Consider the following 144,179-nt stretch of genomic DNA (forward strand, 5'->3'; position numbering starts at 1 on the left):
GGTGGGAGGGAGGGAGAGAGACACACGGGGCATGAGGGGGGGTGCAGGGGAGGGAGAGAGACACACAGGTCATGGTAGGAGGGTGTGCGGGAGGGGAGAGACACATGGGGCATGAGCGGGGGTGGGGGCGAGGGAGAGAGACACATGGGGCATGAGCAGGGGTTTGGCGGGAGGCGGAGAGACACACGGGGCATGAGCGGGGGGTGGACGGGAGGGGGAGAAACACATGGGGCATGAGCGGGGGTGGGGGAGAGGGAGAGAGACACACGGGGCATGAGCGGGGGTGAGAGGGAGGGAGAGAGACACACGAGGCATGAGCGGGGGTGGGGGGCAGGGAGAGAGACACATGGGGCATGAGCAGGGGGTGGGGGGGAGGGAGAGAGACACACAGGGCATGGCATGAGCGGGGGGTGGGGGTAGGGGGAGAGACACATGGGGCATGAGCGGGGGGTGGGGAGGAAGGAGAGAGACACACGGCGTTTGTGTGCAGGTGGCAGATCCCGCTCCTCGGCCCTCCGCTGGCCATTGTGTGCCAATGGCGTGAGCAGGGGGCTGGAGGAACAGGGAGACATGGAGCATGAGTAGGGGTGGGGGGACAAGAAGGACACACGGGGCATGAGCGGGGTGGGAGGAACAGGAGACAGACACTAAAGACTTACTGTGCAGGCGGCAGTTCCCGCTCCTGCTGACAAAGCCTCTCATGCGAGGAACAAAGATGGCGGCGTCTCTGAAGCCAGACGCACTCCACGCTTTCACCGCATCCAATGAGAGAGCACGTCAGATGTCCGTGGACATCACGCAAGCTGCTTGCCCAATTACCGTCCTGTCCGCGGAGCGAACAGGGAATTGTGTCCGCGAAGCGAACACAGATATCACTAATTTTTTTCACTTACATTTTTGTCATTTTTTTTAAAACTACTGGACGGATTTACACCAAATAAAGCAAAGCACGCTTTCGGGACCAGGCCGCCGCTCCTGCCGCAAATTTGGTGTAAATCTGTCCAGCGGTTTGGGCTGTAGGCGTGAGCAAAGTTTTTTCCCATTATGTCTATGGGAAAAAACAAAAGTTTTGGGACCCCCCTATACCTTTTCCCCCTCTGGACGAATCCTCACCAAAAAATTCAGAGTGGGCCATATACATTTTTTGCAATGTTTGGTGAGGATTCGTCCAGGGGGAGCGAAGTTATAAGCCACCCAAAAAGTGCTCTTCAATGGAAACACCAACTTAACCATAACTACATGGCCACTACCGTGGCCATGTGATATATATATATATAAATATATATATGCATAAGAATCTGGATTTTCCACATTGTATTTGGACAAACTGAACCCCACTAATAGAAGGGCTGGAAAAAGTGTGGTGCAGCAGAGTAAGCCTGCCTGGAGATGGAAGAAGAATCTAAGAGGCCTGCCTGGCCCAGTGTCAAGGGATGAGGCAGCCAAGAAGCTATTTTATTATTATAATAAAAAGATACAATGGACGAGAAGGCGAGAGCCGAGCTCCTGTTAAGGTGCGGGGAAAGGACAGTGAGTGCTAAGTTTTATCCATTTAATATTATTAAATACAACAAGAAACCTCAAAACATGGTCTCCAGTCACATGGTCAGATGAAAATAGACTTTGGGCAGGATACACTGAGACCAGAAGATAAAGTCATTCTCACACTCCCTTTTATTCCCAGGAGCACTGATACTCTGCAAGTCCAAGTTCCAAGACTAGTCTCATGGCAGACAGCTTGAGTGATGATGGATGATGGACTAATTGGGTGGGGAGGCATGACCAGGCTGAAACCACCAGCACCTGGGGTACCAGCTTGCATGCTGCTAACAAGTGGAATATTCCTGAATTCTACAATCGTGCCAACCAATTATAAAGGGCCACGTACCAAAGATTCTTATCGTTTAGAGGTCCAATGAGACGTTGTGTATTTTATGATGCTCACAATGACTTGCACTATGGATGGGCGGAGTTGCCCACCTGAAAGTAGAGACCCTATCACAAAACCAACCCTCATAGAAGATATATCTTGATGTCCCACGTTGCACAATCATAGACACACATACGTTTTCTCAGTTTGCCATGTACTGTGACATCAATGAGGACACGTTTTTAGTATATAAACATATTTTGTATGTTGTTCACTGAGATCTTGCTGTCAGACATCCAACGATTGTCCGTTGTACTCCCTGTTTTAGATATGTGTTATTAAAACAGACCAAGTCTTTTGCCAACTTACTAAATTAATTTTATTATTGATGTTTAAGTAATTTCTCCATCCCCATCCACCCTGTATGGTGTTACCTCGTCTTAAAGAGCCAAAGGGTTAAACCTTTATCTTGGCAATCTTCTCTTTGAACAGGCCATGTAGGTGCTCACACATCCCATTCGCTTGTGGATGATAGGCACAGAAAAATGCGTGCTGTGTCCCCAGTAGGGTTGTGATATGCTCAAAAGTCTCATTCACAAAATGAGGTCCATTGTCAGACCGCAGGACCTCTAACACCCCCAGGCCTACGGGAGTTGGGGTGTGAACAGGGACCAGCTTCGATCCATCGGGAAAACAGGCACATGATCACTATCATGCAGAGGTAGCACTGGCACACATGAATCATATCAACATAATCCATAAGGAGATGTGGTCAGTCGGGTGTGGTACTGCACCTCTCCCTACATGTAATGTATGTCCTGCACCAAATTGTTTACAATTCACACAGTTTTCCATAAATGTGGCTACATGCTCTGCCATATTAGGACAGAACCATTTTCACCATGTGTCCAGCAAGTATCCCCTTACCCATGTGAGTAGGGTAATGCAATTGCTTGAGCGCAATCTGCAATAAATCTATTGGGAGTACTAGATTTCCTGTGCTTTCTCGTAGCCACAAGGTGTCGGTAGGTGAAATTTAACACCCCCTTCTCATACACAATTGTTTCTCCTCTGCCCGAGCCCTCTACTGAAATTCCATTATTTGCGTGGCAGGTAGTGTGTTGTAGCCTTCTATTAAAATGACATTGTGTGCACACATATGTGCATTCAATGGGGTATCAAAGTCTGTTATTTTTGAAAGATAAATGCATTGCGCTTTGCTTCCGCATATGCTGCTTCATTGTCCCAGGAGACTGCATCCTCCCCCCTCATGTGGTCTTGGCATTTCACGACCACTATGACTGCTGGGAGTTGAAGTGCCTCTATGAGATTTCCCAAAAGGGGCGCGTTCTGCACTGGTGTGCCATCAGCATGTGGGAAGCCCCTCGTCAGCCATCTTAACAATCCCGAGTGTACTGTAGATGTCACACATGCCAAGTCAGAATATACTGTAATCTCCTGGTCCTTGCACACTTCTAATGCTATTATGAGTGCTGCCAATTCTTCTGCTGCCTGCGCTGAAAAATAGGAAGGCAATTTTGCACTTACTATCATCTCTGCTGTGCCGTCTGCTTTTAGTGTCACCACTGCAGTTTCCGTATATCTTTCCCCCGTTGTCTGGTCTATTGTCGATGACCTGTCAATATCAGTGGTTGAAGTGTACGAAAAGAAGTAGTGGAACTATGTTCCCTGCTGAATGGCCCCCGATCCCCACAAACCACATTGCCACAAATCCTCCCACGTGAAATAAAACCCCCCCAAACCAATATGCCTGCTGTTTAAGGGAGTGTTAAATGCAAGTTTCAACTGCTTCCTACACTTTTATTTTAAAACAATACCATTCCGGAATGGATTATTTTAAAAATAAAAGTATAGGCATTGAAATATGTAATACAATAAGGTAGAGGAGCAACGCTCCCAACCGCTGCCACCCACTTCGAGCACTTGTCAATACAAAGCACTTCTCCCCAAATGAAGCACTTCTCTTTAAATGAAGAAATTTGGAGTGGAATTGTAAATTAATGAAAAATGCTTCATTTTTGCAGGAAAATCACTGTCACTGTAGGGCATTTCCATCGCGCTAACCTGCAGTCCCTCTTCAACAACTTTCTCCCTGCTACTGGGTGTAATCGAACTTCTGTGTTCTTTTGCCTGCCTATTTATTTCACCATGCAGTGCCTTCAAGATGGCCGCTTTGGTGCTTGCTTTGCCTGAGGCAGTGTGAGTGAGCTGCCTTCCTTTGTCTTGCTCTGCTATTGGCTGATGGTTGTATTTTTCTGGCCAACTGGGGACCAGCAGGCTTTAGCTGGCCCCCTCACCAAGGCCCACTACCTTTGACTTGCTGCCATATCTCTCATCACAACGGAGCGCGAGGTCTTGCATCATTCACCTTACTATCTGCACTTTTGGAGTTTTGTTTGTGCTGGTCTGCAGTAGCAGCCTCTTACTTAAGGTAGGTGCATTTGTCCTTGCCCACTGCACCTTCAGGGGACAAATAAGGCAATTTGGAGTGGAATTTTAAATTAACGAAAAACACTTCATTTGTGCGCAAAAAATCAAGGTCAATGTAGCACATTTACATCGCGCTAACCTGCATCCATCTTCAACAACTTGCTGCCTGTTAGTGGGTGTACTCTAGCTTCTGTGTTATTTTGCTTCACCAAGCGGTACCTCAAGATGGCCGCTTTGGTGCTTGCTTTGCCAGAGGCAGCGTGAGCTGCCTTCTTTTGTCCTGCTCTGCACTGGCTGATGATTACCTTTTTATGGCCAACTGGGGACCGGCAGGCTTCAGCCAGCCCCCTCACCAAAGGCCCACTCCTAAGGCCCCTGTCCGCTTACAGATCGCTATATGGGGACCTGTCTGCACCCTGGCACCAGACCTTTCAACAACGATGCCACCATACTCTCCTAAGAACTTCAAACATCTTTGACATTCACACAGCCTTCATCAGGGTTGTTCCCTCCTTTTTGGACTCACTTCTATCACCTTTGGAAATTCACCCCTTCTCTACTTGTTTCTCCCATGCTCACAAACTGAACTGCATTTTGTCTTTGCTTGCATCTAAACCATCTGTGAAGAATAATCTTACTTCTGAACCCAATTGTAAGGTCAAGTCTTTGTTGTTCCTGCTTTCGGTTTAAAAGTCCAATTTTGCTGTATTTGCTTTTGGTTTAAAAATCAGATCTTGCTGTATTTTGCTTTTGGCTTAAAAGTCACATTTTGCTGTTTGTTGTTATTGGCTTGGAGTTAGATGTTGCTGTTTTTTTGCTTTTGGTTTAAAAGTCAGATCTTGCTGTTTTTTGCTTTTGGTTTAAAAGTCACATTTTGCTTTTTGCTTTTGGTTTAAAAGTCAAATCTTGCTGTTTTTACTAACTTGCTCTGCACTTTGCTTGTAACTGTTGCTTATCTGTAACATGCCATACCAGTGACTACACTGCTCTCTTAGTTTCACTCCTACCTGCCTTTTCCCCTGTTTCTCTCTCCTTTCCTAGCTACCACTCCCATGGCGCTTTCTGTTTCTCCTAGCTTTTCAAACTGCTTCTCCATCAACTATCCATCCCTTCTCACTAAGTCTTGTAGGAAGAAGTTCAAAAATGATATCCTGGCCTCTATCCCAGGTCTTCCCATCACTGATACTTACTCCAGTGCTTCCTCAAGAACAGACTTTCACCGACATCCCCTTTGTCGTCTTTCTGGCAGATCTATGGACTCTTCATATGATCTCTGTGCTCTGTCCTGTCTCCTCCTCTCCCATTAATGGTGGCACCCGATGGGAAGTTTCATGGCTTCCTTCGACTCCTCTAAAGTCATCATTAATGTCTACCTTAATGGCACCGTCATGGTCCAAGGCCCTCAGGCAAATCTCCTTCTCTTTGACAGGGGCTTCCCTCGTCACATCAATTTCCTTTCATCTCCTGCTGTCCCTTCCACCCCCCCTTGGCTACCTTGCCCTCTCTTTCCTCCTCCTATACCCACCTCGGGCACCTTCTCCTCCACAGGGCGTACCTCTGATTTGTACCCCTTCCCAGAAGGTCTTTGAGGCAGTCAACCTTCTACATTTTGACACTCTCAACTCTCGCTCTGCTGTCAAACATCCTCTGACATCTGCCACCTCCTCGAAGAACTTGACCTCGATATCCTCTGTTTTACCGAGACATGGTTCATGGCCAGCTCTGTCACAAGCTTTGACACTCTCCTCCCTTATGGATACAAGATCCTCTCTGCACCTAGATCCTCTCGGTCTGGAGGGGGCATAGCCCTGATCTTTCCTGGGTGGATTCCTGCCGTTATCATTCCCACTCAGACTTACTCCTCTTTTGAATGCCTTGTTTGGTGGCTCTCACTCTCTACTAGCCATTCTTTTACTATTACTACTATCTACCGGCCCCCTAGTCAAATCACCTAATTTCTCTCTCAGTGGGCAGACGTCCCCTCCTTCCTCCTGGCCTCAACCACTAAAATCCTCCTCCTTGGTGACCTTAACATCCATCTAGACGTTTCTTGTTCTTCCTCTGTACTCTTCTCTGACCTCTGTGACTCCCTCTCCTTTTCTATCCTCCCCTCTGTCCTGACTCACTCTGCAGGGCACACACTTGGTGTCTTCATCTCCTCTGACCTCCCCCTCTCCATCCCTCTGACCACTCATCTCTCTTGGAGCAATCACTCCCTCCTCTCCTCTCATCTCTCCCTCTCTACCCCCCACCTGGAGAAAAACCCCTAACCCGGCCAACAGAACGTTATTCACGGCAGCATCCTCCACCTATAAAACCTCTATCCTCAGAGACAAAAAAGAGACCTACGACAACAGAATTGACAATGCCAAATCAAGAACAAAGGAGCACTTCACCATCCTAAGGGAACTAGAGTCCCCTCACCACCTTCAGAAACCTGCGTGAAAAATCCAGACTGGTAAAAGAGAATCCAAAAAGCATTGGTAGTCAAAATTGCCATGCTGCAATCTTAAATTGAACTGAAAAAGTCCAGTTTAGGCATAAGAGCAAACCCTCTACCACCTAATACTAAAACTCCCACCTTCCCTCCCTTCTCTTTCACCCCCTTCCCAATAAAAAAGAAGTGGAAAGGATCATAAATGGCCTCAAACCATCCAGATGCCAAGCTGCCATCATTCAGGAAGGCGCCAAAAATCTGGCCCCTTTCATTACAGCCCTAAACAACACCTCCTTCAAAACAAGCTCAGTCCTTAGTAGTCTCAAGGAGGCTTGGTTCATTCCTCTCCTAAAAAAAACAAATCTAGACCCCAACATCCCCACCAATTTCAGGGTCATGACCACTGTCCCCTATATCCTGAAGATCTTAGACAGAGTGGCTTATCTGCAAATCCAGAAGCACTTGGAAGAGAACAACCTCCTGGGCTTGAGACATTCTGGTATTAGGCCAAGGCATGGAACAGAGACAGCCCTTCTGGACCTAAAAATCCAGATGGACGAGGCAAAGGACAAGGGAAATCTAGCCATTCTCCTGCTGGTTGACCTCTCAGCAGCCTTCGTCCTCGTAGACCACCAGATACTCACGGAACATCTGACGGCCTCAGATGCACTCTCTAGCCAGGCAACCGCCTGGGTCCAATCATTCCTAGCGGACCGAAACACACAGGTCTTCTCACCTGGGGCCTCAGCCCACCCCATCCCCATCCTCTGCGGCGCCCCACAAGGTTTGTGCTTCTCACTGACCTTATACAATATCTTCACAAAGCTATTGTTCGACCGCCTGGACAACCTGGGTGTCACATACACTAATTATGCTAACGATACCCAGGTTTTCATCTCCCTATCAGGATGCTATGTAGAGGACTCTGCATGGATTAACAACCTCTACCTGGAGATCCAAGCCTGGATGGCAGAACATGGCCTATGCCTCAACAACAAGAAAAATGAGCTCCTTCTCATCGGCTCCCAACCTCGCTAAACAAACTAGACCCCGTTACGCCTCTTTCAACATAGATGGTAACCTAATCACAGTGGGCAAAGAAATCAAAACCCTAGGGGTTTACTTGGACTCCACTCTCTCGTTCACAGTAAAACCGAAAAACACTTGACATTCGCTAATTATGGTAAGCTAAGCAACCATAACTCATGCCACCTACGTGCATTGATAAGACTAACACCCGGGACATCACATGTCTGGCTCCCCCTTTTTTCCTTTACTGACATATCTATGCCAATTTTGTTTTTTTTCAGTAATAGTAAGGAACTAAAAATTGAAAACCTACTATATTTGTAGACTTATCCTTCAAGTATGTTCATACAGTAATTCGCTGTAATTCGCTTAGGGTCCAGTCACATCATATGAAACATATACATAGGGGAAGATACAAGCTTGAAAGACAGCAATCATTTCTGTGCATGAAGATAATCAGTAGGGTTTTCAGAACTTTCTGATAGTTCTGTTGTTTTTTTTATTACTGTACTTTCCCTCTAAATGCTCATATTTGTATACATTGTGCATAACGTCCTTTTAAAAAAGTTTTTTTACTGAATATACATGTATATATATATATGGCAGTGAACAAAAACAAAGGGGCTACACATGTGATATCATCAGTGATGTCATCAATGACATTTGTGATGCCACCTTTCATGTCCTGGGTGTTAGTTTTAGCAGTGCACAGCGGTGTGGGCAGGTATGGTTGCTTAGCCTACCATGACTGGCGAATTTCAGGGGTTTTTCGGTTTTACTTTGAATCATAGTGGCATGTTTGTAAAGTTTTTGTAGTGAATTGCAAAGGTTTTTAGGAGTGCAACTTAATCATAACGTCCCCTTAAAAAAGTTTTTTTTTGAGTGAATATGTATATACAGTATTTTCCCAGTAACCACGGCTATAACAACTATGAACTACAGATAGTCGTGGTTATTTGTAGGTGTTACATACTTCTGGTTATTGTGAGAAAGAAAATAAACACTTTTCTGCCCTCCCGGGCACCTGCCAAGTACCCTCCCTCATCTGTGCCTGCTCTCCCCACTCCCTTTAAGGCTTCCTCACCTCCCCAGCCCTCTCCCATTCTCTCGAGCACTTGTTTGTGTGTGATGCACTTTCATTCCTGCTCGCCTTTTCTTCTGTAGCCGCGGTTATCCTTCCATGAAATCGCAGCTACAGGAAATCATTTGTGCTCCTAACCTGGTCCCTACCCCACCTCCGAAATCTCAAATTCCACATAATGTCCTCTTCCCCCTTCCCCTTCAATCTCTAGGCTGATGCCATTTCACTGTTTTGTTTTTCCATCTCCAAATGCCATTTTTCTGCTATTTATTTTCCGGTATTTGTGGATATAGACACGGCTAACTCTCGCATTGGAAAAACAAGATTGGCAGATTTTTTAATTTTTTATTATTATGGTATTTATGGAGCACGGAACTAGGTTCGAGAAGCAAAGGACCACTTTACAGAAGTATAGAACAGAACAGATACACTGAGGGGGTAGGATATAGAGGGGCACAGATGATGGATAAAGCTGTACATGGTGGCTCGTAGAGCGGGGCGGACAGTGCTATTCAGTCTGGTGGTGCAGGGGCTGCATGATGGCCTAAGCTTTGAGGAGGAGAGACTCCATGATGTGGTGGGTCTTGAGTTATTTTCTGAATTGTAGGAGTGTGGGAGCAAGTCTGATGCTGACAGGGGAGAGGTTTCATAGTCTTGGAGTGTAGGCAGAGAAGGCTTGTTTTTCTGGTCCTTTCCTATTTGCAGCAGCAGATTTCAAGTCTGCATCTGTCCTGGCTTTTGGTGTTGCGCCATCTGCCGAAGATGCTGAGTTTCTCTGCGAGATAGCTGGGTGACTTGAGAGCGACTGCCTTATAGATGATGCAGCATGACTTAATGGTTATTTGTGCATGCAGTGGGAGTCAGTGAAGGTTGTTGAGGGTCGGGTGATGTGATCGTATCTGCATACACCCTTGATGATGAGTGCCGCCCTGTATAGCACACTTCTCAGAGACACAAGGGAGGATAACAGGAGGTCTTCGTAAAAGGGCATTGCAACCCTACAGCCGTCTTGGACCAGTACAAGTTGTCCAGATTGAGGAAGGGCTTGACTTTCCCGAGGAGGGAGAGCATACCAAGCTGTCCAAGTTTACGTAGCTATGTGTGTCTTGAAGGAGAGTTGTTTGTCAGTGTGGGACCGGAGGGACTTGGTCCAGGAAGTGAGCTTGGGTGTGAAGCCCTCTTGCTTCATGGTTGATAGCCAGGTCTGTATGTCTGGGTGTTCAGTGTTGTTGGTGAGGAGTAGGAAACTGGTCTTGGGGGGTTTGAGCTTCAAGTATGCACTGTACATCCAAGACTGGATCAGCAACAGGCAGGTTTTGAGCCCGAGGAGGTCTTTAATGGAGTCGATTTTGAGGTATAACTGTGTGTTGTCTGTGTATTGGTGGATATGGATGTTGTGTGTGGCTAAGAGGGCTCCCAGCAGCTTCATGCATAGACAGAAGGTCACTGAGGAGAGGAGGAAGGCTGTGGGACTCCACAGGTTACAGGTAGCATTGGCAATCTAAAGGAGACCATCTTAACAAATTGCTGGCGGCTGGCGAGGTAGGACTTGAACCAGTGTAGGACAAGGTTGCTGATCCCATGTGCCAATGTAGGGTGACCGTGAGTGCCAGGTGGTCTACTGTGCCGGAAGCGGTGAGAGCTCGAGTAGAACCAGGAAGCAAATGTGGCAATCACCAAGGATGTTGAAGGTGTCGACAACTCCCTGTATTGTTGCTCTGTCTGTGCTGAATCTTAGTCTGAACCTAGATTGATAGGTTTGGAGAAGATTGTTGGTGTTGATGTGTTGCTGCAGTTGCGCATTTATCGCTTTCTCAATGGTCTTACCTAGGAAGGTAAGACCACACCCTCCTTTTTTCCGATCTGCGAGAGTTTTTCATCCTCCCACGAAATGCTGAAAAAACAATTTCCTCTATAGCCTACACATTGACCTGCCTGAAAGGTAATAAGAGCTCCATCTCTTCTATTGTTTCAATGAGTCCACAATCCTCCTTATCTGCCCCATCCACTTCCTGCCCCCCCTTTGTACCCAATATCTTGTGCAGTGCCTCCACTATCCCCACCTTTGCTCCAACCAGCTTTTGCAAATACACCCATCCTGCAGTGTCATCACACACCCACCTTGCTCGAACGTTCACCCAACTTCACATTCCCTGTCTGCACTCCCAGGTAAGTTACAGGGCTTGGAGCTAATCCTTACGTAAGTTGATTGCACACGCAGCGTACCATTAACTAGCACACTATCCCAACACCTTCCACATCTGTGCTTAACCTTGCTTTATCATGACCTCCTTACTGCCACTGCCATCCTTGCAGACCCCAACACAACCCACAGGCTCCACTCTACTTCACTACCCTAGTAGGTCCGAACTCCCACCCTACGGCCACCCACCCCACTCTGTTCACGTCTGGCCTTTCCCATAAGTCTGACACCTAGGTTTCCCTTCCCAGACAAGTATGAGACCACATGCTTGATCCAATGCCTCCCTCCCCACATGACCTTAAACCCACAACTGGTCATTACTCCTCCTCTGCCCAAATTGTCCCAAACCATGAAAATGCACCAGGAACAAATGACCAGTCTGCACCACAACAAGCTGATCCTACTCAAGTAGTCAGGCCTTGGCTCCATAGCAAAAATATGACTCTGTCCACCCTAATCTCAGCCAGTGGGCCACCACTCCAGCCAGTATCCTACTCAAGGCCTCTACTAAGCGACCTCTGTGCATGCATGGCACCCCCAGATCTCTTAAGACATGAAGCTACTCTTAAAAGCCCAGCCGCAGAACACTCATTCAAGTCCCCTCTACTCAGGAGTACTTAACTCCTCCCATCCTGGGGAAAGAAAGAACTGCTTGCCTCTTCACCTGTACCCAACAGCCCCTTCAAACTAGTCTACATGACCACACACCCCTGTCACCTATACTCTGCGCTCACGCAACAAACATCCATGACCTCCTTGAATATTATGACCTTGATTGCTTGGCAGTCTCAGAAACCTGGCTGCACAGCACAGAACGCCTTCCCTCTCGCCCCCCGCCCCAACTACTCCATCCTCAGAGCGGAAAGAGTAGATAGAGCAGGTGGCAGCATTGCCCTCATCAGCAAACCACCAGTAGCCTTTAGGGAGGTTTGTCTAACCCCCCTTTCAAGCTACTAAAAGTTCTTGACCAAAAGAATTGATCAACCCTCAAACTACCATCAATATACTAATTCCCTACCGCCAACCCGACCAAAATCTCTGCCCGGAAATCGACATGCCCCTCCTCCTATAATACCTCATCAAATCAGCTACTAAATTCTTTATCTTAGGTGGCATCAACCTAGGGTTCAACGATACCTCCAATTCCAAAGTCAATGAACTTGCAAAGGCTTTATCCAATCTCACCCAAATGATCCACTCACCTACCCACTCTAAAGGACGCATCCTGGATTGGGTCCTTACGCTAAACACCACGGTCTCCATCTGCTCCATCGATCCAGTGCCCTGGTCCACATCTTGAAACTCTGTGCAGACACACTGGCACAAGCCCTGCCCGACTTTGTCAATACATCACATGCAATACTGTTCCTACTTGCCTCAAAACAGCATGGGTCTCCACACTCCTCAAAATATCCTCCCTCGACCCCACCCTCCCCTCCCCACCAACTACTGACCAATCCCCACCATCCCCTGCCTCCTCTAAAACCTTGGCATACTCCCAAATCCATAAACACAACCACTTATGTGGTGCCAGACAATCGGACTTCAGATCCAAACACAGCACGGAAACAGCCAGCCCTCCTGGACCTATAAATTCAACTTGAATACCTGTCCGACTCAGGCAACCTGGCCATTCTGCTCTTACTTGACTGGTCAGCCACATTTGACCTCGTTGACCATGATATTGTCTGCCAGCACCTCTTTGGATCAGGTCATTCCTTAGCGCAATTCCAAGATGTTCATATGAGACCATTCTTCAGACTCCATTTTCATCCCTTATGGCATCCCACAAGGAACTTGCATCTGACCAGCCCTCTACAATACCTACACAAAACCTCTCTTTGATCACCTTGATGCTCTGGGAATCCGCTAAACCAATTTTGCAGAGGATATGCAAGTCATCCTTCCAATCTCAGGCAATTATGCCCAGGATGTTAAGATGATCAACCAGACTTATAGTGTCACACAAAACTTAATGACAGCCCACAACCTCTGTCTCAACAATTAGAAGACTAGCTTTTAATTGTGGCTCCCCTCGCACACTGTGCACCATTGACCCTTACTACTCCTCCTTTTCCATTGATGCGACGACCATCCAGGTCTCCAAGTATGTGAAAACCCCTGGGGTTTATGTCGACACAGAACTCAACATGACCCACCAAATCAATGCACTTGCCTCGTCTACATCATACATAGCCATGTTCATCTCATTAAGCAGGAAATTCACCTAACCTACCAATTGCCTCACCCTCTCATGAGCCATTATCGGGAGTAAGTGTGACTATTGTAACATCCTTTACTCCATCACCACTTCCAAGAACCTGACAAAACTTCAGCTCCTACAAAACAAGGTACGAGGAGCAGCCCTTGGCATAAAACGATCTGACCATATCACAACAGCAAGAAGAGAAGCTCACTGGCTCCCAGTAAAAACATATGTAGACTTCTAAACACTGGTACTTGCCCATCAATGCCTCCACTTCAATGCCCAGTCTTTCCTCATCCCCCGATCTCTGGGGCCAAACCTCAGACTTGACACCTCCGCTCATCCACCAGCTGCACCCATCACACCCCAGATTCCAGCCCAAAAGAACAGGGTGCGCCAGCTTTTTGTGACCGCTCCCACACTTTGGAACACTCTCCCTGATCACATCAGAAACAAACAATCTCTTCTAACCTGCAAAAAAGTCCTATAGACCAGGCTTTTCAACAAATATGGTTAAGACTGTAATTCCCCTTTGTATCTCTTTGTTTACAATCTGATCACTGCAACAACCATGTACAAGCACTGTGATACCTCCAGGTATGGGCACTATATAACTAACTAAATAAATAAAATAAATAAGTAAAGTTGGGTGATGGGGCGATAGTGACCTAGGTTGTCAAGATCCAGAGTGGGTCTCTTTAGAAGGAGGTTTTGTCCTTTTTTTAGGGTCGATGGAAAGGTGCCTTGAGTTAGGGAGCTATTGATGATCTTCAGGTAGGGAAGAAGCGATTCTGTGGGGAGGGCCTTCAGGATACATGCTGGGAGGATTTTGTCTGTATATGATGTGGCTTGGAGGGCGACCATCATTTCTACTAGGTCCTCTATAGAGAGTGTCTTGAATGCTGTCCAGATGGGGAGATTTTGTGAGGAGGAACATGAGTTGGGTCTGTGGATGCAGAGATGGTGTCTATGTGCTGGCGAATCTTGCTGATTTTGTCAATGAAGGTGTTGATGGCAGTGGAATTTTCAATGGAGTGTGGTGTGGCAGAGTCAGGTAGCGGGTTGAAGCAATGTTTGACCGTTTTGAAGAGGGCTCTGCTTTTGTTGTCATCTTCTGCTATGGTGTTCTGATATTAGCCAGCCTTGGCAGTGTTAATTAGTTGTCAGTGTGTTGCTCGGAATTCCTTGAGGAGTTTCAGGTTGGATGCGGTCCTTGATCAGTCACTAGATTGTCTTTTGCTTCCTGATGACTCTTTTGCTGAGGTTGAGTTCTTGTGAGTACCAGAGTACTAACAGTTTCGGTTTGCAGGTGCATTGTTTCAGAGGCACGTGTCTGAGGGTGGGGATGAGGTCTTCCAGTAGATAGTCATAGTTCGGTTGGGGCTGTTCGGTATATGTGAGGTGGCGGTTGGTGAGGTCTTCTGTGAAGGAAGGTTTGTCTGATGGGTTTCTGCTGGCAGTGTTTTGCTGGTGTGCAGGATGTTGACAGGCACGGCCAGGTGGACAGACAAGTCAAGCAGAGAGGAGAGCTGTAGTGTAGGCTGTAGTGTAGGCAAGGCAGTGCAGATTAGGTTGTGGGTGATACTTTTCTCTTGCATTGGGTCTTTCATGTGAGGTGTGAGGATGAGGGTGTTGAGAAAAGAGAAGAAGGTGGCAGCTGTTTCTGCATTATAAAAGCAAAAATCTACTGGACGGAATAACCCCAAACCATAAAAGGATAGCAAGTCGATGCTTCGTGTGGCTTCCCAAAATTGACTCTTTTTATGGGAAAATGGAGACTAGGCCAAAAGTGCTGTTTAATTTTTTTCATAAAAACGTGTTTTATTTTTTAATGGATCTTTCCCAAAATGTCCAGTCTGGGGAGTCGGGGGGGTGCATGTACGAAATGGTCTGGAAACGTTGAGTCAAATGTATTGTCCTAGTCAAAAGTTATTAGCAATTAATTGTTTCTATTTTCTATGGTACTCAGTATAGTGCAGTGACAGCCGCCTATAATATAGCACATTCAGTTGAATGTTCAGATTATTTGATATCTCCAAGGAATTTGCCTCCAAAGTATCACGTTGTATGTAAGAGACACTCAAGTTCTTGTGGCAGGGATGTGTGCTGGTGGAGGCATAACCTAATTTAGAATTAGCTACATTTCCATTATTGAGTGCTGCAAATACATTGGTGGTAAAATGTTGCTTTTTGGATTATTGTTGTTGGAGGTGAGTAAACAAAAAAACAACTCCAAATGCCGATTTTTGCAGCATAGACGGAATAGCAAATTCTGTCAACGGTATCAGCAGTTTTGCCCTACCCAAACACAGGAATGATAGAAGGGCAAAACTGGAAAAATACATCTTTCAACTGAAAAAAAAAATATGCCAGAGGTCTGACTAATGTATGCCTCAGGCCCAGCTGACTTGTATAGTGCTAGATTTGTTTTTGAATGCCAGATTCCCCAAACACGGAACAGCCTCAAATAATGTATGGTTTGTTTCACCATTCACCAAAACAGTGAAAGACACATATATGTCTGTTGCATTTTCCTTTGGCCTTCTCTACTCTCCATCCAGACCTCGAGTATTGTCACAGTGTGTGATGATCATGTTTCAAAGTAGGTATGCAGTATAATAATATAATAATAATAAATAATAATAATAATACTTATTATTTTTATTATTATTATTATTATTATTATTATTATTATTATTATTATTATTATTATTAATCTTTTGATTATTTCAACATGCATAACATTCTTTTCGTATTGGTTTTATGTCGTACATAAGTACTATAATAACATTGCTGCAATGTATTTGTATTTTGTAAAAGAGATAGTGTTCCATAACACCAAGGAATATAATTGTAAGAGAGTAATCCTTTGTAACTACACACAACTCACAGGATTGCCTTTATCCCAACCCATACGGTTGGCAAAATATTGACTCCATTCTTATGCATGCAGACAATGACAACATGCCCTAATAGGAGAGAACGTTTCGCCAAATGTGAACATATCAATATAGGCCTAAACAGTGGACACACTTGTCTAAGAACTGCTGTTACAACAAGTACATAAGTGGATGTAAGTATCAGACGAGTAGAAGGAGAGCCTTTATTACTAAGGCAGAGCTGATAACAGTTGGCGCTGTGACTCTGGAGCAGGAGAGCATCTCCCCCACTCAGAGAAATCACAGAGATAACGCTAAGAAATTGAGCCCAATGCAATTACCAACTATTAATAATGAGGCCAGAATTGAGACGGCAAATGAATTAAATCATGAACGCCTTGTTGTGGACAACTTGGATGAAAGTCCAAATGAAGCCATACCTGGTGAAAAAATTAAAATCACCATTATGTGTAAGCCCACCCCTAAGACACGAACTGATGAGGCAGCGGAAACCCTCAGCCCGTCAGAAACATCAACCAGTTGGAACTGGCTAGCTGGAGTTTTGGGAGGACACAAAAGCTAATGCCAGAAGAAAGCGAACTAAACATCATATCCTGGTACACCAGAGGATTCACTCATTTATATAAGGACTCCTTAAACTGGACAGATGGCAGCACTATCATATGCCTACAAGAAACTTGGATGTCTTGTTGCCCGATATCAGAGGACTTTGAACTGGCTATGAATCCTGCCATAGTGAGAAAAAAGGGACATCCTTCCGCAGGACTGTTGACATTAATTAGGAAAAACTCTGGGTGGAAAATTGTGAAATCAATCAACCATTCAGCTTTCATTCAGCATACAGTGATCGAATCCAAATGCAGCACAACCAACAAAATCAAGCAACTAAATATAATCAATGTCTATTGGCACCACGCCAATGTGAAATAATCGATGACATCAATAGTACTTATGAAGAAGTAAATATTATTCTTTGTGGTGATTTTAACCTCGACTGTAGAAAAGTGGAGACCTGCAGTATGGGTGCGAAAAATATCCGGCAAAGAATGGTCGCTAGATGGTGTGCTGCGATGGACGAAACAAACTTAATATTGGCAAACAGCAATACCAAGGGTGACATCCCGGCACAAATAACTTGGAGCAATAAGATACAGTCTTCAATCATTGACTGCATTTATGTATCAGGAAATCTGAACAACCAAATTGTCTCCTTGAAAATATGGATATCACCCTGGAGCGACCACAGCCAACTTAAGTTATCACTTTTGTGAAGGAACCAAGATGGAAAAATGGGCGCATAGTGTTGTTGTAGAATGTAACCAAATTCAGTTGAAGATCAAACCAAAGGAGGTATAACCATTGGTTGACACATATATAAAACATGCAAGAGGACCTATGGAAAATAAAGTGGAGTATTCTTACCTGCTGACACAGTTCAAGAAAGGGTGCCTTCAAAGTATTGCACCAATCTGATAAAGAACTTGTAAAGAGAAGACAACAACTGCGCAGAGAGCTAAGACAACATGCCAGCCTAGCGAATGAGCTAAAACATCTAGCAAAGAAAGCGAGCAGACAAAAGTATAAAAACTGGCTGATTTCTCACAAGGCGATTCTTTATCAACAGGATGCAGAAAAGATGATGGTCAGTCTGGACAATAAAAAATCACAGGAATTTTGGAAACTCATAAACCATAATAGTTGTCAACAACAAGCCTTACAATCATCTATGGTTTTGGAGCACCAGTGGGTTCAACACTTTGAAAAGGTGTATGAAAAGACTGTTCTAGTACCAGAACCAAAGTTGGCAGTCCTAGCAAAATGGGACCTTCAATTCGATCTTGATGATATCGTCCAAAGCATTCAGCATTGCAGCTCATCTCGGGCACCTGGTTCTGATGGATTGAAAAATCGGACTATGCACAAACATAACTCACACAAAGACAATGCCAGTGAGTTGGAAGAGTGCGATTGTAGTCCCAATATTTAAAAAGGGAAATCGAGCAGATCCCAAGGACTACAGACCCATAGCCCTCTCAGATGTTTTGGGCAAGATCTACGCAACTCAGCTGCAAAAACAACTACTGAACTGGGTTACGTCAAGTGGCCATTCAGACAGTCGACAGACGGGTTTTGTGAAGGGTGTGGGATGCAGACTAAATCTGCTGACCCTTAACCTCTTAAAAATGGAAGCCATTAAAAACAACACCAGGTTGGCTTTCATTGACCTGTCACAGGCATTAAACAGCATCAATAGGGAACTCCTCTGGACTAAAATGATTGCTTGGAAGTGCCCTGAAAGTCTTATTCAGGCAATAAAAGAACTCCAAACAGACACTGTAATAAGAGTAAGACTGGATCAGACAGGTACATTATCAGAACCTATAAAAACTCATTGAGGCATCAAACAAGGATGCCCCTTGGCAGCAATCATTTTCAACCTGTTTATTTCTGATATTGGTGACAACTACGTGGGAAATAAGATCTACCCTCCAAAAATCAATGGCAATGAAATCAATTAGATCCTATATGTGGACAACCTGGTCCTACTTGACTTAACACCGATTGGGTGCAGCGTAAATTAAATATTCTACAACATTACATCTTCCTTAATGGTCTAAGTGTGAACACAAACAAATCTGAAATACTGATCCTCCAAAATCTTCAAAAGAATGGAAGATCGAAACTAACTAGAAATTTCACTTGGAAAATGGGCAAGGTGCCAATTGAGCTGGTAACACAAACTATGTACTTGGGCATGTGCGTTAGTGCCAGTATTAATGATGCACCATGGATCCAGAAAACTAGAGCTAAATGCAAGCAACTGACTGCGCAAGCTTGTTTACTAAATACAAAGTTCAGAAAACTTTCCCTAATACCAGTTATAAACTTTTACAAGCTAAAGGTTGTACCTGCATTGATACATGGGGTGGAAGAAGTCTGGGATGTTATCCACGATTTTGGTCTTCGCTGGAACACTCGTTCTGGTCAAAGGTTCTCTGGCTTCCCAAAGGTGTCCCGACAGCTTGTATAAGACATGAGCCTGGCCTAGTGTCAAGCAAGAATTTCTTGGAACACCCTGAACGAATATTGTAAAATGTCTGGAAGCCAGGTAGCACCTCAATATGCCATAATGAAGTGTCCTGAAAATGAAAAAAGCGAGAGACTGTATTCATGTGGGCTAAACGCTGCGAAGAAATCTTGGAGGACATAAATGCAGACTGCTTGATGTTGACCAATAATCCTAACAAAGTTAAAACTATGCTGTGGACCGAGGATTGGGTCGATACTGGGGACATCCGTAGCAAACACAGAGCTATGAGCCAGGTGCCATTTGAAACAAGAAAGTTTAATGTAGCTCAAAAATATCTTGAGAAATTCCCTGGAACCATACGAAGATTACTATTCTTAAAATGTCAATTAAACCATATACCAAGGAGAGAAAATCTGAAGTTTTGGCCAATGGACAAGTCTGTGGACATATCATGCCGCTTGTGTGGAGACCCCTGCAGATCATTGAAGCATTTAACTTTAATGTGTCCAGCACTAACTGAAGATCGAAGGCAGCACTTAGGACCTTTTATTGTAGAAAGGCCAAATCTAGATGTAGAGGAACTATTTAGTTCCTCAAATCGAAAAATGACAATTGAATTAACATTCTTTTTAGAAAAAAATGTTTAAAAAGTTGATAAACACATGATTATGATGTCACTTACGTAGCTGCTTAAAAATGACATGCTTAACCTGCCAATCTCTCTGGACTACAAACTCATTACGTTGGTCAAACTATGCATTATGTTTTATGTGGTATGATTTGTTCTGGTATATGATTCTTTTTCATTTTTTTTCGTTCTTTTTAAAGGTTTGTAACAAACCAATAAAAAAAAAATGAAGTCACATTTAATCCCCCTCCACTGGAAATGTCAGGGGGGGATACCTCCCCCTTACCTGTTCTTACTCTGCCCTTTGTAACAAGACCATTAGCAAGGATGTTAATGACTGGGCAGTGGAGACTCTGTGGCATATAACACATTTCTGAGTAACAGCCACATTGTGGTGCAAGCGAAATGCAGTGGCATCTGGCCTGTGCGTGCAAGGGGGCGGGGGTGTTCAGTATGTTAACAATGTTCCCGTTCCCACTGGTCTCCTTGGCCTTGCATTGGAGTTAAGCAAATACGAGTGTGTGCGCCACTAATGTTCATAAAGAACATCAGAATACCCCTTCCTAATATCTCTGTTCCCCCCACAGTTGCAGCAGGGAAATGTGGGTAAGAATGCTTTTGAAATTCAATGGGTGGAATATTAATTCTTCCTGCCAGCACAGGTTATCTAGCTTCGCCCCACAGTCTTAGTAATCATGAAATAGTTTTGGAAAGGAACTAAAAATCGTGTACTCTAACAGCAACATTGTTTCAAGAAGTTACCGGCATGTACGTCACTAAATGAAGTCGTTAATAGTTCCATGTATTTCGCAAGTGTACTGGGTGTCTGTGTGGACTGGCGAGCTCCAGTGCTTTCGTGTGAGCTGCTAAATGCATTGGCTGACCGCATAATGTTGACCATTTTGTAGGGAAAGGATTTGCAGTCTCAAAATTACAATTTAGTTCTGTCTTTGCAATCCTACCGTGTTTTGTCAGCGATGTTTAATCAGCAGAGCGACACACGTTGTGCTTGTTGAGTCTAAGCGCATGTTTGTTTGCGTGTTTCCCTGCCTCGGCCTTTTGTAACAGAAGGAAGGGCTCTTGGATTTCTGTCTTCAGACAGTTGGCGCACATTTCTGCTCAGCAGCTGCTTTCCCTTAAAGTGCAGCAGAGTGTAGGGCCGCAGTGACACGGGCATTAATACTTCACATTCTGCTATCATATGCTGTCACCGTGAAATATGGATCTAGCTTACATGGGTTCGCAGACTTTGTACTGCTGAATTATGAACGCTTGCTCCGTTGCAGGATTGTGTTCTACAGGACCCGGAGACTGGCGTGAAGGATACATGGATGCACCAAGAGACATGTAGCAGGCAGCATCCTTCTCCCCTGGCCTAATAGATCCTGCGGTTCTGACATGCACCTCTGAGAAGAACAACTTTCTTCGCCGACTTCAGAAAATACCTTGCTCTCAATTGCTGCGAGCTCACTTAAACAATTCTTTTTAGATCCTATTTTGATTTCAACAATATGTCGTCAAAAGAAAATTAATATTCAGGGTTAAAGGCTAATTTGCCTGGTAGAAATTCTTCTAACCGAGCAAGCAAAAAGGAAACGATTAAGTCAGTTATTAACACATATTAATATGTTTCATTCTGACACTAAGCCTGAATGCAAAGAATGCAAAGTGAAATATGTATTTCTATTTCTTGAATCTGTGTTTTTGATATTTAAATGTGTACATGTTTCGAACATAAAGTGCAGGATAACATTGTTTAAATAGATGTAGTACTGTGGCCAATAAATTCTGGTTATCAGCCCTACATCAATGTTTTCAGCCTTCTGGCAGATTGGTGGTCATAACTTGGTTTACTCACTTTCTCAATGGTTGCTCCGATAATTAAGCTTTTTAGACTCTGAGAGGGGTAACTATCACAAGATAACAACATGCCCCAAACTTATTTGGCGAGGTGAATCAGCATGATGGATGGCTCCATTTCCTTGCTCCAAACCGGTACAGACCCTGCTTAGCTTCAAAGAAATGAAGGGGCCTGTCCCCTCAGGCCATGTTGCTCTAAGTTGTCCTGCAACATGTGCTAATATATTCTGCAACATAGCCCAAGGGTGCTGACCCCTACCTTGCTTTGAAGCCAAGCAGCGTCAGTCCTAGTTACTGCATGGCTGGGAGTCTCAGATGCATGGCCAATGATGTTTACCCCTGACATCATAATACCTATAAAAATAAGTAAAAAAAAATAAAACACTGACACCCCAAAATATATAGCCATGGGCACATAACTACTCCTACTGGTGGATATCTGTAGTGCTTTGGATAAAGCTGTGAATATCTGCAAAACAGCCCAAAATAAATAATCCTTTCCATCCCCCCAGGCCCTCACCAAGTGCCTCCCTCATCCTTGCCAGCTCCCACAACTCCACAGATGGCCTCCTCACCTCCCCTGCCGTCTCCTTTGCCCCCCACAACAGATGCTGTTTCTGGGACACAGTTTGCTTTCAGATGTCGGCTATTTGTGACTATAACCGCAGCTACAGATAGTGTTGTGTTGTAAACTCGGTCCCTGGAACCCCTCCAACTCCCAGATTTCACTTGATGCCCTCTAGCCACCTCCCACCCCACCTCTAGCCTGATGGAATTTGCATATTTTTTAAACTGAAAATAGTTTTTTTTCTGCATTTCATTTTCCCATATCCTCGGCTATAGCCACGGATATCGCTAGCATCGAGAGTAAAACAAGTTGGTAGTTGTTCATTTCTTAAACCCTCCCAGTTTTGGGTGAAGCCCCTAAATATCTCTATTTTTGGAAAGAGGGCATCCCCTTCTCCATCAAATATTTAAAAAAAGATTGAATGCAATAACCCCAAACCATGCATGCATCGCAAAACGCTTTGTGCCCACGTTTATTCACCAAAAATGTACCTTGTCTATTTCATGCTTAATAACTTTCTAATTTATCAACAAACCTTTACCAAACTTTGCAGTCTGGGGGGCGGGGGTCTCAGGTTTTTAATTACTTTCGTTCAGATCCGTTATTCCAATCAAAAGTACGGCAGAATCCTACGGGTGTCTGAATTATCTCAACTGCTATCGCCACCCTATAATTAAAAATCAAACAAAATTCAGGCTATCCCACCCTCACCAGAAGGCAATCCTTAATACAGTTGATGTGAGCATGAATAGCAGTTAGAGGAAGCTTGATGAAGGAAAGAATCCATAAACATACAGAGTTAAGTGCATGGGGAACAAGTGAGGATGTATTGTATGCATCCAAGTAATGGCACATTTTCTCTTTAATAATGTTTATTGGTTTTATCGAGAAAGGAGGTAATCAAATTCAACATTTTGTTTAATTGTAGTAGCAAAATCAGTACATATATGAACACATTCAATACAGGATATAAGGTTCCACCAAGCCGTCAATTATAACAGCATTATTTTTCAAATTTGATGTGATAGTCTTTCTGAAAAACAACTGCAGTATTGTTTGTAATTTATGCCTATTTCAGCCCCAATATCTCTGGGATAGCAAGTACAACCACAATGAGGGTGAAAGGGGTTATTGTGTTTGTAAATGTTAATAACACATGGTCCGCCAAACAGACTCAATAGGGCCATGCCTACTCACAGGTAAACAAGGTATACTGCCAGGATCCTACACATTAGCTGCAGAACCAGCTCCGATAATTATCAATTAATTTTAAGAGGTGTTGTTTTGATGTGGTCCAGAGAATTCTGGAACGCACCCAGGATAAAGTTTGTGATAATGCTTGAGAGTAGGCTGGAGAAGTCCATTCTTCTCTAACAGTATTGCATGGTTTATGTATTAGTGCACAGCCTCAGTCAAGATACAATGGGATTGTGGAGCGGAGGGGACCAGTTGAGTTAAGCAAACAAAGAAACATATAGAGCAGCAAAGCCTCTAACTTTGACCAAGTGGTTGCTGGGGTAATATACTGAAACATTTTGAGAAGATAAAGTGAAAGAAGCTTATGCAGAGTGAAAAAACAATAAACTCCCTATTTTCATTTCGAAGTACCACAACTTCGAGCAGCCGATTGAACCACCAAGACATTCCCGTCAACCCAACCCTCAACTGGAACCATTGGAATTATTGTGTCATGCACCTACTTACCCAATGTCTTTCATCATCACCGTGGAATCGAACTGGTGGACTCCTGAAAATGCACTAATCAGACACTGCCACGAAGTAGTAGAACTCCACTTTGAACTCAACTCAATGTAGACTCAATGCATGAATCAATGCAACTCATCACATTTGAACACAGAGAGCACTTCAAGGACAGTGCCTATAAACCTGGTTTAAATGTTTGTCAAATGACCATGAATCATAATAAGGTACTGTTGAGAGGCCCAGAACCCCATGTACATTCTTTGGACCATAGTGATATAACACCCTTTTGCACCTTTTTTCTAAAGACCACATATCCTTTTCAAGTGGCATTGCTGCAATGTTTTGCCTAGCTGTCCCTGCTCCAGTACCCAGATTACCTTCACACATGTTCTGAATGTTATGTGTTCTCTCCACAGGGTAGAGTTTTTTAATTTAGTTATTTGTATTCTTCAGTGTATAAGTAAAAACAAAATACAACTTTAGTTAGGAGGCTGTTAAGGAGATCAGATTGAAAAATACATAGCAACTTTGAAATTCAATGAAACAAACCTTGGTTAAATTCATAATTTCTTTAAACAAAGAAATTACTAAACATACTAGTAATACCATTGCTACCTATAATTAAATATTTACTTTCTAATCTTCATCTGTTCTATATATATAATTATGCAGCATAAGTAACTGATTGTGTTTGCATATTAACCAAACTTCAAATTCTTTGATCATATATTATCACAATGCACACGGATACTACTTTCTTTTGTATGTTCATGTAATGTTTATAACATTTTTGTAACGGCCAGACCCAAGGCTAATACAGCATGTGGTGGTCAGGAAATGGTAGGGAACAACATATGAGGCAAACATTAATCATAATTATCAAAGAGCCAGGTGTGAGGTGTTTATACGTTTTTAAATCATTGTGTGTGAGTGTTCATTTCTGATGACTGCGGTAGAGTGTTACATAGGGTAGGTGCAATAACACCAAAGCTGACCCCTCCTGCTCTTCTACTCTTATAGCGAGAGGTGAACAGTGAGATACTGGAGCTAGATCTTAAAGAGCGCACCCGAGGTTTATGACTGAGACAGCTGTTGAGGTAGAGAGGAGATTCTTTGTAGATGCACTTGTGTGCAATGGATAAAGTTTTGACGTCAATCTGTTCTTTGATTGGTAGCCAGTGTGCCTCACGTCTGGTTGCCAAGATGTGGTCACAACCTTAATTCTGCAGAAATTGTCATTTAGCCAGGTTGTATGATGAGGTGCCCATGAGGAGAGACTCACAATGATCTATGGTGGACAGAATGAGTGCTCGTGCAAGGGTGAGTCAGTTGTCTGGTCATAAGAATTGCTTTGCTCAGGGAGATGAGCCTGGAAGTATGGGCAGTGGAGCAGGCTAGGGCATTAATGTGCCTTGTCATGGTTAACTCAGCATCCATGTAGACACCCAGTTGTTTGACCTGTTCTAGGACAGGAATGAAAGTGGCATCATTATAGAGAGTGCTAAAGGCTGTGTTCATATTGTTCAGCCTTAATCGAGAGCCCACAATGAGGAGTTTGGTTTTATCACCGTTTAGACAAAGGTTGTGGTTGGCCATCCAATTTTGTATGGTGCTGTAGACTGAGATGACTGAGGTGGAGTCCAAGGGATAGTCATTTGTGATAGGGATAAGTTTTTGGGTGGCATCAGCAAAATGAGTGTACATGTTCCCCAGTGAGTCTAGACAGTCAAACAGGGGGCTAAGTAGAAGTGTTGTTGAGGGTAGGTGAAAGGCAGGAGCCATGTGGTATACCTAAGGGTGTGAGGATGAGGTTGGCTGCAGCCTCTCCAATGAATACCCTTCTGGTACGTTCACTGAGGAAATAATTAATCCATGAGGTGGCTTTGGGAGAGAAGTGTAAGTGCTGGCTGAGGTGGCGACAAAGGGTGTTGTGGTCAACCAGGTGAAGCACTGTGGATAAATCTGACAGGAGAAGGATACTTAGGTTGCCTGTGTCATGGATGCTGTCCATTTGTAATTTCAGGTCAAGAGGGGATGTTTCTGTGCTGCGCTTCTTGCGGAAGCCTGAGTGTCTCATTCCGAGCAGGTGGTATTGCTCAAGGAATTGTTAGACTTGTGCGTAGGCTATCCTGTCTAGTATCTTGAGCAAGAAAGGGACCTTGACAATAGGGCAGTAGTTAGTGAGGATGGAGGGATCCAAGGAGGGCTTTTTAAGGAGTGGGGTGATCTAGGCATAATTGATGTTTGAAGGAACAATGCTGGTTAGGAAGGAAGCATTAACAAAGGCAGTGATGATGCGTGCCAAGGTAGGAGCACAGAGCTTCACTATATGAGCAGGACATGTGTCACCTTTACAGTTTGAGGGTTGTAGCGACAAGATGGAAGCTAGTACCTGTTCTTGTGTGACTTGTTCAAACTTGAAGGGAGGTGAAAAGGGAGGATGGGCAATACTGGGCTGGTCAAGTATGATTTGTATGTGGGCTTTGGTAGCCAGTAAGGTTTTATTTGCACTAGTTTTGTCACAAAGTGTCTCAATTGTATGAGATAAGGTGTCTTCTATGGTTGTCAGTATGTTTAGTAGAATTATTGAGAATGGGCGATTCAAGTTCTCTCAGGATGGAAAGTAGCTATTTGGTGTTAGAGCCTGCGTTTGAGATACGAGCGCTGTAAGAGTTGGCTTTGAGAGGGATTACAGTAAGGAGAATTGTAAATCTAAATGTGATCTTTTTCCTAACACTTGCTATTCAAAGAAAGTGTTTCTACTTCTATCTATTCTTATTTATTTTGTTACCACTGCATATACTTTTGCTTAAATGCCTGAAATAGAATTTACCAGAATCAGGTACGTTAACTGCAATTATGTATTATAATTGTTTACTAACACATGAAATGCAAACCATTTGTATAATATTACATATTTTTATAGTTAAGATGGTAAGTACTACAAATGAATTCTCCCCACGGAATCATATAATACTTCTGTATCTTTGTATTGTTCATTGTCATGTTGTTGTTATTGTTAAGTGTAATAAAACAAAATATGTAACAAAAGAGGTCAACAAAAATAGTCTAACCTATTTAATCAGTATCATTCTGGTCATATGCTGAGCCACAATGGGCACAGAGATAATGTGCACTTGTTCACAATGTGATTGCTGAATTACAGGGGTTTTGTTGAGCTAAATCTAAATCTGATCACCTTAACTCTCTATATACCAAGGTTTTTTTTTTCACTGAATTTCAAGGATTTTTTATGGCATCTATCTGGGGCACACTAGCAATGACCTTTGGCACAGAGACCCATTACAAACTGCCCATGTGTAAAATAACTTTTTTTCCACTCACTTCCCATCCCCATAGTGTTTCCCTGATAATGGAGTTGAACTACACATACAGCAAGCTAACAACTACCCATAACTGCGGGATTCCCCCAGTAGTCCCCCGATACCACTAAAACATCCCAAACTCTTCCCTGTCCTCAAAGTCACTCACCAAGTGCCCCCTCCTCTTTCCATGACCCCCCACTCTCCTCAATTGCTCTGTTCTTCCCTGGCCCTCTCCTGGCCTATTACTGTTTGGTTTGTGTGATGCAATATCGTCTGTGAGGTGGACTTAATTGAAATGCAAGTGCTGAATTTGAGAGGTGGTGTTGTGTTAAATTTGATAACCTTAAATCTTTCTTAACAGATGTTTTTTTACTGAAGTGTGTTGCTACACCTTCGTTTCATCATGGCCCACTAGCCATGGCCTTCTGCCCTGGCCAGTGGTCAGGCCCAAACATGAGGTCTCACTAAATATGGCATTTGCCCGTGGCCCCTGTACATGTTGCACCAATATCTTTCTTTTGGGCCCACTAGCCACGGCCACAGGCCATGTCATACTATTAATGTGTTGTCAAACACAAATTGCCCCATGCCCAGTAGATGTAGGCACTGCAGATGTCAAACCTTTTTTTCTAACTCTTTATTCTCATGGTCATTTCACAGTAATTATTTTTAATGACAGAAATTTCTGTGGTAGAGTGGCTGGTCACAGATTCCTGAGACAATGGAAAAAATTGTTCAGAAATAAAAAGACTTCCATGTCCTCACAGTCCCTCAACATTTGTCATCCTTCTTTTTTTCCAGGTCTCCTCACTCCACTCATTTGGTTTTCCCCTCCCTAGCCTTCTCCCATTACCCCATATCACTCATCGCGCCATGTGATGTACATTTCTTGTGACAGTAACATAGTAACATTGACAAAAGCTTCACCTGATAAACCGATAATGTTCTACCCGTAACCGGTTTCTACCCTAAAATCCCCAAATTCACGTGGTGTCTTCTTTCACATTCTAGCCTGATGTGATTGCTATTGGTATTTATAAAGCACATAAAGCCAGACATCTAAGCACTGTCTTACAAATCAACCAGGTTCCCCTAAGAGTGACTACATAAACAGAAGTTTTCAGTCTCTTTCTGATATTGAGAACGTTATTAGCCTCTGTAAGGTTATGGCGAAGTTCATTCCATAGTTGTATGGCATCCTTTTTCGTCATACAAATAGCATTTTGATACTTTCATTTGTGGCTTCTCCTGCTAATTTGACGGGAATCACAAATTAAGCACAAAAAATGTGGCTTTTCATTCCCTGAAAAGCCTCTCATGCTCTCTACTGCAAAACACCAATGATGAGGTATTAAGGAGCAGGGGGCACCCCGTGCTGCGTATATTTTAAACATTATTGGATGGATTTACCCCAAACCAGTCAAGGAAATTAAGTGAATGCTTCATGCCCAGGTGGTTTCTCATTTGGTCCAATTCCATCCAGCTGATTTTGTGCTTCGGCTTGGCAAAATGTGGGCATTTTCTATGTGGTAAAATGGCAGTAGGCGGAAAACAGTGTTTTTTTTTACTTTCTTAATAACTTTTAAATTTCTTAACCCCAAAGAAGCTATAGCCTAACAAAACCTTTGAAATTCAGTGCACAAAACTAACTGCCTGATTCATGGAATTATTTGCGTGAAAAACACAGGTTTACGCGCCTTTTGCCCGAAAATCCCCATACTTTAAACAGGGATTTTCAGGCAAAAAGGGGTGCAAATCTGCGTTTTTCATGCACATCATTCGATGAATCGGGCAGTAAATAGGAGAGAGTTAAGATGATCAGCTCACATCTGCATCTCAGAACATTGCTCCCCGATTTGTTGCAAAAACATCTCAGAACCCTTGGTCTCGCATTTTTGGAATGTCATCATTGCCCAATGATTTCACTTGGTGGATGCTGGATGTAGTCAAATGTTTATCTAATGTCCAATGTGCCTTAATTGAAAAAGAAGCACGCTGGTTACACAAGGTGCAGTCCCACCTGGTAGGCCTGAATGATCAATTAATTCCACCTCCTTAGCCTGCAGAGTCTTTCATTGCTTAAGGTGTTCTATGTATTGTTTGTATTCTCTGCAGTAGGCATGTTTTGCTATTTAACAGCTAGATGTGCACGTGGCCTCTAGTTTCCTCATACACCATTCTTGTGAATATTGATACTTCCTGTTTATGGCATGGCTCAAGCATCATTAACATAATCCATTGTTGGCTGCCAGAATAGGCATTTGGTACTCTATACTCGTCAATACTGCTCCACCGAGCTTGCGTGTGTATTGGTGCATGTTTGCTATAGGGATGATCTATGGGCTTACTCAGTCACTGTTTATGTGATTGTTACCATTTTTGTTGGATTCAGCGTATTCTACAATGTTTCTATACCTATTATTATGAGTGCTGCCACACACTGTCTGCCACACACTCTTTCCCTAGTATGCGTGCACTGCCTGTGGTTAGAGTGTACTTAGATGTCCCCAAAAGGTCATTTTAGTGTTTTCATTTTTGCCGACGTCTACAGGTCGGTACATGATGTACCTCGTGTAGATAGTGTTTCATACTCAAGTGACTCGCTGCTTTTCAACACAGACTGCCTTAGTGGCCCTCACCGTGGATTGCAAAGAGCACATTGATTCTCGAGGGATGCCTGGACTTTGTCGGCGTGTCCGGCAAACTGTGAGCCACGACTTGCAGTGAGTGCTGTCCCCTTGGTGAGAGCTGATCCTGGTACTGTAATTCATTCAGTAGAGTTGATTTGCTAACTACCTGTATAGCCTGTTTTAACTTTCGGTTTAGTTAGAATCTGTTATGAGTTTATGGTGTCCCGTTTCTATATGGCCTTATACTGGGTCATTTTCCATGTTCGTTTTTGCATTAATTTGGTGTGATGTTGTCTTATTATTGTTTTCAATTTCATTGAATGTCTATTTATGTAATTTTCAGAAGTTCGATGAAAGGTATTTATCTCTTGATTCATGCTGTGAATACTTTATTTTTCTATAATTTGCGATAAATGCTGATCTATGTTATCTGTGACAGACAGTATTATTCTTGAAACTGCATTAGTTATCATTGACTTATCCAATGATTAGATTGCCTTGATATAACCTATTAGGGCCTAGTCTGTTTCAGAATTTAGTTTGATTTAACATTAAGAAATGATTCCTGATGGGAACAATTTCCAGTTTAGTTTAGTTTCCTCCTCAGATTCCATCGGATTCGGGGTTAACCCTTCTGTTAGTAAGCAATATGTACCATGGCCAAAAGCTGTGGCCCGTGGTCTTTGAATAAACAATGGTATAACAAAACCCTTGCAATTCACTGATTTATTTTTTAGTTAAGGTGATCAAGGGTTTTGGAATTCAGCAGATGTGGGAAGTGATGATCATCTTAACTCGGCATCCCCCCTGTTGCAAATTCCATGAGTACACGGCTAACAGATGTGATTCACATTGAAAAACATAATTAATGGCTTGTAAGATAGCTCAGTTGGTTGATCTTTCACTGCTGCGATCTGTGTGTGATCTGCTGGTCACAGGTTCGAATCCTGGCATGTAGAACCTTTCATCCTTCTGAGGTTGATAAATAAGTACCATCTCCGGTTGGGTGTATTGATTTATTTATTTATTTATTTATTTATAGAGCGCTTTACACCGAGGTGCTGTACAATGGAACAACATAATACAGAGTAACAACAACAAATAACATTGGGAGCAAAAATTACATCTTGAATCATTCAACAAAACAGTGCAAAGAGCAATTAACTGAGGGGGGAAGGGGAGTGGGAATAGGTATAGGAGATGGATTGGACGAGGGAAAAATGTAAGGGAGAGAGAGTGTAGTAGGAGAGGGGAGGGAGGAGTTAGAAGAGGGGGAACAAGGGGGGAGTAAAAAGGGCAGAGGGGGACTTTTCAATAAAGCTCTTGGCCATAAGGACTATATAAATAACACATCATGAGATTCTAGGGGTTATTTAAAGGGGGGATGCCAAGTTAAAATGATCCACACTTCCCACATCTGCTGAATTTACAAGGGTCATTTTGTGTTCAATCTAATTACATTATCTGTCCCTTAACTAAAGTTTATTCAATGAATACATATACATAATATGGCAAATGTACCTTGATCCCAATTATGATTTTTTATCACCAGAAAGTCATCCCTGCTCTAACATATGGGGCGGAGGTGGGATTGAACATTGACAATCGTATCTGGGCAATCCTAGAAGGTCAATTCTGGAGAGGGGTGTTAGCTTTCCATCCTATGTGTCTATTGCGGCGATAAGACACGAATTAGGTTTGGACCCTTTAAATGGTTTGATTCAATGGAAATCATTGCACTTTTACGCAAAATGAACCTCAACAGTGTTGCACTTGCCTACGAAATACTGAAAGAATCGGCTGAAAATCCATATACCGGAATCCTAGGTATCTGGGCCACGAAAATTTTCAAGATATTAGCAATTACTGATATTTCGTGGGCAACAGTATTGGACATGCCACAGATTGCTAAAAAAGAAGCTTAGACGATGGCATTGGATAAAAAACACCGAAACGCGTAACTCTATGCCATCGTCGCTCAATCTCGGTGTAACTTGCAATAACCTAGATAAACTAACACAATACCTAGTCAGATTTCCATCCAAGCCTCATCGCAATAAATTTCGAAGGCTTCGGCTTAACAGCTATAAAACAAAAGAGATGATGTGGTTGAGACATTATAAAGAAATAACAGACAACAAATGTAGGTTCTGGAAGAATAAACCAGAATCTCTAAAACATTTACTCATCGAATGTAGCCATGTATCTATCCCGCGATCATTCTTTCTTCAACATTTAACATCGACATATCATCAAATTGAAGATTGGTGGTATACATCATTAGCTGGAAATAATGTCAGATTGACCTGTACCTTGGTGGAGTTTCTTGAAAATATTTTAGAAGTGGATCCATCTCAATGAGAATGTCTAATCCTGACTAGAATCAAAGCTTAACTATGAATTTAGATGGACCTTTCCTTGGAGAAGATGGTGAAGGAATTGTTGCTTTTTTTGTAATTAAAGTTGTGTAAATAACTAATTGTTACAATAAAAAAAATATATATTTATACATATTTGACACAAAGTTACCACGCTGGGCTCCACAAGTCAAGGGCCTAACACATAACTAACAGTGTATACTCTCTTTCAGACTTCTAGAGGCTCAAGCTTGATATGTTGATGATTGTGCTACCACCGAACTTGTAAAGGGATTGGACGGACATACCAAGTTTCAACTTGACTGCAAATGCAATCACTGAAACTAACCATCCCCTCTTGCCTTTCTGAGAGCACTCTAACAGGGTGGGCTGTTTTCATGCCCTGTTGTTCAGTACCACTCCCCCGCCTCCCAATTAATACAGCGTACCATTTAGACCTTGAAGATTACAATGTGTGGGGAATGGGGTGTGGGAGGGGTTATGGAACATCTAATAAATTCCTTTCTGAGCAAAACCACAAATCGGGTACAGACAGGTACAGATAACAGGGTATTTCCAGGAGGGGCTATGAAAGAAGTAACGCTGTCATTCCATCCCTGCCTTAAGAAGTGGAGACTTTCCATGAAAGCTCACAAATAAGGAAAATAAATGATTTTGTTAGCCCAATTAAGGTATTGACTCATTTTTTTTTGGATCAACATTCTGTTCAACTCTTGTTTTACATGGTACAAGCAAACTGAACTAATATAACTCTGATTGGACATTCTTTTGTTTTCAAGTATTTGTAGTATTGGGGTTTGGGTTGCTATGGTTGTTACATTAAATCCTCTCTTAAGAATATAGCCTGGACTCGGCCCATGTAGCCACAAAAGGTGAAGGAAGTATATCTTTGACTGCCTGTTTGATCTTCTGATCACTATTGGTTTGTAGTAGTGGTTTTGCAACTATCTTTATATAATATTTAATATTTAGTTATCTGTCTGTGCTGGTATGACACAGAGGGCCTGATTCATGGAAGTGTTTTATAATGGCACAATCCCATAAGAAAATGTTCCATGAATCAGGTCCAGAGTGTCATCAAATATAACATGTGCAATGTTACTGGTGGTTGTCTTATCCATCATATATATACTGTGTTCTTGTTAGGTTGATCTCCACCCTCCCTAATATTATTTATGCATAGACCTGGTAACTTAAGCCTGGATCTCTAACTAGAACTGTCACTATATGTATTGGCATAGTTGTTGCTCCAGCAGATATTGTATGTAACTTGAGGATTTTCGCTTAGCTGTGCTTATCTATATATATATATAAATCAAAATGTGTTTGTGGCAGGATTTGTGGCAAAGTGTTGTTCCTTATACAATTCCCCAGCATTACACCAATCTGCACCACATTTTCCATAGTTGCCCGTTAGGACCCTCAGGACATTAATGGCTACATGAACTTTGGAGACCCCACCTCATTCCCTGGATTCCAGCAGAAGTCATCATTTATCTGTGGCTTGGCGAAGCATTGTTCCTTATACAATTCCACACATTTTCACCAATCTGCACCAAACTTTACATAGTTACCTGTTAGGGCCCTCTGGACATTACTAGCTACATGACACTTGGGCACCCAACCCTTTCCCCAGATTTCAGCACCTTCACACATGAGACGGTTGTCTGAAATTGGTGAAACAACAATGTGGTCTTAGAAGAACTGCTAACGACGCAAGGAACAAAACCCGAGATACAGGCCCTAGGATGTACAGTTTCAAAGATAGTTGCATTGCAATGCACTGCAACGAAGCGCACCATGCCAGCATGAGGCGACAGGTGTGTGAAAAGAGAAACAAAATATCGAGGCTGAGTACCCCAAAAGGAAAAACACCAAACACAGGTTTCAATGGAACATACAAAGTACTTTATTCTCTATCGAATACAATTACAAAAGTGCAAAGTCAGGTAGCTATCAGCCCTCAGTACAACACAACGAACTCCAGCGTGGTTCAGTGTGTTCAGTGAGAGACTGTATTTTAGAATGCATTCGCTTTTTATACATTTTGTGAACGCTATGGCCAACCCCTCTTCGAGTTAATATTTTACTTTATATGTTACCAATTCTAGGGTTTGTTGCCGAGTCTGAAATAACCGCATCTAACTGGTTTGTTCTTTATTACATGTGACAATAAGCGTATGCATTAACTGTGTATTCTAAGTTTTGTATTGCAGGTCTTCTTAAACATTAATACAAAATAGTAAAACAGATGTTCTTTGTACAATGTGTAAATACATTATCATAATACATACTCATGGATTGGTTTACTTGCGCGAGTAATCCTTTTACACATAGGTCAACGTAGGACAATGTCTCAGTTCGTGACCTCAACAAGTAGCCTGCAGGCAGATTACACATTAGCGATGTACAGAGGTCAAGACAGCCATGTTGTATTTTGCAATGACATCGTCCACCATTTTAGCTCACAGGGTGACTTTTCCACATAAATCCTAAAATGGCGGTTTGACCTAAAATGGCGGCCTACATAGATTAAAGGTCAGGACCTTGTAACACAGATCTCGCAAATGACTTTCAACAGCTTGGCATAGGCCAATATTAATATATTTATTACAATAGGAGGCACGATATACTTTTTATTCTGACAAACCCTCCTTTTGGCCTATGCCAAGTGCTAAAAGCTATTTTGGGTCTCCTTATGAATAACTCCATACATTAGTATCCATGTACCCTGAATCACTATCTGAAATATCTATTGGCATTAGGTCTTTTACTAATATATCTTTTAACACATATTCTTTGGAAGTTTTATCCGAGGCATACACCTCATGTCCTATCAAATTTATTGCTTGTGCACAACACCCCCCTAGCATCGAACACATACCAGGCAGACACTGAATACAGCAGCAAAGGAACAACAGAACTCCTAAAATAGTTAATAAAACCTAAAGTACCTTCCAACCCCAAGATCGCAAGATGTCCCAGAACCAAGCGCTTAGATCCCAGTTTCCCTCGGGAACATGCACTTCGGAACCAAGGACATGCAGATTTTGAATTGCCTTAAAGATATTTGGGGAGGAATCTGGTACAAAAGCACAGCAAGCGGGCCCCACTAATTTACACACTTCACCACGCTCAGCTAAAATGACATCTAATGCCATTCGATTTTGGAGTGCTACTAATCTTATTGCTTTCTGCTCTAATGTCATATTGTAGAGTATATCTGTGGTCCGGTTGATGGTTCTCTCCAGTACTCTTGCTAGTTTTCTAATATCTTCTGAATTCGCTATCTGCCCCCAACTGATTTTCCTATATCTCCCAATACTTGTGCCGGGGTATCACCATTCTCATCCCGTCGTGGACGAGCCTTCGAAACTTCTTTAGTACTCGCTATAAACACCCCAGGTAACAGGATCCCTAAATAAGAGGTTCCTTGCCAATCCCTGGGCAACCATGGAAACGCTATATTACCACAAACAAAATAGACAGCTTCACCTATATGCAAAGGTCTGTCTTCCCCAGTCAAATTTGCAATGTTGGCACAACCTTTAAAATCTCCCATTGACCGAGTGCCATTCCTCTGTATGCAGAAAGAAACTGAATTGGGGCTATGGTTCACAGTGTAAGAAGGAGGCATGGCATCCTTATTGCCTATCAGAGCCATTTTGAAGGAAATCAAAGATTGAAAAGGACGAGACAGTCTATCAGAAGGCCTAATAGAAGCGACATTTAGTCTACTCCTATTTGAAAAAAGAGAGCATCCCAGGGTAGTCAAAACACGTTTCTCAAAACTATTCAAATTGGTGCCATCAAAGTTACCTGAGACGCTATCATTCCATCGGCCAAGAATAATGCAAAACTATTCAAATTGGTGCCATCAAAGTTCCCCGAGATGCTATCATTCCATCGGCCAAAGAATAATGCTCTAAGAGAAGCATAGCAAGCAGTTGTCAATGATAAAGGATGAATATACCAACCTAGCCCCTTATCCCCGTGTTGCGGTAAATGTGAACAGACCCAACAATTTGATCTGTTAAAAATGGCATGTGTAGCGTTCTTTATAAGTAGAAAAGTATTATTATGATACTTTTATCCGTGCTGGGAATCTCTAGGGGACAAAGTATGCGAATGCACAAAAGGTGTATGAACAGTGGGTACATTTACAGTCGGTAGCGAAAACTCTAAAGGATAAGCTTCTTCTAAATACCAAAGGCCTACAACAGTGCCTATTATAAAACCAAATATTATTACAAAAACACAGCAGTACGTTTTCGGGGCCCAGGCATTCTGTCCATTGTCCCGGTTGGTGACCCCCTTATTTACAAGTCCAATATGAGCGGCGGCGGTAGCAGGCATTGCAGTCTTCAGACCGAAACCCCAATGTTCTTTGCTGGCGACCCCCCGGTCGCGCAATTTCTGTGTCCTTCCAAAAACCCTAGCCAACAGAATCCCCTTTCTTAAATTTGGGCAAAAGTAAGCCCTCAATGATTCTTTTCCTTCCTTGAATGCACAGTCGAACCGTGCCGTATGTCTATTTTCTTGGACGCAAGTGATATTTGATTTTTCCTGGTACTAATTGATCCGGAAGCAATGTGTCGTCACTTCCCGTTGGAAGCAACGTATCTGGGACAGGGGCTGCGTTTGAAACAGCTGTTCCCGGGTGGAGAGTGTGGAAACAAAATGGCAGCTTCCCCAAGCCTCTCGGGCTTAGAGATATTCTCCGACACACTCTTGGTGCTGTTTACTGCTTTGGGATCATTGGTTGCAGTATCAGCAAGGGATTCCGCTTCTTCTGTAACGTGTGGCACAGGGTGAGGAATTTTCTTGATGTGTGACGCGTGGATCCAATTATTTCGGCCAGCTACCTGCACCGCTGTTTGGGTGACCAACAGGACCTGGAATGGCCCACGCCAGTGAGGTGCGAGGCAGGAGGTGCGCTCAAATGTCTTAGCAAGCACCGAGCTACCAGGTCGTATGCCGTGGCCTGGGCCTTCGTACCGCTCAGGTAAGGCCTCTCATACCTGGTGGTAAATCAAATAGAGGTTTTTGGTCAATTGGCTACAATAATCTGAAAGTTATGCATTTTCAATATCTCTTAACTTTCGACGTTTTGGCAAATTCCAGATATTGGCAGGTCTCCCCATTACCACCTCAAATGGAGAGAGCCCAGTCTTAGTTTGAGGGGTTGTACGCATCGCTAAGAACACAATCGGTAAGGCGTCCGGCCATTTTAGTTTGATGCCGGCACACGTCTTAGCGAGTTTGTTCTTGATGATACCGTTGTGTCTTTCTACTAGTCCGGCGGTCTGAGGATGTCTGGCCGAATGGAACCGTTTGTCAATTTCTAACGCTGTACATATCTGTCGGATTACAGCAGTGACAAAGTGTGGACCATTTCCCGACCAGATAACTCTCGGCAAACCGAACCGGGGAAATTATTCTTTTAACATAGTTTTCGCAGTGGTCATAGCTGTGGCATCTTTAACAGGGAAAGTCTCGACCCACTTACTAAAAGCACAAATGACTACCAATACATATTTTAAATTATTGCTTCGTTCCATTTCAATGAAATCAAAGTGAATTACTTGAAATGGGACAGAGGGTGGCCCAAAACTTCCCCTTGGATTTGCTGTCCCCTTTCCCATATTATGTTGTAGGCAAATCATACAATTCTGGACATAGTTCTGAGCAATTTTTGAAATTTTGTTGTTTACCCACACTCTTTCTAAGATTTTCGTCATCTGTTGAGCACATACATGCGATGCGTAGGACCGTGTGCCATTACAACCATCATTAGCACATACGCATCGGGGAGTAACCATTTCCCATCCACCGTGTCCACCCAACACCCATCGCCATCAAGTTCTCCCAAGCCCTCAGCCCACCTCTTGGCTTCTTCTACTGTGGCATCGGCTTGGATATCCCGTACAGACCTCACTCCCTCATCCATCACATCAGCATTTTCAGTATCCCTAGAAACATATATCTCCGTACAGAGATCAGTGGCAGTTTGTTTGGCTATTTGATCAGCGAAAGCATTCCCTTTTCCAATGTTATCTACAATCTTGCGATGTGCTGCACATTTCACAACTGCTAACTGGGTAGGGAGCGCAAGTGCTAAGAGAAGTTGCACTATTAGGGTGCCATTTTGGATCTTGGTGCCATGCAAGGTTAGGAATCCTCTTTCCGACCAAAGTCTCCCAAAGTTATGAACCACCCCAAAGGCATAGTGACTATCAGTATATATATTCACTACAAGCCCTTCGGAAAGTTCACAAGCTCGGGTTAAGGCTATAATCTCTGCGCCTGCGCAGAATTATGTGTAATTCTCTTAGTTTCCACAACCGTGCTTAAGGTAGTGATTGCATAAGTGGCTGTGGATGTACCATCCAGAAGTTTAAAGCAGGAGCCATCACAAAAAAGCTCTCCCTGTGGATTATCCAAAGGGGTATCTTTTAAATTAATCCTGCCCTTTGTTTCTTGCTCGGTCGTGTACAAACAATCATGTAAATCTTCATCGCCGCAAGTAATATCTTGCGGGAAAGGTAGGAGTTCAGCCGAATTAAGAACACAACACCTCCTAATTTGAATGTGAGGGGCAAACAAGATCAATTTGTATCTTGTCAACCGTGCAGAAGTGAGGTGTTGCGTTTGAGTTTGGTTCAATAGAACATCTACAGAGTGAGGCACCATCAGGGTCAAATCATGGGCTAGGATTATTCCCTCACTCTGTTTTACAGACGCAGCAGCAGCAGCGACAGCGCGCAAACATCTTGGCAAAGCGCATGCTACAGGATCAAAGGTGGAGGAATAGTAACTGCACAGCCTATTCTTCCCTCCATGCTCCTGCGTTAATACAGCCAAAGTACATCCATCACGTTCATGCACAAACAATACGGAGGCCTTTTCATAGTTTGGTGTGCCCAAAACTGGTGCAGAGCATAATGCAGTCTTAAGCAAGTCAAACGATTGCTGGTGTTCCGAAGTCCATGGCAACGGCGAAGAAATGCCCTTCTTCGTCGAGGCCAACATCGGTTTTATCACTAGTGAAAAATTTGTGATCCACAACCTACAGTAAGAAGCCATACCTATCAAGGCCCAACTTCCTTCTGCGTATTTGGGACAGACATACCAGAAATGTGTTTTATTCTTTCAGGTATCAATCTTCTTCCCTCCTTTGACAGGAGATAGCCTAAATAGGCGACCTCCTGGCAACAATATTGACATTTCTTAAGCAAAGCTTTGTGACCATGCTTAGCTAGATGAATAAGTAGTAACACGGTGCCCTCCTTACAGGCACTCTCAGAGTCTGCAGCCAGAAGCAAATCATCTACGTACTGAAGCAAAGTACAAGTAGAGGGCAATTCAAGGGTATCAAGTTGCTCTTTCAAAGCCCTACTATAAATACTAGGACTTTCTGTGTACCCTTGAGGTGCTTGAGTAAATGTAAACAAGCATCCTCCTAAGGTGAACGTGAACAAATATCTACTATCTTTGTGTATAGGGATACTAAAGAACGCATTCTTTAGGTCCACAACACTAAAGTAAGTAGCTGTAGCTGGAATCATGGTTAAGATCGTTGTCACATCAGGCACAATTGGAAACTGTGGTGCCACAACTTTATTAATGGCACGTAAATCAATTATAAAACGAAACAGAATTACATTATCGCCTTTCTTGTACACTGGTAAAATCGGACTATTACACAAACTTCCCGAGATTTCTTCAATCACACCATGGTGCACAAAATCGGAAACAATACATTTCAAAGCTCGCTCCCCCTCAACCGAAATCTTATACTGGGGAATGCGTGGCAGCTCAATTCCATGTTTCAAAACTATCTTAACAGGCTCAATCTGCAAAACACCGACATCATTGTCGTCAACAGCCCATAAGCTCTCTGGTACATCAATGAATTCTGGAGGCAAAGGTCTAGTCAGAAATTGCAAGGTGGAAGATTGCAGCGGTGAAATTGTCAAGCTTACTCCATCAAAAGAACAATAAATCACTGCATTTAATTCTTTTAACAAGTTCAATCCCAGCAAGTTTTCCCCGCAATCCGAGGTCAATAGAAAAGGACACTGGTCCATAAAAAGACTCAAAGAAATAGTTACTGGCATAGAGACCGGACAAATAACTGAAGTACCGGAAAACCCTACAGAGACATTGGTTTGCCCTGACAGTGGAACGTTTGGAACCCGTGAACGATCAATGGAACACTTCTGCGCTCCAGTGTCTATCAAAAACTGATGTTTCTTATTTCCCACTATCATTTCAACGTAGGGACCTTTCTGATTGTCGGGAATAGGTGTAGGTTCCAAACCCTGCTTCGGGCAATCCTAATGAAACAGAATATTGTGAAAAGGAAGCTCTTCAGACAAATATGCAGCGGAAGGATGATCGAATATCATCCTAGTATCCACACTCGGAGTCTGATTGTCCTGCAAAAAAGGTTGTTGAGGGTCCTGTGTGAACTGACCTCTACCAGGGCCCCCTATGCCCGGGCGACCTCTAGATCGCCTACCCATGTTATTATTCGACCTCTGTTGAAGGACGGGGCATTGTGCTCGCCAATGACCCTCTCGTCGACAATAAGCACATTGATTAATGTTCACAGGACCCAAGGGCACATTCCCCTGTGGGACATACTGACCTCTAACCTGCGAGTTACACCCTCTGGAGCTTCTAACAATTTGCTGCAATTGCACCTTTGTTTTTAAATCACCTTTCCATTTTTCAATCCTATCTTTTTCATTGTTGACACGATTTTCATAATACTGAGCCATATGCAGTACTTCCGATTGCGATTTCGCCTGCCAAGCGCTCTCAGAGGACATAATCTGTGACTGGATGTCAGGCAGCAATCCACGTACAAATTTGTCCACAAATAACCTTTTCCCAGACTCTGTGCCTAAGTCTTGTCCACTGAAATCCGAAAATACCTGTTCGAACCGATTAAAAAACTCGGTAGCACCCTCAGACTTACCTTGGACAGAGGCCGTAAGCTTGTCCCATGTAATTCTTTTTTCGGGAATTATAGTTTTTAATTTAGCAATGATTCTATCAGGCAAGGGTAATATCACCTGCTGTGGTCTTTCACCAGCTGGCCTTTCCCCATCGAATCTAGTTAAATGTGCCCATGTATCTCCCAGGCCCGGTACGTCGTCAATAGTTCTAACTTGTTTCCATAAATCTACGGGCAGGAGTACTGGAAACAACAAATCATTGTCACCCAAGGTGAACACTGAGGATTGCAAAACGGATTCCATCTCTTTATAGAACCCTATCGGATTTTTCCTAATATCAGGAATAGACTGTTTTATGGTTTTCACTTCCTGTCGTGAAAACGGGACGTGAACAAACTGTGATACATAATGTGCAGGAATGTCCACAGCGACTATACCTCGTGCAGCATCGGCCGCAACCTCAACCTTCGGGACAAATGTCGGAGGAACCTCTCTCATAGGCAACTAAGATGTAGGCAACTCCGAACGCTTACTAAGCAACAGAGCCAAATCGAGCGCTAAAGCAGTCGAAGAAGTGTCAAATGAAAAAGCTCTCTTATAAATATTCAATAACTCTGTGGGACAACTAATCTTTCTCTTTACACACTCATCTTGCAGGTACTCTATCATTACCTGTATCACTTTTCTCTGCATTTCCAACGTATATTCACTATATGTGTCATATACCTCAACTACAGTTATCGATATGTCTGAAATCCATCTAATCGCATCTTTCTTACAAATTTGCATTTCCTCCGATATCGGTTTACGACACGGAAAGTAGCGTTTTTGTACATACATACTTTCCTCTTCATCATCCTTATTCCGTATCCTTTCTAACTCCTTTCTATATTCAAATAGCCTTTTGACATGCTCATTTACCTTCTTCACAGTATCTCTGGAAAGTGCTAAAGTATTTAGATCCCTTAACCCTTGCGGAACATCCATATTATTTAATCTTCCCCACATTATACATAACTGAATCCCCAAAGCATCAATAAAAAAATGTTTCTCAGGAAAATTATCCGTATTAGAAAGTGTGGAAAAAACACTAGCCTGATCATCCTTCTCCATACAATGTTTAGCCCATGCAATTAACTCACGTTTCTTCTCCGGTGGTACAGTACTGCGAGTGACAACCTTCGAGCCTGCACCATGATCAATTACAAGCGGCCCAAGACCACTTGGAAGAGAGGGAATAGGCAAATTCGATGGAGGAGCTATAACTGGTGCGACTGGAAGAGGCAGAGGAGCAGGCGGAGGAACAACAGTCAAAGGAATAGGAACAACAGGTTGAGCAGGAAGAGTAGGAATAACAGCAGGAAAAGGTACAGCAGTGGGAAGAGAAACATTCAGAGGTGGCGCAGAGGCACCAGGCCTTCGTTCATTTAATATTTTCTCAAAAAACTCATCAGAATCATGGAGATCTTTGGAAGGATAGATTTTCTTAATACCAAATGAGAAAGCCCTTTCCATATTTTTAGCCAACTCAGCCTGTTTATCCTGATCATATAATAATGCTTTTTCGGCAACCGTTTTATGACGGCGCGCATGTTTTTCTCTACTCTTAAGCTGTTGTAACGCCTCTTTTTTCCAATTCTGTAAAACATCAAATGCTGCAGATCTAGCCTTTTTCTTTAACAATACTGACTCCAAATATTCAATGCAAGGGATCTCAAAACTACCATTGATTGGCCACTGAAGTTCGGAGGTATGTCTGGTTTGTCTGTGCCAAATATCATTAAATACTATACTTCCAATGCCATGCTTACAGTACATAGTAAATGCCGGCGACCCCTCCTGTGGTACCGGATGGCTAAATTCCAAAGATTGTCTATCACTGTGGAATAATGCCCTAAAGCAGGTAGACAATTTCCCAGGCATATCTCATATTCTTGGTGTTACCTGGTCAATAATTGTGTCTGCAGATACAATGCGCCAAAATTCAAATTGCCAGGGTTAAATTAAGAATCGGGTCATGACTCACTTGGCCAAACCTAGGGAGGACCAATCGATACTTCTAAGAATCTTTACTTAACTAATCTTACCTCGTGTATGGTGATTTCGGCAAATCTGCCCGCCTCGATAAGTGGACCCTTGTCAATATTCTGTTTCAGCCCACAGGCTAGTCGTCCAGAGATCGTAATTTGCAGCGCTGCTGAGGTGTCGCGTCTCATCCAGGGGCCCCTTACTTTTGTACACCGTGCGATCCCGGTCCGATAGCAAGTGTCAACCTTCAACAATCCGGCACCAATCTTGAGGGTCCCCATTCGGGCGCCAACTGTGAAAAGAGAAACAAAATATCGAGGCTGAGTACCCCAAAAGGAAATACACCAAACACAGGTTTCAAAGGAACATACAAAGTACTTTATTCTCTATCGAATGCAATTACAAAACAGTGTAAAGTCAGATAGCTATTGGCCCTCAGTACAACACAACGAACTCCAGCGTGGTTCAGTGTGTTCAGTGGAAGTCTGTACATTAGAATGCATTCGTTTTTTATACATTTTGTGAACGCTATGGCCAACCCCTCTTCGGGTTAATATTCTACTTTATATGTTACCAATTCTAGGGTTTGTTGCCGAGTCTCAAATAACCGCATCTAACTTGTTTGTTCTTTATTACATGTGACAATAAGCGTATGCATTAACTGTGTGTTCTAAGTTTCGTATTGCAGGTCTTCTTAAACATTAATACAATATAGTAAAACAGATGTTCTTTGTCCAATGTGTAAATACATTATCATAATACATACTCATGGATTGGTTTACTTGCGCGAGTAATCCTTTTACACATAGGTCAACGGAGGACGAGGTCTCTGTTCGTGACCTCAACAAGTAGCCTGCAGACAGATTACACATTAGCGATGTACAGCGGTCAAGACGGCCATGTTGTATTTTGCAATGACATCGTCCACCATTTTAGCTCACAGGGTGACTTTTCCACATAAATCCTAAAATGGCGGTTTGACCTAAAATGGTGGCCTGCATAGATTAAAGGTCAGGACCTTGTAACACAGATCTCGCAAATGACTTTCGAGCAGCTTGGGGTAGGCCAATATTAATATATTTATTGCAATAGGAGGCATGATATACATTTATTCCGACAGGTGGGGCGAGAGTACAGATGGTCGCAGTATGCAGCAGCACACTCAAATCTCAGCCCTATCCCTATTCTACGGGCTATATTAGCCAGCCACATGCGCCCATTCTCAGTGCAGTTTACTCCAAGGTGCAAAGCACATCAAGCGATAAGCGAATCAGAACAGCGACCAACAGGATCTGTGTTATGTCTGTCTACAGAACCTATTCGGAGAACGGGTACGTCTGCTAGTTACTTTATATATGTTATGTATATCATGAATATTTATGATTGTGCATACAGCCCATTTTCACATGCACTGTTTGAAAATCAATACACAGTATATTTCGAATGGCTCTGCAGACAATAATGCTATTAAATGAGGACTATAACAGCACTGTCATCGTATCCCTTTTCTCCCGATCAGTTGACTTTTGAGTGAGTCTTCAGTCGAAGGCCTATACCAGTAGATAAAAACATAATTCCCATCTGTCATGCTATTAACATTCAAATGAGTATTTTTTTTATTTTTGCATTTTTAAAGCGCTCACGCAGCCTGTGGGCATCGAGGCGCTGTTACAGGAATTGTTTTTTGTTTTAGCTGCGTAATTGTTTTTTTTTTGTCTTAGTTGCGTATTTGTAATGCGCTTAAATACCCAGAGGTTTCTAAGTGCGGCCCCGGGATTCGAACCTGCTTGTTTCGTGTCGTCTACTTTCAAGGCGAGAACGTTGCAGCTGAGCTATCCCCCTACTAATCTTCTTTTAGCAGACATGTTTTCTGTACTGTACACCCGTTGCTTGCATACGAACACAATAGCTATGGTATGACTATGCTTTCATTGCCCTTAATCTTTCATCACAAAGTTGTGCATATTAAACCCAGAACATGTTAACTATGAAGCGTGTTTACCTAATCGTGCTAGGTCGCTGCATCTATTTTTCACAGTCCCAAATGTGCAGAGTACCAGCAGTCAGATTACAGAAACGTGAACGCATTGAAAGTATATGTTTTTTGCACTAGGGAAAATGTTGCCTTAGTGCTAATAACATGCACAATTGCACTTGTACTGGTGGACAGTTTCTGTAATCTAGCCCGAGATTGCTTGCTCTCTGGGTATGACCTTGACGAACGTCAGTACTATGAATAACAATATCCGTGAGCATCAGATTCAACCAAATGTGTGTTTCTTCTTTCAGCATTTGTCTTTGGTGTTCTCTGTTAAGCTGGACATTGAATGATAAGACATTTAGCTGCACACATGTCTGGTACCGGTCTCTGTCTCTCATTGAACTACTTTGAACCCGCATTTCTGGACAACACTGCAACAGCTGCAAGAAGCAGAACCTTCACTCACGGAACACTAAAACGAGTAAAGTCGTTTGTATATATAGGCGACTCTGTTTGTATGTGTTTTGCTTCAAAGAGCGTCCTGAAAAGAAGTGATGTGAAGAGATCAAAGGAAGCAGGTCATAAACTCCCGTACTGATGGTCGTGTACACACACCATTATTGTCTGGAAAAGTATTGAGGGAGAACAGGACCGAGACATCTATAAGCAGAACGTTTTGCAAGGGAAAATAGACGCAGTTTGAGAAGGCTCAAAATGTGGTCGGTCCCTGACACAGACAGAAGACAGAAATGGTTGATGTAAGATAGGAGTTTAGCATTAAGATGTGAATATCAGTGATTTGTAACCCTATGTGTGTGAGCATTGAATCAGGTTACTGGAAATACAGATTTGTCCCTGCAGGAATACGCCTGAATTCCAAGCAAAGAGATGGTGCATCAAGCACACCCATCAACTCTCTGCATCCCGCCTGCTTGTCCCCTCACTCCCCCAGCCACAACTGGGGCCACCTTTCCCTCCTCACCTCCACACCTCCACTTTTTCCACATCGGCTCCTCCATGACATTGTCCTATGGAAATGAAAGAGAGACTCTGGATCCAGCACTAGCTGCCATTCCATAGTGCTCATCTTAAATGACATATTTGTTTAGGGCAAGAACGGCTCACAAGTCCCTGTTTTGGCCTTCAGATGCTGCCTTTAGCACCCTGGATATTAGCTTTCAGTGCAAATGCGAAGGACAAAAAAAACGTTTACCGTGGGATATAAAAGACTGACATGACTCAACCACCAATCATGTCACCCGTGTCACTCAGACTGTCACCTTGGAGTGGGAGGACAATTATTGCAAGTCCTAATGTTTAACCCATAAGCTACAAGTTGATGTCACTGGTAACTGGTTCCCAAAAGTGCCCTGATGCCCACGAGGTAAGGCGCTCTGCAAATGCAAAAATAAATAAATAATAAACACATTTAGAATTCTATCTGATCTGGGCTGAAAGAAAAGGTGAACCTGTTGGTGAAAAGTAGAATGGAATTCTGCGGAACTGTTGAGAGTTGTCACAAGGGGTGGTAGTGTAAGAGGAAACATAATGATAAGGCTTTTTAAACTGTTTAGTTATCTTGAGACAAAATAATGTCTCAGCATCCTGGATAACTGAAAGAAGAGGAAGGGCACGTATTCATGAATAAGGAGGAGGTGCGACCCAGCAGAAGTGATAAAGAAGCTGATGAAGGGGAACCACCAGAACCTTTGGATGTTAACTTGGACCACAATGTTCCTTGCAAAAAGTAAGGGAACTGAAACATGGGCAGAAAAAAGATTACAGTGAGCACATTTGTGGGAGGTATAGATGTAGGTGACATATATAGGCTTGGTTTTAGATGAGTGTATAATAATGCAGGACCGGCTCATCAAATGGTGAGTGGCTTAGAAACATGGAAGGGGGGTGGTGTACACCATTAGTTGACTGAATCCTGGTGCCAACAGAACATGGAGAGTAGGAGTGATACACGAATTAAGAGTTGAACAATGAGGGCCTGATTCGTGGAATTATTTTCACGGTTCAGTGATTTTGCACTGCTGAATAGTGACTTTCCACTGCCGACGCAAACCCTGATTCATGGAACTGTGCAAAGTGTATTTTTGCAGCACAACGTCAGTGCAAAGTAATTTTTGCAGTACAAAATTAACTCTGCACTGCAAAAGTACACTTTGCACAGTTTCATGAATCAGGGTTTGGGTCAGCAGTGCAAAGTCACTTTTCAGCAGTGCAAAGTCACTTTTCAGAAGTGCAAAAAATGCCTTGAATCGGGCCCTGAGAGTTCCGTATGATTGATGCTAAATGAGCTCATGAGTTCAATATTGTTGGTGGGGTCAACTGTTTTGAAGATGGAAAAGGGGTCCATACTGATGATATTCAAAAGTAGATGGATACGATTGGGCAGTCGATGTAATTGGGAATATGGAGGATATCCTTTTGACACTACAGAGTGTCAAATGGGATTGAGGAAGTTGATATTTTGGAGGTCGAGGGTGAGTACCCTAGAGGGTACCCCCATCATTGATTTTGTTATAGGGCAGGTAAGTGCCTGAACAAAGTTTTCTAAGATGATTTGTGGTAATTAGAAGCAATATAGTTGGAATAAAATACTATTTATAAATGCCATGTCAATTCTGTGTTTGGGGTTATGATAATGAAAGATGAAATTATTTTGTTGGATATGTTTCTGTACATTTTTCTTGGAAACATTAAAACATTATTTATGTTATACATTAACTCTTCAGATGAATCCATTGGCTGAGATTCTTGAGAGGACACTCTATTTAATGTGTTATCTAGAGACATATTACAATTACCCATCATAACACATGGAACAATGTGCCTCATAGAATTGTAATTTGTAAATAGTCCCCCTCTATACAGATTACATCAGGAGGGCAATCTCTCAGGGAAACTCAAAACTGAACTGGGCGTAAGGCAGAGGTGCATTCTTGCCCCCTGCCTTTTTAATCTATACATGTCGGCTCTGCAGAATGACGTGTTAAGGTCTTCTCTTGTGTCACCTAAATTGGGGGATTAACGAGCACGCTGGATCTCCAACGCGGATGATTTCATCCTCTTCGATTGTATCTGCATAGGGCTCCAAAGGCTTGTTGTTGCCTATGTGGAAATCTTAAAAAACAATGGCCTACAGCTCAATCCACAGAAGACGAAACCCATGTTTGTTTCCACCACAAAAAAACATAATGGATTCACCTGGTGGATTAATATTCTACGTTTGCTCTGTCTAAGAATTTGATCTATTTGGGATTCCCTATATTAAGTACGGCCACTAAATACAATTTTTGTAATTTACTTAGAAACATGGTAGGTCAGCTAAGGAAAATTAACAGCAAATTTGGCAAGGTTTCCGTTGTCACGTTAGTCCAATACTATGATGTGAAAATCATGGCAATGTTGACAAATGGTATAGAGAGGATGCCAGCTTGGGTGTTAGATTGATTTGAGAAACTGTAAGCACTGATGTGGAGAAGGGCACTTGGTTTACTGTACTGCAATCCTATGGCCTTCATTAGATATGAACTAGGGATACATTCGCTATGGGCGAAAGCTTACTGGAAACTGTTGCTATTTTTGCTTAAACTACTTGCCCCGATGGGGAACATTTTATGAGGATTTGTTCAAATTAATAGTCAGCGGTAGTAACAGCACACTGAATGCCTTGAGAGATCACTGTGAGAAATTGGTATTTGAGATTGATTGTGATATGCTTGACCTGGTTAAAAATCCATGGAGAGTGAAACATTTACCTTATAGCAATGATTGGGTGTATACCCTAGAGGAACTGCATGGGTATACGTTTCTCTCCCACCTAAACATGGGACGCAAGAAATTGGGGGTGATAGCAACTTATTTTAAGAGTTTTCTGAATGGATTGGCAAGTAATACGTTAGATTGTACACCAATCTCCTGCCCACAAGAGCAATTTTAGGAAGGAGTGGTTTGATACCCAATGATATGATATGCTATGATAGTTTATTTATATAGCGCCTATACACAATATGTTTCAAAGTGCTTCAAGGCATGGGAGGGAACAAGGGAAAATACTTCAACATTCTTACAGGCCATGAACAGTAAGGATGTGAAATTAACTATCATACTCAGCCTGACAACATTTCAGATAGTGCAAGTGGAAGGAAATGTAAACAGACAGGCGACTACTGTACTAGGCCTGACAACATTTCTGGTAGAGCCGGAGGAAAACAAAAGGTGAGGGAGAGGGGTGCAGAAAGGGAGGGGAGGAACAAAACAAGCGACTATCGTACTAGGCCTGACAACGTTTCAGATAGTGCTGGAGGGAGGAGGGAACAGGAAGCGGATGGGGGAGCGACAGAGGAGGTTGCTATCATACTAGGTCCAGAGACAATTCTGATAGAGTAAGTGCATAGAAGAAAGTAAAGGGAGGAGGGGGGGGATAGGAAAAGGGAGAGGGGAGGAGAGAACAGAGAGTAAGCAGTCAAAAAGAGTGGAGAAGCAAGAGGGAAGAGTTAATACAATTGCATAAGTCAATAGTAACACATAATGTTGCAAGTCAGGATACAAGATGAAGATGGGAACAGCATGATTCAGGGCCACCATGAGTACAAGATGCAAAGGAAGTCCAGCATGAGAGTTGAGAAAGGGTGACGCACCGTGAATCAATGAAGTCCATAAAAGTAAAATCCAGCATTGGTCACAAGACGGTGATAGTGAAACCAGAATGTATCAGGACAGACTCCTGTGTGCAGGAAGGTGGGGGGGGCATAAGGGAACAACACAGGGGACCAGAGAGGGTGAGGATTGGCTATGGGGACAGAGGGTGTAAACGCATATTGGTGCATGCATACCTGCTGCCTTAGCATGGGGGTCAGACCCTGGATCCTCCTGGTCCGAACAGGTCCAAACATGAATTGCCCTTCTCTTTGGATGCCCAGGCGAGAGATGCCCTTGATCTAAGAGTTAAGAGCAGGAAGGAAGAGGCAGGGCTAAGAAGGTGGGTGATGCTTAGGCCAGGTGACCTAGATCCACTAACACCTGCTCCCCAGCTGCAAAGGAAAAGAGGCTGGAAGGCTCCTTAAGTAGGGAAAAGAGCGGCAAGCAGGAAGGCACCAGGTGGACTGGGCTTGCTAAGTGCTGAAAAAGAGCAGCAAGCAAGAATGCACCAGTTGGGTGGGGCTTCCTAAGTGGTGAAAAAGAGCAGTAAGCAGGAAGGCACCAGGTGGGTGGGGCTTAGGCCAGGTGACCTAGATCCACTTACATCTGCTGCCCAGCTGCAAAGGAAAAGAGGGTGCAGGGCTCCTTAAGTAGGGAAAAGAGCGGCAAGCAGGAAGGCACCAAGTGGGCGGGGCTTGCTAAGTGGTGAAAAAGAGCGGCAAGCATAAAGGCACCAGGTGGGCGGGGCTTAGGCCAGGTGACCAACTTCCACTTACACCTGCTCCCCAGCTGCAAAGGAAAAGAGGCTGAAGGGCTCCTTAAGTAGTGAAAAGAGCAGCAAGCATGAAGGCACCAGGTGGGCGAGGCTTGCTAAGTGGTGAAAAGGAGCAGCAACCAGGAAGGTACGAGGTGGGTGGGGCTTAGGCCAGGTGACCTAGATCCACTTACACCTGCTCCCCAGCTGCAAAGGAAAAGAGGCTGAAGGGCTCCTTAAGTAGTGAAAAGAGCAGCAAGCAGGAAGGCACCAGGTGGGCGGGGCTTGCTAAGTGGTGAAAAGGAGCGGCAACCAGGAAGGCACCAGGTGGGTGGGGCTTAGGCCAGGTGACCTATATCCACTTACACCTGCTCCCCAAGGCCGATTGTTTCGTGGGGTACATGTTGTCGACATTGCAATGATATAACCATAGACAAAAGATGGAAACAAATATTTCTATACTGCCCGGCTTTTTTCTCTGTGGTCTATTTAAAAACATGTATTAATAACATTAGCTATGTGAATAAACAACGCTTATGGCCCAGATTAATTGGCCTTTCTTCGCATTCCGATGCTTTAGCAGTTTGGGGTTTTATTGATAATTTGCAAGCCCATGTTTTTTAATACAATTAGTATTAAATGAGCCAGAGGTAGAGGAAAATAATGAGGTATGTTTTTTTTTGTTTTTTTAGGATACCAAGCAAGAAGGGAATGGATTGTATCTGTGTTTTATGAATGGGTTTTACTTGTTACTGTCCTGTATGTGATTGAATTATATTTCATTTATTATGAGCTGTAAATTGTAGACATTTGTAAAGGTTGAAGCACTTAAGCCGAATACAATTAGAAAAAAACTCTATACATAGACTAAAATCCTCCATATTAGATTTGAAGTAATGACATGGCTCAATCACCATGTGGATCACCTGCATGTGTAATAATTGTTGTTATTGTTATTTGGCATTTATATAGAGCTCTATATATCATTGTTATGATCTCAAAGAGCTTGTAGATTGAACGCCCTTGGGGACCATTGTCCAGGTCAGTTGAGAGAGTAGGGTAGCGTAGGTTGCTTGGGTGCACTCAATATTTGAGCAGCTGATGTGATTGCCTAATGGTAGCTACATGTGTGGTGGTATTGAGAGATCACTTGAATATGTGAAGTCTGGTGGTTGGTCTCCAAGACTGCATTCTGGCGCCATTACGCCTTTGTAGGACGCTTATGTGTGCAGCTAGACTGGTTGTTTCGTGGGGTACAGCAGCATTCTAGCAGGATTTTGAGGTGTTCATGGGGTAAAGTATATATGTGAGCAGCTAGGCCGAGATTGATTGCGGGGTATAGCTGCGCTCCATTGTGTGCTGGTGTAAAGTAGAGATTGAGCATAGTGATAGGAGAGGTGAGTGACTGGAGTGGATGTTTTGTTCTTACGAGCCCACTGTTCCAGGATTACATTCTCGTATTTTGTGGTAGCTGCACTCAGAGGTAGATTCACAGTTAGGAGATGAGTAAGATACATTTGCTCAGTCAGAGTGTCATTAATTTTAATCTCAGCACAATGCATCTCAGGGGCCCGGTTTCACTGGTTGCGGAACAAAAATGCATAGAACGGACCTGTCCGCATGGAATTGCGTGACGTACATAATATGCCTTGGAATGCAGGGAACATTTGAAAGAGCATACATCATACCACATCCCACGCTACTCTCTCCTTTACACCACCACTCAACGAGAACACAGAGATACTATGACACCATTCAGTATAACTGTTCTCATATCAACATCTCCCGCTCACTCCCCATCACTCTAAGTAAACATTGCTGGTTTCACACCCCCCATGCAGGTGTTCTCCTCAGGCCTAACACAGCCACACTCGGTCTGGATAATTCCGGCCAGAGCGAACACATACTCCTGATCTCTCAACCACCACACCTACCGCTAAGAAGCAGCTACCACATGAATTCCGCACCAGCTGCACACATACGTGGTGCGCACACGCACTTTTTGGACTCTCTCTACTCTCTCTACTGACCCAAACTTCGGTTCCCAAGGGCGTTCAACCTACCAGCACCTTCAGACCATACCAATGGTATATAAGGCGCTATATAAATGCAAAATAACATAACAAAACACAACATTTATGTTTGGTCTATTTATCTACTAATGTTGTAGATTACCATAGCCATTCCTAGATTGGGTAACGCTTGGGCTGTAGTAATCAAGTTAGTGAATTTGCAATAAATAAAATAATTGTTACTCTTCATATGAGAGATGAGTCAACAGCAGGCACACAGATTCTGGTTTGAGTGTGTTTTCCTGTCCTTTAAACAAGTCACATCTGTGTCTCTGATTATAGCTGCAGATTTTCTCCCTCATACATCTTATATTATCACGTTTGGTATAGATATGTAAAATATGGATATGACCACCCATTATGCATTTTGTCTGTCAACCTCAAGTGAAGCTAGTCCGGGTCCTCTCCCGAATCTCCAGAAGGACTTTTTGCAAAAAATAAACATGTTCATATTAACCTCAAGTCCATGGCCGCCCTCCGCCACACCAACTCTTCTAGCGAGTATAATGGAGACTCAACTATTTTAGGCTATGTTCTTAAATTGACTCTCATAGGACCAGGCTACTCACTCCCCTACCCTTGTATTATAACTAACTTTCTTTTCATGCTTATTTTATGTGCCCAGAGATCAGCTAATCCTCATTTGAATCATGATTTACCAGTGTACTGTGCCAGCACAATCACAGCCTTTGGGATTGTGTTGAAATTAGTACCTTATACAGGAATATGTCACGTGGGATATTTCAAAAATACTTTTTCACCCTGTTGTTGGAAACGTTTCTTTATCATGCCATTTATATGTGCATGGGTGTCAAAAGTATTGTGGCAATCAGACTTTTATTTGACCCCAAAGATCTTTCAATTCAGTCACTGTGATTAGTGTTTCAAGTTATAAGTGATCACTTCCAGTTCATGCTTGCCAAACCATAATGAGGTTTTTTGTGTCTGAGGCTGTAACCTCAGGTTTTGAAAATGTTCATTATTAAACATATTTCATGCATAGAGGACTTCAACAGCATTCCCCTCTGCATCACAAGAGAAAATGAGCTTCTGGTGTGGAATATCATATAACTCCAACTGCACTGCAGATGTGGCACAGTCCCACAGACACACCCTCTACGAGTAAGAAAGAAGACAACATAGTTTATATACATGACTACATATCTCAACAACTTGTTATGCCATCACTCGTCTGCATATGCAATATGTCCCCAGGATGAGAAAGTATAGAGTAGGCAACTTCAGTAGACCAAAACCTCAATTTACTATAGTAGACATAGGTCATTGTTTATATATTATCTTATATGAATTAGGAAGTCCTACCGATGAGGGAGAGGAACTACTCTTCAGAATTTTTTTAACCTCTTCATATGCTTAACGATAGTGCCAAAGAAGGAGATAGAAAAGTGGAAACAATAGAATGTTCAATGATTTGCCTATGTTCATTGGCAATCTCTGGGAAATGCCCATAGTCAAAACCAACCTATATTTAATAGTGATATTAAGTATAACAACAAGGTTGTCAGTGTCAACTACCATTCAATGTGAGATCTTCTGAATCCTCCTCAATCTACCCGGTTGATAAACCCCAAGTACAGCAGCGGTGTATGAACTTAAGTATCTGTCTTGGCATATGCAAGTGTCTGTTTTGGGTTCTGCTTCCTCAAGAACTAGTTATTTTTTGGCACTGATGAGGAACATTTAAACCAAATTCCTGACCTATTAGACTTTGTGGGTTGCCTAGTAACCAGTGTTACTTAATAAGGTCCCAGAATGTTGGCTGTGTTGTATAATTACACTGCTGAGATATGGATTCAGTAAAAGGACACAAGTGTTTTAATCAGAAAAATCATTTGCAGATCCCATCCATTTACTGGGCACTGATCAGCAACTTAGGATTGGTATCTTTGTGTCATTAAACAAGGCTAATGAATCCATGAATGAGATGTAGGTCCATAACTAACATAGTGCGACGAATCGTGGGATTTGCTCACTTCTTCACAGAGGGGAGCCTCTTCTTGTGAGACTAGGGAGGAGAACCTGCTACGCAATAACCCCACTGAGGGCTGGCAGAAAGTTGGAGCTCACAGGGAGAGACTCTCCTCTTTGGGATGAGGGCTCATGTTCCGAGAAGGAACCCCCTTTTTATCTCATACAAGAGACAAATAAAGAATCTCTATAACACGAGAATCCTCTCATATCTATTATTGCAGTACTTTTCCTGAAGAAACTCTATATGGTACTGAGTTGAGTAAACATCTAGAAGTAGGAAAGAATGAACAGATCCCTGACACTGAGATTTGGAAGCCCAATGGAGTTAGGTTGAAACCTGACTCAAACACAAAGAAAGCACTATTCAAGGAGCTTGGGAGTTTCAAACTGGGTCTGCAGAGACTGACACTATGGCTTCCTTTGTGATGAGAAGAGTGGAGAAAAGGGTGTTGTAGGAACATCCATGGGCAGAGAGCCTACCGTGGCGCTCTGTCCGGAATGAGCATCCCCAGAGTGATTTGCTCATAGGAAGCAACAAAAAAGAACAGAGAGAGAGAGAGAGAGAGAGAGAGAGAGAGAGAGAGAGAGAGAGAGAGAGAGAGAGAGAGAGAGAGAGAGAGAGAGAGAGAGAGAGAGAGAGAGAGAGAGAGAGGAGCCTTTCCCTAACAAAACCATCAAGGTGGTCTTACTCCGAGTGGCATGAGAAAAGTGAACCTATTTACGGGATCTCTCATACTAAGCTCATTAGTAATTAAAGTTATAAGAAGAATGAATATAAGTATGAGACATCTGATAATTATCCCAGTAGTAATGGAAGCTATAAGAAGTGTTAACCTATACACGGGAACACTCATACTTGTACCAGAAGTAACTGAAGTTATAAGAAGAGTGAACCCAACTACAGGAACCCTCATACTTGGCCCAGTAGTAACACATGAATTCAGAAGAGCAAAACTGACTACGAGACCCATTATACTTGTCCCACTAATACCGGAAGTCATAAAGAGAGTGAAGATAGCTACAGGACTCCTCTCACTCATCCCAGCAGTAGTGAATATGACAAGAGAGGTAGAGTTAAACCTTGGGTACATCACCCAGGTACAGAGGGAGAAGTACAGAGACACAGAGACCGAAACTAAGTCTCACAGAGGAAGAAGCAATAATTGCTAAGAAGAAAGAGACACTGTTCATTGACCAATACAAGACACAGAAAAAGATAAGGGGACAATGCCTCAGAGAAGAAAACTTTAAGGAACCCAAGAGGATTACACATTAAGATATGGACAAGTTCTTGGAAGGAACTGAAGAAAATAGCTGAACGTTATTTAAAAGCATACCTATTGAAACAGAACACTTGAATTGGAAAAACATCTTTCTGCCCCAGGAGCAGGGAGTCATTCTCGTGCAGGAGGGATGTAGCTACAGATAGACTCGACAATGTATTAAGTGTAGCAAACAAAGATGAAATTCAAGTAGGAATTTAGACGCTGTCTATGACAAAAACAAATGTTTACATTGAGGTCCAAATACCCATAAACAAATGTAATACGTATCTCTGAATATTTTTAAATTAATGTACTTAAATATCTGGCTGAATAATATAGTCTGTATAGCAAAGGAATTCCCCAATTTAAATAGCACAATTTAAAAGCAATTGAAAATGCATATAGTTAGTCGTGAAAATGTTTTTTTAATTTCATGTGTAGAACAGAAAACCAAGCCATTCAGTGCATTGTATCAAGCATCATGAATGCTACCTAGATAGATACGTAGAATTTCTTACTGAATAGGTGAGGATTTTCTTAAACATGTAAAAATACAGGACATTATTGCGTTAGGAAAATTACAAAAAGGAAGAGAATAATTCTTAAAAGCATAAATCACAGTACAGCGTCAAATTAGTGTAAGCTAACATTAAAACATAGATAAGCAAATAAATAGAAATTCAATTAAATAAATGCTGGTGCATGTTCAGTTGGGAGTGGTTCATGGACTCAAGCAACTTGAGTAATAGCTAACTGGGTCATAAAAGTGTGAAAGATGAGCCTTAATCAGGACGAGATGCAACTTGAAGTAGCAGAACTTTTGTAGTCTTTAGAAGATGTTGTGAGGCTCAGTGGGAGTAATTCAAAAAATAATTTCCATAGTAAGGTAATCGAAAAATGTAATTGTTTCCATTGGGTGCATAAGGCATTGTTAGTGTATTAAAGTGACCTGTTTTAAAACAAATTGTATCACTTTTCGGTGAGAGTTCCATATCAATACTTTGCAATCTCCAATGTATGTACTGATTATTTTCATATCAGCACTTCCTATGTGGATCTCCAATCTGTGTGTAAAATCAGATAATGGGTCAGGTGTCAAAATATAGGGTCACCGGTGAAGCACTAGAACAATGATCTGGGTACAGTAATATCATGGTGGCTTACGTCTGAATCTAAATCTTGTCCCAGGCTGTAATGTATCAGTATTCAGGTCAGGGAGGGTCTGTGACTTGGTCATGTGTAAATCAGCAACAAATGTTATTTTGTTTTCCAAAAAAAGTGGTTTGACATTGTGGCCCAAGGTAGGATACGTGTTGATGTGTAAAGCACAAAGCATCTGTCAACACCATTGGGGACCACGCATATGGCATCTCTCAATGTCCGAAATACTGCAGCGGCTATGCCATGGTGTGGTGCTGAACATGTTGTGCTAACTAATGTGCAGATCTTTGAAGTCGGCACCCTAAAACACGTGATTTCCAATAGACCAAATAATGACGACACACCCAGTCAGGGAATGAAACCAAAAGATGTATTGGAAGGAAAACACACTTTATATAAAATAAAGTTAGCAAGCCCGAGAGTGCTCTGTCAAACAATAAACGGGCAGCACATTATAAGATCAAAAAATGTCAGCAATTACATCAACATAAAAGGTGCACATTCAGGGAGCGGATTGGAGGGGCCATGTAGCATAGTCAGTTCTATAGGGGATGCCAGGCAATTATTGGCCGTTGCTGCTCAGTCAGTCCGGTGGCACATGGGTCCACTGGGCTCATCTCCACGGTGAAGGTCAGTTCAAATATGATACATTCCTAACTGTCTAAACTAATACACAGGAACTGATAATACCTGAATAATGGTGACCATAAAATGTTTGCATGAATGGGGGTACTTTGGAAAACATGGGTTAATATATATGCTTTCCGAACTCTGCTTTTAGGTTGTCTTTGATACTTTGGCCCTGAACCCAGGTGTCTCTTCTTGGAGGTCTGAGCCACTACTTTATGTTCCCCCATACCTCATGATGCTGACAGACATGTTTTGAATTGGAAAGAATATTCCACTAGACAGGATTATGTTTATGGTGTGTGCTCTGGAATGGTCAGTATGAGGAGGTCAGATGGGTGTCAGCATTAAAGAGAGTGGAGGTTTGGGTGCTGGTGGTTCTTGGTCCTTGGTCGGGCTGGGTGGTAGTTGAAAGGGCACAGGTAGTTTTGTGGAGACAGATGGGCACTTGTGCTAAGGCTTGCTTTGATCTCACGCTTACCAGAAAGCACATTCTGGGGAAGCGATGTCATGCAGTTGCAACAATTAAATTATAGGACATCTGTGAGAACAAGGCTCATGAGGAGCTGGTGGGAAAGGGAGGTGGTGGGCTTGAGCTCTCTGTGTGAGGTGCTGGGGATGCGGAGAGCTGGGTTTTGCAGGCGGATGATTTTAGATGGCGTTTGTTCAAATACAAAATGGCGTCTATCACCCTGGGTTGTGTGTTATGTTATGCAGGCACATTTCTATGTTACATCATAAGGGAATGTGTTGTGCAGCTGGGGTTCCCTCCCCCCTTGGCTTACACATGATCTTATTCACTACTGGAATGGTGGAGGGGGTGGGATTGGACCACCTCATCCCCAACATTTGCCCCTTTCATTACTCCTAAAGTAACAAATACCCTCCCTCAGGACGTGTATGTTCTTCAGCCTTTTTACCACTTCCTCCCAGGCACAGGTGACTTTGATGGGCATTCATACCCTACACACGCTTCTTAAACTCTCCCCACGCCATGCATATTCTTCAGGAGTGACTGTCATGTAAATACATCCCCATCCTCGCCCAGGTCCTCCCACACCTCCTTATAATTCTCAAGTTCTTGGGGCTGTTTGATAGTAGTGTGGCAATAGTTGTCAACTTCATCCCCTGTGTGGTATATTGCCACCTGCAGTATTTGGGCTCATCATTCTCTGCAGTTTGCTTCCCTAGTATCATGAGGTACCTAACTATTTGTATTTCTGTTGCTGTTTGTCTCCATCATCATCACACTAATCGGCACTGCCTTTGTGAAGCAACTGAGGACTAACTGGCACACACAGAAGATCCGCAGGACGAACACAATGATGGGCACCAGCATCTTCATAATTGTTCCCAGCCAAGAGGGCATCCAGCCGAATTCCATGTTGAACCATCGTCATTCTGTATTCCTCCATCTTTTTTTCATTTTCACACCCAGTTCATGTACAGCTGCAATCCCATGTGAAAACGTTCCATTTTCTGCATCTGAAGAAGGTACGAATGTGCAACATGAACTCCCGATTTTCTTGAAAACACCACCTTCCATAGCAGTTAGAAGGTCTAGCACATAATGATTCTGCATCGCCATGAGCCGGAGCGCTTGTGGTTTCACCTTGATGACGTTGAACCCTTCTTCATTTTCATTAACCAATTGGGTTCACTCTCAGTGATCATTTTGGAGCCATTTTGCATTTGCTCTTGTCTGGTTACTGGGTACAAGTGATGCAAAGAAAGCCTCTGTGGAGCTAAAGAGTTTGTATTCATCAGGTATTTGAGCAAGGAGATCAGAGGATTCTTTCAACAGGTAGTTGGATGCACACTTCTTTTGGGACAGGTGGTCCCACTGCTCTTACTCAGGAAATATTTGAAAGATGGGTGGCTGCTCTTCAGTTGGTCGGGGTGCTTTTGGTTGCTCTTGGGACACCGCTCCCCCTTTAAATGCTCTTCCGGTATCACCAGCAGTGCGGAGTTCAGAGTTACAAGCGAACAATAACCCCTCCATGATGGTGGGAGTTGTAAGTACACCTTCGTGCCACATACCCAGTAATGGTCCATTAAGGCAGCGATCCCTTTCCAGAGATCAGCAATGACAAGGATTCTGTTGCATCGTGGGTTAGAACCCATAGGCACCTTTCCTTCGACATAGAAACAGAGTTTGTAACTTTCTTCCTGTCGAACCTTGATTGATTTTTCGAGGGTTGTGACCCATGTCAGCTTTGTGATATGTTTAGTCCATATTTGTGCACAGGTTTGGTCCATCCATTCCAGCCTTTGAGTGGACAAGCCGTGCAGTGCTTCAGCTTTGCACATGTATCTCGATTCCAGCTATTTGTTTTCTGCAAAGCTTGTGCCCTCGATCGCCAGAAAGGGCTCTTTAAAGAAGTTTGGGTCTTGTGATCCTTCTTTGCAGATGTTTTCATCTGGCAGGAGGAGTTTCAATTTCACTGTGCGTACATGGAAGAAGTTTTTGATTCTACAAAGTGCAAGATGGAGGATACATTTGGCTTCTACTAAGGAAAATTCTTTTAGCACTAAAATTTTTGGTGTACCAGAAGCATGGGCTATCAAGGGACATATGTAGCAACCACCATTAGATGCTCTTTTGCCAGTTGCACTGGATTGCCCAGGGTGACGGAAATCCTCAACGGTGTCTAATCCCAACCTATGGTAGGCATCATACCTATTTTGCCGTTCCTGACTTTTCCTCCTTCTATTATGCAAGAGAGAGTTGTGTTGACCTCGAAACATTTTACACATTCTAGCGGAAGTACATAGTGACCCTTGGGCATTTGTGGATTGTTGACTGTACATAGGGAAAATACCATACTTTGCATATATATCAATTCTTGAAGGGTCTTGTGCATGCATCCGAGGGAAAGAGGAGGGGACAGATTTCATATTAGAAGCTGGTGTGAGGAACATTTTAGACATTTCACTAAGCAATGAGTTAGGTACTGTGGTAAGTTGTGAGGTAGCTTGTGAAACTGTAAACATGGTAGGGTGTGGTATCTTAACATTTTCTACATTAGATGCATTCTCAGTTTCAGTATTTAAAAACATTTCATTTTCTGCAGTCACATTTGTTCTATTTTGTGCAAGACTGTGATATTAAAAAAACATTTATTGTCCCATGTTAGTTTTACCCCCCTCTTCTTTTATATGGGTTCCCCAGATAAAAGATGCAGACCAATATATTCCCGAAACAATTATTACTAAGGTAAACACAATTGCAAGAAAATGTATACCAAACTCATTAGTATACGCTCTAGTAGCACTAATTCTATTCCTGCTGCTAACAGTTCATTTGTTTGTGTCAGTTCCATCATCATGGCACCTACAGAGATAACAAAAAGCGGGTTGGGGGTTAACAAGATGGAAATACAGTTGAGCTTTTGAATGATAGAGAAGAGATTGCAGAAACAAAAGTAAGAAGGGAGAAAGAGATGTAGGGAAAGAAAGACAAAATAATACATTGTATCTTCCAATACTCTTCAATTTTCTAATGCTATTTATCATACTTATTATATACATCTAGCATCCTGCGTTTTTTCTTTCCTGTCATCCCTCTTATGGAATGGCCACATATGTTTGATCATTATTCAATGTTTCTGGTGCTACACTATCGTGTGCCTTTTTGACATCTGAGAGGTGGATCCAGTACCTTAGCCCCTTCAAGTTTACAGCCAGGGGTGTAGAATAGATCACCTCATACGGTCCATGGAACCTAGGCCGCTTTGTTCCACTTTGTTACAAAGCTTCACACATTCACCAGTTTGCTCGGTATTAACGGTTGTGTGGGGCCATTTGTTGCTGCAGTTGTTGTGTCAGTTTTGCTGTTTCTTGTGAATGGAGGTGAAATCTGTTTTTCAATGCACCATACTGCTCGCAACAGCTAGGTGAGGTATTCATTGAATTTGTCCCCCAGGACAGCTGCTGTCCTGTGTGCATCAGACATTCTCCTTACTGGCGACAAAAGCTTTTGCATGCGTCGACCAGTCACTATTTCGTGGGGTGACAGGTGGTAGTCCTTTCTGGGTTGTGTGCACAACTGGAAAAGGGCAGGGGCAGGCAGTACACCCAATTCCTTTTTAGGGAGTGGCACAGTTTGGACTGTCTACTTTTACGGAGGCTGTTGATTTTGTCGAACACCCCGTTTGCTTGCGGTGGTAAATTGAACACATTTTGTGTTATATGCCCTGTAGTGATGTTACGTCTTTGAATAGATCATTTAGAAAATGTGTTCTGTTGTCGGAACGTATGACATTGCATATTCCCCAATGGGGGAACACCTCTCTTTTGAGGAATTTGGCTGCACACTTCACATCAGGATGGGTGCAGGGCCCTGCTTCTACCCATCATGAGAAGGGACACCAGCATGATCAAATATCGGACTCCATTGCACCTTTCTCCCATGTCTGCATAGAAAGTGCCCTCAGTGTTCTAAGAGTCATCCCTGAATTGAATACCTGGCAAGTTGTACATTCTATTACCATTTCATTTAGGTATTCCTGAAGGTTCGGGATAAACCAATCTTCCTGGAGATCGGCAGCAATATGCTGATTGGAAGTGTGTGCTAGAAAATGCAAATGTTTGAATGCTAGATGCAATAATTCTACGGGCATGACCACCTTCCCTGTACTTTCTTATTGCCACAGTAGATCAGTGGGAGATTGCGGCACCCTCTGTTTGTCCATAGATCTTGTTCTGTGGATGGGGCTCTTTTTTGTAACTCAATTATGGTGGAAATAGGTAAAGAATGATATCCTTCTGTTTTGGATTCCACTTGCTTTGTTGTTAACATGCATTCAATGCTCATTGGTATGGGCAGACATGCTGGCTCTTTTGCAGCTGCTTCCACAGCTGCATTTCCTAAGGATATTTTGACATTTTTGTTTGTGTCTGCCTGCCACTTCACTAGGGCCACTATGGAGGGTTTTTATCGAGTACTTCAATCAGTTTGTTCAATAGTTCTGCATGTTGCACTGGGACCCATAGGCTTGCCTGATCCCCCATCTCCTCCATCCAGATAAGCTAACATGTACCATAGTAGTTACGTATGCCGAATCAGAAGATATTGTTATGGAAACCCATTTGCTGCAAGGAGTGCTTTGATCAGTGCCACTATCTCGGCGGCTTGGGCGGAATAATGCATGGGCAAACATTTTTTTACTAGGACCTCGTATTCCCCTTCTTCCAGTCTTACTACTGCTTTCCCGACATGTCTTGCACCTGTTTCTTGGCAAATGGATGCTGATCCATCTACAAATTACACTTCACCCTCCTCCAATGCATTTTCCCTTGCTTTTGGAATGTTATCCCCTTCACCATCGTATGTGGCACACTCATGTTCTTACATATCTTTTACGGTGCATGGCTCTGTGAGGAACGTGGCAGGGTTTACTGTTTTACAGCACGCCACATGGATATTGGGACTTGAGAGGATTATTCCATACGCCGATGCTCTTTGAAGGGTTAGGGTGGATTTTGATTTTTCTAAAATTGCAAACAGAGTGCTCAATGTACAATGTGACGGAGCACCCCATTACAATTGTTGAACTCTTTTCAACAGCAAAGGTGGTGGCTGCCAGTGCTTGTTCGTATGCAAAGTGACCCTGCATTACCAAGTCAAGTGTGAAACTGTAATATGCTAATTGTTTGTTGCCCAGGGATGCTTTTGTGTTAACACTGCTGTCATGAGTGTTCTGTTGGAGTGAGGAAGTAAGTAGAATTCTCTTTCATAATCAGGTGTTTCTAGAACTAGGGATGTGCTGATCAATTCTTGTAGGTTCTCAAATGCTGTTTGCATCTCTGGTTTCCACGTTTTGTGTGTCTTATCTTTCTGTGATTCTTTGAGGCCCTGTAGGAGGGGCCTCGTGTATGCTGCATAATCGAGTATCCAGGTCATACAGTAATTGGAGATTCCAAGGAATTTCTGCATATCCTTGACAGTGTGTGGCCTGGCTGCAGCATGCATTGTGGCCGCCCTGTCGGGTAATTTTCTTTTACCGTCTTTTGAAATCAATTGGCCCAAGTACAGGACCTCAGTCAGACAGTACTGCAGCTTCTTCTTGTCTACCATGTACCCCTCGTGGGCTAGTAACTGGAACAAGGCAGGCTTCTTAACTCTCACTGCTGGCAAGAAGGTAGTCTATGTACTGTAATATCATGCTGAGGGCTTGAATAATGGCAAGATCTTCATGCAATATTCTCTTGAATATGCTGGGGCTCTCGCATAACCCTTGGGGCAATCAGCGGTGTTCGTACCTCCACCCACCCAGTGTGAATGCCATGCAGTATTTCAAATCGAATGCAGTAAAATGTGTGGCCTGTTTTGGGATGCTACACAAAATGGAGCAGGGTTCTGGACAAGAGGGAACTCCTTTTGAACTATGTCATTGAGTGGGTGGAGGTCCTGCACCATACGCCATGCCCCTCCTGTCGCTTTCTTAATTGGATACACTGCGGTATTGCATGGGGAATTTGAGGGGACAATTATACCTTGTTGGAGTAATGCACAGGTTGTTTCTTGTATTCCCTCTTCTGACTCTTGGGACAATGGGCATTGTTTTACTCTCAGTAAGCTTGCTCCTGGCTATAGGGTAATTTTCACAGGGGATACTTCTCTCAGTAGCCCTACATCATGGGGATTTGTCGTCTACAGGTGCGGGGACACCTGTTACATGTCTGTGTCATTGTAGGAATGTGGTGCACCAACGACAGCCATGAGGGGGCTTGGCACCTTTCTGTATTGCACCATCACTTTGAAAGGGATGCTTATTTCCAAAATAATGTTCCCGTCATTGCCATCATCAGTGAACGGTTCCTCATCTGTTAATTCACACAGGGGTATTTGTGGGTCAATGCATAGTACTGTGCACCACTCACATCCATGTGTGTTCATCCCTATTGTGACTATTTCTTTGCAGACACCGGTACTCCTTGTAAGTCTAAGGACAATATCATGTCAGGAACAATCTCAGGGGCAACTACAGGTCGGAACACAAAATCTGAGGGAACTCTCCATTCTTTCCTAGTCATTTCAGGTAGCGTCCTGGCCAAAACCCTGATCCCGTACACAAACATGTTGTGATCTACTGGTACCCCTCTCACCTTAATCTTGTTAGCCACAGTTTGTATCAACAATATTGTTCTGAGGGGACACGTGCCAGGAGTGGAGCAAATAATTCCTCTGTAAGTGAATGATATCATCATGTTTAACTCACTGTGTAAATATCGGTCTGGTAAACTGACAGGGGAACTTTCATAATAGAGTAGGGGGGCTTGCACTGTTCTTCCCCCTATTTTGACTTCCAAATCAACTGTAAAAGGAACTATGACTAGAGCCCCAGAGAACCCTTGTGTTTCGAGATCTTTGCCATATAACGGAAAATCATCTTCACATATTCATGATTTCTCCGCCCTTGAGTCCACTATAAAGAGAAACTGTTTGTCTCCTATCTCTGACCCCACCAGTAGTTTTTCTTCTGGATTTAAGGAAGTGGATAGGACTGGACATGCAAGTGCTCTCTGTGGGATGTCCTAATCTGGGTGTGTGCCTGTGCTGGGACAGGAGAAAATATTTTCACTGAGCATGCACGCCCCTTGGTAGTGTCCCGGTGCACCATTCGGTGTAGTGGTGAAAGGGTTTTTGTGACAATTCTCCATTTGGTTAGGGGTGGGTGTGATTGCATGTTGTGTGGAGGGTGTCAGAGTGTGTTGTAGCCTGGGGGTGGTGGACATTCTGGGTCCTTGTCTTGTTCGTAATTTCCTTCGGGGAGGCAGTATGGGCTGCCCAGGTGGGGGTGCCCACATTGGGGTTGACTGTGATAGGGTTGTTTATACTGATAATTACCACTGTGCCAGAAATGACATTCCCGTGAAATGTGACCCCATCTTCCACATGACCAACATAGCCTAGGACCTCCCACATGGGCCCTTGTCCCCCGTATCCCTATCCTCTCTGTCCCCAGAACCCACCTCATCCTCTTGCATCTCTTCCTTGCCACTGGGGTCCCATGTACTGTTGCTCTCCTCCCCACTGTTCATGCCTGTTGTCTGCCCACATTGCAGCCATCCTGGCCTGTGTCGCTACAGACACACCTCCCTCCTCCCCTTGATGCTCAGAAGACAGCACTGATGTTACTGCTGCAACCTTCACTAACTTTGTCTGTACCAGTTTCACTTCTTCAGCTAATCGTCTCTGAATTGTTTCCTTTTCGCTGTCTTTGATCCTCCTACAGTGGTGTACTATGATGCTTTGAATCTCAGGCCAGCCTTTCACTTCTATCACAGCTGTTTTATCGAGGGCCTTCTGTACTTCTTTGGACAGGACTTGCTTAATTATTAAGTAGAATAGGGAGGTAGACTGGTCCCATGCGGTGCCAGTCTCTGTGAGCCACGTCTCCTGCACCCGAAGAATGAACTGCGCAGCATCTTCCTCATCCCCATCGTGCACTGCATTATGGAATGTAAATCAGGGGTATTTGGAAAGGTTCTCTGCAGGGCATCCCACACCTGTGCTCTTACGTTATTCAACAAGGCCCTGTTGTGAGTGTCATTACTTATCGTCACACCTGGGAACCCTGCTTTCACTCACACTGGGCCTGAATGATCACCTACCGCAGACTCCAGGAGGCTTTTAATGTCTCCTATTGCCAGAGGTACATCTGCAGTGTTCTTTTCAAATGCGTAAATCCATTTCCCTGTGCCTGCTGTGAGTGGGTGGAGGGATTTAAGGAGGTTAATTGTGTCCATCTATGCCCATGGTACGTAGTGAGGCTGCCCCGCTCCCTTATGGATGAGAGCCATCTGTAGCTTTGACTTTACCTTTCTGCTACTCACCTTTGTCTCTTTCTTTTTTTGCTAAAGCCATTCTTCTCATTCTATTCTGGAGCCTCCATTCCCATACGTTGCTTATCCTTGGGGAGGCCCATTGCACCTGCTGTAGCCCCTTCTTCTGATTCTTCATCAAAGTCACTCCAGTATTCTTCATCCCTTACCAAGGCCACTGTATTATATCCCAAGCTATGTGTTTCCCCTTCTCGCTCTACTCAGATCATTCATATAGGCACATTGTCTACTCTAAAGAGGAAGTCCCCTGATTTCCATTCATTTTCCGGTAGAAGAAAGGTGCTTTTTATGGGTTGTGGCCCTCCCCCTCTTGCTTGTGTTCCTTCTCATATTGCTCTCCAGCGAGCTAGTTCTGTTCGAGTGGACGTTAGTGTCACCTTGGGGTCTCGAGTACTCGGTCCAATGGGAGAAGGGTTGGTTGCTGATGGGTTGTAAGGTGGTGGGGGGGCTGTACCGGATGTGGTAGGCACACATTCTTCAGATACATATGTTGTATTTATGTATCCCTTGTGAGTAATGGATATATATTCTTTTAGGTTCTTCTTCTCCATTTTCCTTCTCACTCTCCTCTCTTTTCACTACTTCAGGCAACTATGACCCCTTCTCCCTCCTATTCGTGGTGGGCATTTCCTCGAACATCCTCCACAAATTTAGCACTTCCCTTCTGTTTCCCCTTATACTTCGCCATTAGATATGTGGATAGGTGTTACGATGTCCCCTTGTCAAAGAACCCCTCTTTTGCTAAGCATGAGATAGTCCCTCCCCCTTTGTCTCACTTACCCATTGACTGTGGTAATTTTTTATTCACTGACTGTACAGGGGGAGATTGTTACAAATATGTGACAGTGGGGTATAAATTCCCATGTTCCCCTCTAAAGTTATTGGATCCCCAACACTTCATAGGGCCTTCTTTTTCTCTCCCCTTTCTGGTGTCACCCTTTTGTATTACTTTATGGGACAATCAATAATATCTTCGAACCTTTGTTTTAAACATTACAACACATTGTACAATTACACACAGGAAACATTGAACATTGAATGATTTAAAGCCAACAAAAACAAACCAAGAACATTGAACAAATAACAGGTACCCAAAAGGAAAAAAAAACTATACCTGCCCTTCTTCTTTAGAGTATCTTCACTTTCTCACCTACTCAACACTCACATCACTTCTGCCCCTCATGGGCCTACCTCCATATATTATAAAAACACTGAAAATAAAAAGGTAAAACAACAAGCTAAAACAACAACCACTACTTATTCCCAAGCCCACTAATTCTATGGGCTCCTGCTTTTTTTCTTCCGTATTTATCCTCCGCACTGGTTGAGACAGTGCACCGCATCACCGCCTTCCACCCCCTTTCGGAGCTATGGTCCCGTATCTCAGCAGGATAGCTCAGGGGCAACATGCTTGTCTTGGAGGCAAGACGACACGGAGCAACACAGGTTCCCTTCAATGATTCTATTCTAAATTCCCCAAATTCTCAACGTTTGTCATTCCTTGCAATTTATACTCACGTTCCTGTGTTCTTCCAGGAGCCTCCATTCACGGTCTATCCACAAAGTCTGGGCCTGTCCCAGGCGGCCGCTCCTAGCTCAGGCGAGCAGCGGGGTATTTGCAAAGCCGGAACCCACAAGAACCTTTTTCTTCTGCGTGCATGTTTTTTGGGTACTGGTCAGCCGTAGGTGGGGGCGGCCCTACCGGAGAAGCCCTGAATCTCACCGCAAAGACATGGGTCTTGAGGATTATCACACAAAGGGGTCACCAAATGAAGGCGGGCACACTAAAACACATTATTTTAATAGACTAAATAATGACAACACATCCCGTCCGGGAATGAGACCAAGAGATGAATTGCAAGGAAAGCAAACATTATATAAAATAAAGTTAGCAAGCAAAGAACTCTGCTGCCCAAGAACTCTCTGCCAAACAATACATGGGAAGCACACTATAAGATCAAAAAACGTCAACAATTACAACAACACATAAGGTACACATTCGGGGAGCGTATTGGAGAGGCCATTTCGCATAGTCAGTTCCATAGGAGATGCCAGGCTGCGATTGGCCATTGCTGCTCAGTCAGTCCGGTGACAAATGGGTCCGCAGTGCTCATCTTTGCAGTGAAGGTCATTTCAAATATGATACATTCCTAACTGACTAAACTAATACACAGGAACTAATAATGCAAGAATAATGGTGACCATACAATGTTTTCATGAATAGGGGTACTTTGTAAAAACATGGGTTAATATATTGGCACTCCTACCTCTGCTTTAAAGTCCTCTTTGATACTGGGGCCCTGTACCCAGGTGTCACTTCTTGGAGGTGTGATCCACTACTTTATCTTCCGCCATACCTCATGATGCTGACAGACATGTTATGAATAGAAAAGAATATACTACTAGACAGGATTACGTTTATGGTGGGTGCTCTGTAATGGACTGTACGAGCAGGTGAGATGGGTATCAGCATGAAAGAGAGGAGGGTTTGGGGCTGGTTGTCCTTGGTCGGCCGGGGTGGGCGTTGAATGGACACAGGCATTTTTGTGGAGATGGATGGGCACTTGTGCTAAGGCTTGCTTCGATCTCACGCTCAGCGGAAAGCATATTCTGGGGAGTGATGTTATGCAGTTGCAACAATATAATGAGAGGACTTCCATGAGAACAAGGCTCAAGCGGAGCTGGTGGGGAAGGGAGGTGGCAGGGATTGGGCTTTCACTGCGCAGCGCTGGGGATGGCGAGAGCGGGTTTTCCAGGGGGATGAATTTTAGGCCTAGCAAAAGATGGCATTTGTTTGAATACAAAATGGGGTCTATCTGCGGGGCTGTGGGCTATGTTATGCAGGCAAATTTCTATGTTACATTGTAACGCAAGGTGTTGTGGGGCTGGGGGTCTCTCCCCCCTTGGCTTACACATAATCTTATTCACTACGGGAATGGTGGAGGGGGATGGGATTGGACCACCTCATCCCCAACACCAACTATCACAAGCAAGGTGGACACCAACCTATAAGAGAATGGGTAGTTCTGTAGTTCTGTAATGCCGTTCATAAACTGGTATGGTTTGTGTGAGCATCTACAACATCAATGGCACAAGTTGAGTGGGGCAAGTTGTGGTTGCAATATTGGGAGTGAATAGATACTTAAAATATAGGGAAGGACATTAGGGGATAACATCAAGATGTATCAAAGGCTAATGTTGTCAATAATTATAGAGAAAGGTGTTCCCACGAATGTGGGAATGGCATTGGTTGGTGAATTGGGAGAAAAGGTAAAGTTTTTAGGTTTAAAAATCAAGAAACAGATCCACATGTATCATTGTATATGTGTAATAATTTGGACCAGTGCAGGGTATCATTCAGGCCAGAATTGTGTGTTTTTAGTCTGTGGATCCCATGTTGTTCCAATATAAAAAGTCAGTGGAATACAGGAAAATGACTCACGTCTGGACTTACCAATTCATAAATATACCATTTATGCTTGTTTTCATCGTGTGAACATTCCTCGTATTCCGTAACCAATGAAGCTTGTGCATATTGATTGTGGATCTTGGATATTGTTCAGATATCATAATCATAGTTGCGTGTGTTGTTTTGCTTATGTACCACATAATATAGGCTTACTCCTCTCTGGAAAATTATTCCATCAAAGTGTATGGGCCTCATTACGAGTAGGGCGGTAAGGGGTACCGGGCACCGGAAAGGAGACCGGTGCCGGTAATTCCTTACCGCCCTACTACAAGTTCCCTTAGCGGGTCCCTCCATTAACGCCTGGTTAAGGGAAATCACAGCCAATAACGGTACCACAATTTGCGGTACTGTTATTAGCGCCTTCCCCATTCCCATTGAGCCCTATGGGCGCTCAATTGGGAATGGGGAATGGTTTGGTGAATGGAGATTTACCGGTCCCGCCAAGGTCGGACTGGACAGGTAAGCCCCCATCTTACCAAACCAGACACAGTACCGTTATTGGTGGTAGTCATGGTGCAAATAGCACCATGACTACCACCAACCTCGAAGTGAGGGCCTATGTGTTGTAAAGTTATTGAGAGATAAACTGGATGGAAATAGTCATAGTTAAGCTGGTATGTAACTACTTTCTCTTCCGGTTGGCTGTGCATACACATTGGCGTTTTAGATAAATTCATATATTATACTTCCACATACTCCAGTGGGATAATACTGACAAGATTTGTATTATTTCTTTATGTGTTATTTTTGTGTTCTTGCATGTCAAAGTGCTACATATAAGCGAAACAACTTGCATAATTTAGAAGGTAATATAGCCAGTTCTTTAAAACACTGAAATTTATGATTTACAAGTGACCAAAATTATAATTAAATAAAATACGTAATATTGTTTGATGTCAAGTAAGGAGCCTCATTTCACTCAGGTTCAGACAATCATTACCAAATAGAGGCAGAGTGTAGACTACCTAATGGGGTGTGTGGGGCATGGGAGTGGTTAATGTACACATGACTACATAATTTGTAAACAAAGTAGGAATCAGAACCCCTGCATAGAATTCATAATAATTCTAATAATGTTACATTTACTTAATCTCCTCAAAAATATTGCTAGCTTACAAGTATTCATATATCACTTTCTCACAGCATGATAACATACATTCTCTCAACTATATTTCACTTACAGGTTTCCTTCGAGATTTTGAGTACTGTCAAATGTTTACTTTCGCTACCAAGAAAGCCATGCACAGAAACCTTCCCTTGCCATGGCCAATGTTTCCCAGGACAGAGTCAAAACGAAACAGCGGAAATGGAGACCTTGCAAGTGCAATATCAGCCAGGAGGTAGATTACGTCTAACACATCTTCCCAAAAACACATGCCTCTCTCCCATTCAAACAATAACAAACCCTGTGCATGACCACACATAAGCATTAGAAAGAGCGTGCATCATAGCATTGAGACTGGGGTAGAGTTATTTTGAATTAATAATTTCTGCTGTATGTTGTAATATCCCTTATTCTCAGATAATGTGTATGGGCCACTCTTGCCACAATCGGGTTTCCTGGGTTGCTATTACTGCTGACACATCTCATGCAGAGGTGACAACAGCAGTGAGGCTGCACTAAGGATGATGGTTCTGTATGTCAATGCTCTATCAATGGGGAGGTGTTCAGACAAGGCTCCTCTTTAGTCCCTTTGCTGTTAATCATTTGTTAAGTGGTTTTAGTACAATGGTAAAGAATGACCACCTTTTAATATGAATCCAGTAATTGTTTATGTAAGCTTGTATAGTTCATTGCATTACGCAGACAACACTGCTTTGATTGGCTTGATGCCAAGTGGGTTAACACATGCTTTGTGTACATCAATAAGTACTTTGAAGCCCATGATCTAACTAAACGAAAGTCATAGTGTTTGGCAAGCTCACAACATAGTATCTTGAGAGAGTGAACTTTGTATTATTAATGACTACCTCGATCTGCACTCTATCTAGGCCGGAGGTGACAGTCTGTGCAAGATATTTGTGTAGTGTAAGGTGGTAGGACATATTAGAGGGGGGTTGGTTAGTTTGGGGAGATGAGTGAATAGGCCTTACATGGTAACACAATGTGGAGTCCTAACTGGATTCCTTCCTTTTCCTTCCCCTCTTGCAAACTGGTCAAAGTTCTCTTTCTCACCCGTCCACTGTTGGTCTCTCTCTCCCCCCACCATCTCTCCCTCTCTCTCTCTCTCTCTCTCTCTCTCTCTTTCTCTCTATCTTTCTATCTCTCTCTCTCTCTCTCTCTCTCTCTCTTTCTCTCTCTTTCTCTCATATAGATTAATTTTACCCCATGTTCATCAAGGATATGATAATTGGCAGATGAGGGAAGGAGGCAGTCTGGAAAATAGACACCACCCATTTCTATAAGCTACATTCTGAGGGCTCTGGGAGGCAAGACATGGTTGGTTCAGAGAAAGGGCTGCTTGAATTATGACGAACCCCAGGCATCCATTTTAACTTTCTTAATATATTAATATGCTGGCTGAGACAGGCATGGCATTGATGGGCCTCATCAGTGAGGAGCATCTTGGGTCTCTAGGCCCAGCAGGCACGGAACCCACGTGTGATCATACCCTTCCCACTTGGAGTGAATACAGCAAAACAAAAGAGGTGATGGCTGGAAGGTTTAAAATTAATCTGAACCTCTAGCATTGCTCTGGGCAACTCTTCAGACCACTGTTCTTTGTCTGCCAAGCCATTACAAAAGGTGAAGGCCATAGACAGGTCGGGCCTAGAAACACTTGTGTACAGTCATGTTATACATGGCACATCAAATCATGTCGTATGCAAATCTGACTCAGTCCCACCCCAAAAGGCTGAAACTAATATGGGGCTGCTTGTGGTCTCCTGCAGAAGGGATGCAACCGAGCAATTTGGACTGTACTGCTCCTTTTGGGGTGCGACCAAGCCTGATTTGCATTTGGTCTTTTCCCTTTTGTAATGGGTTGGCAGGTGACAAAGGATAGTCTGGCGGGTTGCCCTGAGCTATGCCAGAGGTTAAAATCAATTATAAACCTTCCATCCATCACCTCTTTTGTTTTTCCACACAATTATTTGTCATGAAGGAAAGGTTGATGCCAGGCATATAGCTTTCAGGGTGGACAGTGTCCAGACAGAAATTGATCTAGTTTAGCAGTGGATTGTTTCAAGGACAGATCACATAATTTGAGTATACACAGATATGTTTGTTGGTTACAAAATATTATCCTGATCCAATCTGTGCCTGGGTCTATAAGAGAGTTTGAATGCATTTTGGTTGGCAAATGTGTGACAGAAGTAGAGATCCCTTTCCTTATTTGTTTATAGAAAACGTGGATATCCTTAAATGATTTAGTGGGGCGTGGGGAAGGGTTTGACAGCGCACACATTTTGCAACACTGCTAAGAGCCATGTGTTTTCCATTTGCTGTCAAGAAAGGTGTTGCGGGGAACATGATGTTTAGATTGTAAAATTGTGCTACAGTACACTCTGGGGCAATTTAGTGATTGGTCTTGTCAATTCGCTGCACTTCCTTCATCAGTTTGCTGCTAACACTAGGACAGGATCGGTAACAGGGACGCTGAGATCTCAGAACATGTTGCATGCTCCATTTATCTGCAAATGCACTGCGATTTTATCTTTAAAACAAAGATTTTACACTGCATGTGTTGTGTACTACAGTGGTAGTGAGTCGTTTAATTATTTGATAAAATAGAGGATCGTGTTTATGTGCTGTATTTGAGTGGTGAAATCCAATTAATGGACAGGAATTGTTTGGTTGACAGGAATGTTCAAGACTCCGACATGTATTGTATTGTGTGGGGCATAATGCCTTTGTGTGTTTTCTTATTATTTCAGAACTAGTAATGTTCAGCATGTTTTTTTAGAAATCTCTAAAGGCCCCGTGTCGATTATCTTTACTGCCAGCCCTGCTTTGCTGGTCTGTTTAGCTCAATTCTAATCTGTCTCTGTAGCTCGTATATTTATTTAGTGCATGCATGTAATTAAGGGTTCAGAAAAGGAGTATTACGCACGGGGTCTGCACCCCTCAACACACACGTGGGGAATCTATGGTGAGTTCCACCTTGCACGGCAGACATCATCCATTACAATTGCGAAAATAAATGATAGCTGAAACTTCTTTATTGATTTTCACGTTCAGATGCGTTTTTGTAAGTGCAGAAAAACGAGGTGGAAGTCATTTGATTTCATTGGTATGCAAATACCAATGCCTGCTAACAAGGCAAGTGTGTTTCAGGGTACAGAAACCCAACACAGCAGCTGGGACACTCCATACGTTTGGAAGGTGTAGGCACATTGATGTCCATGCCAGCATAGTTTGCCTTTGCAATGCCACGGTGCATATAACAATATGTGAACCTTCTCTGCTAGTCATGATTTCTCGTATTTATTCATGTATTCGGTATTCTTTCCTGAGCAAGCAAAACCACTCAGCAATATGTCATTTAGCAACCATTGGACAACTCTTTAGCAATATACCTACCAGCATACTAATACATTTTACCATCTAGAAATAACCTTCTTATTTGATAATAGATAATATTGGATTGGCACAGATAACAAAGACAGACTGTGAAAAAATGTCAAATTGTTTTTGGGATATCTCTCAATCGCACCACCATTTTGGGCATGCCCGGTTTAGGAGGTTCATGGCACGTTCAATCTACCCCAAATGTCAGGATGGACATGGTCAGGTACTGAGAGGATGACCTGGCATCACGAACCATATGCTCACATGCAATACCCCTGCATGTGAAAGTCTGATCTGCCCTTCACTTCCTTGCTACTTGTGATTCCAGCAGGCTACAGCCATAGAAGCACGCATATCCCAGCCCAAACAATCATGATACCTGCACCAGGTTTTGCGCTGCATAATTGCATGGCTGTATAGCCACAAAGACATGCCTGAACTCTGCAGGCAAGATAATGAGTAGCCCAGGAGTTATAAGTTGTTGCACACTTCCCACGGGTCCTCAGAGCCACTGACTTCAGGAATGTTATGCTGAAACCCCCACAGAGAGACAGTGCACGCATCAGAGAACAGGATGCAGGAACTACAGCTTCATCATACAACATTATCATATCGATTGGGCTCTGGATATCTGCATCCTTTTGCAGCAAGTGGCTCATTGTTGAGTATCATCCATCACACATAAAATACTGTGCACACAAACAACCACACACAACTACAACAGGATCCAAACTAAACTATATGTTTCAATTATTTATTTGCCGTGCACAGTGCCTACCTACTATTACCATTTCTCTTGACACTCAGGAATCCTGCAAACCCAGGTGAGGCCTGCTAAAATGCAGAATACATTTGGAGTACTGAAGTCATGGTTCCACTCTCTTGACCACTCGGGATATAAACACCACCACCAGTGCTATGTAAAATCATTTTGACCTTTTGTGTCCTGAATAACATTGCTACATTATTTAGCATACCTGTGGAGTTGCAGGAGCGGTTGTGCCCCAATCCACAGGTCCCACCCATACCCCTATCAGGGCAAAGGGAGCAGGGACAGGGCACCCGCATCCATCTGGTGCAAACCTTTTTTCCATTAACCACAATCAGGGTTGTGGACATGTTACAAACGCACATCGCTGACGGTCTTCATTGATGAAAGTGGGCAAGTCTTGTCTTACCAAACATAAGACCGTAGAATGCATGTATCTGAGTGGAAATGAGAAAATCTGACACTGCTCCAGGACCACATCCAACCTGGCACTCCTCAAGGAACACTGAGCAACCCGCTGACAACTAATCAACAGAGCCAGGGCCTCCCATCAGAATACCTTAGCAGAAACCGACAACAAAAGCAGAGCCCTCTTCAAAGTGGTCAATCTTTGCATCAATCCACTACCTGACCCTCCCATACCACAATCCTTTAGAAAATCAACAGCTGCTTCCTCGAAAAAATAAGCAAGATTCACCAGCACATAGACACCAGCTCTGCATCCACAGACCCACCTCATGTTCCTCCTCGTAACATCTCCACACCGAGGAGAACATTCAAGAAACGCTTGACAGAGGACATGATAGAAACCCTGGCTGCCTCAAAGACATATCGTATACAGATGACATCCTCCCAACATCCATCATCAAGACCCACCCGCAGAAACTCTACTTTCCTACCTGGAGATCACCAACAGCTCCCTAGCTCAAGTCAACTTCCCATCAACCCTAAAAACAGCACAGAATTTCCCTCTACTAATGAAACCAACTCTGGATTCCGGCAACCTAAGTAGCTATCACCCCATCATCCATCTTCCCTTCCTAGGTAAGATCATTGAGAAAGTGGTAGCCACACAATTGCAACATCACATTGACACCAATAGTCTCCTCCAAACCTACCCATCTGGGTTCAGACACAGATACAGTACAGATACAGCAACCATACAGCTCGTCTATGATGCCCTCAACATCCTTGATGATGGCCATGCATGCCTCCTGGTTCTGCTCGACCTCTTGGCCGCTTTTCACACAGTAGACCACCAGGTGCTTAAGGACACCCTAAAATGGCGCATGGGAATCAGCAACCTTGTCCTATGCTGATTCAGTCTTACCTCGCCAACCACCAGCAGTTGGTACAGATGGACTCCTCTAGATCACCAATGCTGCCCTTTTCAGACCTTCCAGGATTTTGCGGCATGAAATGGTAAATTTTGCGGCATGAAATGGCAAATTTTGCGGCACAAACCTTTATTTATTGCGGCATTTTTGCGGGACATTTTGTATTAACTGGAGGGTGTAAGATTGCCACATTGCAGGAAATAGGCATAGTGCAAGGCTACAAGAGAGCCAGGGTATCATTATTATGTATCTTTTGTATTAATTTAATAGGAAGAGTCCCAGATGTCTCTGGCTTGGCAGAACAGTGTTTGATTTGGCTACATTTCTGGTTTAATGATCATTCCTATTTAATAGTATTAACTAAATTGATCATTATCAATTGTAATGCTGAACATATTCCCCTTCTATGTTCTCCAATCCCCCAAACACCCACATACCTCTCTCACCAACACACATCTCACCAACTCTCCATCACAACTAACTTGCATTCCTTAACCTCTCACTCTGTCATACAAATACGCACATGCTATGTCACACTGTCAAGTCACAATCTGCACTGCCCATCCCCTGCCACACTCCAAATCATTCTCCCAAATCACACCTTACACTCTACAATTCCTCCCGCAATATACAGTCCTTCATTCTTTTGTGCTGCTTCTGCATCTTGCATCCTTTCTCCCATTCTATCGCACTCTTCCCTCATCCTTTTTCCCAATCTGAAGCTCACTGCCTCTTTCTGGCCAACCGCTTCCTCTCTGCTTTCTGGCTCACTGACCACACGCTCCCTCTACTTTCTGTAGCTCTGCTCGCTCTCAGATTTCTGGCCCACCACATCACTGCTTCCTCTGCTCTCTTGTGCAGCGCTTCCTCCTCTGACCCACTGCTCTTCCTCTGCTTTCTTGCCTATCACTTCACATCTCACCCATCACTCTCCCTCTCTCTCGTAGTGTAACCATTTTTTGTATTTTTTTGAATGGTACATTTTGACCCAGTTCCTCAAATAATGGGGCATTTAAAAAAAGAAAGGAGGATATGCTATTTTTAGACAACCCATTTTTGGAAATGAGCAGGTCACCTTATTCTCAAAGGTGACCGGCGCATTTCCACAGGCTTGAGCTGTAGCGCAAATTGTGCGCTGGCTAGCTGCCTTGAATGGTGATCTGGGTTGTTTGACTGAAGTGTAATTATTTGCGGCGGAATTGACCGAAGTCAATTGCGCTGCAAATTGATTTGCACTTGTGCCAAACAAGGCAAAATGTACCTTTCACCACCACCCCAACCCCTCCCCTACTTAACTGCTTGGTCGCTGCCGCTTCCCCTGCAACCCTGTGGTGCCAGATCCGCCCCTCTAACGCGGGTCGGATCCGACTCCGCAGGGTCCCTTTTTCGTTATTTTCTTTTTTTTTGTCCCCGCCTCCAATTTTGAAGAAAAAGGGGAAAACACTTCTGCAACCACCCTAGACCAAAAATACTGAACATGGGGAGCGGTGACACCCCCGCAACACATATTCAGTACTTATAAAAATCGATCGAATAGTACTGGACGAAATAGGTCAAATTGGAACATTCAATAGATTTTTGTCATCAAAATGGGCAGTACTTTGAATAGAATCGCTCTCCCGACAGTGTTCTGCAAGCTCCCAGCGCCTTTCACAGGGACAAGCCCTCCAGGTGCCTACCGCTGTAAAATGCGACCCAAAAAATTCATTTTTATCCTGTTTGAGGAACAGAAATGCAAGCGACACAGCAGCAGTTTATACCTTAAAAGAAATGCATGACAGGGTCAGGAAAGACCCTGTCATGCAGCGGCAGCCCCACATCCCGTGCGCGTAGGTTTGCCTACAATTTCTACACATTTAAAAGTGCATCTTGCTTGGAAATGAGGGATGCGCTTTTAAATTGACAGAAACGCCACTTTATTTGATCAAGGAGGTGAAAAAGGCCATCTGAATGGGCGCGCATATAAAATGTGCCCATTCATGTGTCCCTTGTGGATTGGGCTGCACTTTTTTGGGGCGCGAATGATGAGATGCTTTAGCGCATTTCATTTCTTGTGTAAAAAAAAAAGTTGAGAACCTGGCACCCTGAGTATAATTTTTCTTAAAACAGTAATTTTTGCAGATTACTTAAAAAAAGTAAAAAAAAAAAAAAAGTTTTTTTTAAAGATGCTGTTTTTGCACAAAACGGCCGTTTTCGCCGCATTTTGCGGTATCGCAAAATTGCTATAAGATGGAGGGTCTGCCTTTTCCTGTGGAGTCCTGCAGTGTTCCATCCTCTCCCCAGTGATCTTCAATCTACATATGAAGCTGCTGGTAGCCTTCCTAGCCACATGCAACATCCACTAATACTCTGATGACACACAGCTATACCTCAAGATCAAATTGATCAAGGACATCCAAAGGCTCAAAACCTGCTTGTCACTGATCCAGTCATGGAAGTCCAGTGCATACTTGAAGCTCAACCCACCCGAGACCGAATTCTTACTCACCAACAACAGTGAAAACACAGACATACGAACCTGGCTATCAACCAGAAACTATGAGGGATTCACACCTGTGCTCAATTCCTGTGCCAAGTCCATTGGGTTCCACATCGACAAACACCTCTCCTTCAAGAAACACATAGCTAAGAAAATTCAGACAGCTTGGAATCAGCCCCCTCCTGTGGAAAGTCAAGCCCTTCCTCCTGCCAGACAGCTTTACACCCACCGTTCAACCACTGGTCCTATCCCACCTGGATGAGGGCAATGCATTCCTTGAAGGCCTGCCATTGTCCTCCCTTGTGTCCCTCAGAAGTGTCCTACATGCCGCTGAAAGCCTCATCAAGGGTCTACACAGGTACGACCACATCACCCCAACCCACGTCGACCTTCACTGGGTCCAACTGCACACACAAATCACCTTCAAGTCTTGCTGCATCCTCTATTAGACAGTTGCCCTCAGGAGAACCAGCACCACCAGAAGCCAGGATATGTGCAGATTTGAAATCCACCACTGCAAAATGGAAAGGGCCAGAAAGCAAGTCTTCTCTACCTACTCCCCAAGACTATGGAACCTCCTCTCCATCCTAATCAGACCCACCCCTACAACCCAGAAAATAACTCAGAGCCCACCTCCTCAACACCTAGGCCATCCCATCACCCCTTCTGCCACCTAATTTGCTAGCTGCTGCCCACCCCTCTCCACCCAGTACAGATGTACCCCTCCTCTGTATCCAAACCCACTGTATATCTGTTCTGTTTTTACCTCTGCAAAGTGCTCCATTATGCATAGGTAGAGCTGTGTACCTCCGTAAATCAGTCAGTTAAGTATCTGTATTGTTGTACACCTCTGTAAAGGCATTTGTGCTTCTCGAAGCTAGGTCTGTGCTGAATAAATACAATAATAATAATAATAATAATAATAATAATAATAATAATAATAATAATAATAATAATGAGTGTGTGCAATAGCACAGAAACGACATGCCATAAGCCCATTGCCCTCCATGTGCTCCACATAAACAAGACACCCATTGCAAATGCTTCATAGCATAAATACCCAGACAGAACATGGATACTACATGCAGCACAGTCATCATCTGTACACATGGCACATTGTGTATTTTTTGCGAGTGCAGTCGTGGCGATCGCTATTGCATCGCTATAGCCGCAACTACCGCTGGTTCTATTTTGGTCAGTAATCATATTATATTATATTGATACAGAATGCTCAACATTGGTGGAGAAGTTTAAGCAAATAGGATACCCCGAAGAAGTTCTGAATGAAGCCAGGTTAAGATCGATAGGATTATCAAAAGGACCAGTGACTGATGCTTAAGAACAAAGGCAAGGAAATGTCCCTCCTGTTTATCTCAAAATTCTCAAGACACAGTTTCCAAATCAGCAAGACCATCAAAAAACATTGGAGCATTCTCCACAATGATCCAATATTGTACACATTTTTCCCAAAAGACCCAATGATGGGTTTTAAAAGAGGAAGAAACCTAAGTGACAAACTGTTAAGGGGGTAGAAACCCTCAGAGAAAAACAACTGCTCCTAAAAACCAGAAAGAAGGGCATATTCCCATGCCTTAGTTGCACTCATTGCAACAATGTCATAAAAGGGGACACAATCTCCCACCCACAGACTGGAAAAAAATATCAAATTGAGGGATTTTTCGACCTGCCTCATCTCAGGTGTGAATTATGCTATAAAATGCCCATGTCGGAAACTATACATAGGGCAGCCAATGAGACCTGTCAAAGAACGATGCACGGAACACGAATCAAACATAAGATCTAAGAACTACAGATCACTGATAGCGAGAAACTTCGCAGAACAACACCACACCATTGCCCAACTGAAATTGCAAATATTGGTGGTTGTGAAACACCCACAGAGGGGTGGTAATTACCATTCCCTGCTCTTACAAAGAAGATGTATTGGTCCACCTATTGGATCTGTCCAACCAAAGGGTTTGAAGAGGAATGTTCTTTGAATTGTTTCATATAATGCTCACTAACATGCTGTTATTTGAATTGGTTATACCACATCCATCCTTCCACTTTTCGAACTCTGGATGATCGCAATGGAGGGTCACCACAAAGAACATGTCACCTCTGTATAACCACCTGGATTATAGCAGTCTGAATGACATCTAATAATATGACATCTTCGATCTTGAGCTGAAAGAATGTGTCTCCACAAATAGACAATGTAATAGATACTGTATCCATTGTCCAGAGACTCAACAGTGTGAGAAAATGTGCAACTGTATTCTGTAATTGTATTTGTATTTGAGTATTTAGAATGTGCACATAACAGAATAGATAGAGGGTATAGATAAATCCATACCAGACCCCCAGAACACAAAGGGTTCTCTACCTAAACAGAAAGGTCTTTAATGCTCAGCAAAACTGAAGAAGTGAGCTAATTTTCCTTAGATCTAGTGGCAAGGAGTTCCACAGCTTTGTACCAATGACAGAGAATCTTCTGTTACCCTGAGATTTGTATACTGTGTGGGATGCATTGACCCACTAGGCACTGCCCTGCGACATCACTGTGTGCTGGTGGCACCAGAACCAGCAAAATGACCGCAAAATCTCTATGCGCGCTAAACCTTTGAGAATTGCGCTGTGAAACCAGAAAGTTGGCTGCCAATCTACTTTGCCTGTGTCAGTGGTGGAACAGAAGACCACACTGCTGAAATCTGTCATTGGGCTGACCACAGAATACAAATGGAAACTTCATGAAAGGCAGTGCTTTATGGCCAAGAAACACAGAAGTGCTCTGAAATCCGTTTTTTCTTGGTTGCTGAAATTACAAAATAATGTTCCCAAACATCAGAAAAGATCCATCATCCTTGCTGGGTGTTACCCATCATTTTATTTAAAGAATCCACATAAGCACACAATGTCAGGAAACACAGAATCCATCAGAGAATATCCACATTAAAAAGTGTGCTTGTTTGTGGAAATCTGGCAGAATATGGGCGTAGTACCGCTGGCTGCCTGCATGACAGCTGTCAGTTAAGTGCATTAGAAGTTAAACTTGTGCATTAAAATCAAATTGTGGAAAATAAGTGACTTGCCACCAAAAGCAATATAGGTTGCCACTATTCAATTTCTATGTTTTAAAAAGACTGGAATTAGAGATCTGTGTGTCTATTTTGAAAAAGTAAGTTTATTTTAGCAAAGACAATTTTAAACAAATTGAGTTAAAGTAACCCCTGATGCCAGCCACAGAACTTCAAAGCAAATTCCACAGTGTGCCCCAAACAAAAGGTGCCTTCCTTCTGCTCTCTGGCCCAGGAACTCTCAGTCAGATGCTAATGAAAAGGAGAGGGGATTTTTCTCTGCTGCCCCTGAGAGAGACAAAGGGTTTCCTTGGCTGAGAAGAATATGCAGATGAGAGTGTCAACTGAAACTCCTGTCAGAGGAAGAGAGGCGGAGATTGCTCTTGGCCCACCTAAAAATTTGGGGGCGAGACAGACAGTTATGTGTATCCTTAAAGCACCAGAAAGTATATTTTTGAAAAGGACTGACAGAGGACTGTGCACAATTGTAAAAATGAGTAAAATATAGTGTTGTTAATATGAAAATCCTGGTCACATTTTGAAACTACTCTGTGCTATGTTCAGGGACATGACTACAGAATTTGTGGTTTTGTAGCAATTATGATGATGCCAAAAACATGAAACTTCACATGATTATGCCCAGATGTCATGCGCACATATGTGTGAAAAAGTGGACAAATCTAACATTGGGTACCAGACCAAAAGTGCGAAAAACTGTCATATCTGAACTAAAGCTCTCACTAAGATGGGACTCGGATGAATACTTGCTCCACTATATTTGTGATGTAAATATGTTATTGCTAGCAAGTTGGTAAAATTGTAAATATGCCTTGTATAAAAAATAGATTTGCTGTGCAGAAACAAAGGGGAGGTTCTCCCTGGATCCTAAAATACAGCGTCATCATGACACCAGGTTTCCTTCTCAAATCAGGGGAAAGGAAATACCCTAACAAATAGAATCCCTAGGGGGTGTGCCTATTATAATTCAGCCTACCCACCCCTTTAGGAAATAAATAAATAGAGACAGCTTAGGACCTAGAGAGACACAGATTCACCCATCAACTGATTGCTGGTGGATCACTTTGCAAGAGAAATCCATATCCAAGAATCCAGACTCCTGACTCCAGAACTTTGAAAGCAGAAAGGCCCATTTCCAAAACTGAACCCTTCTCAGCTTGGCCTTTTAAAATCCTGAAACCAGATTTTACCCCAGACCTCCAAGGGGAACAGAAAAAAGAACAGCCTGGCTGAGCTGTGCTGCTCTCTTGCTCCAAACTATTGCCAGAATCCAAAGATCCAACCCAGTAGAGCTGTGACCAGATAGCTGCAAACCAGAACCAACCCATCAAATCCAGTCCAATTCCACTGTGCAGATCCAGAGTGCCGTGCTGAGTGCAGAACCAGAGCGCCTTGAGTCCAGTCTGGTGTGCTAGCAAAATTCCAGTCCAGATATCTTTGACCAGATCCCTGACGGGTCCATTCCAAACAGTGGTAGTGAGTATCCATAGCATAGGATTGTCTCTAGCATATGTATATCCATGAGTAATCCTACCCAACCCATTAGCTTATATCCAGAACTGCATTGTAGAAAATCTGTTGTGTTACCTGAATCTTTCTCTCATCCCTGTAGTCCTTTGGTAATAGTAGTGTTAAAATCATCTTTGCGCTAATATATTTGCTGAAGAAAGGCAAGCATCTCGGCGGGCAAAAGCCTGATAGGAGACGTCCTGATCTGGTGGCTGTGCCGTTGGGTAGCTTGTATCTTCCTAGTCTCCCCTAGCGTAAGGAAACCTTGTTTGTTAAGTTTAAAAAGCGCATCTTTCTTTTACAATTTGCCAATTTTGACTCTTTCTAAAAAATCGACCTCCACAAACACCTTCATAACTTTGTTACCGTGTATGCTAGAAATGAAATGTAATTGTCAAATCAAAGCTAACATCCTCAGCCTTCCAAAGAACCCAAAGCTGCATCCTTCTAGTTATTTCGCAATCGCACTTACCGCGTGCGGAAAATTTGCTGCTAATTTTTCGTTTGGCTCAAATCCATCACGTGTGAAACAGCTGTACATTGCATCCTTCCTCAGAATTAAGTTTTGAACTTGCTAGTTACTCAATAAGCATTGCTAGTGTTTATCCGAAACTATACAAAGTGGCTCCCACTAGTATTGAATCCATTTTAGTGAATTAAATTCATTTTCAGTGTTTTTCCCATTCATTTAAAGCCACATTCAAAACCATTTTGACAGGTTGCAATCATTCCTGTTTTCCTCAGAGTTTGCTGGGGGAAAGTGGGATTGATACGGTATTTGTTGAGTGTATATTCCTGAAACCTGTTTTATCTCCTTCCATCTCTTCATACTGCATATTGAGGGGATAGAGTAGCATGTAGGGGGAAAGATTGATCACTTGCATTTTGATTGAACCCATAAAAAGTATTATTCAAAGTATTATTCTATGCTGCATTATTTTTTCCTATCAATACTCCGTGTGATTGAAGAGATTTATTGTGACATCACACCATTGGTGATCATTGTATAAATATTAAATATTGTGATATATATATATATATATATATATATATAAATACATAAAATAAATTTAAATTTTCAAAACAGCCTGCTTCCTGGTACAGTGTGACATGGGGAGATTCAAAGAGAGGGGTATGATATAAGGGTATATCATTCAGAAATAAAATAACTTATAGTCATAAATAAATAATTAAGGGTTCCAGCTGTGCATCACATGCTAGGCATTGACTTAGGTGGAGTGTTGGGTTGAAATCTCTTACAAGATTTGGGGCTCGTCACGAGATTTCTGAATTAGACATACAACTTGTGAGAGTCTAATACAGTGTGCTAACTAACGGGGTACATAATCCCTGTTGGGCTACCACGTTGTGTTACATTGTGAAAAGCACCCCTCAATAGGAACGCTCTAAGGAATTGGGCTGTTTTGCAAAAATAAAATAAACTCCTGTAAGAAAGAAAGGAAATCAATAATTCCAGAACGGCGACCATGGTAGAGATCAATATGGCTAAAGAACACCTAATGCATACATTATTTGTAAGAGGTGAATGGACAGAGCAGGATCAGAATGTGTGGTTGCAGGCAATCACAGAACAGACCACTGCAACAGGGTTAGACACATGGCAAGACCAGAGTCCATTACATGTGGCAATGAGTGAACTATATATGGCCACTGGTAAAGGAAGTGCAAAGCAGGATTGCCAAAATAGCAGCATATCTGTACTTCCATATTGGAGCAATACAGGTCAAATGTGCTGAAGAACAAGATCTGGCAAACAAGCAACTTCAGGCATTAGCAAAAGCCCAAACTGATCTGGACTCTGTTGAGCAGAGGCTGCAGAGGAGCCATGAATCAGAAAATGAAATTAGGCAGTATCTAAACAAAACAAAAGAAGATATGGATATCGTGCAGCAGGAGAAGGTAGAACATGATATCAGTATGCTGGCCTTGCAGAAGGAGTACCAAGGAAGTTTGGACTCTCTATTGCAGAGACATCAAAAGCTGGAACAGCACATACATTTTAACAGGGCATGTGCAGAGCAGGTAGTCACCCTGCAAAGCCGCCTAGACAAAGAAAAAGAAGAGAATAATAAACTAATTCTGAAAGACCTGGACACCCAAGCAGAGTTTGATGAAGAGCGCCAGAAAGCTGGTGCACTCCAAAGACAGAGGGATGACCTGGCTGCACAGAAGCATACTCATACTCAGGAAAGGGACAGGATAGGAAGTCTATTATTTAAAAGAGAAGATAGAAGAAAATCACCTGGCCCTTCAGGGACTGGAGGATCTCCAAAAAGACCATGGAAAATTGTTAGAGCACACCAGGAGGGTGGAAGATGCTCTAGCAAGGAAGGACCAGGCCAGTATGGACAGGACTCAGGAGGTAACCCTCCTGCAGCAAAAACTGTCCCAGTACTCTAAATTCACACAGAAAGCACAGAGAGCCATTGAGGCTCTCTGTGAGAAAAATGACAGGCTCCACAGACACGTAGCTATGCAAGAGCAATTGATAGAAACTAGCAAGGCCTTGATAGAGGAACAGAAAGCTTGGGTTCTTGCATGGCAACAGGGAGCAGGGGCTGAGAGAGATGAGGTGAGCTGGGAAAGGGAAACACCTGAGCATAACCTCAGGAACCCTAGTACCAGAGACCTTCATCTCTTCCAATCCATGAACTCTGCCACCCCCATGTCCACTGGTGCATATGTGCCAAGGGCCACGGGGATGGAAGACTTCAATCTGATTAGGAATATGGGGCTCATAGACCAGCACCTCCCAGGAATGGATGGGCCGGCATCTGGGTATGGGTTCCCAAGTACTGTAAAATATTGTAGGGAACTCCATGGGAGTAGGCCCACTAAGGGCATCCTGAAAACCTCTGCCCAGCTAGGACAGTGGGGGGGTACTCATCAAATCTTGGGAGTAAGGAGGAATCAGAAGACTCCTCTGAGTGCCCCAGGACACAGGAAACTAGGCCCCCACATTCTGTCAGCCATTCCCAGGCTTTCAGAATCCTGGAGAGCCTAGAAGACCAGACAGGCAAATCTGGTAGCAGTGCCTCTGAGTCAGAGGAGGAGTGGACCAGGGTTACAAGAACCAAAAAAGCAAGCAAGGTCAGAAGGGCCTTGCTCAAGGATCCCCTAAAGCAAATCAAAGTGATAAGGAGTGTCATCACGCCCTATCATAAGAATGCAAACTATTCAGTTTGGTAGCACCTAGAGCTCTTTGAACAGATGATGGAAACTTTCCATTTGAAGGACAGTAAAAGCTGTATTCAATATGTGAAATGGACCTTCTCTCCAGAATACTCCAGCTTCTTTGCGGGGCTGGATGACCAAAATCATTCTAGATGGTCCACCAATAGGGCGGCCATCTTGAAATATTTTTCTGTGCACAGAAATCCTCAGGAGGCTTGCAAGGCAGCCTACAACTTGCAATGTGGGGAAGATCAGGCCCCACAGGAATTAAAGCGTGCCTTTGCGCAGACCACCAGAAGGGTGCGCACTGACAGCAAAGAGTTTATGAATACTTTTTTCCACGCTCTCCCCAAGTACATCATGACCCAGCTAGTGAGAGACTTTCACAAGAAAAGATCACTAGTCTGGGTAATCGAACAGGCCACATGAATTTATGAGGTGCAAAAGCCCATAGAAAACAAAAATATTCCAAAAAGCCCCAAACCAACCAACACCCCTGCTGCTGCTAAGGTGGCAGAGGTAAAGGTTGCCCCCATTTTAGATTTGGAGATGGGGGGCCTAAAAACCTGCCTGCACAGAATCAGAATAATCCCAAGCCCAGAAGGCCCTCGGGCCAGTCACAGTCAGGGAGCCAGGGAGGCAACCCCACAAATGGGACCCCTAACTCCCCTGACTACATCAGCCCCCGCTACAAAGGGAATAAACCCATCCTGGGTTATGTGTGGACTCCTCCAGCCCAAGGGGTTGATCCAACCAGACAGCAGCTAACCCAGGGAACTTCCCTCCTCACTTCTCCCAGGAGGGCAGTAATTCCCCAAATCCTGGACAGAACTTCTTCCCAGGTACCCGCAAAACTTTCAACCCCAAAACAATCCATCCTTCTTTCCCCACTTTCCTGAGCCCAGACAACCCAATCCTGGAGAGGGGAGGCCAAAGGTGGAGGGGTACCCACATTTTCCAAACCTGGGGTATTTTGGGAGAAGGGATAGCTACCCTTCCCGGGATCAGCCCAGGGGAGACAACAGAACCCCGTATCAGCCTGAACGGTTGTCACAACTAGAGCGCCAGGTCCAAAACATGGCACAGGATCTGGGTCGCATGCTGAGGGCTCAATGGATGGAATCCTCAGATGAGCATGCTGGCGCAGAATGCCTCAAACTCTGGACCTGGTGCTCCAGAGCAATAGCGGGAGAAGAATCCCGACAACCCACTGCTTCCAAGGGAGGAGGCACAAGGGGAGGGGGGTGTAAAGCCTTGGAGGAAACTTCCTTCCCCACTTGTAAAAAGCCCCTGGAAACCCAGGAACTGGAACCAAAATCTCCTGCCCCTGAAAGCCTGCCACCCAAGGAGCAGAGAGGGGGTAGGAGAAATAAAGAGCCCAAAAAGACCGATTTTGAGGAGGAGGTACAAATCTTCCAATTTGAAGGAGAGGGATCCTCAGAGGATACTGGGAAAAGGATCTTCTCCTTCAGAGATGGGGAAACTCCTCCCAAAGAAAAATGGGTCCCAAAAGATCCAAATCCAGACTGGTTAGATGTGGGGACTGAGCTAGCGCCACCCATCATCCAACCCCAGAACCAACAGCATGAAAATCCACTGGTTCAAACAGAGCCTGCCGACTGCCTCCAAAAAAAGGGGGGGCAGCCCAGCACCAGAACCCGGGAAACCCAAAACTTCTCCCATATCTAGCAGTCACCTTTTCTTTTCAGATTTCCAAGACCCCAAACAGAATTCTGCCCAAATCACCTCTCTATCCATATCCAAAACCAAGAAACTAACCCACCAGTTGTCAAAAAATGTACATTATCTTTGCCCCCTTGAGGAGAAGGAGGGAAGATTTTATGCCCCGGTCCAAATATAGGGGCAGGGTACATTTTTGGCACTGGTGGACACTGGATCCCAAGCTACCCTTCTGTCAAAAAGGGCCTTTGATAAACTGAATTCGGGAAGGGGGGAGAAATACCAAATTCCTCTCATCCCTCTTCCTGGACAACTTCAGAACTTCAATGGGAATCAAAATTCCCGTCGAGGGGACTGCGGATTTGGATATTAAAATTGGGCGACACAAGGTGAAGCACCCGGTCATAGTTGTAACTCCAGAGGGCACACCTTGTTTACTAGGGAATGCCCTCCTGTGAAGGTTGTCGCCCATAATAGATTGTGTAAACAAGGTCCTCTGGACCCAGACTAACCGAACAATAAAATTAAAGCAGAGTGTCAACCATGTTAGTTTAAACGGCACATGCCACATGGTTGAACAGAAATCTGACCAGGTACAATTTCACTTCCAGAACAACCAAATCCCAGACGTGACAGTAATAGCAGTAGGACAACAAACTGGTGATGTGGGGGTCCTCTCTATTTCTGAAAATCAACCTTCCTTCCAGTCTCATGTGGCATTCCACACTGGAAGGAAATACTCTGAAATTCTTTACAAATTCACAATCAGAAAATCCCACTCAAATAGTCCAGAAAGATGGTAAATCAGCTCAAAGCCTGGCTGATATTCAGCAAATTGGAGAGCAGTTGTTCATCCCTGTTCAGTTAAATGAAGGGAAGGACTCTGTTCTCACCCGAGTGTGTGTGAACAACGGTAAGAACTTCATCAGTGAGGCCATGTTCCGCAAACTCCCAAAAGATGCAGCCATTCCCACATTTAAACTGATATACAAATGGGAAATGGATCTGGAAACACCCAAATCCAAACATCTCCTGCCAAGCAGGTGTATGCTCAAAATCTCCATAGGCAACAAGAGCATAGTCCATTATTTCTGGGTCATGCGAGACGTCACTGCTGCCTTTTACATAGGCAGTGACATTCTCAATCCCTTTGCCATTAGTTTGGACCTAATAAACTTCAAAGCTTGGTTCCTATTAGCGGATAATCCCATGGGCTTTGATGACCCAGAGAAAGCATTTAGGTCAGCTAAACTGCTGCCTTATGCAGTTGAAATTCAGATTGGAGAGGAAGTCACCATCCCAGAAAGGACCTGAGAATTCTACCTGGAAGTGAAAGTTAAAAGAGGACAGAAATTGAAAAACCCTGATGCCTATATTGCTTCTCTCCAACAGCAAGGGTTGGGGGTAAACCCAACACCACTAGTCCATATAGAACATGACACCATGCAAATAGAGGTGGATAACTGTGACTTAAAGAGTATCACTCTAACCACAGGCACCATTATTGGAATGGCGGTTGATGACCGACATTTTTCCATAGATTTAGGTAATGAACTGTTAGAACCAATCCCCAAGGACTGTTTTGACTGTGATAGTGATGACAACACAACACCAGACAGGATCTTTACCTGGCATGGGGGGAATTTCCTGGTGTACACTTCCTGCCCTTATGGTAAGGACGATGTGACCTGTGACTTCAGTAGGGATGAGGTGATTTTCCAGGTCCGCAAGGGCTGGCTTCCCCACCTGAAGCCACCAGTCCAAATCAGCACTTTGACCAGGGACTTCTCCACCCAGCTGGAGGAGGCCGCTGAGATAGCAAAACCGGAAGTATTTCCAGGCTTCAGGCAGATGGTTGAAGAGAGAGTCAACGTAGCTGATGCCTGTGAGACTCTGGATTAGAAGCAAAAATTAAATCAATTTTTCTTGGATTTTCAAGAACTCTTTGCGGTGGACTCATATGACTGTGTGCGCACCGACATCCACACAACAACAATTCCCACAGACCCTAGCATGACTCCAGTGTTTGTGAAGCAATATCGCTTCCCTCTCGCATCAATGGAGTCCCTTACTGAAATAATTAAGAACCTTGAGTCCCGTGTGATAATCTGTCCAGTCCACAGCACCTTCATTAATCCGGTGCTGAGGATTTTGAAGCCAAATGGCCAGTGGAGACTCTGCGCCAACCTTAGGGAGCTCAACAAATGGGTCCATACTTCCCGATGGCCTCTTCCATACATTGACTAAAGGCTGGCCCAGATCCAGGGTCACAGGTATTCACTGCAATAGACCTGACCAATGGGTACTGGACTGTACCTGTCAGTAGTGAGGTCCAATACAAGCTGGCCTTTACCTTCGGGGGGCAGCAGTACACATGGACCCGGTCTCCCTTCGGATAAACAACTCCGGCAATGAATTTAACATTTTTCTATATAAGGCCATGCCCAATCTGGGTGAAAGGGGTAACCTGGCTTATGTAGATGATGTTTTAATCAAAAGCTGAACTGTGAAGGAACACATAGTGGAGATCTGTTATGTTCTGAAACAGTTGAGGGCTGCCGGAGCAAAACTCTCCTTTCAAAAGGCACAGTGGTGTAGAACCTGTGTCAATTTCTTGGGGCATGAGATTACTCCTCAGAGTCTCTGTCCCCAGGAAAAGAAAGTGGAAGCACTTCAGCAATTGAAAGACCCCACAACTCTGCGGGAACTAAAGAGCCTTCTTGGCCTTACTAATTACAGCAGAAAGTTCATTGAGGACTACGCAGAGATCACAAGACCCCTGATCCATCTTTTGAAGGTGGGGTCAAGTGCGAGTGGGGTCCAGAACAAGCCGAGGAAGTAAGACAACTCAAAAGAAGCCTCTAACAAGCGCCTTCCCTCTTTTACCCTCTCAAAAACAAGGATTTCTTCTTGGAGACATGGTTCTCAAATACATGCTTGACTGCAGTATTATATCAAAAGCATCACAAGGTCAATAAAGTAATCTCCTATGCGAGTAAATCTTTATCCTCTGTGGAAGACAAAATCAACGATTGTGAGAAGGCACTCCTGGCAACGGTGTGGGCATTGAAGCATTACCGCCCGTTTATCCAGGGGGAACACATCATAGTGGAGACTCCACACCAGCCTCTGCAATAGCTTCAAAGTGACAGAATCCGGGCTGGAAATGTAGGTAATTCCCGAATTACTTCCTGGATTATGTCAATGCAAGGCTTTCCTGTGGAGGTCAGATAAGACCAAAACAAGAAGAGTCCCCTCGCGCAAGGTCTGGTTGACTTGCATGATTGTGCCAGAGAAAACTGTCTCGAGGACGAAAGTCTTAAAATCAAGGACAACATGGAGGCATACCTCAATTCCCCACACAGAGTCTTTGAAGAAAACCAGTGTGAGGGAATGCCCACTGTCTATGTGGATGGATGCTCTTACCATGTTGACAACAATGGGGAAAAAGAACTTGTGGCCGGCGTAGGGAATGCCTGGGTGAATGATGCCCCAGAACCTTCCGCTGGGTACAAGATTGATCCCTGAAGTAGTCAAGTGGCAGAGGTGATGGCTGTGCATCAAACCATCCTCACTGCTGTCCAACACCAACTCCAAAAACTGGTCATAATCACAGATTCAGATTATGTACGGAACGGGTTCATGGTGCCCTGGTTAATTGGAAAACCAGAGGCATGTTATGTGCTAATAATAAACCTTTGCAACATGGAAAATTAATTCAAAACATTGATGATCTGGTCACCTCGAATGGGATGACCATCTACTGAAAAAGATTAAGGGTCATTCTAAAGTAGAGGGACCAGACGAAACTGGAAATGACCTAGCTGATCAGCTGGCCAAAACCGGAGCCATCCAAGGGGAGCTACTTGAGATCGAGTCCCTGTTGGGGGAAATCCAGGTCACTGCTATCAATAGGTCCCAGACAAATGCTTACAATGAACTCTCAACTGCACAATGGAGTAAGGAGACCCCAGATGCTGATTTGATTACGGCTCAATAATTGGTAAGTTTTATCCACACATTGAGCACCCTGAGAACTCTCCCCTGACAGATACCAATTACATATGGAAAGCGGACCTCAGAGTGCTGATGAAATGTCCAAAAATGTTCCGAATCCAAGACGGGTTGTTGGTAAGAAGATCCATGGCTGGCCAGGATCAGTGGGTGGTCCCTACCTCATTCCAAAGCCTGATGTTTAGTCATGCCATTGATGTGGCCACAGCCGGTCATAGGGGGTTTCATACAACACTTGAAATCTTAAGAGAGGTTGCATACTGGCCACACATGGGGCAGGACCTCGACCAATACCTGAAGGGTATCTTGTGTGTACACAATTTCAGCCAACATCCCTCACACACTGTGCGCCTCTCCAAAAGACATGGATGACACTGCCATGGTCAGATTTGCAAGTCAATTTTATTGGGTCCATGATTCACTCCTCTAGGGGGGACAAGTACATGTTGACCGGGAGATGCTTGTTTACTAAATGGGTGGAATGTCTCCCAGCCCCAAATTGCAAGGCAGAAACAGCAGCTGCCCTGATGATCAACCACATCTTCTCACGTTTTGGACTACCCCAAAGGATCGAGACAGACCGAGGTAGCCACTTCACTAGCGAAGTAATGACAAAGATGTGGGAGATACTTGGGGTCAAAATGAAATTACACATTGCCTCCCGGCTAGCCTCTAGTGGTGCAGTAGAGAGATACAACAAGACAATTGTGAGCATAATAAAAAAGTTTGTGGCAGATTCTGGGCCAAGTTGGGATATTCGATTACCTCTTGTCCTGATGGCCATCAGATCTACCCCTTCATCTGCAACTAAAATGTCACTGTTTGAGCTGATGACGGTACGCAGGATGGTGCTTCCCCAGCATCTGCTCTACAGAACCCAAGAGCAGACATTGATCAATGCCTCCACAACTCGTTAGTATGTTGAAAATCTGAGAAAACACCTTCAACATGCTTTTGCCTATGCTCAGCGAATTCTAGAAAGATCTGCAGAAAGCATGAAGACCCACTATGACTTAAAGACGACTAGAAAAGAATACCATGTAGGAGACCAGGTCTACTTATACAATTTCCAAAGGAACCAGGCCAAACAGCGCAAATGTTTGCCTAGCTGGAGACATTGTAGACAAAATTTCACCAGTCGCCTACAAAATCTGCATCCCCAAAGACAGTTTGGCAGAGGGGGAAGATAAGTGGGTCCATATCAACCAACTAAAGTGTTGCCAACCGAGGCACACTCTGCAGCAACTAGAGGATTCTCCTGGAACCTCAGAGGGGGTCACTCCAGCTCCCTAGAATTCCAACTATAAAAATATTCCATCTATATAATCAATAAATTGCCAACAGAAAAACATTTACCTGATTTGTCAAAATGTATGTGTCCGCCCCACTACATAAATAGTGGTGGGGAAATGTCTACAAATATGCTTTTGCTTTTTCATCCTAGAATTGGAAACCATGGAGACTAAAACCAAGGAGGACCACCCAGGGACCGGAAGCAAAGATCCAAGGGGCCCGGGGTATCGTTCAATACTCTCAACAGGAATCGGCGAGAAGAACCGGTCGATCCACCACTGATGGGAGAAGCTGATGAAATTTGACATTTGGACCAGAAAGAAAAGAAACTAATCATCCCAATCTCATGACTTCCCATTGATGGGTGGTCAAAGCCAAATCGCGAGGGGGGCTTTTGGGATGCATTGACCCACTAGGCACTGCCCTGCGACATCACTGTGTGCTGGTGGCACCAGAACCAGCAAAATGGCTGCAAAAAGCTCTATGCGCGCTAAACCTTTGAGAATTGCGCTGTGAAACCAGAAAGTTGGCTGCCAATCTACTTTGTCTGTGTCAGTGGTGGAACAGGAGACCACATTGCTGAAATCTGTCATTGTGCTGCCCACGCAATACAAATGGAAACTTCATGAAAGGCAGTGCTTTATGGCCAAGAAACCCAGAAGTGCTCTGAAATCTGTTTTTTCTTGGTTGCTAACATTACAAAATAATGGTTCCCAAACATCAGAAAAGATCCAACATCCTTGCTGGGTGTTACCCGTCACTTTATTTAAAAAATCCACATAAGCACACAATGTCAGGAAAAGCAGAATCCATCAGAGAATATCTACATTAAAAAGTGTGCTTGTTTGTGGAAATCTGTCAGAATATGGGCGCAGTACTGCCGGCTGCCTGCATGACAGGTGTCAGTTAAGTGCATTTGAAGTTAAACTTGTGCATTAAAATCAAATTGTGGAAAAGAAGTGAATTGCCACCAAAAGCAATATAGGTTGCCACTATTCAACCTCTATGTTTTAAAAAGACTGGAATTAGAGATATATGTGTCTATTTTTGAAAAAGTAAGTTTATTTTAGCAAAGACAAGTTTGAACAAATTGAGTTAAAGTAACCTCTGATGCCAGCCACAGAGCTTCAAAACAAATTCCACAGTGTGCCCCAGGAACTCTCAGTCAGATGCTAATGAAAAGGGGAGGGGATTTTGCTCTGCTGCCCCTGAGAGAGACAAAGGGTTTCCTTGGCTGAAAAGAATATGCAGATGCAAGTGTCAACTGAAACTCCTGCCAGAGGAAGAGAGGCAGAGATTTCTCTTGGCCCACCTCAAAACTTTGGGGGCGGGCAGACAGTTATGTGTATCCTTAAAGCACCAGAAAATATATTTTTGAAAAGGACTGACAGAGGACTGTGCAAAATTGTAAAGATTTGTAAAATATAGTGCTGATAACATGAAAATCCTGGTCATGTTTTGAAACTACTCAGAACTCTGTGCTATGTTCATAGACATGACTCTTGTGGTTTTGTAGCAATTATGATGATGCCAGAAACATGAAACTTCACATGATTATGCCCAGATATCATGCGCACATATGTGTGAAAAAGTGGACAAATCTGACATTGGGTACCAGACAAAAAGTGCGCAAAACTGTCAAATCTGAACCAAAGCTCTCACCGAGATGGGACTCAAGAGAATACTTGTTACACTAAATCTGTGATGTAAATATGTTATTGCTAGCAAGTTGGTAAAATTGTAAATATGCCTTGTATAAAAAATAGATTTACTGTGCAGAAACAAAGGGGAGGTTCTCCCTGATCCTAAAATACAGCGTCATCATGACACCAGGTTTCCTTCTCAAATCAGGAGAAAGGAAATACCCTAACCAATTGAATCCCTAGGGGGTGTGCCTAGTATAATTCAGCCTACCCAGCCCTTTAGGAAATACATAAATAGAAACAGCTTAGGACCTAGAGAGACACAGATTCACCCATCAACTGATTGCTGGAGGAGCACTTTGCTAAAGAAATCCATATCCAAGACTCCAGACTCCTGACTCTGGAACTTTGAAAGCAGAAAGGCCCATTTCCAAAGCTGAACCCTTCTCAGCTTGGCCTTTTAAAATCCTGAAACCAGATTTTACCCCAGACCTCCAAGGGGAACAGAAAAAAGAACAGCCTGGCCGAGCTGTGTTGCTTTCTTGCTTCAAACTATTGCCAGAATCCAAAGATCCAACCCAGTAGAGCTGTTACCAGATAGCTGCGAACCAGAACCAACCCGTCAGATCCAGTCCAATTCCGCCGTGCAGTGTCCAGAGTGCCGTGCTGAGTGCAGAACCAGAGCGCCTTGAGTCCAGTCTGGTGTGCTAGCAGATTTCCAGTCCAGAAATCTTTGACCAGATCCCTGACGGGTCCATTCCGAACAGTGGTAGTGATTATCCATAGCATAGGATTGTCTCTAGCATATGTATTATCCATAAGTAATCCTACCCAACCCATTCTCTTATATCCAGAACTGCATTGTAGAAAATGTGTTGTCTTACCTGAATCTTTCTCTCATCCCTATAGTCCTTTGTTAATAGTAGTGTTAAAATCATCTTTGCGCTAATATATTTGCTGAAGAAAGGCAAGAATCTTGGCGGGCAAAAGCCTGATCGGAGACGTCCTGATCTGGTGGCTGTGCCGTTGGGTAGTTTGTATCTTCCTAGTCTCCCCTAGCGTAAGGAAACCTTGTTTGTTAAGTTTAAAAAGTGCATCTTTCTTTTACAATTTGCCAATTTTGACTCTTTCTAAAAAATCGATCTCCACAAAAACCTTCATAACTTCGTTACTGTGTATGCTAGAAACGAATCTAAGTGTCAAATTGAAGCTAACATCCTCAGCTTTCCAACGAACCCAAAACCGCATCCCAACTCCTTCTAGTTATTCCGCAATCATGCTTACCGCGCGTGGAAAAGTTTGCCACACATTTTTCGTTTGGCTCAAATCCATCACGTGTGAAACAGCTGTACATTGCAAATGACCTCAGAATTAAGTTTTCAACTTTCTAGTTACTCAATAATCATTGCACGTGTTTATCTGAAACTATACAAAGTGGCTCCCACTAGTATTGAATCCATTTTAGTGAACTAAATCAATTTTCAGTGTTTTTCCCATTAATTTAAAGCCACATTCAAAACCATTTTGACAAGTTGCAATCATTCCTGTTTTCCTCTGAGTTTGCTGGGAAAAAGTGGGATTGATACGGTATTTGTTGAGTGTGTATTCCTAAAACCTGTTTTCTCTCCTTCCATCTCTTTATTATGCATATTTGGTGTTTGAGTAGTGTGCAGGGGGAAACACTTGTGTATAGGCGTGTTACAAATGCCATATCATATCATATCAAAGAGTGATCACTTGCATTTTGATTGAACTCATACAAAGTATTATTCTATGCTGCATTATTTTTTCCTATCAATACTCCGTGTGATTAAAGAGATTTATTGTGACATCACCCCATTGGTGATCATTGTATAAATATTAAATATATATATATTGTGAAATACATAAAATAAATCCTTCTAACTTTGCAAAACAGCCTGCTTACTGGTACAGTGTGACCGAGGGGATTCAAAGAGAGGGGCGTGATATAAGGGTATATCATTCAGAAATAAAAGTGCTTATAAACATAAATAAATAATTAAGGGTTCCAGCTTTGCATCACACGCTAGGCATTGACTTAGGTGGAGTGCCGGGTCGAAATCACTTACAACTGAGTGGGGAATAACCAGAAGATGACCATCAATGGAACGTAACTGTCTGACAGGGTGATACGGTTGAATTAGCTCTCTCAGATACAAAGGCGCAATGCCATTTACACATTTAAAAACAATGCAGGCTGTCTTGAACCTAATGCGATCTTTAATTAAGAGCCAATGTAACTCATGGCAGAATGAAGACACGTGAGCAGTTTTACTCAACTTGAATATCAATCTAACAGCTGCATTCTGTGCTTTCTGAAGTTGCTGGATCTGTTTAGAAGGGACAGCCAACAATTCACTATTACAATAGTCTAGATGGGCGCTGGTCAGTGCGCCCACCACAGACACATGATCTGGTAGGTTTAAGATAATTATGATTAGCTTCTAAGGTGTGCAGGTGGGCAGAAAAAGGACACACACCAAATTACGAAAGAAGTTGTGAAATGGCAACGAAGATATAATTATTCTAATTTAGAATACATTTTGATAAAAAAGGGATTCCACACTGTGTAGCAGTGTCAGTGCTAACAGAAGTTTATATAATAATGTGTCATTCTTTTTAAAAATATGATGTGTATAATATGAAATGTCATTATGAACTTCTCATGTGTGTATGTGGCCAAACAAAGGACAGAAACAGATTTTATGAGAAGTATGGGAATTACATTTGTTATGTTATAAGTGCAGTTTTTGCTAAGTGTTAATATGTTTATTCACAACCGTTTTAATTGTCTACCTATTATTTATAATATATGTATGGCTATAGTTTAAAAATATCAATACTCAAAATAATGTTACAGTGTTGGCATGTCTTCATTTATTTCTTTGTAAATCTGAAGAAATAATTATGTTATATGTCTTGATTTCCTGGTGGAGGTTGTAAAGCATTCTATAAATTAGTCATCATGTAGCACCAAGTAATCTGTGTATAGTATTGTAAAATCTGTGCATTGTAGTGAAATGCATTTATTAATGTATGAACTATGGATGTTGTAGGCAATTCTTTTTTGAATTTGCTGATGCCAAAAGTAGTACGTAATAACTTACATTTTAAGTATTTTAAATAACAGCACAGAGGTTTATTTTTCTCCATTGAGAAGTGTGTTGCCTCTATAGCATGATTAATTAACACAACTAGGTAATGGTTCTATACTTGTAATAAAATCAGTATTCTTTTAGTATCATTATGAGAAAAAAACATAAATAATGTTGGATTTCTTTTGTTATGATGAACACCATTGTACCAATGCAGTGGTGATAGTGCATAGTATAAATGGCCTTTACCATTAATATTAACTGCACTTTTTTTTCACACTTCATATATAGAAGAAAGATGGAATGACATAGGTGTTTGGTAAGACGTTGGATTAATATAGATTTGTCAGGTATATTTGTGCATACAAATCATTGTTTATTTTTTATGATATCATTTTAAGCCATGGTTGCAGCACCAACCAATCAATAGCGTGATTTTTTTGCGTGGCTAAAGTAAGCAATGACTGGGGTACTTTTATTTACGGCCATGATAGTCGCGGCTATGGGCAACAATTGACAATTTTGAGTACTCAAACTGCTTAAAATAAATTACAATAGATATTGTAGCAGTCTGTGTTTAATTTTATCTATTTTTGTAACATAAAAGGGGGCCCTTAGAAGAGCCGTTTGGGGAGATGGAAAGAGGTGGGTGGAATAGGGGAGGAACATGCATGAGGATGAAACTTTTAAAAAAGGGAATACAAATAAAATGCAACAGAATTACTTGAATTATTTTTTTTTAAAGGGGGAAAAAGAAATTACGATAAAAAAAATACTAAGCATGACAGGTAATCTGATGTTGAGCGATTAACTTTAGCCATTGCTCAATTGTGGCATCTCCCTTGACTAACCATTTGCAGCATGCTTTACACATAACTTGCATCTTGGAAATGCCGGGTATCTGCAACAGAGCAGTCAGAGTAGTGGATACTACTGCTGATGTACATGTTTCATTTGCACTTGGCGTTGTTGCTGTACTGGTGGATGGAGGTTCTGAAGGTGGTGCTGTGCTTCCTCTATTCAAAGAATTGGTCCCATGCATTTTTCTTTTGTGATGTTCATGGGCTCTTTGATATTCATCATCGACATACCCCCAGTGGACTCTCAGAAAATGGTTAATCATTATTTATTGTTCCCAGACTTTGAGACAGAATATTGGAAGGGCCACAGCATAGAGTCTTGTTGCACAAGGTGCAGAGTGCCTCTTCCACCTCTTTCCTGGAGTGGTGTTCCTTCACTTTAAAGAAGCACCAACTGTCTGCAGTTTTCTTCTTGTCTCTGTGCTTGTTCCGTGGTGGTGAAAGAATGTCCTCCAAAATGATAACGTCATCCTCACTGCTCCTATGGTCATGGTCAGGCATGTTGTAGTATCCAAGCGAGGAAGAAAATACAAAAGAATAGAAATCACAACATGAAAAAGACAATGCTGCAAAAAACGTAATGCAACAAAACCCCTGAAATTCTGCTAAAGCCACCTTAAATTTGCACCCGTTCCACAACCTACGACCACAACGATTACATCACAGATCACATCACTGATTACATCAGTAATTACATGTTGTATGAGAACACTGATGACATTACAAATCACATCACTGATGCCACCACCAGTGACAACACTAATTACATTACAGCAATAACTGCCCTTAAGCATGGCCTTCAGCCATGGTCAGTGTGCATGGTCAAATATATTTTAATGCATGAATGGGTACTAGTCAAGGCCTTTAGTGGTGGACAGTGGCGACAACCTTCACCCATGTGCACTTAATATTTGTAAAACACTAACAGTCTACCAATCATACATTTTGGCCTTTACCAGTGGTACAGATTTCAATCATGTCCACTGCATATTATATTCACTGGGAAGGCACTAGCCATGGACAATTACACAATACAGGCCAGTGGCCCCTATCTTTGGCTGTGGCCACTATACATTCTAACATATAAATGGGCACTAGCCATGGCCTTTGACCTTGAGCAGTTGTACATTTTAAAATAAAATTTAAAATAATAAAATGCAATAAGCAATGACCTCCGACCATGCCTACTGTGTATTACACAACACTAACCAGCCATTAGCTATGGCCTTCTACCGTGCCCATTGTATATTATTGTGGGAAATCTCAACCCATGCCAATGCATCCTACTACACCCCTTTGCCAATGGGGAAAGAAAACAGCCAAAAATGGAAGCACTAACCCCTGTGTGCGCCAAATCTGCAAAACTATGCAAGGTTCATAAACCACAAAAGAGCTGCACACCCTGCCACACACAGGCAAAGTTGATTTCAAAACAGAACTCTGTGCAGGAGAATGCCAGGGGCTGCTGTTACCCGTCACATGAAGCTGGCCACAAAAGTGGGCTAAAATCCGAAAATTCCTTTAAATACAGCTTCCCAATCAATGGCAACCTTCAAGAGTACTGTTTTGGCGCTGAATTCAGTCATTTTCCCAGTGAATTATTGAAAGGAAAAGTGTGCTGAAATCATAGATTCTCCAGTGCAGTCAGAGGAAACCTGACCTCACTGACTGATAGCTGCATAAGAAAAGTAGCTGTCAAACCCAGGTTAAAAGTGTTTCTTTTTCCTGAAGAAATTGTGAAATGCCACTATTTAAAGCATGTTTGTGAAGGGCTTAATTCTTTTAAATCTCCAAATCCCTTATAAACTGTGCTTATTTTTATATGTGTTAAAGAAAATACTTCATTGTGAATTTTAAAAGCAACCCAGTATTGGAGTTAAGTAACTGCTTAATTCTGATTGGGCAGTGATCAGCCTGGGAAAGTTTGACATCTCAGTTTGACACTCCCTTGATACAGGAAGCCTTAATGGGTCCCGCATATTGACAACAAGTAGCACAATGAGACCTCATTAGACATTCGTCTTTTGGTTGAGCCAAGAACAAAGGACAGGCTCAGCATTGACCTCTGCTGGGGATGGGCAGGATGCTTCCCTCTACACCCCACCTTGATCAAAGGGATCCGACAGCTGTTGTTTGTTGAAAGGAGAGAAAAAAATTGCTGGAACTTTTTTATGTTTAAACCTTTATTTGTGGTTAAATGTGAAACTCTTTAATTGTGCTGCCAGAAGAAGGATAAGTCTGAAAATTGGTAGATGTTAACCTACTTTTAGGCTTTTGCTTTGAAGACATTGATGAAACCTCTATCACGTAAGGAACCAAAGTTACGGAGAAAAAAAACTCTCATTGTTGCAGAACTATTAATGTTGCAAGTCTAAGATTGTATGTACATGATCCACTGATAAGCACCCAGAGATGTACCGAATTAGATATTATTAATGCAAATTGTTATGATTAAAATTGAGAAAATTCTATAGAATGAGAAAGACAGCTCACACAGAGATGGGGATTGAATGTGAATATAGCCCATCAAATATGAAATGTATGTGTCTGATTTTATTAGAGTACATAATTTGAGAAATGTACATGTGTGCAAAAGTTAAGTTTTGGTCAAAATCAATGTGGGAGTTCCTAAATCCCATCATAAAGAACACAGCTCAGTTCTGACTTCCAACCAAAACAAGGCAAGTGCCTGTGGCCACTCACAGCTGTGGGGGGGGGGTTTAAATTCTGCCCACACCATGAACTTGGTGATGTCATTTCATAGTATAAATATGGGAACTTCACAAAACATAGAACAGACTGCTTCCAAAACACATCTCGATTTCCGTGCGGCGTCTTGTTCCTGACTTCTTCATCTTGTCCAGAACTCTTCACCTTGCAGCTGACTCCAGATTTATTTGCAGAATCCAGGCCTTTGCATTGCAGAACTCTTTTTAGCTAGGCCCAAATTAAACCATCCCAAAACTTAAAAGAATAATACTGATTCAGTTTGGCTTGCTACCATTAAGGCCTGCTATCTGCCGTGTTCAGTGACCAGAAGGGCCCATCCAAAATCCAGTCTGAGTTGCAGTCCAACATTGACAAGAGCCATGCCATTGATCCAATCCCTCCAGAGGTGCCCTGCTGCCAGTAGACCTGACCCGATCCATGACCAGAACATGACGGTCCAATTTAATTACAAGGGACTGTAAGTATTAATAGGAAGAACAGTGACCCATAGTATATTTGCATTGTTTTATCCCATCTCAACCAATCCCATCTTTAAATTCAGAACCCTAGTATTGTCAAAACCACACAGGTTGGATCCCCAGGTCCGTGCTTAGAAACCTCTGGGTATTAAGCGCGTTATAAATAACCTATCATATCATATCATTATGACAGTGCCTGGCAAGTGTCTTTCCCATGCCTTCACAAGCCAAACTGCAGGCATTGCAAATGCTTGTTTTCTTTGCTTTCAGAACAAATAGATCGGGGTTTCACCATTACAAATCAAGTACTTCAAGCCCCCGGATGCGAACAGAAAATGAGTAGGACTGAACTACGAGTGCGGAATGAAAGGGAACGTTTGTGAGTAAGAAACTGTAAATGAGACCAGGTAGGGAAGGAGAAATTGGAGTATTCCATGTTACATTTCCCGGAAACCAGAACTCTGCAGATGAGATGGGCATGGTTTACTCCTTCTGTCCTGGTTATCATAACAGTCTTTGATTTCAGTCTGCGTTTAATGTACAAAAAAGTCACGGACAGGGCCGTCACGAGGGGGGTGCAGGGGGGGCAAACTGCCCCAGGCCTCGCGCTTAGGGGGACCTTGCGGCCGTCCTGATGACATTTCATCTTGCGAGCTGCAAGGTCATTAAGATTGAGAAAAAAAGGATTTAAAAAAAAAAAGTTACACGCCACACACAGCATTGGGTGCAGGACGGGCCATGGCCCACTTGGGATATAGTGGGCATTGTGCAGGTGGCGCCGACGGCATTGTACAATGTAAGAGAGGATATATTCATTGAATAGTGTTTTTGAAAATGTTAAAAGGTGTGCCCGATTTAAACTCCAAAACCAATACAAATGTTTTCCCTGGAGTCTTCAGCACTGAAATGAGACATTTCACCTTTAGTGGTTAGTTATTTTTCATCAGGTTATATAGTGCAGTGGTGAAGTGACCGGCCTAGAAACCTGAATTCGAAGCGGACATTCAATGTTTCTCATTTTAGATGGGGGGGACTGAGTCTCCCCTCTGAAAAAAGTGGGTGGACTCTGTCCACCCACGTGTACCCTCGACTTGAGCCCTGTGTGAATCAATCGCAACCCGTGTGTGTGTGTGGTCAGCACTGTCAGCATGTAAACTATTAGTCCCAGAATGCAACACAAAGATAGATCTGCATATTCGTTGTCCCAAACTTCCAGCTGATAGCTACATAGCACTCAACCTTACCAAGGTGGGTGAAAACACCAGATTTCTTTTTTTTGGACGGGGTGGGAGCCCAATGAAGTGAGTCGGCATATAGGGGGCTTGGCTAGTGAGGCAGCAGATTGTAAGGAGGGTGACACCCTGCAAATGTTTGCGAGTTGAGAGCTATGATAACGCCAATGCAGCCTTCTGTTTTTCAAATACATTGGGTTGGCATGTAATAGATTTTGCTCGCGTTTAAAACGTCTTTCAGTTTATCGACTGTAAGATCATTAGATTCACTTTTCTCATAATATGTACAATTGTGTGGATCCGCCATGTGCACAGTTGCTCCGCTGCCAGCTGAAAACTACCACTCAGAACCTAGAAGGCCCACTTTTAGGCATTCCTATGGTGGAAATGAAACAAACATAGGTGTGCTCCATCAAGCTGCAATTGATGGACCCCTTCTGGCTTTCACTTCCCTGGGGTACGTAGAAGTGTTATCACCTTGTTACCTTTTGACACCAGTTCCTCCTTATCACCCACTTGCTGACAAAGTAGTATTTACAGATTTTCAGTGGGCATTTAGTGTTTCAGCTCCCTGCTAGCTGGCTGTCTCACCAGGGCCTTTCAGCTCTTTCAGTTGAAAGTGGCTTCGGGGGACCCCAGCAAATGCCCCCATGTTGCCAGTCAGCAGTTTTGTAACATGGCAATATATTCCTTTCTATATTCCTTTCATTCTGGGGCTTAAAATGAGCGCTTTCAAATGCTCGTCTTATAGCTGCGTTTGCTGGAGACCTTTCAGCGGTCACTTATGTGAAGGTATACAGAATTGTTATCACCACATTGCCTTTTAACACCGGTTCCCCCACATCAGCCAACTTCTGACAAAGATTTTCATTGGGCATTTAGAGTTTCAGCTCCCTGCTGGCTGGCCGTTTTGTGATAATCAGTGGCTATTAACTCCTGCCTGTTCTTCTTTGTCTCCATTATAATGTATGCACCCAACGGTGGCCTGAGAATGTTTTCCGCTCTAAGCAATGGGGGACCCCCAACCGTCATCTTGAAATGGGCCCCAACTCATCTTCAGCAAGGCCTAGGTAAAGAAAACATAAGTGTTATAATTTGGCTAGACTGGCCTACATTGAATATTGGCCAGTCTAGCCAGCAATAACACTTATGGTGCACAGCTGGTCTGTATATACGTTCCGTGGCATGTTTTTTTTGCTTACTGACTGTGAGTCCTTATATGGTAATGTTGGTCCAGATGCCTTTGGGTTCGGCGAGCTTTACAAATGCCAAATAAATAAATAAATAAAATATTTTGATGCAGCCTGCATGGATATATTTTCATACTGGCATATGATGTGGGCAAAGGCAGTAATGCAATGGAAAATGCCCCTGTGCATGTTTCGTGACTTACATCTACTGGGTTTGTCCGTGGGCTACCATACAAAACCAATTGCAAAATCTATGGCTTTTCACCCTAATTTATAAACTAAGTGCTGTAAAATGCACCATTTTAATTTGCTTCAAAACAATTTTGGGGGCGGGAAACCTTCTCAAGCACCCCTTGTTTGGGCTCCCTCACTGTGCTCTGTCAATCCCACATAATTGGTGCAAACATTTAAGCTTCTCTAGTTCAAAAATTCATCACCTGCCACTGAACATCATCTGCCTGTCACTGTGTATGATGTGTGTTTTAAAGCGCACGAAGGGCAAGACGCTCCTCCCTAAAGCTGGCATCATGCACCACCCGCCGTCATGTCATCCGATATATATTTATGCATATGGCAAAATTGTAACTCTGGAGTGAACTTGTCTTCAGTACAGAAACATAACTTTGCTGTAGTTGATTTACTGTCATAATAATGAACCATATGTGGGTTCCTCCACACAAACTCAATGGGAGATTTCTTGCGTCTCCTGTTTGCGGCAGCAACTCTGGCCCAGTGCAAAAACTTATAAGGGGGCCTCACCAAACGTTTTGTCCCAGGCCTCACAACACGTTGTGACAGCCCTGGTCACGGATCAGTATTCAAAGAAAACAGGTGACTGCATTGTGTTCTCATGCCTGAAATCGGACAGTTTATAAGCTCTGCACCAGTGTGCACGGGTCCCTGCACATCAAGTAATCCTGGAGGCAAACGTTCTGCCTCGCAAAGTCAATGGCAATACCTGACACGTTTTACCGTGTCATTTACCGTGCCATGCGGGATACCTTCAGCCACTCCAGTCTCTATAGCCAATACTAGAGCCTGCAGGCGCATACTAGGGAAAATAGACTGCAATGCCCAAAATGCAATGCAGAGAGTTCGGCATTGTAAACTAACTGAGTGGTACACTTTACATGTAGCCAATTGAAATAATTGTCAGAAATGTGTAAATAGGGTAGACTTTTTAAGATTCTATGGCCCTCATTACGATACTGGCGCTAAACCATGGCGCTATTAGCACCATGGTTGGTGCTGGTATCGTAACGAGTCCGCCACTGTTCAATGGGGAATTACCACCCTATTCCAAGGTTGGCGGGGCAGTAATTCCCCATTGAACATTGGCCCTTCCCCATTCCCATTTTTGCCCCATAGGGCTCAATGGGACTGGGGAAGGCGGTAAGTATGGTACCGCAAATTGTGGTACCATACTTACCTCGAGAGTCCCTCTGCTGGTCCCTACTTTAATGGCTGGTCTAGACCAGGCGTTCAGGTCGGGTCCCGCAAAAGGACCTCATAGTACGACGCTAAGTGCTTAACGGCGCCACAGCCTTTTACAGCGCCGTTAAACACTTAGCGCCAGGGTCCTAATGAGGGACTATGTCCAAATCCGAATCAGCTTGCAACAGATCAACCAGGCCTACTTTCAAATGTTGACAACATGGATGTGAGGTGTGCGAAGGGTTAGACATAACACATGCTATGGTTGAGCGAAGTTAAACGTTTTAAAATCTGAAGGAAAGAAGGGCACAAGAGGAAGGAGGATCTAAGACAGGCAGAAAACTCTGTGCAGTCAAAAATGCTTTCAAAATACCTGAAAACAATAACAGGAAAACTGGTCGATTTTTACAAATGAATATATTTTGTAAGCCCGTTTATTAACCTAAAAACTACTTTATTAGGGTACCTCTGGAAGGTCTACGTTTTACAATCTCACTGAAGGACAAGTTGCATAAAGGAATTGCCTTTTAAAGAGAGATTGCACCAATACAACCCATAGCACTTTTCAAGTCCGTGTGCAGTGTAATAATGTTAACGTGTACAATGTCGCAAGGGTCAACGTCAAACACCGTAGCTTGGAAATAACAAACAATATGGTTTCTAAAACCAGTAATTTGTGTTTTCCATTATGCTGTTTCTTAAAACAAGACTACCTTCGCGAGCCAGTTGGAAGCTGCAAGTGTGCCTTACATTCTACTTTGTTCAATATCTACCAAGCCTGGTGTGCCGCACTCGTGCAATGCCAGACCCTTTATAAAGGCTCTCTGCATTTGCCAAGGTGTAGGCACCAACCTGACTCGATTCCACTGCTTTGCTTTGCTGCGTCTAGAAAGAACTAATTAGCAGACAGGCGTGTAGGGGTGCCACTACTTAACATCTCATTTCGGTCGTTATATGATCATCTCAAGGCAATAAAAGCGAGGGCTGTATGTGTTCTAGCCAGCTCTAAAACGCCAATAAATGTGAAGGCTATGCTGGGCCTTTCATCCCTCAGGTGGCCCGTTAGGATGAAGGCTGGCTCTGTTCTGGGAGCAGCTCCAAAATCATCTCAGATGTGTGGGTTTTGGAGACAATTCAAAAGGGCTGTTCTGCGGAATCTGAGTCAATCCCAAGGTCAGATCGGGTTGTTTAGGCTGTTTCATCAACAATCTGCATTAAAAAGGGGAGGCAGAATGCCCTTTGCACACTCTCTAACTCTAGCCCAAGGAAGTCTGTTAGACAAATGAGTAAACAACCGAAGCCTTCTTTGTTAGTTAAGCAGAGCAGGCTATTTGTCCCGATTAATCTTTAAATAATTATAGTTAGAAAGAGAATCACAGCCTTTCCTTGGCGGCGCTGCCTCATAAAACATGGACAGCTAAATCTATGTAAAATATTCTAAATGCATTCGTTATAGTGCCAATACTCTATTTAGCAGCACATTCACGCTATCTCCGGTTCTTATGGAAGACACGCGATTAAACAGGACCATAGTATAGTTTGGAGAAAAGTTTAAGAATGCAAACATGTAACATGTAATCAGGGAGAAGGTAGTCCAATCCTTTCTATTATATGCATTCTGGAACATGTATTTATGCATCTGGAATGGGAATGGCAAGATCACACGTCGCCAAGTAAAGAGAAAAAAAAAATACTAGAGACGCAGTCTTTCTTAAATGAGTGCATCCATGCCAACATGTCCCGTTCAATTTGGGAGCCGCTTGTTCAGTCCTGGTTTTAAATTCGCATTCTGGAACTTGTAGTTCTGGATTACCACGTTTTAAAGCAAGGACAACAAATCCCAGAATGCAAAGTTAATACCAGGACTGGAGCAGCAGCCCATGAATGCAATGGGGTATGTTGTCATGTAAGGGAATGTGACTTGATGTCAAGTTTGTATTGCGTTTTATTTATGGCCTCATCTTTCAAGTGTCGCATGTCAGATGCTAGTATCATATCTAGTTCTGTTTTTATTTTTTTGCAGTCCTTTTCTCGCAGCTTTGCTTTTAACAATTTGAATGGAGGAATAGAAGTCCCTTAACCTTTAACTGGGGGAGTGGGTGGAGCCTACAATGATTCTGTATGGTACTTCAGGACAAATATACTCGCCTTGAGCAGTTAAGAGGTCAATGCATAGAAAAACATAGGGCACAGGATACGCCCAATTAGCATTGGACGATTAAAGTGCTCAGGGGTCAAGTTCTAAAAATGTAAGTGGGAGGACTCATCAACAAACGCGATGGGATGTGACGTCACCAGAAATTAGCGTATCAAGGAAAATATGCACATTTCATTAAATAGGCTTCACATAACCACCCAAATTGCAAAGGACAAATGACATTTGCCTTTCATAAAATCAACACATAAACAAAACCAAGAGAGGATATTTTCTTCTAATAGTGTTTTTTTAAATGTTAAAAGTTGTGTATGTTTTAAACAGACGAAACCAGTGACTCAACCAATACAAATGTTTTCCCTGGGACTTGCAGTACAGAAACGGGACATTTCACATTTAGTTGGTTTTTTTTTCATCATGTTATATAGTGCAGTGGTGAAGTGTCCGGCCTGCAAACCTGACAACTGCGTTCTGATCCCAGAGTTCGGCTTTAATTCATAAATTCCAATAGGACATTCAATGTTTCTTACTTTAGCTGAAGGGGACTGAGTCCACCCTTTGAAAAAAAGTGGGTGATCTCCATCCCCCCGCGTGTACCCTCGACTTGAGCCCTGAAAGTGCTGTATGGAATAAAATACACAATTGTCAGTTTGAAGCACATGCATCAATGTTGAATATGGCACAGTGCTTCATCATACAAATCTCATGTGTTTTTCACCGAATATGAGATATGCCAAATATACATACCCGCCAAAATTGCCCATCGCATTTGAGACGTGACAGCACAGTCCTGTATTTTACTTTGGATCTTCAGATTCATATCCCTGTGTTAACATTGGGGCAATCCAGAGTTACAAATCTCAAATTGCAAACAAAAACACAATTAATTGGTATGATGTTTGGTTGTCCTGTACTTCTCAGACTTAACACTTTTGGAAAAACCTGGAACCAATGGATTCCCCGGAATCCAAACCATTTAATTGTAAAATCTCTCAAAACTAGGTCCATGTTAATATTTAGTTTCTCACAAAAAGCCAGCAACCAAAACAATCAACTGTCTCCTATGAGCCACACAGTTTTTAAACAAGCCATGTTATCTGCAGTCTTTCTCTGTTTTCATGAAAATGATTCCTAGGTTCAATTTTGTAGTAGTTTGTATGAGCAGGGTGTATTTGTTGTGTGTGTTTTGAACTTTTTGATTGGTTGATGGTACTGTTTGGTTATCCACAGCTATGCAGCAGCCACCTTGCACTCACTGTTGTTAACTGTGGGTAGATGCCTCCTTGTTGTAGCCACAGCTATTTGAGGACAAATGGCATGTCTTGTGTTTGTAGTTGTGCTGTAACCGCGGGCTATTTGAGGGAAGATGCCACGTCATGTGTTTGTGGTTGTTGGTAGCAACGGCTATATGAATTTTTGGGTAGGTTAGGATCAAACATACATAGAGTGTTTTAGGGGTTGGGGGAGATGGAAGAAGACCATGGGGAATAGAGGGGGTTGATAGGCATGTTAGGGACACTTGTTTATAGTTCGGGAGAGCGGAAATACAATTTTAAGTCCATAGTTTTAGAAATTAGCCGCAGCTATCTACAAAGATCCCTAAAGGGCTGTTGTATAACCGCATCTACAGGTATCACATGCGTAGGTGCATCAACACTTTTCGTAATTTCAATGGTTGAGACCGTAGCGTGGTTATATATGTAGCCGCTTCTAAACATATACATTTTCTGTGCAATAATCATATTTTTATGTGGATGATACAGCACAAAATTGTATTTGTGTGTGTTATTTGATGTGCTTTCATTTTAAGTTTAGTGGGCTGGTTTAATTTGATTTTCAGGTTGCATAAAAATGTGCTTGTAGCCAGGAATATACACTATGCTCTGTAGCCGCGTCGAATAGCTGCAGCTGCGTAAGATGCTAGTTGGGGAAAAAAATAGATTTCTGTCAGTTTCATTGTTTTTTATTGGTTGTTACTTTTGATTTTGTGTAGCTGACTGTGATAGGTTGTGGGGAAAATGTGTCATGCATTATTGCAGTTTTATTGCTATTTAGTTCTCTTCTTTTGGTATTCATTTTGGAAAGTGTAAAAGCCACAATTTTCTGTAATTTCATCCTTTTAATTCCAGGACTCTGCCTGTCTACACGGCAGGAGTGTGGGTAATGTGAAAGTAAGTATTATTAAATGTTTACATTTTTTAAGGTTTATTTGCAGTGTTTTGTGTGTTAGTTATAGTAGTTACTGATAGCAGATACTGTTTATGATAATTTGTTTCATCTGCTCTGATTGTGTCGCAAGTATTTTTTCATGTATTGTCCAGCTTTCACTAACATGGAAGTACAATATTAGATCAATCAGTGGCATGCATGTGTAGGCATTTAGTTTTTGTATTCATGTCAGTGAGGTTTAAGGTTTATTTGATTGTATTTGTTGTAATTTGAATGCAGTTTTAGCTATGCAGTACTCTTAGCTGTTTTGAGTTTTCTGTGAGGTGTTGTACAATTGATGGTGATTTGTAAATTCATGTTAGTCATTTTTTGTTTTTTTATGTAGCTGGATCATTCTCATCATTCCAGGGAATTTGCATCGGCTGTTGGATAGTTAACTTCTGTGAAAGGTCAACCTATATTAAAAACATAGTGGTACTGCTGGATATGGGAGCAGCACATTTGTAGACCGTTTTGAAAAGCCATCTTTTTGAACCTCACTAGCATTTCTGATGATTGTTGAAATGGAGTGCTGCATGTGTTTCATGTCTCTGGTTTGATGCCAGAATTATCACTGTGGAGATGGAAGGAGTGTGGTTGATGTGCTGCATTTTCTGCATATAATGCTTGAGGCACATGTATTTTTATGTTGTGGTGCTTGTGTGCATCATGCACATCTTTGTAGTGGATCTGAGGCAGATGGTTTGAAATTTCTCAAATGCAGCTCCTCTCTTCACTACCTATTACTGGCATTGTCTACACATGACTTGCATCATGGAACGATTGGGAGTCAGTAAAAGAGGAGTGTGAGTATTTGATTTTGTTGCTGCAGTTGAGGCTTCATTTGCAGTTGTTGATGTTGTTGCACTGCTGGATGGAGGTTGTGCAGATGGCGCTGATCTCTGTCTGTGGGCCCCATGCATTTTTTTTCATGATATTTGTGTGCTTTTTGATAGTTATCATCCACCTCGTCTCAATGGACTCGCATTGGATGGTTTATTTTATCAATAGGCCCAGAGCAGGGGGGGCATTACCACTTCAGGTAATGGCCCCCCGTGCAAGATTTAACATTAGCCAGAAAGCAAGAAGAATTTAGGTCCCCACCCAATATTATTTCTACATTCCGGTTGTCTTTCATCTCCACGGTAGCATTGCTGATATGTCAGCAAAGGATTGAAATTGCGGAGTTCCAGTAGACGTCAATCAAAATGTATATTCAAAGCTGCCCATTCGCCACTAAGTGGAATAGAGCGGCGAAAATTCCCTGATTATCAACTGGAATTTTCACTGCGCTCACCAGAATTGATTTCCTAAAACAGGCAGCCTCCATTCCGGTGCATAGCTCTCTGTTCCACAATGGTAAAACCATTAACATCTATCGCCAAGTTTCCTGGAGCAACACCAGGTCAAATTCTACGAATATATATCTTGACATAGTAGTGTTTTTAAAGCTAAAGGAACCAAGCATATTCCAACTTGAGAGTTTAATCCAATTTCTCATTAAAGCCACTTCTCAGTCAGCCCAAAGCGCTGAAACAGTTCAGACAAGATAAAAGGCAAAGCAGCGATGATATTATCCTTCTTGGGGCCAATTGAACCTCTCTATCTCCCTTGTACCACTATTGCTGGCAAAGGTGAATGTTCGAAACTAATAGGCCATTCTGCGCCAGTTCTTCTGCTGCCACCCATATAGCTTCAACCCCCAATCGGGATTTCAACCCACCTCCACCAAGTCCATTCTTGGTTCATACGGAAAGCAGACATAATCTAAGTCATAAGTGGAGAATAGGCAAAGCAATGGAATTTTTTTTGTAATCACCAAGATAGAGCTCCTATTCAGACCATCTCCGGCCTGTTTTGGTGCTTTGATTTTCAAGCCAAATCTTCGTAATTCCAAACGGAAGTGGGGAGCTTTCGTTGGCCCGAGGACCCAACCTGGCACCTGCCAAAATAACCACTTCCGAGGCTGCATTAGATGTTACAGCAGTACTTAACACTCTTGAGTCTACAATAGCACCTAGAGCTGCTATAAGTGCTATTGCTTGCAACGTTCTCAGGGGAGCAGTCATGCCCTAGGCTGTAGGTCCTGGAATTGCGTTTCTGCCCCTACAAAATATCAGAGCCATCTTAATGATTTTTTGGGGGAATCTTGGGAGTTAGTGCTATTTGAACGGGAGCAGTGCTAGGAGCCCCGTCTGTTTGCGTTGCAAAATCCACCCTTCTTACTTCAGCTTGATTTTGAGCCGTAGAAGTTCTTTGTGTCGCTTCTGCCCCGTTCCTCGAAGCAGACTTCCCCTTACTTCAGGTGTTTTGTTGATGCTGGTTGTGTCATGGGATCCTGGGGTTCTGGAATTGCAACAGCCTTCTCCATAATATTGAAGAATTGACAATTCCCTGGTCTCCTTGTTTTTTACAGTTTTTGATTCTTAGGTATGTTTTGAGATCCTCGCTGAGCAACTTTCTCCTTAGTTGTTTTACTGTTGGAGTTATTTGAAGGAGGCTAATCTGAGATAATTTCTGGAGTAACAATTAGAGGTTTAACTAAAGGAGGGACCTCAATAGAACTCCTCCATTCTCAATCTTGGGAGTTTCAGTGATTTCAATTCGGCACACACCCAAGCCAAGCCCAGCATGTAGTGCACAATTGAAACCCTTATTTATTTTTGTCTATAAGTTCAATATTCTGAACAATATACCACTCATATCACACCCTTCTTCTGGAACCGCCCCGGTCACACTGAACCAGGAATCAGGCTAGTTTGCAAAGGTAAGTATTTATTTAAGTATTTAAAATGTAAACACAATATATTTTAATAGGAAAACTACAAGCACCATTGGGGTGAAAGAACACAGAATAATATCTTTGATACACTATGAATGAGCACCAAAAACATATGCAGCACAGAAAAGAATACTTTTATGTTGGTTTGGACAGATAGCTCTATGGGTAGAGGTTCCCCCTGCAACACCCCTCAACCCCCCAATAGGCAATTAAATAGATGTGAGGAGAGAGCAGGTATTCAGGAATAACACAAATCAAACAGAACATCATTCCCGCAATCCCCCTTCAAACACAAGAGAAAAAACGGAATCGACTTTTCAGCTGTCAGAATGGCTTAGAACTTTTCTTTAGAATTGACTGGGCAAAAACACCAAATGTGGTCAAAATACTTACATTGTTATACATTCCTATGGGAGCCGCTTTGAACAGTTGCACACAGTCACAAACAAAGATTTAGTCCAAAGAAAGCATTTGAAATCTCAAAGTCCAAGTAAGAAACAAATTAAAGCTATTTCACACATGTGGGATTCTTTCAGAATTGAAATTCTTGGCAAACTTTTCCTTGCACGGTAATCGCGATAACAGGAGAATCGCACTGTTTTGCAATGGGTTCTATGGATATCTATGGATGTTATGTACAAGTAGGAATTGAAATTTCATTTCTATCATGAAAACTGAGGAAGTTATAGAGGTTTCATCAAAGGTTGTTTTTGTAAATTAGGCGTAAGAATGGAAAACAGAAATGCACTTTGAAAATTAAAGATGGTTTTGATTACCCTATGTTATGACTGTGAAAAAGAGAATGTCACACATGAATTTCCACAGTTACGTGGCCAGCGTAACCCTTCACGTGTGATACTCTAGCTTCCGTTCTGGGATTTACTTTTCTTACTCAAAATCACTAATGAAAGGTTCTGACAAGACTATAATTCTGAATTGAAAGAGCGGATGGGTTGAGATTGGGATAAGGCAATGCAAAGAACTAGAGGTCACTTTTATTCCTATTAATACTCACAAAATAAGTTATTAAATTGGAGCGTCAGTTCTGGTCATGGATTGGATCTGGTCTAGGAAGAACAGAACATCAGGCACGGGATTGGATCAGGTCTAGGATGAACAGCACATCAGGCACAGTACTGGATCAGCTAGGTCGGTCGCCGGATTTGCACAGGATCTGCCCTCCTAGTCTGTGGTTATTTGAATCAGCTGGATAGCGAGTTCCTCAGGCAAGCCTAGTGGTGGCAAGCCAGAGAATTTGAGGATACTGGTTCAAAAGGCCTTCTCACACCACACAGTGCTTCACTGGGTGAAGAGAATGATTTGGAGGATTTGGGCCTTGCTGGAAATCAATAGTCCTCTACTGCTGGCAAGAGTTTTGGCCTCTGGATCTGGAAGAATATTATTGATTGATGTAGAATGCTGGGTCAGAGTGCTTCACTGGAATCAGGAAAGTGAGTGGATCTGTGAGTCCCTATGTGTTGTCAGCTGTCTCTATTAAAATGACATCACAAAGTGGGTGCATGGGCCGGCTTAGCTGAGCTTGCCCCTGTGAGCTGGGATAGGATCAAGAATTCATCTCCGCCTTACAATTTGAGTGATTGGATCAAGGCCGGCTGATGTCACATTTTCTGGTTTGCTTTACAGTCCTCAGAGACCTCACTTTAGCCACCAATCTCAAAATCGGATTTGATGATGAATGTACATTTCTGCATTGGTCACCTTTATACAAATCACACACAAAGATGCCATATTTTATGTAGCAGCTATTCCTCAAAACCCCACAGCGGTGTGATCTTGTCTCAACTTTCTATAGAATTTTGTCCTTTTCGCTATGAACACAATTTCCAAATGTTATGCAAATTTCCACTAATCTGTGTGTTTAGCATAGGAATGTATGTGTACATTTTCACAATTTTAACATTCATACATTTCACATAAAACCACATGTATTGCCATTCCTGTCCAGAACATGTCACACAGTTCTACCGCCTCTTCACACGTGCAGTCAAAAATTAAATTAACAACTCTGTCCTTTTTATATTTTTCCCCACTTTGAATAACAAGTTATGAGTCTTTTAAAAATTGATCATTGTTCATTCTTAACAGCAGATGGCCGCTTGGCTCCACCCCTTTGTCTCTCCTGGGAGTCCAGTGCATCCCTCTCCTTGTTTGTTCCTTCCAGGACCCATTTACAACCACATTCACACCTCCGCTTCTTGGGCTGAAAGGCTTGTCATTGTTCCTTCTCTTTCTGTAGACAAGAGTCTATTCTAACCCGCAATTAGCACCTCCCAGTGTGTTTCTGCTGAGAGGAAGGCCCTTTTCTGGGAGAAACCTGCTTTTCCAGTTCTTGCAGCTCAGCCAGGCTAATTAACTTCTTAAATCCAGCAAAATCCAGGTTTGTTGCATCATACATAAATACCTTACTTTCGTAGCCTTAAAACCTGTGGGATCAAAAACACACCTAAAATCTGGATTCCTTTTTGGCAACAATCCTTTGTATGTTTGCTAATCCAGGAGGCTTTTAGTTTTATCTCACTTTAAAGTTTCATCATTAACTCATCTGACAGCTGTCATTCAGGTAGCCCAGGGTACTGCACCCAGATTTTGGCATGGACTGTCAGTTTTCAGACAATCCAGTTTGTCTGAAAAATATTTTGCTCTTCACATTAGGACTTTGTATATTCAGAAAACTTAGATACATGAATTTTAGCACCAAGCAAGATTTTGAATGTTAAGAAGTGTTGTGTTTTAGGCATTTTGGAGTTTTTGGCAACAAAGCAAAGGTCATTTGTAGGAACATTTTGGGGTTTCACTTGAAAAGTGCTGCTTCTCTCTCTGCACTCTGTTTGCTGGTCATGGAGGCCACTGGCACATTTTCTGCAGGGTGTGCTCTATTGCACCGCACATGCACCATGGGTGGCAGTTTGTGCATCCCTCTTTTTGTGTGCTGGAACACACGGTTTTTGGAGGTTTTTGTCGGTTTTTGGTGCGCACAAGGGTTTTGCCAACATTGTTGCCGTTTCTTTCACCATCACTGGCAGGGTGATGCCGCATACCATAGCAGAGTGGGTCAATGCATCCTACAGAGCCACCGTCCTGACTTGGTTTTGACATCCCATCAAGGGGAAGTTGGGAGATTGGGATGTTCTTTTTCTGTCCGTGTGGAGAACCTCAGTGGCTTCTCCCATCAGTGCTGGAGGTGACCAGCTCAACTCGCCAGTTCTGGTCAGGAGTATTGCTGGTTCTTTTTGGAAGTATGGAGCGGCACTCTGGGCTCCTTGGTCTTTCCTCCCAGTCCCAGTGTGGTCCTCCTTGGTAGTCCTTTGGATGATTCTTATTCCAGATGCTAGAAGAAAGAACATAACATGGTTATGGATATTTTCCCACTACTGTGTCCACACGTCATCTGGGGATGTCAGCAGTGGGAAAGACACTTGCATTGGTTATAATTGGCAATATTCCCCATCTATGTTTACTAATGGTCTTAACATTCTTCTTGCAAATACACAGTGAAAATTTAGTGATTCTTTTATGTTTCCGGATTTTCCCCCTCTGGGTTTCAAGCTCCTCTATTTGCGGCAAACTATGCATGGGATGGCAACTCTTTAGCTGGTTTATGTGGACCCACTTGTCTTTCCCTTCTGTCAAACTGCCCTTGGGGATGCAGATTCTGTAGGCGACTGGTGAGATTCTGTCCACAATTTCAAAAGGACCCCTCCAAGTTGGGAGGAATTTCCGCTCTTTGGCTTGGTTCCTTTGGATATTGTACAAGTAGATCCAGTCCCCTACTTGATATTCTTTTTTAGTTGTCTTGAGATCATAGTGGGTCTTCATACTGTCTGCAGATCTTTCTAGATTCCGCTGAGCATAGGCAAAAGCATGTTGAAGGTGTTTTCTCAGATTCTCAACATACTCATGAGTTTGGAGGCATTTACCAAGGTCTGCTCTTGGGTTCTGTAGAGCAGATGCTGGGGTAGCACCATCCTTCGTCCATTCATCAGCTCAAATGGAGACATTTTTGTTGCAGAAGAAGGGGTAGATCTGATGGCCATCAGGACAAGGGGTAATCAAATGTCCCAACTTGTCCCAGAATCTGCCACAAACTTTTTTAATATGCTCACAATAGTTTTATTGTACCTCTCAACTCCACAACTAGAGGACTGCCGGTAGGCAATGTGTAGTTTCCTTTCAACCCCAAGTATCTCCCACATCTTTGGCATCACTTCACTGGTGAAGTGGATACCTCGGTCTGACTCAATTTTTTGGGGTAGTCCAAAATGTGAGAAGATGTGATTGATCATCAGGGCAGCTGCTGTTTCTGCCTTGCAATTTTGGGCAGGGAGACATACCACCCATTTAGTGAACAAGCATGTTACGGTCAACATGTACTTGTTCCCCCGAGAGGAGCGAATCAGGGGCCCGATAAAATTGACTTGCAAATCTGACCAAGGCAGTGTAATCCCCCTCTTTTGGAGGGGAGCACAGTGTGTGAGTGATGTTGCCTGTAATTGTGCACACACAAGACACCACTTCAAGTACTGGTCGAGGTCCTGCCCCATGTGTGGCCAGTATGCAACCTCTTGGTTTCTAATGTCGTATGAAACCCCTGATGACCGGCTGTGGCCGCATCATGACTCGACTTAGCATCAGGCTTCGGAATGAGGTGGGGACCACCCACTGGTCATGGCCAGCTATGGATCTCCTCACCAACAAACCGTCTTGGATTCAGAACATATTTTGACATTTCATCAACATTCTGATGTCCTCTTTCCCAATGTAATCGGTATCCGTCAGGGGAAAGTTCTCAGGGTCCACAATGTGTTGATAAATCTTACCAATTATTGGATCCCCTTTTTGAGCCGTAATCAAATCAGCATCTGGGGTCTCCTTACTCTATTGTGCAGTTGAGAGTTCATTGTGAGCATTTGTCTGGGACCTAGTGATAGCAGTGACCTAGATTTCCCCCAACAGGGTCTCGATGCCATGTAGATCACCTTGGATGGCTCTGGTTTTGGCCAGCTGATCAGCTAGATAATTTCCAGTTTTGTCTGGTCCCTCTACTTTAGAATGACCCTTGATCTTTTTCCAGTAGATGATCATTCCAATCGAGGTGACCATATCATCAATATTTTGTATTAATTTTCTGTGTTTTAATGGTTTATTATTAGCTCAGAGTATGCCTCTGGTTTTCCAATTAACCAGGTGCTCCACGAACCCGTTCCGTACATAATCCAAATCAGTGATTATGACCAGTTCGTGGAGTTGGTGTTGGACAGCAGCGAGGATGGCTTGATGCACAGCCATCAGCTCTGCCACGTGACTACTTCGGGGACCGATTTTGTACCCAGCGAAGGGTTCTACGGCATCATTCACCCATGCATTCCCCACGCCGGCCACAAGTTCCTTTTCCCCCATTGTTGTCAACATGGTAGGAGCACCCATCCACATAGACAGTGGTCATTCCCTCACACTTGTCTTCTTCATAGACTTTGTGTGGGGAATTAAGGTACGCCTCCATGTTGTCCTTGATTTTAAGACTTTCGTCTTTGAGACAGTTTTCTCTGGCACAATCATGCAAGTCAGCCAGACCTTGCGCGAGGGGACTCTTCTTGTTTTAGCCATATCTGACCTCCACAGGAAAGCCTTGCATTGACAGAATTCAGGAAGTAATTTGGGAATTACTCACATTTCCGGCCCGGATTCTGTCACTTTGAAGATATTGCAAAGGTTGGTGTGGAGTCTCCACTATGATGTGTTCCCCCTGGATAAACGGGTGGTAATTGTTCAATGCCCACACCGTTGCCAGGAGTGCCTTCTCACATTCGTTGATATTTTCCTCCACAGAGGATAAAGTCTTACTCGCATAGGAGATCACTTTATTGACCTTTTCATGCTTTTGATATAATACTGATATAATAGATGAGAACCTTGTCTTCAAGAAGAAGAACTTGTTTTTGACAGGGTAAGCTAGGCAAGGTGCTTGTGAGAGGCTTCTTTTGAGTTGTCTTACTGCCTCGGCTTGTTCTGGACCCCACTCCCACTTGACCCCCCCTTCAACAGATGGATCAGGGGTCTCCTGATCTCTGCGTAATCCTCAATGAACTTGCTGCTGTAATTAGTTAGTCCAAGGATGCTCCTTAGTTCCTGCAGAGTTGTGGGGTCTTTTATTTTCTGGAGTGTTTCTACTTTTTTTTTTCCTGGGGACAGAGACCCTCAGGAGTTATCTCATGCCCCAAGAAATTGACACGGGTCCTGCACCACTGTTTCTTTTGGAAAAAGAGTTTGGCTCTGGCCGCCCTCAACTGTGTCAGAACATAACGGATCTTCTCTATGTGTTCCTCCACAGTTGAGCTTTTGATTTGAACATCATCTACATATGCCAGGTTACCCCTTTCACCCAAGTCAGACATGGCCTTATGCAGAAAGATGTTAAATTCATTGCCGTAGTTGATGTATCCGAAGGGAGTCCAGGTCCAACTGTACTGCTGCCCCCCGAAGGTAAAGGCCAGCTTGTATTGGTCCTCCCTACGGACAGGTACAGTCCAGTACCCATTGGTGAGGTCAATGGCAGTGTATACCTTTGACCCCTGGATCTGGGCCAGCCCTTGGTCAATGTAGGGAAGAGGCCATCGGGAACTATGGACCCGTTTGCTGAGCTCGCCTAAGTCAGCACAGAGTCTCCACTAGCTGTTTGGTTTCAAAATCCCCAGCACCGGATTATTGAAGGTGCTGTGGACTGGACGAATTATCCAACGGGACTCAAGTGTCTTAATTATTTGAGTAAGGGACTCCATTGATGTGAGAGGCAAGCAATATTGCTTAACAAACACTGGAGTCTTGCCAGGGTCTGTGGGAATTGTTGTGTGGATGTCGGTGTGACCACAGTCATATGAGTCCACCGCAAAGAGATCTTGAAAATCTAAAAAAACTTGTTTCAAAGTTTGCTTTTGCTCCAGAGTCTCACATGCATCAGCTAGGTTGACTCTCTCTTAAACCATCTGCCTGAAGCCCGGAAAGACTTCCAGTTTGGCTATGTCAGCGGCCTCCTCCAGCTGGGTGTAGAAGTCCCTGTTCAATGTACTGACTTGTACTGATGGCTTCAGGTGGGGAAGGCAGTCCTGGTGGACATGAAAGATCACCTCATCCCTCCTGAAGTCACAGGTCACATCTTCCTTACCATAAAGGCAGGAAGGCTACACCAGGAAATTCCCCCCATGCCGGGCGAAGATCCTGGCTGGTGGTCTGTCATTGTCGCTATCACTGTCAAAACAGTCCTTGGGGATTGGTCCTAACAGTTCGTTACCTTAATCTATGGAAAAATGTCAGTCATCAACCGCCATTCCAATAATGGTGCATGTGCCAGAGTGATACTCTTTAGGTCGCTGTGATCCACCTCTATTGGAATGGTGTTGTGTTCTGTATTGACTAGTGGTGTTGGGTTTACCCCCAACCCTTGTTGTTGGAAATAGGCGTTGAGATGAACATAGGCATCAGGATTTTTCAGTTTCTGTCCTCTTTTAATTTTTACTTTCAGTGAGAACTGTGGGGTCCGTTCTGGGATGGTGACTTCCTCTCCACTCGGAATTTCAACTGCGTATGGCAGCAGTTGAGCTGACCGAAATGCTTTCTCTGGGTCATCGATGTCCATGGGATTACCCACTAATCAGGACCAGGCTTTGAAGTTTATTAGGTCCAAAATAATGGCAAAGTGATTAAGAATGTGACTGCCTAAATGAAATGCAGCAGGGACATCTTGCACAACCCAACAATTATGGACTATGCTCTTGTTGCCTAAGGAAATTTTGAGTATACACCTGCTAGGCAAGAGATGTTTGGAATTGGGTGTTTCCAGGTCCATTTCCCATTTGTCTAACAGTTTAAAGGTGGGAATGGCTGGTTCTTTTGGGAGTTTTGCGGAACATGGCCTTGCTGATGAAGCTCTTACCGTTGTTCACACACACTCGGGCGAGAACTGAGTCCTTCCCCTCATTTAACTGAATAGGGATGAACAACTGATTTCCAATTTTCTGAATGTCAGCCAAGCTTTGAGCTGATTTCTCAACCATTTGGACTATAGGAGTAGGATTTTCTGATTGTGAATTTGTATAGAATTTCAGAGTGTTCCCTTCCAGTGTGGTATGACTTCCCATCACCAGTTTGTTGTCCTACTGCAATTACTGTCATGTCAGGGATTCAGTTATTTTGTAAATGGAATTCAATTTGGTCAGGTTTCTGTTCAACCATGTGGCATGTGCCATTTAAACTAACATGGTTGACACTATGTTTCAATTTTATTGGTCGGTTAGTCTGGGTTGAGAGGACCTTGTTTACACAATCCATGAAGGGAGACAATCTACGCAGGATGTCATGGTGTGCCCTCTGGAGTCACAAATATGACCGGGTGCTTCACCTTGCGTTGCCCAATTTTGATGTCTAAATCCGCAGTCCCCTCGACAGGGATTTCATTCCCATCAAAGTTCTTAAATTGTCCAGGAAGGGTGAGAGGGATTTGGTATTTCTCCCCCCTTCCCAATTTTAGCTGATCAAAGGCCCTCTTTGACAGAAGGGTAGCTTGGGATCCAGTGTCCACCAGTGCCAAAAATCTACATTGTCCCTGTATTTGGACCGGGGCATAAACTCTTCCCTCCTTTTCCTCAAGGGGGCAAATATAATGCACATTTTTGGCCAATTGGTGGGTTAATTTCTTTGCTTTGGATTCTGACAGAGGGGTGATTTGGGCAGGATTTTGTTTGGGATCTTGGGAACCTGTAAGAAAAAGGTGGCAATTGGAGATGGGGGGACGTTTGGGCTCCCATGGTTCTGATTCTGGGCTGCCCCAGCCCACCCTTTTTGGAGGCTCTCACCAGAATTGGTTTGAATAAGGGTATGTTCTTGCTGGTCATTCTGGGGTTTGATGATGGGTGGTTTTAATATAGTTCCCCACATCTACCCAGTCTTGATCAGGATCTCTTGGGACCCATTTTCCTTTGGGAGGAGTTCCCCCATCCCTGAAGGAGAAGATCCTTTTCCCTGAATCCTCTGAGGACCCCTCTCCTTCAAATTGGAAGATTTGCACCTCCTCCACAAAATGGGCCTTTTTAGGCTCTTTATTTCTCCTACCCACCTTCTGTTCCTTAGGTTGCAGACTTTCGGGGTCAGGAGATTCTGGTTCCAGTTCCTGGGTTTCCAGGGGCTTTTCACAAGTGGGGAGGAAGCTTCCTCAAAGGCTTTACACCCCCCGTCCCCCTGTGCCTCCTGCCTGGGAACCAGTGGGTTGTCACGGTTCTATCCCTATCATTGTTCTGGAGCACCAGATCCTTGATTTGAGGAGCTCTGAGTTGCCATGCTCCTCTGAGGTTTCCGTTGAACCCTCAGCATGCGACCCAGATCCTGTGCCAGGTTCTGGACCTGGCGCTCCAGTTGGGACACCCGCTCTGGCTGGTACGGGGCCCTCGGGTCTACCCTTGGTTGATCACAGGAAGGGTAACTGTCCCTTCTCCCACAATACCCCTGGTTGGGATAGTTTTGGTATCCCTCCACCCTTGGCCTCCCCTCTCCCGGATTGGGCTGTCTGGGCTCAGGAAAGTGGGGAAAGAAAGATGGGTTGTTTTGGGGATTGAGGTTTGGTGGGTACCAAGGAAAGACACTCAGCCCGGCATTTGGGGGATTACTGCCCTCCTGGGGAAAGTGTGGAGGGAAGTTTCCTGGGTTTTCTGCTGCCTGGTTGGATTCCCTTTCCCTTGGGCTGGAGGAGTCCACACATAGCCCAGAATGAGTCTGTTGCCCTTGTAACAGGGGCTGATGTAGTCTGGGGAGCTAGGGGTCCCATTTGTGAGTTACCTCCCTGACTCCCTGTTTGGGATTGGCCCGAGGGCCTTCTGGGTCTTGGGTTGGTAGGATTCTGCACAGGAATGTTTTTAGCCCCCCTCATTCTCCAGATCTAAAATGGGGGCAACCTTCACCTCTGCCACCTTAGCAGCAGCAGGGGTGTTGGTTGGTTTTGGGTTTTTATTAGCACTTTTACTTTCTACTGGTTTCTGTACTTCGTAAATGCGAGTTGCTTGTTCAATGACCCAGTCTAGTGATCTTATCTCATGAAAGTCCCTCACCAGCTGGGTCATAATGTATTTAGGGAGGGCGTGAAAGAAGGTATTGATAAATTCCCTACTGTCTGTGCGCACCCTCCTGGTGATCTGCGCAAAGGCACGTTTCAGCTCATGGACTAATTCTTGTGGGGCCTGGCCTTCCCCACATTGCAGTTTGTAGGCTGCCTTGCGAGCCTCTGGAGGGTTTTTATGGATTGAAAAATGCTTTAAGATAGCCGCCCTATAGGTGGACCATCTTCAATGGTTCTGATCCTCCAGCCCCGCAAACAAGCTGGAGTATTCAGGTGAAAATGTCAACTTGACATATTTAATACAGGTTTGGCTGTCCTTCAGGTGGAAAGTCTCCATCATTTGCTCAAACAATTTGAGGTGCTCCCAAACTGAATATTTGGCATTTTTATGGTAGGGCGTTATGACACTCCTATTAGCCTTGATTTGCTTCAGGTGATCTTTCAATAAGGCTCTCTTAATTTTGTTGGCCTTTTTAGTTCTGGTCACCCTGATCCACTCATCCTCTGACTCAAAGGCACTTCTACCAGAGGGCTGTCTGATCTTCTAGGCTCTCACTGATTCTGCGGGCTTGGTAATGGCTGGAATAATGTGGGAGCCTATTCTCTTGAAACCTGTGGCGCTCAGAAATGTCTTCTGACTCTCCTTTGCTTCCAGGATTGGCTGAGTACCGCCCCCCACTGTCCTAGTTGAGAAGAGGTTTTTAAAATGCTCTTTGTTAGCCTAGTCTCCTGAAATTCCCCACCAAATTTGACTGACTGATCTCTTGGTAGGTGATATTTTTGAGGATCCAGTTATCTGATTCTCCCCTCACTGGAGTCTCCCTGATCAGAGATGCTGGCCCTAATATTTGGGAACCTGTACATAGTTTCCTGCCCATCCATTTCTGGGAGGCGCTTATCTGTCAGTCCCATATTTCCCATTGTGTTGAAGTCTACCATCCCTGTGGCCCTTGGTTCATATGAGCCAGTGGACATGGGAGTGGCAGAGTCCATGGAACTGAAGGGATTAAAGTCCCTGATGGGAGGGTTCCTGAGGTTATGCTCAGGGTTTTCTCTCTCCCATCTTACCTCTTTTTTTTCCAACCCCTATTTCCTGATGACATGCCAATATCTGACCTTTGTGCTCCTCTATAAAGACCTTACTGGTTTCTATGAGTTGTTTTGGCATGGCTATCTGTTGGTGGAGCCTGTCATTCTTTTCACAGAGAGCCTCATTGTCTCTCTGTGCTTCCTGCCTGGATTGGAAGTATTGGGCCAATTTTTGCTCCACGAGACGCACCTCCTGAGTTTGGTCCTTACTTGTCTGATTATTCTATTCCAAGGCATCCTCCACCCGCCTGGTGTGCTCTAGTAGCTTTTTGTAATCCATTTTGATTTCACCAAGTTCCTGAAGGGCCAAGTGATTTGAGTCTAACTTTGTTTTTAAATGGCTGACTTCCTGTCCCAAGGCGTCCCTCTCCTGAATTAGAGTACCACTCTCTGCACCCAGGTCATCCCTCTGTTTTTTAAGGGCACCAGCTTTCTGGCACTCGTCATCAAACTCTGCTTGGGATTATATGTCTTTGATAATTCATTTATTGTTTTCCTCTTTTAATTTGTCTATCTGGTCCTGTATGATGACCACCTGTTCTGCGCAAACTCTATTGTTGCACCAGTTTTTGTTGGCTCTGTTTTAAAGAGTCAAGCCTTTCCTGACAATCTTTTTGCAGTGACTCTACCTGGGCATCTTGCTCTGCATTCTTTTGCAGTAAGAGCATCCGTTCTTGTTGGAGTTTGGTGGCATACTGCCTAGGCTCTGTTTCACATTCCTTGCTATCCTGGAGCCTTTGCTCTGCAGAGTCCAGATTGCTCTGGATTTTCTGCAGGGCTTCCCCTTGCCTTTTTGTGAAATCTACATGGTCTGCATACTTTTCCTGTATGTCTCCTATGTGGAGGTACAGGTATGCCGCTATTTTGGCAATTTTGCACTGTTCCTTTTTTTATTTTTGGGGCCATTTACAGCTCACTGAGTGCTTGATGTAATGGACCCTTATCCTGCCAGGTATTAAGGTTGATTTCAGTGACTTCTTGTTTTATTCCCTGCAGCCATACCTGTTTGTCCTGTTCTAGCCATTAACCCCTGACAAACAATTTGTGCAGTGGGTGTTCCCTTGCAATATTGATTTCCAGTGGTGTCGCCATTCTGGAAATATTAATTTCCTTCTGGCCTATCTCAGGGTTACTTTACTTTTGCAAATTGGCCCAATTCCTTTGAGTATTGCTTTTGAGGGATGCTTGCACAGTGTAGCACAGTATGGTGACCCAACAAGGTATATGTACCCCATCAGCTAGCATGCTGTGTTAGACTGTCACAAGTGATATGTCTAATTCAGGATCCCGCGAGGAGCCCCCAAGCTCTAAGAGATTTCAATCCGGCACACACCCAAGTCTAGCCCAGCATGTAGTGCACAATTGAAACCCTTATTTATTTTTGTCCATAAGTTCAATATTCTGAACGATATACAATTCATATCACACCGTTCTCCTGGAACCCCCCCAGTCACACTGGACCAGGAATCAGGCTACTTTGCAAAGGTAAATATGTATTTATGTATTTAAGATGTAATCACAATATATTTTAATAGGTAAACAACAATCACCAGTGGGGTGACAGAACACAGAATAATATCTTTAATACACTATGAATCAAGGAATGAGCACCAAAAACATATGCAGCACAGAAAATAATACTTTTGTGTTGGTTTGGATAGATGGCATTATGGTTAGAGGTTCCCCCTGCAACACCCTTTATCCCCCCAATAGGCAAATAAATAGATGTGAGGACAGAGCAGGTATTCAGGAATAGCACAAATCAAACAGAATAGTACTCCAACCTTCCCCCCTCAAACACAAGAGAAAAACAGAATTGACTTTTCAGCTGTCAGATTGGCTTTGAAATTTTCTTTAGAATTGTCTGGGCAAAAACGCCAAATGTGGTCAAAAATACTTAAATTGTTATACTTTCCAATGGGAGCCGCTTTGAACAGTTGCATACAGTCACAAACAATGATTTAGTGCAAAGAAAGCATTTCAAATCTCAAAGTCCAAGTAAAAAACAATTTAAAGCTATTTCACACGTGTTGGATTCTTTCAGAATTGTAATTCGCGGTTAACTTTTCCTTGCATGATAGCTATGGATGTTAGGTACAAGTAGTAATTGAAATTTCGTTTCTATCATGAAAACTGAGGGAGTTATAGAAGTTTTAGTAAAGGTTGTTTTTGTGAATTAGGCGCGAGAATGGAAAACAGAAATGCACTTTGAAAATGAAAGATGGTTTTGATTACACTAACTTATGACTATGAAAAAGACAATGTCACACTTGAATTTCCAAAGTTACGTGGCCAGCGTAACCTTTCACGTGTGATACTCTAGCTTCCGTTGTGGGATTTACTTTTCTTACTCAAAATCACTAATGACTTATGATTTTATAAAACAAATGAGAAAAATCAGCGCAGGAAAGGTTCTGACAAGACTATAATTCTGAATTAAAAGAGAGAATGGGTTGAGATTGGGATAAGGCAATGCAAAGATACTAGAGGTCACCTTTCTTCGTATTAATACTCACAAAATAAGTTATTAAATTGGACCGTCAGTTCTGGTCATGGATTGGATCTAGTCTAGGAAGAACAGCGCATCAGGCACAGGATTGGATCAGGACTAGGAAGAACAGCACATCAGGCATGGTACTGGATCAGCTAGGCCGGTCGCCGGATTTGCACACAATCTGTCCTCCTAGTCTGTGGGTATTTTAATCAGCTGGATAGCGAGTTCCTCAGGCAAGCCTAGTGGTGGCAAGCCAGAGAATTTCAGGATAATGGTTCAAAAGGCCTTCTCACACCACACAGCCTTTCACTGGGTGGAGAGAATGATTTGGAGGATTTGGCCCTTGCTCGAAATGAATAGTCCTCTATTGCTGGCAAGAGTTTTTGCCTCTGGATCTGGAAGAATATTAAAGCTGGATGTAGAATGCTGGATCAGAGTGCTTCGCCGGAATCAGGAAAGTGAGTGGATCTGTGAGTCCCTATGTGTTGTCAGCTGTCTCTATTTATGCTTTAAAATGACATCAGAAAGTGGGTATATGGACCGGCTTAGCTAAGCTTGCCCCTGTGAACTGGAATAGGATCAAAAATGCATCTCCGCCTTGCAATTTGAGTGATTGGATCAAGGCCGGATCATGTCACATTTATGGTTTGCATTACAGACCTCACAGACCTCCCTTGAGCCAGTGGTCTCAAAATCGGATTTGATACTAAATTTGCATTTCTACATTGGTCACCTTTATACAAATCACACACAAAGATGCCATATTTTATGTAGCAGCTATTCCTCAAAACCCTGCAGCGGTGGGATCTTGACTCAACTTTCTACAGAATTTTGTCCTTTTCCATATGAACACAAATTCCAAATTTTATGCAAAAGAGTCCATTGCATCCTCCTCCTTATTTGTTCCTTCCAGGAGCCATTTACGACCACCTTCACACCTCTGCTTCCTGGGTTGAAAGGCTTGTTATTGTTCCTTCTCTTTCTGTAGACAAGAGTCTGTTCTAACCCGCAATTAGACCTTCCAGTGAGTTTCTGCTGAGAGGAAGGCCCTCCTGCTGGGAGAAACCTGCTTTTCCAGTTCTTGAAGCTCAGCCAGGCTAATTAACCTCTTAAATCCAGCGAAAACCAAATTTGTTGCATCAAACATAAATACATTACTTTCCTAGCCTTAAACCTTGTGGGATCAAAAATACAACTAAAATCTGGATTCCTTTTTGGCAACAATCCTTTTTATGTTTGCTAATCCAGCAGACTTTTAGTTTTAGCTCACTTTAAAGTTTCATCAGTAACTCATCTGACACCTGTCATTCAGCTAGCCCAGGGTACTGCACCCAGATTTTGACATGGGCTGTCAGTTTTCAGACAATACAATTTGTCTGAAGAATGTTTTGCTCTTCACATTAGGACTTTGTATATTCACAATACTTCATTAGATAGATGAAGTTTAGCACCAAGCAAGATTTTGAATGTTAAGAAGTGTTGTGTTATAGGCATTTTGGAGTTTTGGCAACAAAGCAAAGGTCATTTATAGGCACATTTTGGGGTTTCACTTGCAAAGTGCTGCTTCTCTCACTGCACTCTGTTTGCTGCTTATGGAGCCCACTGGTACATTTTCTTCAGGGTGTTCTCTATTCCACCGCACATGCACCATGGGTGGCATGTTGTGCATCCCTCTTTTTGTGTGCTGAAGCATACAGTTTTTGTAAGTTTTTGGCACGCACAAGGGTTTTGCCACCGTTGTTGCCATTTATTTCACCATCACTGGCAGGGTGATGCCGCATAGCATAGCGGACTGGGTCAATACATCCCACAGGAGAGAAAGTGGGGAATCTTCCAAAGCATCTGCTGATGTTGCCACAGATGATGGAGGTTCTGCAGGAATCAAACATGTTAACAGATCGATCATTCTGTCCATTTTCATATTTGTGCCTTGGATTTGAGAGTTCACATGAGAACCCTCTCCCTGTAGAATAGCAAGAGATGAAGATTGCGCAGATAGCTCCCTCTTTATTGTGTCAAGATTCTCTGAAAACACTGGATTCACCACTGATTCAGCCCCATAATAGTGGAATCACGCCCCACCTCTTTTGAGAGTTCCATTAATGTGCCTGATTGTTCATGAACTTCTCCTTTCAGTAGTTCAAAGAATTTAACCATAGAGGTTAGTATGAAATTCAAAGCCACGAGCACTAATTGAGGTGGGAGAAAGGAGACTGAGGATAACAGAGCGTCCTCCAAAGGTTCGGACGGAGAGCCACCCAAACGTACCTCTTTTTCATTAGGGGTAGCTGGCACCCTATGCATTGAGAAATTTGGCTGTACAAAATGACTCAGTTGCGGAACTTCGCTAAAAATCAAAGAGGCAATAACCAAGTTTCTACTGACATCATGATTTGTAGAAAACGAGTCAAAGGGCTTCCGGGCTGTCAAGGTGGTTGCCATGGGGCCCACCAGGTCTACTTTGTTTGAGTGGAGTATTCCCGAGCCCTCCCACGGCACTTCTGGGGAGACAATTTTATTTGTCCAGAGTGAGAAACAATCATTTATCTTTCTCTTAATAGAAGATGAAGATAAGGTGTAATCCAGGCATTTTCCCAAATGGATCTTAGCCCCTTGTTCTAACAAGTGAAAATTCTAGGGGTAAGATACATGAGGGCTTGGAGTGGGGACCATGGGAAGTCTCACAGTAAAACCTCAATCAGGTACCAGCGCTGCTCCAGTAAATTCATCATGATCCACCTCTGCAGCCATTTTGTCGTCCCCATAGTACTCCTCAAGTTGTACATAGGACAGCAGTGTATGTGCCCAGCACCTTAATTAGGCCCTGCCTTCTGGTTAAACAAATCCCCCAAGCGGTTAAACCACAATATTTGTCTCAGAGTGGTGCTGTGGTTAGTTTATCAAACGATATGTTGTCAAATTATGGACCGTTCAGTTGACCAAAAGGCAAGTCAGTAAAAGGCCTGTGTCCTTGATCAAGTTGTTAACAGTACAAAGCCAGAGATCAGCTTAGCTTTAGGCCTTAATATATAATGCAAATTAACAATGGGGTCCTGGGAGTCTCTCTGCTAGACATTAGTCCTGGTTACGAAAGACTTACCCAGTGTCTTTAGCTCACTATCTTTCACAGAGAAGAAATATCCCAAACATATCAGTCTTTGTCCTGCCCTGGGGCAGTCCAGCACCGAAATGCTAGGCAATTCTCCTCTGAACAAGAGTACCAACAGAAACCCCAGACACGTGTTTCGGTCTGGTTGGACCCCATCATTAGGGTGGATCTGTGCCTCTCTAAGAAAGATAGTGAGCTAAAGACTCTGGGTAAGTCTCTCGTAACCAGGACTAATGTCTGGCAGAGGGACTCCCAGGACCCCCATTGGTAATTTGCATATTTAAGTAACTTTGGGTCTCAACCTAAGTTACTAGGGGAATCCAGACGTGGACCCCTTGCTCACTATTCTTAGAGAGGCACAGCTCCTCCCTACAGATGAGGTCCAACCAGACCGAAACACGTGTCTGGGGATGCTGTTGGTATTCTTGTTCAGAGGAGAATTGCCTAGCATTTCGGTGCTGGACTGCCCCAGGGCAGGACAAAGACTGATATGTTTGGGATATTTCTTCTCTGTGAAAGATAGTGAGCTAAAGACTCTGGGTAAGTCTCTCGTAACCAGGACTAATGTCTGGCAGAGGGACTCCCAGGACCCCCATTGTTAATTTGCATATTTAAGTAACTTTGGGTCTCACCCTAAGTTACTAGGGGAATCCAGACGTGGACCCCTTGCTCACTATTCTTAGAGAGGCACAGCTCCTCCCTACTGATGAGGTCCAACCAGACTGAAACACGTGTCTGGGGATGCTGTTGGTACTCTTGTTCAGAGGAGAATTTCCTAGCATTTCGGTGCTGGACTGCCCCAGGGCAGGACAAAGACTGATATGTTTGGGATATTTCTTCTCTGTGAAAGATAGTTAGCTAAAGACTCTGGGTAAGTCTCTTGTAACCAGGACTAATGTCTGGCAGAGGGACTCCCAGGACCCCCATTGGTAATTTTAATATATAATGCGCCACGAAACCCCTAGGAGTGAGTGGCTATAATCAATAACAAAGCCACCAACTGGTTGTACAAAATAATTAGGGGAATCAGAAATAATGAATCCCCCTGGTGCTGCTGCTTCTTGCCCAATGTCTTCTTCGGAGAACGTTTTTAAGGAAAAAAGGAGCAAGCACAGCAAATTCTAGACTTGGAGCTCAAAGGCAATGAAAGTCAACAGTCACCCCAATGTCTTTTTACCTTCACTGGATGACTGGCAGTTGCAACGTTTAAAGAATATGAGCAATGCAGTTACTTAGAAGCAGATAGCGTAGGGCAACAATACAGGGGTACAACAGTGGAGTTACTGCCTGTTGGAAATCTTCCACCGCTGCATACCATAAAACACTCCCACTACACTTTGTACATACAAGCATAACTTGCATGCTAGTCCCAAGACCGGACACGTACTCAGGCGCAACCCTCAGCACTGCACCATGGCCGAAGGGCAGCTGAAAGAAGAAAGATTTCACCAAGCTCACCCAAAAGGGCTCTGCAGATGCAGTCTGCTAGAGCTTCGTGTGCGCACTTCAAATGGGTCACCTGGCAGCGGGCAGCTCACCGGCCCTCCGTTGGGTCTGCAAGAGACGCGTGCCAAGACTCCGACACCGCGGCTCTCCTCCTCCGTGCGTCTCCCCCTCAGCTCTCTGCTGCAGGTCCTCTCTGTGCCCACAGTTCTGAGTCCGTACAGAATCTGAGGATCTGAGGAATGGACCCACAAATGGGAGAGTACGTTTCAAGCCGGACCTCTCAACACACCACTGCTGCTCAGAAGATGATAGAGGCTGCTTCCGACACTTCCAGCCACACAACGTAATTCCATAAGTGAGAATACACAACCTAAAATGCATTGTATGGCGCATCTAAAACTAGACTACACATTTTTATATTAATTTTGTTAAACTATTTTCTTCTATCTTTCTCCAATGACTCACATGCTAAAAAGTCTGAAAACACACATCCACAATAGAAAAGACTCTAATACCTACCAGGTCACTGACCATGGCCTTTGGCCATGGGCAGTGATTTTTCACCACCAACGTCACTATAACTAAACAAAGTAATTTTAAAACACTGACGCCCTACACTATATAGCCATGGATACCAAACTACACATACCCTCGGCTATCTGTGGTCCTTTGTAGCCCTGGACAGAGTCACAAATATCAGCAAAATGGCTGAAAAAAATGCTTTCCTGCCCCCAACGCACCTCATCAAGTACCCCCTCATCTGTGCCAGCTCCCCCCGCTCCAGATGGACTCCTCCCCTCACCTGCCCTCTCCCATTCCCCCACAGCACACGCTGCTTCTATGACGCAGTTTGCTATGAGATGTTGGCTATTCAGGGCTATAGCCAAGACTACGGAAAGCTTTGTGTTGAAAACTCGGTCCCTGTACCCGCTCCAACTCCCAAATTTCACGTAGTCCCTTCTAGACATCCCCTCACCTCTACCCAGACAGCATTTATATATTTTTTTTTACCCGCAAATAGCTTTTTACTGCATTTCCTTTTCCTATAACCTAGGCTATGGCCGTGAATATCACTCACATCAAGAGAAAAACAAGATGGCGGTCGTTTCATTTCTGAAAACCATGATCCTGCAATACACCATGGGAGATATAACTATAATTTTTGGAGAAGGGGGCACACCCTTCTCTCTCAAATTTTAAAATAGATACGGCACGGAATAACCCCAAACCAACGTCAATGCTTCGTGCCCAGGTTTTTTCAGACTATGCAAATCTGTTCAGCGGTTTTGGCTAGGCGCTTCGGCAAAAATATAACTCTTTTGTCTATGGGAAAATTAATGGGAAGTAGGTTGCACTTTTTGAAAAAAAAATGTTTATGCTTAATAACTTTTTGATTTTTTAACAGATATTTACAAAACTTTGCAGTCTGGGGGGCCCGCAGACTTTTAATCACTTTCAAAATGTCTACCAAATTAGAGAAGAGGAAAACGCCAAGGAGACAAAAACATACAGACAGCTGTCATGAAGGGGACAGTAAAACATGGTTGGGTGATAGTGATCATTGGATGCAATGTATAGTTTTTTTATTATTTTGAACTTCAAGAAAATGTAATCAACAGAAGGGATGAGAGGTTCCCTTACTGTTGAGCAGGACTTTCATGGAGATCATTACTACTATGGTGGTGGCATTACATTAAGTCATGCTGTGGATTGGATCCTCGGTGGCCTTGCAGTGTGCTCAAGTGTTCCTAGGTGTTGAATTAGCTTCTAACCTGATAATCATACTGATTCCCTCCTGCTAATCACTGGAGGGGCTTCTGTTAACTCTGCGCCCATAGACAGAAGTGTCAGAGCCGGGAATTGCTGTTTGCAGATTGAGTGTTGTGGACAAACAATGAGTCTCATCCATCCCAAGACATACCTGATTGGCCTCTTGTGGAGCAGAGAGAATGACTGTTTCCCTTGTGTATAGTGAATTGTTGACTAAGCCACCATAAGCCAGTATGAGAACATTACATTACAGTGAAGAATGAAAAATGATGTATGGCAATCTAGCTAGGTGGAAGGAGATATGCACATTATGGACATCAACCTAGTGGAGTGACCTACTGTCTAGAATAGCCAAGAATGCCCAGGTTCTATAGACAGAAAAGCTGGGAGGAACTACAGGCACACTTAAATGACAGTCGATGTTGGTCTGTGGCTTCAATGGAAGCAAGACACTGGTCCACACTGCCTGGAAGTTCTGTAGAACTGCAAGGAGCTTTATGGGGATGATATTGGTGGTATGGGAAGTTAGCGTCCTCTTTGCTTGAGTCTGAGCGCTTCAGGCTCTGTTAATCTGCATAACCCTGTCATCTCTACAATACTAAACCTGTCCTGCAGTTACATTCTCCTTTTAATAGAGGGACAAATGATGCATTTAGGTCTGTACGGGTTCAGACATTCCAACCCTAATCACCTCCATGAAAGTTCTGATGACCAATAAGGGTTGCTCAAGTCCTTTCCTTTTATTACACGTCCTTATAGTTCAAAACACTGAAAACTACAAATTCATCCCAAAAGTCACTATCACTAACCGTTATGTTTTCATTTCACAAAGGTTTGTAAATTCGCTACCCTTTGTTAGAACCATAACCTTTCACTAACGTCCTCTTTTGCATGTGTACATCGGGCAATGTGTCCCATTTCTTGAACTAAGTGCTGCTGCTATTGTGCACTATTTAAGTATTTGTGTGTGTGTGTGTGGGATGCTAGATGTCACGTTTCCCTGCACCACTTGTCAGTCTCGAAGAAAGTGCATGGCAATACAAATATGACACGACAAAACATGACATAATATAGCGTGACATAAAAGACATAAAATGTGCTCACAGTACAAAACTGTTGTTATGTCAAAAAAATTGAAATGGGAGCCGTTAAGTAAATATATGCAGTGATGAAACTAAAATGAGCAGAAATACCTTAACCTTGAAAATGGCCTTGTTTATGTAAATCAATCCTAGCTCCCAATTCCTCCATCATGAGTGGTATTGGAATAAGTGGATGCTATGGATTTCTAGCAGCAGTAGAAGCTGATGGAATGGACTACATGACCTGGGGTACGGCTGAACCACCTACTGTTGGCCTTTAGTCATGGGGCTCTGACTTGATCAGAGATCAGGATCTATGGGCTTTACCTTGTCTCTGGTATTGGCACCTCACATAAAAGCAGTTGCAAGCTCTTGCTTTTTTGGTTCTTTCAAATGAAGATGTTGTACCTGATCCTACATTTTATTCATCTTATCTAAGGGCATCTCCTTTGTTTACCAACATTGCTTTGCCACTTGGCTATTCCAGCTATTTGTCCTTGGCAAATTATCAGCTAAGGTGCCTGCAGCTGTTATAAAGAATTATATAAGATTTGCCAGTACGGCCAGTATTTGACCTAATTTTACAAAACGTTTTTGGCTTCCTATTAGGGAACACCTAGGGCCTCATTACAAGTTTGCCAGTCCAGGAACTACGGTACCGATAAGTTTGTCGGTACCGTAGTTACCGGATCGGCAAACTACAAGTTGTGCTAGCGGGTGCCTTTCTGCCTGCCAGGAGCATGTTGGATGCACCGGCACTGTTAAAGTGTTGTCGGTGCATCTGACCTCCTCGTTCCCATTCAGCCCTATGGGGCCGAATGGGAATGGGGAGTATCTTTTTTCCGGTGCCAGCAAATGGACAGTTACTGGGTCCGGCAGGGCTGTAATGACCCGGTAATTGCCCATTCGCGGGCGCCGTTAAAAAAAAGGACAGCGGCGGCAGCAGTGTCTGTATTACAGGCACGGCTACCGCTGATGTCATAATGATGTCATAATGAAGCCCATAATCTTAAAACATGTATGTCTTTGTCATTTTGCCTGCTGGGTCACGGCCAACACATGCTTTCAGGAATAGCTTTATCCATACATTCCTTCTCGTCCTCTGCACTCAGGTTATGACAGGTTATGACACCCTGGACAAATGAAGCTAATCTCAAAGTGCTTTACCTCTTCAATGAGCTACATCTTTCAAAATGATATTTCATTGGGCTCACAGGCACTCACATTGTTAACTTTAAATGAGGGATGTGAGCTGGACCAAGTCACGCTCATGCGTATCTGTTTGTGTGAGATGTAATCATTTGAGCCGTTTGGGGATACAAATCGAAATAATTTCAATTATTTAAATCCCAATTGCAGAGTCTCAAATAGACGAGAGTACCTGTTGAATCGGCCTTGATCTAGATTGTAACAGTTTTCACCAAGTGTATTTCCCCCTTCAGTTTATTTTGATTTTAATATTATTTAATTTCATATATCTTTGATGGAAGAAGAAGTTTAAGGCTGACTTTGGATTCACCAAACCACGGGTCTGTAAGATCGACTGAGTCAAACTGATCCGAACCTTCATTTTAATTATTTGAACCGTGATTTGAGCCGTTTGGGGATACAAATCGAAATCATTTCAATTATTTTAATTCCAATTGCAGAGGCTCAAATAGACAACAGTACTTGTTGAATCGGCCTTGATCTAGATTCTGACAGTTTTCACAAAGTGTATTTCCCCTCAGTGTTATTTTCATTTTTATATGATGGCAGATGAAGCTTAAACCTGACTTTGGATTCACCAAATTAATTATTTGAACTGTGATTTGAGTCGAAACTTTTAAGGCTTGTCCACCACTGCTTGAAGCATAACTTCAGAGTCTGAAATGGAGGCCTTCTGTTTTGAAGGGGCTGAGGTTTCATCACTTAAAAGCATGCTGTAGAATGTACACAGCACCCCTTGTCTAAGCCATTGTTCTTATGAGATATACATTTCCCAAAATGTATGTGTTTGCTAATTGGATTTGAAATTGTCACCGGAAGTAGTAGGTTGAAAAGTCATAGAATCTGACATTCACTGTCAAAAAGACAGAGCCTCATCAGGGTTGCACAAACAGATGTAGTTGTATTATTTGGCAAAATTAAAGACAACATTGCAGTGAAACAATTCAGGGAGCTAGTTGTAGGCTCCATTATCGAAAGGGAAGGAGACTTCTATTTCTCTTTACTTAACCCTCATCCTCATAAATATACTTAACTAGTGAAGAAAACAAAACTCCGCCACATAACTGGCAGAAACATTAAGGTGCAAGTATATTACCACTCGGGACGTGCATATCTCTCCACTAACTCACTGTCTTTGCATGCATTGCCAACAAGTAATCAATCAATTAATTAATTAATTAATTTATTTATTTAGTTATTTATATAGTGCGTCTAACGCAAGGGCATCTGGGTGCTTTTCTTACACGTGATGTTACAAAGGTTTGCATAGTTACGTTTTACAAAGCATCAACACATGTTAATACAGTTAATGTACATGAATATACATAACTTACATTGTTGCAAGAGGGCGTCCACTGGCGACTTGTGATATTGTATTATATACAGTTATGTACATTATAAACACAAACATATCTTTATGAAAGAATATGTTATTTGCCCAGGCTTTGTGTAAAGAGGTGAGTTTTCAACTGTTTACGGAAGATCCAGAAGTTGTCTTGGGCCCTAAATTTAACTATTTACTGGTAATCATAGGGAAGCTGCTGCCACCCGCTTTTTGGAGTTTGAATCTCGGCGTAGCGGGAAGTTGCATGTAGGCTGCTCTGGTGGGCCTTTCATGATTTGTATATACATAATGGAAGCATATCCACATGAGCACACACATACTGAGCAGTTACCTGACCTTCAAATCACCTGCCTTGGCTGAAGTCTTGGTAGACTCTTAAGAGGGTCACATAAGTTATGCGGCTAGATTACAGTTATGAATATTACAATTGCTCCGACATCCAAAAAAACAAAAAAATGCAACTGCATCCATTCTCAAAAACCAACCTCATCCAAAAAATCTCTCACACGATCCCACTGTTTTCCAATTTCTGACTCTCATTTATAGAAGCAGTTCAGTTAAATGTGTTGCGCCTACTTTAAATGTTTCTGTATCTATCAAAGCATAGCCCACCTGTCTGATCATAAACATGCCTTCCTTTCCTGATAGCCATAATTAGAAACGGTTACAATTATATTTAACTAAAACAGCTGATTATCCATACTGGCATAGGTGAGGACAAGTGAAAATCAAACGTAATGTGCACTGCTGGGACCAATATTGACAACATAAAACTGATACATGTTGCAACAGCGTGAATATACACTATCTATGGGATACCCACATCTACAGCTTACCCTGGCATTTAAGAAGTATTAGTTTGCTATGCTGGAAGGAAGATTGGAACTTATAGCCCTAAGATGGTGTTTGTTCCTCTTAGTGACACCTTTTCCTTGTTGCTCACCAGGCAGTTATTGCAACCTAAAAGGATAACTTGTTTATTTCAGTTAAAATGATACAGGACCATTTTACACATTTTAAACAAAATATTCACAGTACTCCTGGGGATGTAATCTTTTTTCCTACCCTTATGGTTAACTGAGGCAGCCACAGGTTACATAAAACACTCCCTTTCTGCTCACTCAGTGCAAAGAGAGTCCATTGGTCTGTTACATGCCCAGTTATTTTGTTTTAATCCAGCTCTCTCGTGGTAAGTAATGCTTTGTTTAGGAGTACAGCCAAGCCCTCTCACAACAAGGAGTGTACAGTATCCTGTTGATCCTCCAACACCCTGGTCCATGTAATTGAGTCCGGTCTGAATAGCACCTGATCACTACCAATCATTTTACTTTGTACATGCTTCTGTAATTCTGTGTGATATCTACCTTACTCTTGAGGCAATGTTATCCTAAAATAGGGTATGGACATGTTAGAGCTTAGAGGAGGTCTCTGTTGTTAGGGACACTGTATTGTGCTGTAGCTCCTTGAAGCATTTTTTTGTACTAAATGTAATTGCAATAATGGTCAGACATCAAATAAAGGGACAGACTTAAGGGATATGGTAACATTCTACTTTATTCTCAGTTTAATAAAGTACAGAGACCTGACAAACATCAGACTGATGCATGCCCACTCAAGCTTATGTTTGTTTGAGCTGAGGTCTTATACCCGAATATAAGTAATCTGTGACGTCATACTATGTGGCAAAAGACAAAACGTATTGAGGGGATGGATTGATTAAGGGAACATGCCTACTTACAAAATATATAAGGGTTAGTGCTTCATTGGCTACCCCTTGTCTCTAGGGCACGCTTTGAGCTTCGTCGAAATGCATACATTACTGATTATAGTGGACAAAACATCAGTGGATTGGCTCTTACAATGTTGTGCGTTAGGTTGTCCCCAAACCCACTGATTGGTTGCATACTAGCCCAACCCTGGAATCGGCTCTTTAGCAGACGTACATGAAACAAAATGTAGGTGATTGAATCCCATCAAACTACTCCTCATTTTCCTAATAAATCCATCATCTCTCATCGGCAGGCCACAAGCTGAAGTCTCTCATTTGTTGTTTGGCCTTGTTGCTGAGCACACGACTATCTTAACTTGAGAGTCTAATGAATAGTCTTTGTTTTTTACTTCTGAGACATGTGTGAGTGGACCACAAATGTGTCAGTTTCAGCCTTCCACTTACTGCCATTTGATTTAACTATGCAGAGTGATGTTGCTCCTTCTGGCCTCCAGAGCCTTGTTCACTCTATCTCATATGAACCTTGTATGCTTTTAATTGGCCAGTAGTTTGACTCTCACAGATCTTTTTGTCTTCCTTTATCTAAAAAGAACGTCTCACATTCAGAGCGCATGCACATACACCCTTTTTGCTCTGTGCTTATCCTTTAAAAATCGCATCTTTAGTCTGGGCCAACCTTGACTCATTGTCGGGTCTGCTTACAGGGATGTCTTTCCACGTCTCCCGATTCTTATAGTCTCAGACTGTTTCTGAGGTAGCTTGGTTACATTCAACGTGAACTGTCCAATTTTATGATATGGCCATTATTGTCATATATTCCTCTATAGCAAGCTTATATACTTTGTCTTTCTACCTTGCGTTACTGTGTATTTACAGTTATTAATCAGTAAGTTACTTCATCTTATTTTAGATCCATGATACTTTAGCTTCAGGTTCATGTTACTCTTAATGTGTCAGTTACTTTGTTATTTTCATAGCGTTGCAACATAGGTTCATATATCTTCGTCATGACATCACATTGTACGTGATATTCACTGATGCATTCTGACATCTTGGCAAACAACATCCTTCCTTCCATGTAACTTTCTTCCCTGCAATATCCTTCCACACTTTCATTGCGAGGGTACATTCTGTATGGCTGTCTGAGTGCATAATGGCTCTCATACACTCGATTCAGTATAGGAATGATACAGGGGGTCCCATCTATAGCTCTTCTCTGATGGTTCCAATATGACGGTGGCGAGGAGGTGGGTACTGGCAGGATAGCACCTACCTGCTCCTTTACAGTGTAATGGAGGGAGTGGTGCACCAAAGATAACAATGTTTAACACCTGACAGTAGCATTAAGGCACACAACTTCAAAGATGTATGTAATGGTATTTGTTATGTGTATTAGTTCCTCAGTGGATTCAAACATTTATTTGTGAAATTAGATAGATCTCCCGATGTACACCCCAATGAGCATGTTCCTCTATGTTCCCTAAGCAAGTTACTTCACCTGGCTAGATTTGAGAATTCCCACTGGTAGGAATGAATTGTCTATCTGTGGCCTGCTTATTGTTCCATCTATGTGTGCCATGAGCTCAGGTCAGACCCTAAGGGAAGTACCTTAAGAGCATAGCACAAGGTTAAGATCTACATGTACAGCACATTTAGAGTATGTGTATCATATTTTCACTTAGTATGACCAGATTAAATCATCTACTTAAAATGTTCACTGTCAATTAACAAAAACAGCCCCGGATATGCAATGTCATCAGTAATGCAATTTGTGATGTCATCTTTGATGTCCAGGATCTTATGTCTTAGCAGTGCATTGTGGTGGTGTGAGTTATGGTTGCATGGCTTACCATGACTGACAAATTCCTTTGATATTTCAATTTTACCTTGCAACCATAATGTCCCTTTAACAACAATTTGTCAGTGAATTTTTCATGTTTTTACAGCACTGTTTACAGGTTATTAATAATTCCTCTTTCAACATATATGAAAGAACTATAAATGCCCTTCAGCAAACATATTTTTGCAGTGCATACTGATGTGTGTCGTTTTCAGCAGCGCATGCTTGGGGATGCTTGTCATGGTTGAAATACTAGGGCATGAGGCTCAAGCATGAACCCATCCCCACCAAACCACCTCCGTTAACCACTGCACCTGCCCTGAATCCTAGTCCAGTGTCCACTATAATCCCATAATGTGACCAACGGCCAGTGCTCATTACTTGCATCCATTACCAGTCTCCACAATTCATGGGGCACGACGCAGCAAGGTAGGGGGAACAGAGGGAAGACAGAGACAGCGATCCTACTAGGCCAAGTGTCATTCAGATTACACAAGTGCAGGGGAATGGAAAGAGGAAAAGTGTGGAGTGGAGGGGGTGGGGAAAGTGCAGTACAAGAGGTAATAGAATAAATAAAACAATAAGTAGGGCCATCTTGTGGCAAGTTCAAAGGGTAAGTGCAGACAGCAGGTGTCAAGCGCAGGTGGGGGACTGTAGGGATACAGAAAAACAGTCCCCAAGTGTGGGGGTTGCCAGGGAGGCAGTGCAGGTGTGTAACTGGCAGGGGTGGGGACCTGGGCCAGAGATGAGAGGGTGGCCAGGCGACCAGTATAGTATCAGCCAGGAGTTCAGCCGGGGAGAGGAGGCGAGAAAGCAGAAGCAAAGAGGAAGGTTTTGAGGTGCTTCTGGAATCAGAGATGGTTCTCCTCAAGTTTTAGGGGAGGCCCCAGCCGAAGAAAGAGATCTACCACCAACTCATTGCTTGGAGAGAAACGACTGACCCTGAGGGAGTTGGAGGCAGATGAGCGACAAGCTCAAGAAGGAAGATATTTAGGAAGAGAGAGTTGAAGGTATTGAAGCCCCAGGCCCCAGAAGGCCTTGTGGACAATGCAGAGGGTTTTGAACTTAATCCTCGCAGCCACTGGGAGACAGTGCAGAGATTTCAGTCCTGGAGAGACACAATCCCTGGGCTTGAGGCCAAGGACAAGTCTCGCAGTCCTGTTTTGGATGAGTTGCAGAGGGCGGAGAGTAGATGCAGGCAGATTTAGAAAGAGGCTGTTGCATTAGTCCAGCCTAGAGAGAACCAGGGCTCTGGAGAAAGTGAGCTTCTGGGGGAAGTAGAGGAAATTAAGAATACCTCTGAGGAGGTGCAGCTGGTAGAGTGCAGCTAGCCCAAAACAATGCTCTAAGGGCAGCCACCGGCACCGCAAGGAGAGACCACATCTCCGAAATCAGAAGGCAAGTGCACTGGCTCCCTGTTAAAGAAAGAATTGTCTTTAAAACTCTTGCCATCACCCACAAATGCATTCACGAGCTTGCCCCCCCCTACCTGACGAACAGAATCAGCAGGCACTCCGCCACAAGACCGCTTAGATCTTTCTACGCCAACACCATTGTCAGGCCCACCTCGCGGAAAGTGCGTGCTGGTGGCTCCAGTTTCCCCACCCTAGCAGCCACGCACTGGAATGCCCTGCCACCTCACCTCAGACTCATCGAGTCACACCTAGCCTTTCGCAAGGCTATCAAAACCAGACTCTTTGTATGACTTCAACCTGTTTCTGCCTATATGCCTGCTAACCTGTAACTAAGAGCCTCCTGCACCCGAATGTAATCTTAAATCTGTGTATCCTCTGTAACAGCGCCTCGATGCCTCATGGGCTGCAAGTGCGCTTAACAAATGCAAATAAATAAAAAATAAATAAAATAGAGTGACTTCTTAGAGACATCAGAGATGTGAGGAGAGAAGGAGAGTGTGGAGTCAAAGATGACCCCAATGCTTTTAGCCTTACAGGTGGGAACAGGAGGGGGGCCAAGAGAGGCCAGCCAGAGAGTGACAGGAAAGGAGGGAGCAGGTGTGCCGATGAGGAGAATTTCAGTCTTACTGGCATTAAGGCAGAGGTCATTGGCGGAACTCCACTCCTCGATAGAAGACAGACAGTCAGAGATGAGGGAAGGAGAAGAGGTGGCTGAGGGGAGCCTGCAAATGTGTTGAGTCTCATCCACATAGCACTGAAACTTGGGGCCGAGGGCAGCAATGAAGTGCCAGGTATTGGTTGAACAGCCAGGGAGAGAGGTTAGGCCCTTGGGGAACACTAAAGGTAGAGATAGCGATAGAAGAGAGGGAGGACCCAAGTTGGACCTGGGAGGGTCAATCGGAGAGGAGGAGGTCACCCATGTCAGGGCCTGATCAGTGATACCCAGGTTATCACGGAGACGGTTGAGCAGGATGGCATGGTTGACCGTGTCAAAGGCAGAGGAGAGATCAAGTAAGATGAGAACACAGTGGGTGTTGGAATCGAGGTTGGGGATCAGGTCTCCACGATTGTTCAGGAGAGCAGTTGCTGTGCTTCTGGCTGCTTTGAAACCAGACTGATGATCATGGAGACAACCAACAGATTTAGTGTAGAGATTAAGCAGGGAGATGGCCAGCTTTTCCAAGAGTTTGCTTAGGAAAGGAGTGATGGAGATTAGGTGATAGTTAATTGGCCAGGATTGGTAGGCAGAGGGTTTCTTAAGAAGAGGGTGCACGAGGGAGTGCTTCAGGAGATAATGGAAAACTCTGGTGGCAAAGGAGTGGTTGCAGAAGTCAGCAAAAGTGGAGCCAGGGTGTCAATGTGGTCCTTGATGGTTTTAGAGGAACAGGGGAGAACCTGTTTCAACGAGACTTTCATAGATCAGACTTGTCTAGAAACCTCATATGGGGAGAACAGGGGAAAGGCAGAGAAGGGGGAGAAGGGGTGGCCACAGAAGGGCCAGAGAAAGAGAGGAGGTGGTGGGGGGAGGAGGAGAGGATGATAGAGAGGACAGGATGGCCTGAGTTTTAAAGATGAAATGAGAAGCCAGGGCCGTAGAGAGCGCCTGCGAGGGGATAGGCGAGGTGGAGACTGCAGCAGGATTGGCCAGATCCTGGCAGATTTTGTACAGTTCAGCCGAGTTGTTGGATGCTGCAGAGATGCAGGCTTTGATGTGGGCTCCCT

Source organism: Ambystoma mexicanum, chromosome 9, assembly GCF_040938575.1.
Source record: "Ambystoma mexicanum isolate Mex_15411 chromosome 9, UKY_AmexF1_1, whole genome shotgun sequence".
Lineage (NCBI taxonomy): Eukaryota > Metazoa > Chordata > Amphibia > Caudata > Ambystomatidae > Ambystoma > Ambystoma mexicanum.